The following is a 124,191-nucleotide window of genomic DNA, read 5'->3' as shown; positions in this document are numbered from 1 at the left end:
GTGATATTGACGAATTTCGTGAACCCGTCTACTATGACTAACAAGTAACAATTTCCTAGCCTGCTTCTCACAAATGGCCCTAAGTGGTCTACATGAATTGTGTGGAACGGTACACTTGGTTTTTCTATAGGGTGTAGTTCTCCCTCACGCCGTCCTCCAGGTGCCTTGTGGTGCGCGCACTCTAGGCAGGCAGAAACATATTTCTTAACGAAACGCCGCATACGGCTAAACCAATAATGTTTCTTGACTCGTTCCAATGTTTTTTCATATCCATAATGCCCTACATCGTCGTGGTTTCTTTTAAGTATCTGCCACCGCGACCCTTTTGGAACAACCCATTTTATTTCATCACCTATGATGCGATAGATCCGTCCGTTTTTCAGTTTGAAGTTTTTGTAGATTTCAGCGACATTCTCGGTTTCAGGATTGCTGAGAATATCTTTGATTCTGGCAATCTCTTCGTCCGACGATTGGACGGTAGTGATCCAGTCTTGTTCTGATTCAACTACCAAGACATCCAATGTGTGATTCTCCGCTTGGGGGGTTTCTACCGGGTTACGGCTCAGCGCATCAACGTGGGACATTCTAGCTCCGGGCCTATACTCAATGGAACAGTCGTACTCCTGAAACTGAATCCACCATCGGGCCACTCGCGGAACTAAGTCTCGTTTTGTAAATGTCGACCTAATAGCATTACAGTCAGTCAGAATAGTAAAACTGATTCCGATTAGGTAAACTCTGAACCTACTTAGTGATGCAATTATCGCGAGCGTTTCCAATTCAAACGAATGATACTTCTGTTCCTCAGGTGTCGTCTTTCTGCTGAAATAAGACACGGGTTGAAAAACATCGTTATTATTTCGTTGGAGAATTATGCCTGCCAAACCGTGCTTGCTAGCGTCGGTATGGAGCTGTGTTTCGGCTAAAGGGTTGTATAACGCAAGGACCGGCCGCTCCGATAGCATTTTCTTGATAGCTAGAAATGATTCATCTTGAACTCTGCCCCAATCCCATTCTCTATCCTTCTTTAGTAGTTCGGTCAATGGGGCGGCGATTAGTGCATAATCTTTAATAAACCTTCGAAAGAAACCCGATAAGCCTAAAAACTGACGCAGTTCGTGTTGATTCCGTGGTGGCGGAAATCTTGAAACAGCGTCCGTTTTTCTATTACCAGGTCGAATGCCATTTGCGCTAACTTCAAATCCCAGGAAGTCTATTTTGTTAAGAAAGAAGTTACACTTACTCATTTTGAGAGTTAGCCCACCGTTTTTCAAGAGGTCAAGTACTTCTCTTAGTCGTGTCATGCCCTCATCCAGGTCCTTGGATGGTATTAAAATGTCATCCATGTAGACCAGGGCATATTTTATTTTAGCTTCCGCTAGAATCTTATTCATAGTTCTCTGGAATACTGCTGGTGCATTAACGAGCCCGAATGGCATTCTGTTATACTCAAATTGACCATCAGGTGTTACGAATGCGGTTTTAAGTCGGGACTTTTCATCTATCGGAATTTGGTAATAACCAGAAGCTAAATCTAAAGATGTAAAGAGTTTATTCCCCGATAACAAGTCCAATTGATCTTCGATCCGAGGTAAGGGATAGTGATCTTTTTTAGTTTTACGATTCAACGCGCGGTAATCGACGCAAAGTCTCTTCTCCCCGGTCTTTTTCTTAACAAGAACTATTGGACTCGCATAGGGCGATGACGATTCGCGAACTATATTGTTGTCGATCATCTCTTGGACCATGTTTTGGACCTGAGATCTTTCTGCATGGGATAAACGGTAAGGTCTATAGACTACTGGTTCGTCGTCCTCTAAATCGATTGTCATTTCAGTAGCATTTGTGAACCCCAAATCGTCGAGGCCGCTAGAGAAACACTCCTTATATTCCGAGAGCAATGTTTGAAGATTTAACCGTTCTTCTTTCGTAAAGTTAGGGTTACTAACGATCGTGTCATCTACGTCCGTAGTACTAATAGTAACTGCGCATGCATTAACCGTAGTCTGAACTTTAGTAGCCCTTGTGATTAACGAATCTTGTTCTATAATTATGTCAGATCCGGATACATTCTGTATGAGTAGAGCGCACGTATTATTGGTAACACTATATTCGCCAGGAAGGAGATAGTGCTCCTTACTTTGTGGTCCTCTAATTGAACCCGTAACGATTATAGTACCTTCAGTTAACGACTCGCAGTGTACAGTTACAGCTCGTAGTGCATTGACTGGTATTCGCTGCGCGTGACTCGATACGAGATGTACTTTATCAGATGACTGCACTTTTCGAAAGATAATTTCATCAGGGGTTTTCGTAATCATGATACTAGGTTTTTCAGTAAATGAATGACCTAACAGAACCGGGTGCCCCAGAACATAGTCTTCTACAACATAGATATCTACGTTTTCTTTGATATTCTGGACTTCTACAGTGGTATTGATCAAACCTAGTGGTTTGACGACGTTAGCTCCAATGCCTCTAAGCATAGGCAAATCAACATCTGTGAGCAGGTTTAAGCAGAGTAATTTAGCGTCCTTTTCTCTCATTAAAGTGCACTGACTGCCCAAGTCCAAATGGCATTGGAAAGGTATATTATTTACACGAATGCTCAATATATATTTATCGTTCGTCCTATCAGCTAGGCTAAGTTCCGATACTTGTTTTTCATTCTTATCAGGTCTATTGTCCGATTGGCTATAAGGTTTGCCCCTAAGGCAGTCAGAAGTCTGGTGGCCAATCCTTTCGCAATTTGCACACTTGATCAGTGGTTTGTCGCACCTAAAGCTAGGGTGACCTAATTGCTTACAATTAAAGCACCTAATTGCGGGATTGACATTACCGACTTTCGTATGGTTAGATTTGTTAGGGACAAGCTTGTCGATTCTATTTCGTCTACCATCGCTATTTTCTCGAACAGTTCCCAAATGAACTGATCTAAAATATTTTAGGACATGTTCAGGCTCGGAGAATTGGGCCGCCTGTGCTCCTACTTTAATTGCTCGATCGTCTAGTCCATGCAGCAGACAGTCGACAGCTCGCTTGCCAGTTATGTTACATCGGTTTAAAAGATTTATTTTCGCGTAATAGTAATGTTCTAACGATTCCCCATACCGTACTCGCTTACCGAGCATTTCAGTGAGGAGTTCAGCATAATCTTCTCGAACAGGAAAAGACTCGATAAGTTTCTTTTTCCATTCGGACCAACTAAACAGAACGGATGGCAGACCCTGATACCATGATTTAGCAACGCCGCGTAACTTTGGGAGTGCGTAGTGAACGATAGCCCTCTCGTCCCAACCATATATTTCCGCGCATTCTTCCACTTTATTAATCCAGGTCAGTATAGTCTGTTCCTTAGTCATCGGATCAAAGTCTGGTATAACATTATTCTCATATGATAATTTAGGTCGGTCTGAATCCCTAACGCCCTTAATAATTGACAGGAATTTATCAAGTATTTGACTCGTACTATTATCGGTAATTCTACTACGCTTATATTTTGGATGAACTTCGACAGACTCACCAGATGATTCAGATGATGAGCTCGAATGTCTTTGCTTGCGTCTTGTTCGTCGGTCCGTGCCGGATCCATTTCGCCGCGTCGTCATCCGTTCTTCGTAAGCATCCTCCGCAGGAGACAATGTTCCTTTCCGGCTTCGTCTCATTGTCCTCCGTATAACTCGTTCACGTCGTGACCTGAAAATTCCATCCGTTCCTGATCCTCGTCCTTGGATCTTATCATCATTTTGATCATACCCTAATCCTCGGGTAAAATCATTAACATCATACCCTAATCCTCGGGTCAAATCATTAACATCGTACCCTAATCCTCGGGTATCATCATCCTGCCCTCGTCCTCGGGCGTCATCATCCGGCCCTGGTCCTTGGGCATCATCATCCGGCCCTCCTCCTTGGGCGTCATCATCCGGCCCTCGTCCTCGGGCGTCATCATCCAGCCCTCGTCCTCGGGCGTTATTATTAGTTCCATGTTGGGTACTGGTACCCTCCATGTTTCTGAAACTCAAAAAGGGCATAGTTTAGCATCGCACAGGAAATCAAAATGCTGATGCTAAAAGCGGATCAGATATTGAGAGCGAGCCTGGGTATTCTAAATATTCACAAAATTGTATGTCGCATTCCGTTTGTTGAGTAACTATAAGTGTATATTTAATTTATCTTATTGCTTACTAGTTCGCCAACAAAAACATTCACCGAACCTTACATATTGCTAGACAAAATTTCATCTTTTATTCTTATTTAGCACCCTTGAGGGTAAAAAATGTTTTTTTTTTTTTTTCAAATTTCTTTATATCAAATTAGCAACCTTAAAAATAAGTTTCAACCTTCTAACACGTAAAACATAACGATAATTCCATACAAACTTTCAACCCCACTTTCATCCCCTTACAATCCCTTTTTCGCGTTAAAATGTATGTCTATATCCTTCCTTAGGCTCTAGACTACCTTTGTAGCAAATTCCATTTAAATCGGAAAGCGAGACAGACAGATAGAGAGTCAGACAGAGTTACTTTCGTATTTATGAAATTAGTAAGAATTGTTAAGATTGATCGAACGCTAAATTAATTAATATCTACGTCTAATTGTGTACAGAATTTAATTAGTACAATTCAATTCATGATATTCGCAATTAACACATTTTCCAGCACTATTTTAGTCGTATATTATCTACGATATTCGCATATTATTAGTAATTTTAGACATTAAGAGAGCTAGAGAATTAAAATTTCAAACTATTTTACTATTTTGTTTTTCGAGTAATAATATTATCCAATTCAATATAATTTAATTGCTTCCCTAACAATATAGTACATATTACGCGGATATTAGGCAAAAAAAAAAAAAAAAAGAAGAAAAATTATATATTGGCGGTACTTACGTTTATGTAGGCGTGGAAGGAAGTTTTATTTATCCTTGTCGTAATCCCACTTCTGAACTTTTGGGGATGGCCAAAAGTTCAAACGACAATATCCTTGCAATTATTTATTCACTCACTCCATAACATTAATCAACAATCCGTTTTAAAATAATCAATTGCCGATACTGAGAATGCCTTCCTAACGACTACTCAACGAATGACCCGTCTCCATGGTTGTTTTTCATATTTATACGTTCACTCTACAGACCAATCCAACGGAACTGGATGTTCGTTCAGTTGTCGTATTAAAGTAGGAAAACATTTAATAACAATTCATCAATACACTCTAAAATCATAAAACAGATTAATATTAATTTACCCATGATTAAAACAATTACGTGTTCTAAATTCGATTTGCAATAATAAGTGAACTATTGAACTTAAGGAAGCTAGTCAAATGCACAGCTAGTCTTGAGTCAATGCAAATACTATTACTGCATGGATTACGTCGTCAATGAGCATATAATTATAAAATAGGTATAGAGGACCCTAACACTATATACACTAAATGTACAGATTGTAAAAAATATATCTTTTTAGTTACTTGGTGTTATATTAATAATGACGACATTTAAATTGCTACTCCTAGATGTATATTAAATAATTGATTTCGTAACAATTCTGTGAGCAGTCAATACCTTGGCCATTCAAACTTGACGAGTTACCAAGCACACGCGGTGCCTCGTAAATCAATAACGAGGGACCCTTATTAATTAGTGTGTTCAATCGCGGTCCTCGCCACCCCCTCCCGCGTCCCAGAAACCCCCCGCCGAGTTCCCGCCTCGCCCGCGATCAACGTTTTTAATTAGGACCCCAAAGCGAACTGCTTTCGCCGTCGCCGTTGACACCTAAGACTTAATAAAGGCGGTATCGTGCTGCCGCCTGCGCCCCGACTGGCTCAGGATTGGATTTTTAGGACGTACTTTCCTTGCTTGGTGTTTTTGTTTCTAATAAAACATCTTTGATGAAAGGTTGAGTAAATTGTATAAGCAGCGTAACTTATTCACCGTAAAACTGTTTCTTAAAGTTACAATAATAGAGCCTTTCTGCTCAAATACTTCTTAGTTCTAAAGAACTACTATCTAGAACGACTATCTTACATCCAATGTTTTAGCGCAGTATCGTTTGTGTGTGCAATTTATTACAGTTTTACATGGATAGATAGTTTAGTGTGACCATAATAAAAAAATCGATAGTAACCTCAAAGTACTAGGGAGACATAAATCGGAGGAAAGCAATTCGACAGATAAGATCGCGGCCAACAACACGCTCGTTAAGGGCTGAATGTTTTTGCGCGCAACTATCCATCGCCGGTTGTCTGGCGTCATCAAGAAAAGATTATCGGCCGATGCTGTAAATCGGAGCACGGAGGCCGGAAGGCGGGGCGCAGTCCCCGCGGGCGGCGTCCGGCGTCAATTAGACGCGGGGGGTGGTCGGGGGTGGAACGGAGACTCAGTATACTCCGCACACGTATTAGGTACCCGGCCGGAAACTCGAGCCTATGTGCGGGTTGAGGGGCACGGAGCGAAGCATACAGCGCACGCCTTGGGCCGTAATTAATACTCTGCGAGGCCGAACCTCGCCGTCGCCGTCGCCGGCCCTAATCTTCAGCCCCTGATTACTATTCAGGGAGTTTTTCTCAAAGCTCGCTCTCGCTGGCGGCGGACGATTGTGCTGCTGCGAGCTATACGCCGGGGAGATAGCACGTGAGCTGACAAGGGCTGCCACGACATAAAAAAATTAAAACTTAGATGTTACTCAGCCTGTTTTCTATCGTTTCCTCAAAGAAAGAGGTGACATTTTCTTTCTTATCCCTTCCTTCTGTCTTCTGAGACGCACTACCGTCTTCTGTACACGGAGACAAAGACCATCAAAGTATCCCTAATTCTACTAATTACTTATAGCGAATTTAGACGCAAAGCGATCGATTGAAGTCAAGTAAAGAAGCATTGGTCATAGAGTAAAACTTTTAAATGTTGATAGTTAAAAAAATATTTTTCGTGGTACCCGCCCTGCCGTAGCTGTTTCATCAGTAAGGTTTGGGAGCGCGGATGTAAATTGTCGGACGATTTGCTCGTTACGATTATCGTCCGCTCGACGTTGCGTATTTGTGTCACGTCGGTCTTTATTTTAACGCGAATCTCCTGCAAAAGATACGTTAGCCATTGGAGAACCACAGGCCTAGTAAATACTAGACCGGTACACAGAACCTTATGTTTTAAAATCGCTTTTGTAAGAATCAACTTTGTTTAAACCGTACCGTAAAATATTGTTCTTGTTTTTAAGTCTGTACATGTATGTACTTATGAAGTCTGTTTTCGTAAGCATCTCTTTTAACATAACGGTTTTGGTTAAACTCACCATAAAAGTTGGCTACAATTTGACAAACATTTGCGACAGATTATATTAATAACCAACTACAGAAAGCAAAAGTTGGGCACAATAAAAGTTGGGCCGCGCGAAGTGGGTCAAAGTTGCGAGGGATAATATATATGTAAGTGGGTCTGTCTGGCGCAGGGCGTCTGGCTGGGCCCCGTCTGCGGCACTACGCGACGCGAATCCATAATTTTAATTGGTGACTCTTGACATTTATGATGTTTTTTTAACGTTTCCGCGAACTTGGTCGTTTTAAAATGGCCAGTGTTTCTCAACCTTTGTCGCTGATAAAATACACCTTTTTATGGCGACACAAAAATCTATTTTAAATATCTCGATCGTACTAAAAGCACGGGCACACATTTACCTAACTATCGCACAACCGTTTAGTCACGCTTTGATTCCTATGAGCTGAAGGTGCGATTCTCGATTTTTAATTGTGCAACTAAACAGTTGAATGGGCTGCGAAACAATCGAGAATCGACACAACACTTATACGATAATATACTCAAAGGTGTTCGTGCTCTTGTACAGGGTAGTTATTAAATGAAAGGCTAGATACTAGACTTACCGCGCCACTTCATGACGAAACTGTTGTCTAGAATATCTTTGCCTGCTCTAACTGGTAATAGTCCTGTATTGTTTATGCTTGTTTTCAACTTTTTTAACATTTGATGACTGCATCTAGCGGTAATCATATCTAGGGTTAGGTATAAACTTTGTTAAAATCTATACTATTATAATAAAGCGTAAACATACACTTCTTTGTTACCTAAGATATCAGCAATTATGGCATATTTTTGAATAATTCTTTTAATAAAAAGCCCTACACTTACGTCGCGTTTTAGGCTATATATTTTCACGACATTAAACTTAAAGGGTGAATATATTTTGGATAAAAACCCTAATGTGGGAAAGAGACCATAAGTTGCTGCCAACATCAAGGAAGCAAAGTTGTCATCATTTCATGTCATTTTGACATTTTTAATTTGACAAATTTAAACAATAAAATAAAATTTTCATAATTTTATGCGGATGAAGTCGCACAGGAACACTTAGTTGGGAAATAAAGATACACCCGCACCCCAGGTCAACTAAAAAATGCGTCAGGGGAACTACAGATCGGCAAAAAACAATCCCATACTTGGTAGAAATGTAGTCGAGATCTTGGTTAGTGCAACAATTGAAGTCTGTTGTCCGATTAGTCCCAAAGGTCTAATAAGGTAAGTCTAACATTAATCAGATGCATCTTATGTTTACTTAGTGTATCGCTCTTATGTATGTACGAGTAGTGTTTGCCAGCGCACGTGTCTACGTAGGTAAATCTGAATACAAATGAAGACATTAGGCGAGTCCCGCGCGGTCGCCGCTCGTTAGAGACAACCCACGTATTCTGTACGGATGTTGAGTCACTGGATGTGGTATATGAAATATGTATTTAGAGTTTTATAGTGAATTATAAGTTCTAAAATGAAGTATCTGGTACTAAGAAAGTTTAGCAGATATAAACAAAACATGGTATTTGTAGTTGTAATAACAAAAAGAAAAAAAATAGATTAACAGAAAAGCATATTGGAATAGACATAAAAAACTCTGAGAATAATATGTCTTTGTCCACTTGTGTCAGTGGAAATTTACGATTAGATTGTCACATTAATAATTTTATTATATTACTAGCTTTTGACCGCGACTCAGTCCGCGCGGATTAAAAAAATCAAAAGTTAGTAGCCTATGTGTTCTTCCAGACTGTTCTCTACATCTATACAAAATTTTATCGAATTGCGTTCAGCCGTTTAGGCTACAAACTGTAACAAACATCCATCCGTCCATCCATCCATCTAAACTTTCGCATTTTTAATATTAATATGATCGTGTCACTTCCAGTGATACTATATCTATAGGGAGGGTGAACTACCCCGGGGGCGGCGGGCTGACCGGTGGCCATCCCATCTTAATCCCAGCACTCGCGTTGCCGCGATAGCGATTAGGCTTCTTGCGCACTATGTATACGTTAGGCCACCTACACACGTAATATAGAATACTCTGTAAATGTTTACATGCGAGTTTCATATAGATGAAGATTTTATTTGTATTCTTACGTTATTTTATAATGTGAAAGTTTTATGATAGATGGATGAATGTTTGACAGAGTTTGTGGCCTATTCAAATAGATCTGGATGAAATTTAGCATAGGTGTAGAACATAGCCTGGAAATACATATAGGCTAACTATTGTTTAATTTAATTCCTGAACAGAGTCGCTGGCGAAAGCCAGTAAAATAAAACAAGTTCATGCCCTTTTATCACAATTAGGGTGGAACGAAAGAAGTCGATATAGCCGCAGGTGGGCCAGAGAAAGTAATAGACATTACCAGCAAGTTTCACTAAAGCCAGGAATACACAGTAGAATACATCCATGCCCTTTACTGCCACGGTATGACATTGACACTTTACTAGGATGCGCTATGTGTCATTACCTAGCACGTAGTAGCTGGTTATCCAGTGACTGGCTCATTTACTGGCATGTGAATTTTCTTACGGCATTCGTCGCTGTTTTCTTAAGTAAATAAACAAAAAATATATTATTTTTGATTAATAATATTTTTACTCTTGTAAAGAATTTCGTCTTGACAACCTGTACATACTTAATTAAGAAAAAATAAAAAAGTAAATCACAAATAATGTGACGTGTGGGACGAATCGCATATAACAAGAAGGACGTTACGAATGTGGTACACCGGTAGAGATAGACCTAGAAAGAGATGGATGGATTGCGTGAAAGATGACATTATTAAGAAGGGAGTGATAACTAAGATGATGGATGATAGAGTTTTCGGCGAACGAAAACCCGGTGCGTCCTAAGAAGGATAAGGTGGATTATTCCCAACCGTCACCCTGCTCTGTCCCCATGTGGGGACAGATAAGAATAAAAATTTTCATCCGTCCCGCTATCATCAATAAGGTGACATAACCGTTAAGAAATAAAATAAGTTTCAACCGTCCCCTCGTCACAAAAAGTGGGACGGATGACACTTTTTATTCTCATCTATCGCCACGTGGGGAAAGAACGGGGTAAGTATTAGCTAAGTATGCTGGTTCGAAATAGGAGTGATGTTATTTCACGAGTGGCATTTCGGTTTCCTTGCCACTAGCCGTCTAAGCAATTCTGGCTTCAATTTGAGTTCATCGAGCCACAGCACTTAGATAGCTGTCAGTTTATTTTAACATTAGCTATAAAAGGGCAATCTACATAGTTACGCCTACACTTTAGGGTGTTACACCCAATAATTTGCTATTAATAGACGATGCCCTAATCTGGAAACCTGGCTAGGTTTGTATTGTCGATGGATTACCAAGAAAACGTTTTTATTAGAAAGCCTTTAAAGAACCAAATATTGTGATATTTAATTTTGTCCTTGATGAAAATTCAAAAGTTATTTAAGAGTTATTTATTTTCACAGAATTATCGTTTTAAAATTTAATAAACTTGTGTTTGTGCGTAAACAAAACTTTAAAAATCGGAACCAAAGTCTGTTCTAAATGTTTGTGTGTCAATTGCATATCATATTCGTAAGGTTATCGATAAAATTTGTATGAGATTTGTTAGCGGCCTAAATCTAATACAAATGTTATCGAAGACGTTACGAATACGTTTTCACTATCATTCGTGATAGTTCCTTTGATTAGAAAACAAGTGATGGCATAGAATAAATTATGAAATCAATCGACATCGATTTATTAATTTATTATATTGGAAGTTTTTTCTATCGATAAATAGACTCTCTCGATAAAGCACGGCATAAGCAATCACCCCACTACACCGTCATATTTTCAATTAATTTCTTACAAAGTAGGCCGCATAAAGAGGCATCTAATCATTGAATATTTCTCCCTAAGCGCGCATACCTCGTTAGTCAGGGAGCCACAGTTTTGATCGCCATAGCGTCATTTAATCTGCGAAAGCATTTAGGCGTACCGTGCGCCATCGAGGTTGAAGCCTAGGTAACCCGGGTCGGACCTAAAAGGCAGCGTGCCTCTATTTACCCGCCGCATACCATATAACCCGTATATACCGACGGTGAATTGAACACAACGCGGGGTAGTGATGACCCCTTGTTTGTCGTATTTAGGTCGATATTGGATGACATGGTCGTTTTTTCTGTTGATATTTAACTCATAAAATATAAAACTAATTAACAACTAATAAAAATAAGTGTTTCAACTGTTTAAAATAAAATTTGTCGTTTTTATTAAACCATAACATACCTATTTTAAGGAACTAAACAATAATGTAAATCGTAAATTACAAGTTAAAAAAATACATACTGCATTGAAATTTGGATTCTTATTTGTACTGTTAATGCTATGTTGCCATTTAAATATGTGCAAATGTTGAAAAAATACAGTTTTACATCAATATTTTTTTCGTCATATCGATAAGTGAGTACATCACTAGTGAGCGGCAGCGGCGAGTGTGCGCGTCGATAAATTCCGAGCGCGTTGTCAATCGGTCGCGAGGAGCGCTCAGGAATTAACGGCGCGGCGCTGTCAAGGCGTCCCCCCGCGCCCGCACTACCCCGCCCTCGCCTGACAGCGACCGCCTGCGGCAGGGTTGTGAAAACGAAAAAAAAATAAACTTACCCTAGAATACGTCACTTGCAAAACATGGTTTTTACTTTCAAATGCTTTCTAAATGTTGATAAAATAACATTTTTAACTTAACTTTCCAGAAAAATAATATATTTATCAAGGTTTCTAAACGTTTGTTTATTTCATAATCTCGCATTTAGGATTATATTTGAAATTCTATATAATTTAAAAACAAAATAACCTCTACAAAAAATATTTTTTATGAAGTCAAACCGCGAAAAGCTTGTAAGCTTGAGGTCTATGACCTTATTAATACTTTTTTAAAGGTTGCTTTTTAAAGATACAGAAAACTTTTTAAATATATTTTGATAACCAAATGGACTGAAAACCAAAAATGGAATACGAAGAATTAACTACTACAAATTTTAAATTATGTAGCGTTTTTTTCGGATTTCAAAACGTAATGCACATTTTTTAAGTATTTCTGAATACTAATTAGGTTTATAAAATAGAAATTATTTAGTTAATTAGCCTAATTATTTGGCAAACTACGTTGCTTAAGTTTTTCCCTTATTTTGTTAATTACATTAATTTTAGTTAAAGGTCGAATTTCATCTTTAAATGTATTGAAGTTAAAGTAACAATTTTTTTAACCAAAAAATGTAACACTGATTTAAAAATGTTTAAAAGCAAGTTAATTAAATTTAAATTTAATCAAAAATTAAACCGCAACTTGCTTGTTTATTTTAGTTTTACTAAGAAAAAGAGAATAACAGCCAATTTCTTACAAACCTTTAAATGTAAGAACCTAAAATAAAATAATATATCATACAGTTTATAAAACGAAATGGTAATGAGTACTTTAAAAAATATCATATAAAAACTTGTACATCACTACAATTACCATTTTATTTTACACTTTGGAATCACTAAATTCGTACGTTGAAAGATTCCTTCACATCTACGCAGTTGCCCAAATAAATAATGTCACGTGACACAAAAGGCAGCCCTGAGTAAATATCGCCTGTGCTGGCCCCGTGAATTATAGGGATTATGCGGCGGGCACATGCGAGCTATGTGGCGATTGCCGCGGAGGCCGGCTTTATCGATAACGGTGCGACGAATTACGAACGTCACCTCACTACTGCCAAGGCGCTCTATCGTGCTGCCAAAAAAACGTCATTTCGTTACTGCGGTAATTGCAACGCGCCGATGTAAGATAGCTTGGCTTCACTGGTTCTTGCAATTTTTGAGTACAAAATACAAATATGAAACAGAAGTCGATGACTTCAGTTTATTTTTGCAGCAGAAAGTAGTGCTTAGTTAGATATATACTGCCGGAAGAAACCTAAACAAAAATCTAGATTTTTTATGACTTGCGAGTGTTTAAATTTATTTATAAACTTTTCAAAAATAACAATAAAATCGTTCTTGTTCTAGTAAAATGTTTTTGAAATGGCGATGATCCATTTTTACTATATTTTGCTACAGAAATGGATGTAGCGAGAATATTTTAGAGCGTATATACACCGGGTACATACGAGTATTTCTGGCTGGATGTATACACGGACCGCGGCTGTAAAGACGCGGCTCTGAGCACAAATGCCTCTGTATTTCTCTGTACCCGCGGGCTGCTAGCTAGGGGTGTCACAAATAACAAATTTGAAAAATGTAATGTTTTCTTCTTTTTCTTTTTGATTTAGATATTAATACTTATATGAAACTTGTAGTAATATATCGTCCTTTTTTGGACCACTTTGTGTGGTGAATTCGTAAACAAAACTAATGGGCCAGACATCTGATACCTTATATTTTAATAAACAGTTTGGTTATATACGAGAAGCTTTTAGTTTCGATGTAGTAAAATTATTTAGACGTAACTATGTAGATCACATAACCTTTCATCACTTAACATATGAAATAAAAAAGCTTTTGGTTATTGTGTCAACCCTAGTTACGGGAATTGGAGCGGCGAGCGCGAACCCTCGTGTTCTTTGTGCGGCCCTTGCGCTCGCGAGCTTCCTCCGGGTTCCCTCGCCCTCCGCTGGCTTTCCCTCGCCTTCCCCTGGCTTTCAGTACGACCAGGCCACATTCAATACCCGACGTTCCTTCCTTTTAAATTCATAATGTCACTAGATTGAGTACTTTACTAATTAACAGAAACGTGTCACAGCTGGCAACACTACATGTTTTGACAGTGGTAGAGCCCGCTTTAACATCTTCGCACAAATTGGCCGGCTTGCCCGGTGTAATACCACGACCACACAGAAGCCAGGCATGAAGTGGAAGCAATTCCGAGTTTCGTCTGATGAGTGTAGTGCCGGAGGCCTAATTTTAGTCCCTTTTCCTTTCCACTTTTTTCTTAAGAGGAAAGGATGGGAAGGAAAAGTGGATTTGATGGTGAAGGAGACGCATAAGATGGGGAAATGTCTTCTTTATGTGCTTCTCCTCCTCCGTCAATGAAGGGTAGGCAACGCATCTGCAATAGCGGATGTCTATGGGCAGCGGTCGCTTTCCATTTCGGTGGATTCACGTTGCCGCTTGCTCGTTTGCCACCTTATATTATATAAAAAAAGTGTAAGTGTAGGAGATTTTTTACTAATCAATTGATAATATTATCGTAGGCATTCTCGTAGCCATCTTTAAGTATGAACATTCCTAATTGTCAGCAAATTGTACTGTAGGAGACGCAACGCTAAATACGTTACCGTGATATATCGCCCTTGCTCGAGCCCGCGCCCGTCGAGTGACAGCGCGGCGACTTCCAACGGCATACGTAATTAGGCCAATGGTCGAGCGTAAAGCTGCGACTATAGTACATAAGAGGAAGCAGGAATCAAAATCTTTATTAAGTTAGCTTTATAATTATACTGGTTAAGTAACGAAGATTTTGAATAATGTTTTTAACGTTGCAGGTATAATTGACAGGCATTACTCAAATCGTAATATATTACCTACAGCCTGTTAATAAACAAACACAACAACTATGTTACTGTAAAATAGTAATGACTGTGTTATTAATTATAGCTATATAAAATATAAGTCCATGTAAACTATAGTCAAGACACTCTATTAAAATGTTTATCGAGAGAAAAACTCATTTTGATATTTGATGATTTAAAAAAAAATATACTTGAAATCGCGTTCGCTAACAATGAGTGCGCACCCGAAAGCTTCAACAAACAGCACAGCTCCTCCCCTCCCGCATCCCCGTACCCCTCCCTCCCGCGGCGGACGCACACGCGCAATCTTAATGACCCGCGACGTTGACTTGGAACCGATAGTCGTCGAACCACATCATATGCTCGTACTATATGTATATGTGCGACAAATTATATCCTATTTATCCGTCTGTAATTTATTAGTTCATTTTGATAAGTAACGAAGATGAACTGTGCTTTATTAGATCTATGTGAAACTTTTGAAAAATCATAAAATAAAATAAAACCTCTTTATTGTCATCATATAGATACATTTACATACAGTGAAAATATTTAACACAAAAAATATGATAACAATGGGCTGCAGGCTCAGCGTGTACCACATGGTCAATACCACGAGGAGCTGATTTTCAGCCAGTCCCTGTGGGCCGCGTTGCGCCTCTTCAGAGGTGTCGAACACTTAATATGCAACTATAATGTATTGTAGAAAAAAGAACAAACCTATTACAAATGTACTAAATCATTTGATATTAGTGTGAATAAACAGAAGACTTCAAAACTAACATATGATAAATCGTCGAAAGGTACAAAAATGGTGACGTTTTGAAGACTTGTCATTTACTTCTAAGAGCGGGGCGCAGACCTTTGACGAAACTATTCCGAAAATGTGCGATTGTCGATTGTTTCCCAGCCAATTCAACTGTTTAGTTGCACAACTAAAAATCGAGTTGTGTGTAAACCTCATATAAGCTCAGAGGAATCAAAGCGTGACTAAACAGTGCTAGTTTAGTCAAAGGTGTTAGCTGTTAAACAGAGAATAAATAAATAATTTGCTTTATTGTTTCATTCTTAAGAATATATTTCATGAGAGCCTTGGCTCCTGCACTAGGTTCCCCTGTACTGTAGGAGCCAATCCCTTTCCCCATTTGTTGAAAGCAATACATAAGTGACTAAAGAAAAACATTACAATTATCTTGTTATAAGGTTGACAGAAAAAAGAGAATTTAGAATGGAATGTAAGTTTGCTAAGGCCCACTCAGCCCCTTCAGACAAAGTAACTTAGCGATGTCGCTTATAGAATCGTCAAAATTTGTCAAAACATATGGAAATGAATACGTGACAAGCACGACTTATCAAATGTAATTTTCAATTCACATTTTTAACTTTTCGATCAGCGATGACGATAATCGAATGTTACTTTGTCTAAGGGGACAGTACCTTCGATAGTGTCGATTCTCAAACTTAAAGTCGCGATGTCTTTGTTTCTTTTTAAAACAAACAGCGGATTGTCTAATGCTCTTTGATCCGCCTATTGACATCCGCAACGCCAGAGGAAGCGCAGATGTATTGCCGGCCTAAAGAAGGCACTTAAGTCGTTACTGTTTGGAATTACCGTTGAAGACAGAGTATAAACAATGCGGCTGTGCTATGTTAAAACGTGAGTTAGGGTGTGTACGCGATATGGGAACGGCATATAGCCTTGAAGATTTTCCACACTAGATCTAAACAGCGAGGAAAATAGAAACGAATTATTATAAACACAGTATTGAAAATGGAATTATTTTAGTCAGCTTCTAGCAAACATTACCTACGTGCAATTTGTCTGCCATCACATACTATCCTTAGAAGGGGTCAGGACAGAAGGCGACAGTACTATGTTTGCGCGCCGCGGCCGGAGTACTAAGCGAGCATTAGTAAAGGACGCAAGTGTCCAGTTTAAATAGATCCCGACCCTCCCACGAGTGAGGCATGATTAAGGCTTGCTAGTGAGGGTTTGTAAGGGTGTGGTGGGTCACAGTCAGCTGGGCAGCGCTGGTAATTTACGCGTGAGCGGTCACCGTTGGTGGTGATTACGCTCGCTGCCGACGTTGCTTGAACCTGATAACGTGAATTGTTTAAGTGCGCCTGTTCTCACAGATAAAGCCGGCCATGCACGGCCCTCACTTTTCATTAATTTACATAGAGACGGCTGTAAACATTTGTATTTTAAGTATTGATAAAAAGTGTAGTTTCGTAACAACCTAAACTCGGCAGGGAATTATGGAGGTTTCGTATTGTATGAATCGAAATAACTACTACAAAATTAAGAAGGATTTATTTACATATAAAATCTTTACTAATATAATAAACCGTATACACACACTTCTTTACAGCATAAGATGTCAGCAATTACAGCATATTTTTGTTCCTGTTCAATCCTTTTTTTTTAATAAACAGCTGTTCAATCCGTTTTTTTTAATAAACAGCCTCATCAAAATGTGGTCACAGAAGGAGACTCAAAAGGGCCACAATTATGTAACAAATAGATCCTTTAGGGTCTTCTAAAAAAGAAGTTTCTCGATGGAGAAAATATTCTGAAAACTTAATCGTTGCTCACCTTTGCTAAAAGTCTTAAGGACTGATTGCAGATAATAAAATAACAAAAAAAATAAACAGCCTTACAATTTCGTCACGCTTTAGGCTATAGTTTTTGCACGCTATTAAACTTAGAGGGTAAATAAATTGAAAAAAAAAACCTTCAAGTGGGAAAGGGACTATAAACTACAAACTGCCAACATCAAGGAAGCAAGGTTGCTATAGTTTGTCATCAACTCATTTAATATTTGCAATTGATAATTTGACAAATGTAAACAATAATATAAAATTTTCGTAATTTCGTCCGAAAGTAGCCGCTAGAGAATAGCTAGTTCTTAAAATTGCTCCACAACGTTGTTGAAGTAAGTTGAAGGTGTTATAACGAGGTTAATTCAATTGTAAGGCTGTAGGCGCAAAGCGAGGGCGACGCGAGCATCTGGCGCACATCACCCGCGACGGCGCTCCAATATCCCGACGAATAATAGCAATTGCGATCTATCGGACGCGACTAAATTATGCACGACGTCTACACAAAGTCATCTCAACAAAAACACGCAAAAGTAAACTGTAACACACTTGAAATAGAGACTAAATTATCCGTAACTGTCAGATTTGTCGCGAACGTTCACTGAGGACACCGCGCTAATGGCTTGGAGACCTGCCCCCTACCCCCTTTCCTAGCACACTTTCCAAAATAAAGGAGGAGCTCTTAATTGTGCATCGAATCGGTTCGCCTGTGTCCAGTACCCATTGCCTATTGTACAAGCGACTATAGTCTTTATCCAATGTTCATTTGGATTATAATCCCGCAGCAGTGAGTCTGGAAACGGCTTGTACTTCGACAGTGATATTGAATAATAAACGAGCTCGGTTTCCACCGTTTATTTTAGGGCGAGAATACCTTAAACTAAAACAAATAAGTGGGCACGCTGTGGACCGAGTTATCAGTGGCGGATGTCCGTTGTCGCTACGTTTTGAAACAAGGCACAAAGGAACAAATCAAATTATAAATTAACTTATACAAGCTTTTAGATTTAAAATAAGCCAGACGATTTAAGACACTATAACATCTTAAAGCATCTAAATAATGTAAACAGTATATGTACATTTGGCCCGTGACTCCTTCCGAGTGGAATTAAAAAAAAAAAACAAAAGTCTGTAGCCTATGTATTCGTTCAGATTATCCTCTACATCTATGTCAAATTTTATCGAGATCCGTTCAGCAGTTTAGGCTACAAATTGTTACAAATATCCATCCATCCAAATTTTTGCATTTATAATATTAGTAAGTTTTTTAAGTGCTACTTCGAAGACGGCAACACTAAAGTAGATCTTAAGAAGCTTTGATCGGTTTCAAAATGGTCAATACGTCAATCAATCAGCCGAAATATTAACTACAAACCTTAAAAATTAAGTAAGGATTAAGTAAATGACACAATAAATGTCAAATGAGCATCGCGTAAACCCAGGAGGATATGTAGATGAGTGGATAGTTATACATTTAGAGGTAACTCTAGTATAGTGCGGAGGATCGCCGGCAGTGGCGCTGGCGCTGCGTGCTGCGGCAGGGGACTCCCCGCACGAACATCTACCCTCGTTACATTCTGAAAGCCCTAAGGCTGTGAACACATGCTGCACTTTTAAATACAAATCTATCGTTTTTTAACATTAGTTTTAAATACATCCGTTGTGATAAACAAGTTTCGTCTACAAATAGTATTTTATGAATGGTAAAAATCTAACATTACTAGTTAAAAAAACTATTTGTAGTGTTCCTAAATTTTGTTATAACTTACAAGTATTATCTTGGGTAATCTATGCTTCTTTAATACATGGAACTTTTATTATTACCCTGTAGGTAAATAAATCCCGTTGTGTACACGCCTTTAGGCAAACGTGCGGAGACTCGGACGCGAGCTTCGCGCAATTCCATTTAAAGATGTCGGGATAATTTAGCGCTGACGACGCGTCGGCCAAATTGACGCTCCTCGGGGGCCGCGGGGATCGATCACGGTGGCACCTGCTGGGGCCCGGCACCTCAGGGGCTGCAGACGGCCATAGAGGGGCCGCACCGCCGCGGGGACTCGAGTGTTCGTAAACAACCCTTGTCGTTCCCATGACGGCGACGTTGAAAAATTCCTCTTCCACCTTCGAGAAGGTTTGCAAACGTGTCTAGGGAAGTGGAGGTAGCTCGGTTTATTTATTAAATGCAGACGGTTAATGGTCATTTGGAAACAGTAATTTTGCCAGTTACTTTACTACAAAAACGAGATTCAAAAACCAATGTTACGACAGTAATTTAATAAGACAAAAAGTCTAAGTAGCATTCGACGCAAATAATATAAACTATTAATAATAACCTCAAATTCTATTCAACTAAAAATGACACTTAAAGTAAACTTTATTTGTTTAAAAATAAAATCAAGCATTCAAATTTAATACCTATTCTGATAAACCGTTTGATATTATAACACCATATATATACACAAAAGAAAAGTCGATGTAACTATATGTATATAATCGAGGTATACTATACTAGTGTCGTGTTGAGTCCCTCTCGCGACGCCGCGGGCATCAGCGGGATTCGACGACGCCCTTGTCTGCTACTCGACCTCGCGCCTCCGACCTCCTCGCTCATCCTCACTCCTCACCCGACACACTACGGAATAACGGACGCTATTTTTCATTGGCTATAAAACAAAACAAAGACGACAAAGGAGCACCTAAAATATCAATTTCAATCTAATAATGCGTGCTAAAAAGTTTGTTATTCGCATTTGTAAGACAACGGAATTTAGTTAAGGTTTCAGTTGTGTTTAAAATAGTTTGGAATTCAAATTTCTTCTAGCATGTGTCATACCATACTTCATACTAATATTATAAATCCGAAAATTTGGATGAGTGGATATTTATTAGAGTTTATAGCTCAATCGGCTGAACGGATCGCGAAGAAATTTGGCATACACGTAGAGGATAGCCTGGAAGATCATTTAGGGTATCACATAATCGCTTTTGTTTTATTTAATTCCACGCAGACGGAGTCGCGGGCGAAAGCTAGTGTTTATATAGTTTCATCAAGTAAAGATAAAAATATATAACACGTAGTATGCTGTAGAGGGCAGCTACGGCGTAGCTTTTGATTATGCGCGGTAATTTCCGCCGAGTCAGGGCGCGCCCCGCCCTTATCGCGCACGATGGCACTTGCCGGCTTGGCACCCGCGCCCAACTGCCGTCTGTCTCCATGTACCTACGGGTAACCTAGTATGTGAATATACATCGGTCGGAGGTAGCACGATATCAGAATGACTATTACTTGAGATCATGTATGGTCATTGGTAATGTTGAATTCAAGGAATACACTCACAATACTTCTCAGTCAAGATATCATCGATTTACCTCATGTTCTCGCAACGATTCCTCTTTGCAGAATGAATGGTCCTCTAAAAAGCCACTAGACGGCGCTTGTGTGCTAATTATGACTAAAATTCAAATTGATTTCTTTTCCAATTGCGACAGACATTTATATTACATAGGTCCCAACAAACTAGAAATCAATGTGGTATAGTGTTCTTCTGTTATAAGTTCTTTGTACCTTGATTTAAACATGATATATGAGGGTATTGTCGCCATTTGTTTTGTCTAATTGCTTTTTATTTTTTACTACTCTCACTAATATTACTACCTAATATAAATAAGGAAGGAAACGGATTTGATGACACATGGTATAGATGTAGAGAGTTTTTTTTATAACAAAAGATGGCAAACGAGCAAGCCTGAATCCGCCAAAATGGCGAAGTGACCGCTGCCCATAGACATCCGCAATTGCAGATGCGTTGCCTACCGTTATCCGACAGAGGAGAAGATGCACATAAAGAGGATATTTCCTCTTCCAATGTATCTCCTCCTCTGTCAAATCCACTTCCCCTTCCCATCCTCTTCTTATAAGAAATGGGTGGTAAAGAGAAAGGGACTAAAATTAGGCCTCCGGCACCACACTCACCAGACGAAACACGGAATTGCTTCCATTTCATGCCTGTCTTCTGTGTGGTTGTGGTATTATACCGGATGTGCCGGCCCATTCGTGCTAAGATGTTAAAGCGGGCAGTACCACTATTACATGAGTACTCTGGAAGAACAGATAAGGCGGGTTAAAACTAGTTATTTACTCATTCTACATTGACTATAACTTAAAATAATAGCTTTACTTTTTAAATTGTACAAACGTGTAGACATTCGTAGCATCAAATTAAGCTTCAATAAGTATAAAGTAGGGACGTGATACGTAGAGGTTAATTAAAGCGTGGTATAGGCTTGAGTGCGTGAGAGCGCGCTGCGGATGGCAACTTTATGAGGCAATCTTGTGATGCGTGGCCTTTTTATCGCCATAGAGTAAGAAAAGCCATAGACAGTCTTGACATAGACAGGACATCCAAATACGTGGACCCCAAATAAGTTACTGAAAGATGTAGTGGCTGTAAACGATGCACAAACTTTGCCCAATTCTAAAGTACTGGTCTGTAGTTACCTTGATGTTCCCGCTGTTCGTTTGTTTTTTTTATTAAAAATAAATAAAAATGGGAAGAAGTAAAAATAGTGTTGAAATGTGATAGATTATGTAAACGATGGCCCTTAAGTAAATCTTACATTTTACCTAGAACACATATAAGTTTATTCACGTGGATATCGGGTGAGGGGTGTGGGAGGGTCGCAGGGTGTTTTAATTAGTGCGCGGACCGCGGCCGGCTGCAGGCCGTCGATGTTCGAACACCCTGTGCACGGCCCGCAGCCCCTTTGTCTCGCCGCCTTTGTTCCAGCCTTGATAAGCACCGAGTCACTGTAGGATGAACCCGTCTTAACAATACTATAGCCTTTCTAATCGACTCGCGAAGATTGCTTCGATTGTTCGAAGCCGCTTAGCGATAAAGCCACAACCAATTAATGTTATTTTTAAAAGACTGTAAACGGAACATAGTTGATATAGCTAATGTTGATATAAAAAAAGATGTTTACTAGATAAAAGAACAAGTTTTAGAGTGTCCCTACTTACAGAAAAGTTACGTGTTAGTGTTACGAGTGACCGCCTTAATCGCTTGACTATTTTTAGTGCGAAGTATATGTTATTATTAATCCCTGACCATTCCCTAAACATGCCTCTCATCTTTGCTTAATAGTGTCAGTAAATAACTAAGCAGTTATTGATTCTTTCATTGTTATATGCTCGAAATTGTCCAGAATACTACGTATGTTATATACCTACTATCAACTACATAACGGACATAACGTCCAGCATCCGACGTCAGCTGTGACCTGCAGTCCCTCCCCCTCCCCCGCAGCCACCGCCCCCTCTGGGCATGTTCAAAGGAATAGCCGCGGTGAGTTCTCAGAACTTAACTATGGAGCACGTTCGCCTTGACGACTAGATTTGGACCGTGTCTAGAAATCTGACATTTAGAATCCTATTCAATTTATGGAAATAATTAAGATCTTACTAATATTATAAAGAAAGTTTAAATGGATGGATGTTTGTTAGAGTTTGTAGCCTAAACTGCAAAAAGAATATTAATTAAATTTGGTATAGTTAGATTTATAGCGAAGTTTAGAAGATCACATCGGCTCCTTTTGTTTTACTTAATTTCACGAGGACGGATTCGCGGGCGATAGCGAGTTTTAAATTAGAAACAAAATAATTCAGTTCCCTATATGAGTGCATACTGGGCTATCCAGGTATACATCGTGAGCATACATACATATGTATGTACATATCTTCTTACTAATATTATAAAGGCGAAAGTTTAGATGGATGGATGTTTGTAGCCTAAACGGCTGAACGGATCTTGATGAAATTTGACATAGACGTGAAGGATAGTCTGGAAGAACTATCTACTTACTGGCTATTCGATTTTGTTTTTTTTTTTAATTCCACGCGGACGGAGTTGCAGGCGAAAGTGAGTGCGTATAAAACCTATGTATCTACGTGTGTATTAGTACATGTATAACATCGTTGTAAAAACAAAATGTCGGCTGAACGATTAGTTTTTTATTAAATTGGACACGCGAGCTCTGCGCTATGTCACGACACGGGACCAAATTGTTTTAGTTAAAACATTTTGATCTATCCAACCTATCGAAGCTGATATTTGCTAGAACATAAAGTTAATTAGTTAAAAATATTTCGTAAGTAATGTTATGAAACTTTGATAAACTTTGTTAAAATAAATGGTTACTTAGATCGCATATTTTGACTAAACTATCGCATAATGGTTATGCGATTGTCGATTGTTTCGCAGTCAATTGTTTAGTTGCACAATTTAAATTCGTGTAACGTATACCCCCATATAAGCTTATAGGAATCAAAGCGAGACGAAAAAGTTATGTGATTGCTTTGTTTTAGGTGTGGTCATGTTCTTTTCTTTTCACACCTTTAATGCATAGACCAAGTCATTCTGCAATTAATTTTATTTATTAAAGTTGCTATGCCTATGGAAAAGTACTAAAATAATTAGTTCGGTGACTAGTTAATGTACAGGAGTGGAGAAGTCCTCATGTAATTTTCAACCTCCTCGAGAATAGCGGGCTCTCAATTCCATTTCACGTCGCAAACTGCACAGTTTATAAAAGGCGTCCAGGGATTCCCGCCTTTGAGTGGAAAGCGGGAACCGGGAACGTGACGCCCGCCCTATTGCAGAGTTGCATTCCGCCTAAATGAACTGCCTTGACAATCGAATTTCCTACCTTACTGCCATCGATATAGGAACAAAAATCGAACGCATAATTACTAGGTCACCACAGATAACTGTTTATAATAGACAACCATATGCAAATCTATGTATTAGTATTAAGTCTAGAACCAGGGAAGTTTTTTTTCTAAAAAGTTATATCAACACAAAACATTTTCAATCAAAACCTTAGCTTTGTGTTTGTAAAAATTAAAAAGAAACAACCAATATATAAGGGGGAGATGTCTGAACCTCTGAACCCTACTAACAGAGCGTACGTCTCGAAGCTTTAAAGTTTCAAATGACCGCGGGCGCGCGCACGGGTTTCCTAACCTTTGTAGACCGTCGTTCATTAATGCGAGGCGCAACTGACCCCGCGGGGCCCCCTTAACTACGTATCCAGAGCCTGCACCGGTGGTCACTGCTCAGAGACTAAATCCCAATGGATAATGTTTCCTTTGTCAAAGCGAATTTAAAACTTCTCAAACCTGTAGCTTATCAAAGATTGCTAAACTATAGAACAGACACGTAAAAACATAGAATAACTAACAAAGATTATCACTTAGGTAATAAACCAATACAACTCTCCCCAAATTGAAAACACTAAAATAAACTATCAGATATCCATTAAAACAGTCTGTTGATTGGTGCTTAATTTTTAGATAATGTAACCTTAATTACAGTTTTCAAGTTACTTGAACTTGACAACAGTTAAGTTTTATTTTGCTGCAATAAGTTCATTCATCTCTCATCACGTGTACGAACAAATTCACAAAGGAATTCAACTAAATTGTACACACCATTAAGCGGAAGGCATCGCTATATAAAGCTTAGGGTACCCGCTTGCTTATTTTGCTATCGGTTGGGCCGAGCGCTGCAAATCCCCACATTTGTATCAAGTGGGCAAATAAAGAAGGAAACAAGTTGGATCGAACGGAGCCGGACCGCGTTCGCGACTAATTAACCCTCCCGGCCCTCCCCTAGGGAGGTAGGGGAGGCAGGGTCGGGCTGACCCGGCGTAAAAAATGCGCGCGACTCCCGCGAGACATACCAACGCTTCAAGTATTCTATGCGCACTGTGCTCTACGCGATTTTTATATTTATCTTTTTAGTCACATTCTTTATTTAAGTACAGATAATTATTATGCTAACTTAAATATGCTCGCATGTTAGATTAATTCGGCATCAAATGCAGTAAACATAAGTTTAAATATTATAAAATGTGTTACTTGTTAGTTTGTCAGAAACCTATTTACCTTAGTAAGTCATTTTTTATTCCATCTCCACTTAGATAACTTGCTTAACTTTCCATTCATTTTATCATTACCTAGTGATTCATTAATATTAAAATAAATTATATTTCGAGGGAGTAAAACTAAACTTATGTTCGGAAACGCATTTCAAGGATTTATCGAAACAAAAACAATAACGAATGATTAAACGTATCTAGAAAACTGGCCATTAGAAAATGTTTCACTATATAAAATATTATTTTTTCATTGAAAGAATTTAACAAGTCACTTAGGTCCAAACAGCCTAAATTTAGTGATCACATCCAATATGTGTGCAAGGTATTTTCTCGTAATTTCTAATACGACTAGGTAATCCTAAAAGGTTTGCGCGAGCCCGACGGCGTGACCCCTTTTAGGTTGGGTCGCGATTTTACGATCTATTTACGACGATGGGAGCCGTTAGCGACTCGCAGGTGCGTCCCCGCTAACAATTACCTTTTTTTTAATTTCCCCTCGCGTTTTCACACTCCGACAGTATTATTTATTAAGAAAAATATGAAATGTTTCTTATTTACGAAAACGAAATTATGCATATTTCGAAGTTCTTAATACATCTTTGCAAATAAACGTTTGCGAATTGGCTTACGTAAAAAACATACAAATTAACAACCTCCTTTTGAAGTCGGTTGATGAATAAATTTTTAATAAAACTGTTAATGTAATGATAATCGCTACTAGTGAAGTCTAACAATTTATATCGATTCCTTTATACTTTTGGTTATTATTGGTTGACAATCGAGTGGTATTAAGCCGAGTAAAGTAAGCTTAATCATCGGATACGCGACAGGAAGCGTGCGTCTGCGCATACCTCGCGCAAGGGACAGGGAAATTGCAGGGGAAGGGGAGGGGACAGCAGGATGCGGTCACGCAGCGCGGGATCGTATCGCGGCTGCCGGGAGCGCGCCCTCACGCGATACCAACGAAATCGCCTAAAAGGGATGGACAATATCGATCTTTTGACCAAATGATATCGATGGGATTAAGTTTGTAGTAAGACAGTGCTTGTAGAGGCTTTGTTCTCAGCTTATTTATCGCATTAAATTCTTAATTTAGAAACTGGCGAAGATACAGACACACTAGCGGACTAAATATTTGTTAACTTGAAGTGTTTTTGTTGTCTTTTCTAACAATCGAAATGGACAATTGAAATTAATATGTTTTGCAATATTTTAAATAAAACATTTCACGTTTTTAACTGAACTCAGATACAGCACATCACTATTTCTAAATGAAGTTTATCGCGGCATGTACCGTCGCGCGCGCAGCTGTGAGGTACGTCCCTCCTCCCACGGGGCCTCACCTAGCACCTGGTGACCCCGCAATCTGTACCTTGCAATGATTATCGACTACCGGTACTATAAACAACCAACATAACAATATTATTTTCGAATCTTATCATGTTTGCACCTGAATCTTAGCACGTTTGTGCTTAAGAAAAATATGCTCAGAACATTTCACTTGTCGATCTTAATCTTTGGTTTTATTATTATTTTAATATGAACATTGATAGTAACAAATGGCGAAATAATCTTTCGTATAAAATTAGTAGTAATACCTTGGTTATTAAATTCCTAATTAATGTGGACAATTTGTTGTCATACTTATTTTCGCATTATGAAGTTTTAAGGCCACACTAATTCCATCATTCGATGCCGTCGGCAAGGAAGCATACCTTTTTAAACTGCGGCAGGATATGTCAATAAGGACCGAAGGGCCCGCGCATTCCATATACACAGACAACGCACTCGGCCCTAAATTAGGGTTGCACGCACGTCGACAATCGATATTGCGTGATTATCGAGAATAATGGGCAGCGCAGCGAGTCCCACGGTCGCCCGCGGCCGCGCGCCCCTCGCTCCTCGCTCCGCGCCCCTCACCTACATAATTCCCGCGAAACTAATAGGGGATGAAGCGATAAGTTTGCCCGCGAGCGTGTGTTGTCAGAAAACTGAATATATATATGTACATACATTAACAATGTTCGGCACTCAGTATAAAACTATTTGAATGATATATCTATTAAAGTCAGTCGTTATTGTTTTGTTTTCAATGTCATACAGACATGCAATTCCGTTGCCAGCAAGGATCAAGGGAGATAGTATTATTTTTTTACCTCTACAATACTTATCAACAAGTGGTTCAGTATTTTAATGAAAAACAAGCGCAGTTTAAGGTTTCATGGTGCAATAATAGTTACTCTCGGACAACTTTACCTAGCTTTTTTTCATGTAATTCTTTGGTAACGATCAAGTTAGCTATTTTACCGCATTTTTTAGCCAAATGTTGTTTTGCTAGTAACTTATAATTCGATATATATCGGAAAGGGTTTGGGTCATTAAGAACAACATAACTGTTATATACCCTTCCTGAATTACACGTAACCTTGTGTATCACATTAACGTATTTGAATCACGTGGAACGTACAAAATCCCGGCTGAGACTCATCAATAAAGGTCCGTGAGAAATTCCGTCTCGAATATCTTCGGCGGGTCCCCCGTTTGTACGTAAACACGCAAAATCCCTCTAAAGGTACGCCGCGGTCTCTAGACATGTGCGGGACATAAATTTGGCGAGCGTTACGTAGGTTCAGGCCGGCTATGTACTCGAGTATATAAGGATAGGGCACCCACACATGGACCGCAGAAACCGGGGACACGTAATGATAAGGAAATTGACCAAAGTTTGACTACTGGTAATAACATAAGAACACTAAAAGACATACTTTAAGACAGTTTGTCAGAGAATAACATTTTATTTTGACAAGTTATGATCAATGAAGTTAGTAGTTAATGAAGTGTTTAGAAGCTGTCTGTGAAATTTGTTAGGAGATTTTTGGAATAATAACGGTTAATTGGTGGTGGGACTGATCCATGGAAAGGTTAGAAGTTTGGCAGCCCTCATAAGGAGCTATGTAGCAACGTAGACAGCAACACGGGCGTCACTTATCCGCGCAGAGGATGCGGCGTCCGATCACCCCCCTGCCTCCTACCTAGAAGCCACCCCACGCTCCCGCCCCCGCGATTCATTAAGTCGGGCGCGGCCGGCGCGGCGGACGCGTCGCGGAGTCTCCGTGAATTCAAATTAGAGGCGGCTCGGACGACGTGTGCTAGGGATGGGATACTATCGACATCTTCAAACAAACTTTTGTCAAAAAAAATGTTTCTGGAAATTATTACGAGTATTAGTAATACTAGGAGTCTATTACATGTAAACTTTACACGATACAATATATCTTATTTTGAAACTGTTCCATTTTATTAGAACAATGTAAATAATTTCTTGTCAAAATGCCTCTTATGTGATGGTATAATTACGAAGTGATCGTTATGCCAAAAATACAATTTATAGAAGATAACTTACATAATTGCTTTTTCATCCAAGTAGGTACCTACTTATATTTTAGGTTCATGGAACGAGTTAAAATATATTAGTATCACCTGTATGCGTATATGCGAATAGTAATTAAATGTTTAAATTATACTTAAACACAAATTAAGTCTATGAAAATATTATACGAAAGTAAAAAAACATCGATAACTATAATTTTCGATAAGATATTTAGACATGCCTACAGCCCCTTTGTCTCGGCAAGACAGACGCGCTCGTGGCGCGGCCGCGGGTGGCGCGGCGAGGGTCGGACAGCGGGAGGCGAAGCTGAGGGGGCAAAGCGACGGGGGCGAAGCACGTGCCGGACGGAAGTCGCGCGGGGCGCCGAGCCGCACCGCGCTAAATGATTCAAAACTCGCCCGGACCTGCAAGATTTATGCCCCTGCCCGATCCCGCCTAGATTAAAGATGTCGCGCCTTTATTGAAAAATAAACTCGCAAGTCTTTTATCCCCAATGCAGTAGGCAGGGAGAGCGATGATCGCTTTTCAACAAACTTATTAAATTCCAAACTTTAATTAATGACACATTCAAAAACGATAAGCAGAAGTAATAATTGTGACTGAAAAAACATAACACGACTGCGAATCAAACGCGTCGCATTTTATAACAGCTTTAGTCTATTCATAAAGTTAAGCTATAATAATCTTTATTGTATAGCGATAAAATATTTCCGAGTGCTTCGGCCGTTTCCGTGCGATTCATTCACATTTACCACCCTTCACTACTAGTCCCATTCATTTCTCTGTTGTTTGTTTTTCTGTTTACTGCAGTGCGATACTTTGAGTTCAAATTTGTCTTTAACCCGACACTGTGTTTATGTTAATCTGCACGCACTAACCCTGGATTCCTTCTACCTTGACTTTGATTGTATTTACAGACAACGGAAAAACTTTTTCATCCAAAATAATCTAATTCATTTGTAGAGCTGTTTGAACTAAACAAACAATTGTCCTAACAACCTCGGAAGTTTTAGTTATTTAGTTTTATTGAACTCTTATTTAAACATTAAAACTATTCCAGTTGCGTCAGTGGAGCTGAGTTAGTTTGAGTTGAAGTAAGCGTCAGAGGCCAATATGCAAATGTGAACTTTCTCTGTTGAGCATTGCATCGGCAGTGGCCGCGAGAGGGGGGCTGCCTCGGGTGGCGGGCGCTGCACTTGGCCGATTTATGGCCCACCCGAGTTTGCAATTGAAATTCACGAACTTTCACAGAACACGCACTGCGTTCAATTTTTACATATTTCTTCTCCAAATGCTTTCTTTTGTGTAGTTACTTTTGTTTCATATGAATATTTTCTTTGCTGTTCCTATTATTTAGTTTGGAACTAACTTGTGTCCGTTTTAAAATAAGTTAATTTTGCAAATCGAGGAAATGGGGCACTTCATGATTTTATCGAATGTTTTGTGCATCGATGAAAATTCGAGTGTTCTTTTCGTTACAATTTTTCGAATTGTTTAAATTATTAACGTTGTTAAGTAAGATTACTTTATATTAGATAGAAACCTTTGTAATGCCTCGTCTGAAACTCCATGATTGATTTGAATTGAGATTCGACTACGAGGGCAAATTGCAATGTGCCTATTCACATTTTTAGTTGTCTGAAGTGAAATAAGTTTTATAGCATTGGTAATATTGATTGGTAAGATTGTTGATGAGATTTCGTGTTTATTGTATAGTTGCTAAGGAGATTTGTTGCTAGCGAACATACTGTAGATATATGAGGCCTTAGGTTGTGTTTGACGGCCGCCAAGATAGGAAAAGCAATGACTTGTGGGAGCCGGGTCAGATATCAAAGCGATTGGGTCGGTAGGCGCAATTCGGGGCGCTCCTTGCGCATATTGCATGCACGTACCGATGAAGTTTGCTTTGTAGGCGGTAATCTGCGGGGGTGGCTGTATCGGGGGCCGGTGGGCGGCGGGCTATGTACACACGAGCCGAGCCCGAGGCGTCGAGGTAGGCAAATGGCCGGCGCGGCGTAGGCCGGCATCTCGAGATATCGATCCGCGGCCGGCCGACGCCACGGACACGTCGCGGGAGGGTGGCGCCGTCACAAAAACACTCCTTTGTTCGTCGACGTGACACGAAACCCCGCCGTGAAAGGGCTCAACGTCTGAGCGAACCCGAGCGTAGCAAACATTTTGTAGAAACTACAATTCTAATTACCTATTCAGTTCAACTTCTATTACACTCCAAGTTATACAGCATAACCCGACAATAACACTACTAAATTAAGTAAGACATTCATATTATCGATGCAATAATTAAATTGAATATCGATAATGAGTAAAGTGTAAATTTAAAAGTAACATCACTAATCCGCGAGCGCGGCGGGCGGTGCAGTCAGTCGCGCGGACTGCCGCCGGTCTTGGCGCGCCCGCCGCCCGCCGCCCCCCGCGCATTGAGACCGCTCGCGAACGCGTTTTTATTTCTATCCATCGACAAAAACGTCATGCACGAGCTACGAGGAGGTTGGACGGTGACGTGATTTATCGAAATCGATTTGTAGTTATACAGCATTTATGATTTCATCGTAATTAAACCGTAAAAATGAGGAACAATTTTTCAACGACCGTTTAAGCTTTTACCGATTTAATAGTTTTATGCTTAGTATCTACTATACAAATTGATAGATATTTAAGTATGTGAGAATTTAGGCTCACTTCTTGCAGAAAGTATTAGTAATAATGTCAGAATAATCTAGGCGCAGCCACGTTGACATAGTATGTAAGTGTTTGCGCCGTAGCTACCATTTGCTCGACCACAATCGACATATGGATCTAATGTTACAGTGATTCAAAATTAGTATATGGACATCTTAGTAATTGAATTACTTGACTATTTACCGCTTATAAATATGACATATTCAAAATGTACCACTACTTATGTAAAAATTCCTGAACGTAATAAGTTAAGCAACTTGCCATGCTTCGATCCTTTGCAACAGAAAAATAAAATATAATTTCTACATTATTGTTGATAGACATTTCCGTATAATTATAAAGTTATTTTACAAAACAAAAAATAATTTATAATACCAAAATAAATATTAAAAAATATCGATAGTCGATATCAAGAAAGTCGCAGCGCGTTCAATTAGAGGCGCAGCACGGTCCCGCATGAGTGGCATCTGTGCGCGTCGCCGGCGGCGGCGTTGTTCGCGCTAAAGCCCCCCCTCTCCCCTTGCCAACGGCCTCTTGCCCTCACTCACCTCCCCCTCGAACCCCCCATACCTTACTGGACCCTTGGAGAATCGATACTTACGATAACTCGAGAATTTGATGGTTTGCTCAGCTGACAACAGAACCCTATTCCTAAGATAAAGGTCGTTAGTTCAAACCCCTTCGAGCATTACATTTACATGCGACCGCTACGATCAACAGGTGCGAGGCTTAATAATACTAATAAGTCTATCGACGCTTATTATTATGTACAAATAGAAGAAAATAGTCTTTTTGTAATCTCAATAGTGATTTTTGATGACCATGATACCACTTCGTACGGATACTATGACAAGTACGAGTACTTGGCTAACAAAAGAAAAATAATGTTATTTTTTTAGAGTGAAAAAAATGAAAAAATGCCTAATATTATATAAGTTATCACAGCTTTATTCAAACAATTTACTTCCATCGTTTAACTACATTTTGGTTATTTCTAATGTTTCCCTAAACTGCTCTGATCATACAAATATGCAATACCAATTTAAATTCAATACAAAACATCTTTATCATGTTTCACTCTTATTCACATCACTAAACCGGTTAGCTTAACTAGGTCAAACGAACATACCTAGCTGCAATACTCGCGTATCGATATATACGGGCTTGGCACACGCACATCACTAGTGCACCGGCGGCAGCGGGCGTCTTGCTCGAAATTCGAATAACGCTTGGTCAAGCGCGTCTCAAAGCGGGAGCGAGGCTCGCTCTAATTTGCGCGCTCTGCGGTACCCGTGTGCTCTGCGCTAGGTACTCAGTGCACATACCCTGCCTGCATTCATTATGTACCTATATACTCGTACTATGTACTAGATACGGCAAGCTCTAATTTTGGAACGACGTTTTGTGCATGTCTTAAGAGCTTCAACTGTATACATGAATGAGAGTCCATTTTGATATTGGTATCTTATTTATATCGTATCGTATCTTAATCAATACTAGCTTACTAACTCAAACGCAAAAGACCTAACAATTTAAATTGGCAAAACTTAACTTAATTAAAGTAACTCAATTTTTTTTAAAATTTATTGATAACGCCTACATTTTTTAATACGCAAATCGCGTTAGTTTTTAGCTAGAATTAAAAAAAAACTGCAGAACATATTAATTTTTAAAATCATTTGAAATTATCTACAAATGTCGCATACTTCTGCTTCAATATGTAGACCAAAATATATAAAATTCTACTTAACCCTATGGTAATCTATCCTTCCGTAAAGTAACGAGGGCAGGTCCAATTTGCGCGGGCTTTGGCGCGCTGTACTCACGGAAATTGTACCTATGGCTATAAAATCCAGCCAGCTACGTGATGGTGCCTACCTCCTTTGTGCTTTTAAAACGATTTTCTTCAACGACTCCTACTTAAAATGCCTTTTTCTTGTACCGTTTGTAATATGTACTTTTTAATCTGTCGATATTGTTCTTTGACGTTGTCATTTTTTGGCGGGAAAATTAGATTATGGTAGGTTATGTATGTTTTTCTAAACTTGAATATTAGATAATTATGTGATTTTGTGATGTTTTAGGTAAGTATTTTTTTTCTATTAATTTTTCTGAACATAGCCGTTTTAGTTTAATATTTTTTTAAAGTTGTAAAAAATGCCTACGAGAGGTTATCGCTTAATTTAAATTTTACATTTTGAGTTCTACAATAAATAGATATTGTACTGTTGTTACTGATGTTATTTTTCTATATATGTCGTGTAAACCTATACTTATAACAAATTATCTGCATGTTACTTATTATATTGTGTAAAAATGTGTGTCATAATTTTGTCCTGTTGGTTTATCTTAATAAATAAAATGAAGTTATAATTTGTTACAAATTTAATTATCGTCAATTGATTCTCCGTGAAACTACTTTAAGAAGTGAACCCATACAACCGAGTTACGTAAAAAATTATGATTTACGCAACATGACTTTTAAATTTCCCCTTATAACGAAACTAAATAACTTCGCAAGACTTAAAACTTAGTTCGATTAAATTTTATAAAGTTAGTAACTGAGAGTTCTGAATGGATGCAGTAAGAAAACTACGACTGGGGAAAAGAAAGCTCTCCCCGTTACCTTCCCCCCTCGTTGGTAGCGAGAGTGATCAAAAGTTTTGCGAACTAAAAGTGAAAGTAGCTTGTCGCAAAAGTTGTGCGGCCGACGACTTTGTTTTCACTCAACTTTAGATTCAATTTACCGGGTCTCCCCCACTTCTACCTTATCCCCCCTCCTCCTACGAACGTAGTACTCGCACAACAATGAACTGTTTATGATTTTATTGTGATACTGCCATTTGTTGTTCTTTTTTAAGACAGTTGTAAGTTTGTACGCTGCATATTTAAATATGTATTTTTCAACTAGCTGTATTGTTAAATATGTAAATAAGTTATATTACTCTAGTTAAAATAAACGTAAGCATTGTTTCAGTGAATACCAAAAATTTATACGTTTTTTTTTGTTAGAATTACAAAAATCTTACAAGGTGCGCCATCTGGTTAATGTCTAATGAAATGTTTTACGTGTTTGTTCACGCTTTTTATTACTTTCTTATTTCTGAGATAGATGGCGCTTTAGCTAAATTTTATAGTAAACTCCACACGCGTAGACGCACTCCGCGAAATACAAAATGTACCTTTACCTTTACCTTATTCTTATTAAAAAAAAGTAAGTAGCCTTTGTGTTCTTCCAGACTATCCTCTTTATCTATGACAAATTTGACAGAGATCCGTTCAGCAGTTTAGGCTACAAACTCGTGACAATCATCCATCTATCTGATCTTTTGCTTTTATAACATAGGTATGATTAACATGAGTTCTTTTAAACAGATTTAGGCATAAGTACTTAGTTATTAACGAATACAAGAATGTGTGTGTGTTTTTGAGTTCATACATGTTCCAGCCTGAACGCATAATGTCTCCATACACGGCCATCATCCGTCGAAGCGGCAACCCATTCGAGCTTGCGCACGTGTTGGTATCGTGGCTGGTGGGCGGCGGGTACGACGCGTACGTGGTGGTTGGCTGCGCGCAACGGGACGTTTGCATGGCCATACGGTATCGCACTGACTGCCCACATCTGCCTGATGAGAATCCGGTAAGACCAACATTCATGTTTAACTGCTAACTTGAAAATGAAGAATTGACAATCCTTGACAGAAAAATGTCATCAATCGACTTAGAGCTCTCTGTTTGATCCGAAGACATCGATACCAAAGTTAGTGTGGGTTGAACCATGAAAATTGAGAATGTAGTCACTGCCCTTTTCCAGAATTAGTATCTTTGGTAATTTAAAAAACACTGTGTTTTTTGCACTTATTTTAATTACAGGTAGTTGAGGCACCGCCACCTCCAGACACAGAGCCACGCTATCGTCTGGTGCCTTTGCCAGATTTCTCGTCCAAGTACTGCAAGGATATGGCAAAGAAGGAGGCTGACCAGAAACAAGCTGATATCGAAAAAGCGGAAAAAGCGAGGAGAGACAGAATTGCGGTAAGAGATACTCCAGTTTAACAAAAAATTAAGAATTTATGAACCTTACTAGCTTTCACCTGTGACTCCGTCGGCGTGGTATTAAAAACAACAAAAGTTAGTAGCCTTTGTGTTCTTCCAGATTATCTACGTCTATGCCAAATTTCATGGAATCCATTCAGCCATTTAGGCTACAAATTCTAACAAACATCCACCCAACCATTTAAACTTTCGCATTTATGATATAAAGCGTCGGTGGCTCAGTGGTTTAAGCACTTGACTTGTAATCTACAGGTCTTGGGTTCGAATCCCGCCGCCATGTACCAATGTGATTTTCGATTTTTCGAATTTTCATATGTACATAATTTACCCGACGTTCTTACGGTGAAGGAAAACATCGTGATGCAACCTGCACATATCCGCGAAGAAATTCAAAGATATGTGTGAAGTCAACCAACCCGCACTTGGCCAGCGTGGTTGACTATGGCCTAGTCACCCTAACATTAGGGTAGGCTCCGAGCCCCTCGGTGGGGACATATAGTGAGCTGGTGATGATGATTTATGATATTAGTAAGAATGTGAATGGGTACAAAGGTAGAGGAAGACCGAAGAAAGCATGGATGGATTGTGTGAAAGAGGGTGTGCTTAAGAAAGGAGTGAATTCGGATATGACGGCTGATAGAGATGTGTGGAAAAGCAGCACATACTGTGCCGACCCCCCATAAGGGATAAGGGCAAGTGGATGATGATGATGATGATGATGAGTACGATTAGTAAGATTTTTAAAACAATACTTCTTAGGAATTAGAAAAGCCACCACCGGACAAGATAGACGGATGGCGCACCCACGCATGGGTGCTGGTGCTGCCGGGTTTCATGGGCATCGAGGAGCCATTCTTCATAGAACCAAGTGACGGGAATCGTTATCCATTGGACTCAAAGCAGTACCAGCAGCTGGACTCTGTTTATAATCATGAAAATTATTATGTTAGTTGGTAGATATAAATACTTTTTCTAACTCATCTTATTTCTAACTTTGGTTTGATTATCTCAATGAACTGTTTATATTTCATATCTTCTTTACAAAAGGTTTAAAACTTGAAAGTAAACCTTTCTAAAGCTATTTGTGTAATGTTTGTATGGTATAGGTGAATATCCAGTCGTGTGCCGACGGTCTAGGCAGCCTGAGTTACGATCTTAGCGACCTGCAGTGCTGGGAGCACTTGCTGGCCGGAGAGCCTCATCATCGACGGCAGCTGGTTGGCATTGACACGGCCGACAAATCCTCAGCCATATTCACTGAGAAACATCTAGACGCGCCCACCAGTTGGGTGGAGAAGTTGGATATTTGCGCTGACGGTAGAATATGGCAACTGTTTATCTTGGACTAGCTGTAGCTTGCGACTTCCTCCACGTGAAATTTAAAAATATAGCCTATATAACTCAGACATTCTCAGCTTTCTTACGATGAAAGAATTTTTGATATCTGCTCAGTAGTTTTTGACGTATTTCAATATATACAAAAATAAAATCTTTCCTATTAATAATGTTAATATAGATTACGAAGATAAAGGTGACTTGTTCTTCGCTGAATAAGTATTAAATCATGTCATCAATTTGTCTCGTCCTGCCGACAAGTTTTAAGTTTAACGTGGCGTCTCGTTCATATTAGTGAGTTGCCATATTGGTTAAAGGACTTACCTTTTCTACAATAGTTAACATATAATACAATAATTCAATAATGTTTACTACTTTCTGTTGATAGAATATGAGCAACGTTACCCTGGGAGTCATAAAGTGATTCATTATAAGAAAGTACTGATGGAACTATTCTCTCCGTACTCGAAGACAGACGGCATCGTCAAGAGAATCAAGATTTTTGAGGACTACGCGCTTAGCGTGCCATTGCTTACGTAAGTGGAATTCTAAAGATTTTTTCTAGTAGACCCTTCAAAATATAACAGGAGTCTGTGAACATTCTAGAACAAATTTCTTCTGCTACTTGTAATCAATCCAATTCTTCTGGCCCTAAGGACTCTATCTAGAACTTTGTAGACCGCTGGTCTATATGGAGGTTAACCAAGATGACACCCAAAATACTTTATTAATTACAGATACGAATGGTACCAGAATAGAGTGGATAAGATGGAGTGCTCGCGACTGGATCACAAAAAGAAAGAGATGCGTGAAACTTTCGGGATCGGCAGGAAAGATCATTTGTTAAGTTAGTATTAAGAACTGCGCTGGAGGATTGGCGCAACACTAGATTATCTGCATATACGTCCCTTCCCTATCTGACAGCTGTCAATGTCATTCAGACGTATTGGAATAGCGCGCCTTTCTGGCGGGATCAGTACTCTAGTTGTAGTTACGCTAGTTACGATTATTTTTTTTGTTAAAATTTAGTGACCAGTTTCTCTGTATGAGCGTCGCCTGAATGAGGATAGATACATAGATAATACGAGACTTAGATTGTACAATTAGACAAGTCATCTTTGACGTACTATGAAGTAAAGGAATGTTCTAGAACACGAGTACGCGGTGGAGGCGCCGGTGACGTCAGTGGAGGCGCACCGCACTCTGCACTTTAACTACTACCCGCGTCTCGACCACCTCGACAGGATTCAGTGCACGCCGCTCACATTCGACGAGTACTATATTGACAGGAGCGATAGGTAAAACATCTGTTAGACCATGTTTCCACTTAATATATGTGCAACACTACCTCCTTGCGACTGCTGTTGGTATAGCTACCTGGTTTACCATCCTCACCATCTCGATGGCTGGCATTCCACAACCGTGCGGTTTTCGCGGAACTTTCTGCCCCGCACAGCCGCGTTGTGGAACGGTCTGTCCTCGGCGGTATTTCCAAACCAATACGACTTGGGGTCCTTCAAGAAGCGAGCCTATCATTTCCTCAAAGGCCGGCAACGCATCTGTAGTTCCTCTGGTGTTGCGGATGTCCATGGGCGTCGTTGACCACCTTGGTGTTCACGCCGCTCGATTGCCCCCTTTTATTATAAAAAAAAGCAATCTATGCTCAGAGAAAAAGTTACTTTTATCTATCTCTATTGATCCTTACTATCCATAGTTTGAACAAGCACAATGAGGCGTAGAATTAAAGAATTAGTTATTAGTATTGATAGTTCTATTTATAGGTTAGAATCCAGATTGATTTCGTATACCGAAGGCACCAAGGCAGAACCAAAACGCAGTCTAAAAGACGTTATAGAGACGTACAGTAGGAATCCAGATGTTCCTGCAAGAGACGATGTGTGGAAAAGAATCTTTCATATGCAGGTAAATGTAACTATGTGTGCCGTACAAACGGGTTCGGGTCCCGCGGCACAACCTACCATTGACCTACGATTGCACCGGAGGGCATAATATTGTAAACGGGGAAATGGGACTCGCCAGCTCGATGATTTGACTCACCTGCCTTGCCTTGTCTCAGTCAGTGTCAATCGAGTAAGTCTCGTTCATTCAAGTCTATATGCCCATCGATGTTGCCTGAAAATTTACCAGTAAGGATTTCAAACGCGAAACCGAATTTAGCGACCCCGTTCGCTACCGAAATCGACACGCCTGTTGTGTCGTTATACGTAAGCAACCACTTTCAACTGTAATCCGCACACGTGTTCACGACTCGCTTGGCTGCTCGATTCCGACCTTTCCTCGCACCCCTCTCCGCAGGCCCCGCGCCCGTCCGTAGTGGAGAGGGTTTATCCATCTACCCGCCCGTGCGAGAAAAATAAAATAGGCGCGCTTACCCGCAATAAACGCGAAGCGCGAAATTTAAATTATGTTCACTACCGAATGTGGCGCACCCGTACTATCTGTACCGAACACTGTGGATTTTCCACGAGTTATTTGAATAGATTTTTTTATTTTCAGGAAAATGCAATTGAACTGCTCTACCATTACGACTACAATTTCGTAACAAACGATACACGGAGTTTTATTAAACCCAATTTAGCGGAGACTGGGGGAAAAATATTATTCTACCCTGATAAGACTGCGGGTTATGTTGTAAGTGATCACTACTAACTTCTTTAAAAGAAACTCGGGTGGGTAGCCAATGATATTTAAAATGTTCATCTTACATTTCAACAATGCTTAACACAAATTCCTCAAAGGCCGGCAACGCATCTGTAGTTCCTCTGGTGGAGATATCCATGGGCGTCGGACCACCTCTGTCTCCCCGCCGCTCGTTTGCTCTCTTCTCTTTTATATATAAAAAAACAAATTCTTATTCTATCTGGTTTCCAATAATTAACACTCTTCTCTTATGAATGTAAGGCTATCATGTAATTTAATTTGTTAGTTAAGATGGTTGACGCTATTAAATTTTTGTTTTTTTTTTCTTTCTTCCTACATTAAACAGTGTAATGGGTCGGAGTTTAAGGACACTTATTATCTTCTTCTTGTCCAGGCAAATCCTATCGCGAAGCAACCCCGTCCACTAAACGTGTACTACGCGTTATGCGACAACATGGCGTGGGAGCAACGCAGCGACAAGCACGTGCGCGACCGCGAGGCTGACGTCATCGACTACCTCGCGCACCGACATTGCGAGCTAACAGAACCCCATCTATACGTCGCGCTGTTTGACACCGAAAGGAATGAAGAGGCTAAACGCGGCTGGAAAGAACAGGTATGACTAGTCGCCAACTAAACAATTAAATGGGTTCGCAAACTTAACCCAAAGGATTTGCTACCAATTAGTTCTTGTTTATTGATAATAGATGGCGCTCGCAACAATTTAGATCACGGTATTATTTTGCTTGTAAGAGTAAATATTGTTGTTATTCGGTTGTTTACAAAATGTTTTATCCTTTCAGTCGCGAAATCCTTCAGTGGTATCTTATTGCATATATCTAAGTATAATGCACTAAGGATTTACCTTAGTGACCAAGTGTCGAGAAGGCTTTTTAAATTATCAGTATTTAATCCAGGAAACACAAAAGGCGGAAGTAACTGAGCGCGAGAAGGAGGCCGAGATCGACCCGTTAGCGCCGTACTTAGCGCGCATGTTCGGCAGCGGGCACGGCGCCGGCGCGGGCACCGCACTCACCTACCAGCAGGCGTCGTTACTGCGCGAGCAGTGCGTTACTGACTTCAAAGCCAAGCAACTGGAGAGACAGAACCTTATACAGGCTAGATACGATAAGGTTAGTTTAATAAAACTTGGTACAGTTGTGACTGTCTTCGGAATGGGTTGGTTGTAATTAGTCTATGACCACACGTTAACAACGTAACACCTACAACGTTCTTGCAACCAGTTTGTAAATATATGTTTTAAGAGTGGTTGTTTTTAGGAGTTGAATCTATATGATTTTTTTATTCGCAGCTCAACGGTGAATACAAGGCAAAGCGTCTATGGTATCTCGCGAATCAGTTTATCTTAACACCGGAGAAAGAATCTGCATATTTTGCCACAAGGTAAAACTAGATTTTATACCCGTATTACTAGCATAGTTAACTATTGCAAAATCAGATCTGTAGTGCAGATTTAACTAACTCGATTTATAATTACTAACTAATTAGGGTTTAAACAGACTATAAATGTAGACCTCTGCTCCACATTAATGTGCTTTCTTACTAACTATTACACACTGTGGTTGTTACTCTATGTGCATTTGATGTCAGTGCGGAGTTGGCCTTCCGCGTGCACTCCCTGGAGGTGCGTCTGACGCGGCACCGCGACCTCTCCGGCCCAAGGTTCCGCGCGCTGCAAGACTACCTCGACAAACATCCCCTACTCAAAGATTATAACAGGACGAGGAAACTCAAAGCATAGTAGGGCCTAAATTAGTCTATGATTTTAGTCTGTACTCTATGGTTGACTGACGTTTATCAGTATTGCTATGTCAAATTGACAGAAAACCATAAATACGGAGCTTGAAGCCACTTACTGTTGATTAACCGTGGTTTTCACTGCATCTTATTTTGTAGTGTTTAATGAATGTAAAATTTTGCTGAATTTAAAAATGAATTTATAGTTGTTATATATGTTATCTAATAGTTATTATTCTTGTTATTTGTTTTGTTATAAATGTTTTATGTAATAAATTGATTAAATGGTTGATTGAAAGGTTATTTTTATTTAAATATTCACATTTACCATACATTTTGATACACGAGTAATACATTTATTAACTAAAAAAACATAATACATTGATCTCAATATTTACTTACGTCCTGGATAAAAAGTTTTTTTTTTTTAATATTGTGACGTTATAAAGCGAAAAACGTATCGAATTCGTTAACAGGTGTTAAGTATTTAATCTATGGGCTAGTTTTTTTTTTATAACAATAGAACGAGTCGTAAAAAGCCACTAAGAGCTACTAGTGTTTAGGCAGTATCCAGGAGGGCTGCGTGCGGTCGAGGTCATTCCAGTCGCCGGCGCCGCCCAGCAGGTGTCCGCGGTCGTCGTGCGTGGCCAGCGACAGCCGCGACAGCTTGTTGGCCAGCCGCCGCTGCGGCGAGTCCGGCCGCGACAGGGGCGGCAGCGAGATACTGCCCGACTCTACCAGAATACAGCTAAATATACTAGACCGAACGCGATTAAACAATGACTTCTATAATTCTAACAAACAAGCTTTCGCCCACGACTCCGTCCGCGTGGAATTTAAAAAAACAAAAGTGAGTAGCCTTCCATAACATCTTCTACATCTATGCCAAATTTCATCGAAATCAGTTCAGCCGTTTAGGCTACAAACTCTTAACGAACATACATCCATCCATCCATTTCAACTTTCACATTTATAGTATTAGTATGATTTTATTTCATAAAGCTGTAATCACAAATTTATTTAGATAGTATAGATTTGCGTTGTCTATGGTAGTATAGACCTACAAAGCAGTTTTTTGACATCAACAGAGAGGCGCCTGTTTTAGAGTTACCAGATTTCAAAAATTCCCAATATTTTTGTGTCACTTTCAAAACCAAACAAAATACATGCAATTTTTTTCCGAAATCAATGTAGTTTTCGCTCCCTCATTGGTCAATATATGACGCTTTCAAAAAGGCGTTGTTAGTTCACAAAATTGGCAACTGCCATGTTATCCTTGTAGTTCTGTACTTATAAATCGGAACGAAGTAAAAGCTCTCAATTCCAAACAATTTTACTGCGTTTACCTGATGTAGTATGGTAGTCGTAGTTGGCGTGGTCGCGGTCGGCGGGAATCTCGAAACAGAGGCGCTTGCGGTACTCGCTCGCGAAGTACTCTATCAGCGTGTCCATCAACAACGTTTGTCTGGAGAATACCTGCTGTCGAGATGTACTGTGAACACTCTCATCTGTACTTCTATACTATTATAATAAAGCGTACACACACTTCTTTGTTGCCTAAGATGTTAGCAATAACAGCATATTTTTGAGTAATTCTTTTTTAAATAAAAAGCCCTACATTTACATCAGGCTTTAGGCTATACAATTTCACGCCATTAAACTTAGGGAGTAAATATTTTGGATAAATACCCTAATGTGGGAAAGAGACCATAAGTAGCTGCCAATATCAAGGAAGCAAGATTGCCAAGTTTTGTCATGATATGTCAATTTGACACACTTTCATGAATGAATTTCAACATTTGACGATTTGATATTAATCTTGATATGTAACCTGTAGTATTTTGGAGACCCGCAGTCCATTCTCTACGACCATGAACTGCAGGAAGAGGCAGGGCAGGCACTCGTCGGTCTCCTCCGATGGCAGCCCGATGTCCCAGTACAACTCCTCGTACGTGAGCCCGAGGAGAAGCGTCTGTAATTCACACAGAAGACAGACGTGAAGTGGAAGTATTCCACGTTTCTGATAAGTGTGTCGAAGGCCTAGTGTTAGAACTACTCTTTTGTTACAAGGAAGGTCAATACTTTTAATTCTAATATTCTAATGAAGGGACACTAGATTTCTGTACATCCTCTCCTCTGTCAATTTACTGAATTTACGAATGGATGCTTATAGTCTATTCGCTATTTTGAGAATTCCATTGGTCGCTTGCTTGCCATCTTATGCTATCTTTGTCTTCTTCTTTTTTTTCCTTTAAACAATAATTAAATAGTAGTACGTTTGTTAGTACGCATCGCATAGAAGACAGAATATGACAGTGTACTGACGCTCTCGGTGTCTTCAATGACGTAGACGCCGGTGGAGTTGATGGCGACGAGCACGGGCACGTCCTCGTACGTCAGCAGGCTGGTCAGGCTGCGCACCGGCATCTCCACCTGGCCTTGGAAGAACGCCGCGCTGGACATAAAAATGTATTAAATTGTACCACTTCTTGGAAACACTACCCTTGCCCTCATCTAATGCCCTGAAGGAGACGAACTATGTTAAAACTATTTTCAATCTAAGAATAATACGGTTGATCATTTCAGAGTACAGGCGTCACTAGGGGATGGCAGAATAAGCAGTTGCTCTTACTCCCCCTCTAGAGACATAAAAACTGCTACAAATAAGATCCTTTAAAAAGCCGATTGTTACTACTCTTCTTGGTCAAAGTCCCTGTAGGTGAAGGTATACGTGCGATTCGGCTGTTGTGTACCGACCCGTAAGTGGGCAGCATGCGCACGTGCGCGAGGTACTTGTGGCGCAGCTTGCGCGGCGGCGAGGCGGCGGGGCGCTGCGCCTGCTCCAGCAGCTTGGCCTCGGGGCTGCCCTTGCGGCCCGCCGGCAGCAGCGCCGCCCAGCGCCCCGAACGCGCGTGGCGCGGCAGGAACTTGTCCAGGTTCTCTCTGCATACCAAACGTCAGTCTAGACACCACTACTACCTTATACTTATAATGAAATCCAACAGTTTATTGTTAAATTTAAATTTTTATGCGACCCTGAAAAGCTTTATTAACCGCAACTGAGAGTTAAAATTCTAGAATCATCTATGATTAAAAATAATACTTAATATTGATTGCATAAACATATAAGTAAGGTCACCTAAAGAACTTAGCGGTGTGGCTGTGAGGATCGTACGGTCCGAGCTGGACCCTAGCCTGGATGCCGCCCAGCATCACGGCCTGCGCACTCTCCAGCGGGTAGCGCCCGTTCACCACGTTGTAGCGCGCTTCCTCGTAAAGCAGTTCCTGGATCTTGGAGTCCCTAGTAAATCGATATTTAGTTATATTTTTGCAAGTATGGATGAATTCTTAAGTGTACGTGTAATGAAGACCCTTTTAGGTTTCAGTAGTCTAAAATGGTCATAGCCTACCTTCGCTGCGTCGATTTGTATATTGTCGTCAATCCAGGACACTAAGTATCTTGTTAACATACTTGATGCCTTCCTCCAAGTGCTTAGGGAAGAAGACGTTTCTCTGCATGCGCAGGATGGGAACGTCACGTGAGCGTTTGGAGCGGGGGCCGTGCCCGTAGCGCCGCAGCAGCATCTGCCAGCTCGCCCACACGCGCCACGGACAGTGATGCGGCTTCAACTGGATCTCTAGAGAGAGATAGCAATACACATTTTTTTAACATAAATAAACCAGCGCTTGACCAGGACTCCACCTAAGCTAAGTGAAGACGCGGCCGAAGAATAGAGCGCGCTAGCTCAATAAGTGCCGATTCACCCTTTTCTTGAAGGCACAATGTCGCAAGATGAAATGCAACGCAAACAACACAGCTCGGTCCTGTATCTTATCCTTCTAACTACTTTTGCAACTTGTGAGGTGAACTCACCCAGCATTGGGCTGCACATCCACAGTGCGAACACGTTAGCAGCCAGGCTCCTGGTGCTGGGCTGCACGAGGCCCATTTCATCAGCGGACAGCACCGCGTTCAAGAATCGCGAGGCGGTTACGCTGGTCGGCACTTCGTCCGCACTCATCTCCACCATTACCGCGGTGCGAGACATCAAGTAGATGCAGGTCGACTGGCTTGATGATACCGAGGACGATGATGATGACGACCCTGAATGTAAAGCGGCAGTATATGTATTGTATTGTAATACTGTATAAATAATATAATATACTGAAAGTCTTCCAACATTCCACATCCTCTAAAAGCATTAGCTTATTTCTGGATAACTGTATGCCATTGAAGTTCTACATCGTTTCTTCTTCTTTATTTTCATTATGTAACTTAATATTACCTGGTAATGGAGGAGAAATTGCGCTCGAGGAACTACCGCCACTCGTCATCGGCTCCGTAGTGCTGAAAGACCCCGCGGCAATGCTGCTCGACCCGGTTTGATTGGAGCAGCTGCTGAGGTTTGACCCTAGAACCAAAAAATACCAATTGTAGGTACAGCTGTTGGTAATCAAAGTAACATATCATATTAACTACACTCCCATTACAGTTATGTGTTACTAGGCCTTTAAACATTATTATCGCCAGCTTGTTAAAAATAAAAGAAATCAACCAAAAAAATGATTTGCCTGTCAGATTGATGTCAATTAAAAATAAAATATTTCATACCCATAACACTCTTTTCCAGTGAATCCGAGCTGTTGCTCTCCTTAGAATCTGGCTGGAGAGGTTTGTGGGTATCGTGTTTGTCCCACTCATTGTGTCGTCCCAACGGGCTGTACGACAGATGAGGAAGTCTTTGCGAGACAGAATACAAATGCGCGTTCACCTCCGCCTGGAGCTTCTGACTTTGGACGCTGTAATATTCCTCGCGGGACCTAAATTCGCTAAAATAAACAAAACCCGAATAATTAAATAGATTTTAAATTCATAAATGCCTAAAGAAATGTAAATAAGACGAATAAGTAAACCTATAAAAATCATTTAGTAAAAACAGTATCGAAAACGCATATCCTCAATAAACTTACTTGTACTGATATTCAGCTTGAATAGGATATCCACGCCTAGAATAATCCACGGGAATTATAGTAATATAATTCCCGCTGTTTTGGACATTAGAATTTTCACCGTAAGCCCCCATCTCTGATTTGTGATCCATTCCGATTTATACGAGTCGTTTTATACCATACACTAAAAGACAATTATTTGGCTTAACCAGCAGCAAAGAAAGTGTTGAAATATCGATCGATTGTCCCCGGTAAGCCTGCGACTGTGTCGCCGCATCTTAATATTACTTGCATATGGGGTGCAAACTTTTTAAGTGGTAAACTACAAATAATACCGATAAAAATCCTCAATAAAATCTCAAGAAATGTAATAATATTACAAAATTGCATAAAACATAATAAAACAAATTTCATCAAAGATTATCGGAAACTAATACAGAAAGTTTTTTTTTTAAGAATTGTAACATTGTTTTGACAATGACATTGACAGTATGATTGGTTTGTTTGCCAACACGTCATTTTATTTTTCAATTTCTTTTCAAATTGGAATTGTTTTGTAATTAATCTCGCCGTGTTAATCAAACCGGCGTAACCAACCCACGGTTTTAATTTGATTTGAACACGTATGTTTCAAAATATGAGATAATTGGCTACAATTTATTATGAACGAAACAGTTCATGTTTTCAATGTAATTTTTTTGACGTAGTTAGATAAGAATTGTTTATCGTGATTTTCAAGAACCGACAACTCGGATGGAGGCGACGTTGAGAGAATACCGTGCCCTTAGACATCGTAAATGGCTCGAAGAAAATGAAAAAGCCAAAGCTAAGAAGGAACCGGAAAAATCATTTCTGAATTTTCTCATGTCCAATAAATCTATAATGGATGATGAAAAGAAAGAAGATGAAGTTCCTTTGGTAAGATTTGAATAAATACAGAATATATGTCCAAGTTTATCAGTCATGGTAGAGTGCAAAGATATATCTGGCAACCCTGCCAGGATCTTCAACATAAGGTCTTTTTCGTCCTGTTCCCTTACAAGAAATATGTAGTTTTATTGACTTTTTGATGCAATACCGATATTAAATAATGCTTTTTAATATTTATTTTAGTTGGAAAGTGAAAAGCCAGTTACTAGCCATGTTTTGATACAGCCAGATGAAAATAATGATACAACAGGATACACATTAGAAGCAAATAAAGTCACACAAGAGTCATGGAAATACTGTATCACAAAATGGACTATATATTTTATTATATGGCTTACTGTGTACATAATATTCCTAAAGCTTCAATTTGGTGCAGTTTACTTTGTGATATCTTTACTAATTGGTATATATTTGAATACCAGAACAGGACCTAAGAAAGAAGGTGAAGTGTCAGCATATAGCGTATTTAATGAGAACTGTGCCAGCATTGATGGCACTTTGAGTGCTGACCAAATTGTTAGAGAATTAACATTCGGACCGGGTAATTTACAATAATAAAGTCACAAAGATTTTTTACTCTTATAACTTGTGTTTTATCCCACATGTTAAGATGTGGACAATTTGTACGCTAATTTAGTAAGCTTGGTTCTTAAAAAATTCTTGTCACAAAAAAGATCATAAAATTTTTAAATACTAACTTATTAAATAAAACTAAGTTATAATACAAAAAAATAATCTTTCATTTATGCCAAATTTCTTAATTTTATAAAATAACTTGTCATTTGTCAGTTTGAAGTGACCCGAGAACATTGTTGCAAATAATGGTTGCAGTCATTTTACATGATTGTTACAAGCTGAATATTTAAGCCAATCTTGCCTCTCTCGTTTCTTTGTCGCTTGCACGCTCGGCGTAGTTGGAACATAATTTCTTGCTTCTCCGTCCGTGCAGCTGATTTTCATCAATTTAATTGTTGGGTAAAATAAATGTACATAATTCGAAAAAATGATTTTTATTGATCACATACAGATTGACAACAAACAACAAGTATAAATTTATGAATAAACGCGGATCACAATCACATACAGCAAGATAAATACTATAAAACATAAATAAATCAGCTAAAAAATAACGTCAAAACCTATGTTATTTAACAGCAAATATGATTTTATTTATTTTGGATTTTAATGAGTAAATATTTTATAGTAACTGGCAACACTTAACTTATTAAAAATACCTGATGTTGCCAGAGAATTTGCTACAAAATTCGAAACATAGATAACCTGTAACTATATTTGGGTAAATATTTTAGAGTATTAATGATAAAAAAACTATATATTTACTAATAAAATAGGAAGAAAACGGCAAAAAACAATTTTACTTTTTATTTATATCTATTATGTAACTTTGATACAAGCATTTGATATATAAAGCTTACTCAAATCATTAATAAAATTGTTAGATTATGTTTTTGTTCTTATTATCAAAAAATTGTGTAAAACGTGAACAAAAACATGTGAGTATTTTTTAAAATTCATTTGCATTGTTAAATAATCTATCCATGATTAAAGCAATTCTGGTCCCAAAACGAATTTTCGGATACCGATTTTTAAATGGTTAACTATTCAATAAAATATAGATGGCATCTCAAGCATTTTAGAACGCGCTAACGATTTGAATTTCGAATTTTGTTTTTTAATACTGAGATCACATGATAGTAACAGTTTTGAGCAAACAAAACAAAGGAATGTAGGCAACTAAAAATGATTTAAAAAAAACTAAACGTCAAGGATTTAGCAACACTGGCAGTTGTTTAGTTATGTTTAGTTTTAAATTGCGATCATCACAACGAAAAAAAATCCTAAGCGTTATTTTATAAAACTCTTAAAATCTACTCTAAAAATAAAGATTAAATATTTTTAACTACAAATTATAAAAGTGCCTAATAAATGACTTAAAAATATATTGCCTTATAACCTAAAAGCGGTGCCAATCACTTTGCCTTTTTGAAGATTTATCTTTTTACTGCTCTTAAATTATGAGTATTTTGACAGGGAAGGTTTTAATAGCCTAACCAAAACACAAAACTCCTAGACAGGGAGCATTTCAATTGGCTTCTTAATTTTCTTATATACTCTAATAGCCTTACAAATAAACACGAAAAAAGTTAAACTCAGGAAAAAAACTGAGTACAAGCAAATATTAGTACAAAGTTTAACTTATTTGTAAGGCTGTAAGAAATGAATTCCGTTTCCGCAATATGGCGAGGGTTTAGCTACATGGATATCTTCAATAAGGCAAAGGTAATTATTCTTGCTGCCAAATGTCATGTACTATAAACACTGTTATATGGCACGAAACTATTGAACTTTGAGTGGATTGTATAAGGCACAGAGTAATGTAATGGACACTTAGGGCTTGTATATACTAGCGACAGGTAAACTGTTAATAATTTGCCATTTGTCTACAATAGCCCTAAATCAAAGTTTTGATTTTTTGTGATTCTTTTTACATTATTATAACAAAAAGGGAATGTTAACTAATAGAAATATTGGTGTCATAGATTTTAAAGTAGGAAAAAATATAACTACCGTCTATGGTTTATTATTTTCTAGTCTTGCAACACTCGTAAGAAATATATTTATGTGTATTGTCCTTTTGTACATATGTTAAAATAGCTGTACATTTTTTGTGTTTAGAATTTCCTTTATATATTTATATTTTATATTCTAGGTACTTTTTTGTTATATGAAACAAAACAATGTAACCGAAATGTCTGTTGTTCGGTTCGGACTTTCGTATTAGTATTTAAATTAGATAAATAGTTAAGAAAAACAAAAATATTAAACTATTGTGAACACACAATTTGTCTTATTGTTAATAAACATTTTAATTGGACAACAAAAACGGAGGCTCAACATGACAAATACTAACCACAGATTATATACAGTACAGATAAAACATTTCACAACAATTATTTATGTACATTGATGTATTTGAACCGTTTGTAGTTGTGGAAATACTCAATGCTGGAAGAAATAATTTCTCCTCGCACTTTTTTTCTATAAACAATATATTTACAATGAGTAACAAAGATTTAATATATTGGTTAGTTTAGTCAAATAAAAATAATGCAAACTGTTTGTCTACCGTACAAGAACGTGACGTCATCACGTATCATAACCTCAAAAGTTTACAAAATCGAACTACTAATATAACGTGTATATGTAATAGTAAAGCAAAATATTCTGTACTTGTTCGTCTAAATGACTAGTTTCATAATTGTTACTTATCAACTAAATTAATGGAAAAATTGCACCGTTTAAAGTAACGATTATACGAAATACAATTCTGTTATTTTCAAAGAGAGTTCAATTTACCACACCGATAAGGTCATTCTAACATTAACGAATCACAGTTAATACATGTTTAATCTTTGGAAAATTCAATAAAATGGCAACACTATATAATTAAAAAGTTCGATGTAGAATTGACAGGTTGACAGTGATCATTCTGTTGTCCGTAGTAAACGTCAATTAAATAATTAAGTTATAATTCAGCAACACTACTATGTTATTTGCCAATTTAAATTTAAAATTGTTACTTTACTCAATCAGCTGCAATAGGATTTTGCGATCTTTGAAAAACATTCCAAAATGGCGACTTAAAATAATCCGAACCCGGCAGGAACGGATTGACGCCGTTCCGTTTCACATCCGGTAACAGAAAAACAACACTGACAGCGATTATCATATGCCAAAAGGAATGTACAATTTTATAATTTTGTTCAGTTTGTAAAAACGCATAACATATTAGACCTACGGACACAAAAAACACACCGAAAGGTAAATAAGTAGTGTAATACGAACGAGGATATCTTAGACTGCGCGTTCTTCTGTAATCCAAGTACCAGGATATCAGAAGTATGGTGATACCGATCGCAACTGGGAGTAAGAAAGAGACAAACGAATGCATATTCCATGTAGTCAATAGTGCTATCACTATCGCACCTGTCAATTGTAGAGAAGACCTAAGCCTTTCGTTCACAATGCTCATAGCTAGTAAAGTCACCCAGAAAGACATAAGACCGCAATAGAAATCGCCAAATTGTAGTATACTACCTCTAATGATGCAGTATGCGACTTGAGCTGGAGCGTCACAAGCGTGGTAGAACGTCGAGAAGACCATAGTAAAGGTGTACATCATTGCTTCAGAATAATAATAGCGGATGATGGCAACATACATGGAGAAGAAGAAGAGAAGATTGCTCAACGTGAGTAGCAGAACAGAGATTAACATGTAGACACGACTGTCCATTCTAGAATCGTCAGAACAGTCCCAACCTGGAAAAGACAAAATCATTTAAAATATAAGACGCAGGTAAACGACGATTTTTCAAAGATTAAAATTTAAAAACTTACTTCCATATCCAGCTGAACAGGAACAGAAGGACATCACCAAACCGCCGAAAGTATTCAAGCCGCAGTTACCATGGTTACTGCATCTCCCGCTCAGACATGAGGTAGAAGACAAGGACAGAACAACAGTGGTATTGCAAACGCTCTCTCCCTGTCTTGTATTGTTCACTAAACTCGCGATATCTTCGTCCCTGTCTGTCGCGTTAGGATCAACGTAGTATTTAGTCCCGTTGTCTGATGTGCGACAAGGACAGACGACTTCATCGCAGAACAATCTGAAGGTTATATACCAAGTACCACTGTCCGGGTAAGGTATGATCACTTTGTCGTATATTGATTCCGAATCGGTGCTGTTCAGTATGAACAGGGCTGGTTTAACATGGTCATTAAATCTGCAATGACCAGTCTCCAATGGCACACTAGCGTGACCGATATCCATACATATAACGACCTTAAAAAACTGGTTCTTCTCGGTAAATTCAAGTAAACCACTTTTAGTCAACTCCCTTTTATATCCCATATAATATTTATAATTCATAAACAGGCTTGCTTCTATCGCGAAGTTGCCACCGATGTCCAAAAACTGATTTACTTTAAACCTCAAACTTTTTACATCGCCCGATGTTAGATTGACTAGACTGGTGGGGTCATGAAGGTCGGTAGTGGGTAGACCGTAGTCGAAAGTGAAAAATCTACCTTTATCATCGCGCATAAGGTCTAATGTCGTTTGATTGGTGTTCTCATCTAGATCTGAACGGAGATAATATGATTCGCAGTCTGCGTATTTGGTTGCATTGCCCGAGATAATTTCTAGCTGCACGTAATGCCACGAATTAGGAAACGGGTTAAAAGTAATTGTCTGTTCATTGTTAAATCTTGGATCAAACGCGCAGGATATTAGATAATTGTCCTCAGTCGGTAATGATAAAGATTGTACTCTGAAGAGAATTTCGGAGTTTCTCGTTGAAGTATTTTTTATAGTTAAATTTAATGTTATTGGTTCTGAATTATCTAGGGACATACATTTGTACGACGCTGGTATTCGATTATAGTCTATAATAATACCGGAATAGCAGTCGATAAGGCTTATATTCGTTTCTCTTCTTATTTGTAAATCTGTATACAGAATTGTGTGACAATCTGCGACTAAGCCTGGAAAAGAAAAATCATAAAGATTACAATAATATAAAAGTAGGACTACTAAGCTTACGAGTGTATTTCGAACATTATTTTTGTCTATACTAACATTATGTAGAAGAAAGATGGTTTGTTTGTTTATTTGTAAAACCTCTGAATTGATTTCATAAATTCTTTCGCTATTAGAAAGTTACATTATTACATATTTATTATAATTAATTATCATAATTATAATTAAGTTTAGAAAACATTAATAAACTAAGTTTCTCATAACATTTGCCTCTCGAGCGAAGCCGGAGCGGTTCGCTAGTCTATACTAATATTATAAAGAGGAAAGATTTGTATTTTTGTATGTATTGAAATAACTCAACAGCTACTAGGCCGATTTTAAAAATTATTTAACCGTTAGAAAGTTATCTGTAACATAAGCTACTTTTTTATTATTTTTTTAATTTCACGCGGACTAAGTTGCAAGCAGTTGTTAGTTGTAAACATATCCTTACATAGTAATGATTTTTTAAATGTTTGATAAGGGAATTAATCATTCTGTGTACTAGTTCTTGCGGATAGATTAGGCGAGGGGAATTTCATAACATAATATCCTATCCGGTGTCGACATTATATGACGTCATACTAAAGGGACATAATTTAAGTAATAGTATATTTAGGACCTCCACCACTGGCTGATAGAGCTTAAATAACTTAAAAGTGACGTCACTGTCAGATAGAGTACCAATATTCGATACTTCCATCACATTTATACGTTAGATTGTTATCTGTCAATTTACAAGAATTGTGGGACAGGCCCTAAAGGTCGTAACCTAATGCACCTTACTAATATTATTCATATAATAGCGAAAATTTAGATCCATTGTTTGTTTAAGGTTGTAGCCTAAACTGCTGAACGTATCTTGATAAAATTTGGCGTAGGGGATAGTCTGGAAGAACACATAGGCTACTCACTTTTGTTTTTTTAATTCCACGCGGAAGTCGCGGAAGAAAGCTAGTATAAATCATAAATAGCATTTGGAATATACGTCAAAGTTGAGAATTAATGCGATGCGGAACTCCCATTTATAGAAATGTGCCAAATGTTTTTGGAAGTCATGTATCTTAATATGAGTTAGAAGTTAATATTGGTGTGCCAATAGCCCAATCGTTAGTGGTACGGATTTCCGATCACGTGTTCGAGGGTTCGAATCCCGTTGAAAGCACAAGCTTAGAGTTTGGTTGGAATATTACACGATTTACTATAACACAAATTATCAGTAATCTAAGAATATTAAAAAAAAATATTATAGGCATACAAGTATATATTTGTGACAAGTAAAAAGTTTGAATACTGGCTGTCGACAAGGTTTGATACGAAAAAAAAGAACAGTATAAAAAGAAAAAAAGAACAATATAAAAATTAGGTCACGGACACATAAACCAAAAGTCCACTATGAAACCAAAATATATTTGTCTAATCATCTGTCGAATGAGAAGGACGACGACGGTATTTCTTAAAACATAGAGGTGATTCACAGATGGTCTACATAGGTGTACTTTATGCTAAACGAGACAATTGTCACAGAACTGGGACAGGAAGTACCGTCAATGAAGCCAATACGCTCGAGGACGTGCGGTGATACGTTTATGAGTTTTATTTTATCTACCCACGTTCACTGCGGTTTGAACGTAATCTGTTATGTGATATCTTTTTTCAATATATAAATGTCAACAATTAAACTGAGAGTTCGTGTTTGATTGAATTGAACGATAATTGTTTATCTTTGAAATCATTATAATTATTAAATAGCATTACTAGCTGTTGCCCACGACTTCGTCCATGCAATATTAAGATAAAAAGTAGCCTATAATATGCCCGTGCATGTCAGCTTCAGTGAAAGTCTGATCGAAATTGGTCCAGCTGTTTCGGAGATTACCCGGAACAAACGCGGACAGACAGACAGACAAACATCTTTTAAACACGATTTTCGGTATGAGCAACAAAAATACATCATTTTCCCGAAACCTGAATATTTCTTTAAACCACAAACAAATACTCCAATTTTATTATATGTGTAGATTAAGTTTACTAACATGTCTTGTACAATTATAAGTAAGTCAAGGACTTGCAAGGATATGGTTTAAGACAATATTCGAGGTGGGATTCGAACCCTCGACCACGTGATTGGCAATCTATACCATTGACCATTATAATTGGCGATTTAAATCCATACTACATATACACAATGCTTTTACATCTTACTAATATTATAAATGTGAAAGTTTAGATGGATGGATGGATGGATATTTGTTATAGTTTGTAAAGGCTGAACGGATTTCGATGAAATTTGGCATAGATGTAGAGGATAGTCTGGAAGAACACATAGGCTATTTACTTTTATTTTTCTCAATGCCACGCGGACGGAGTCGCGGGCGAAAGCTAGTATACAATAAAAAAAAATTACCTTGCTGCTCAACTTTCTGTGTCCTAGGATCTTCCCATTTGATGTACACCAGTGCATACCAGTTACCCGGTCTAGGGTTACGTATTGAATATGTCCTATTCTTACCATCAGACAGTAATTCTAGAGTATGTATGTGCTCTCTTCTCGCTGGGTCGACAAAATGCTTGGGAAATGTGTACCCATCAGGATTGACCGCAGGGTACGATCCATGTTTTATATTCACGATCACATCTTGAGGACTGCAGGAACCTATTGAAGAATTTTTAATGTAATACTATTGTGTAGTGTTCAATTATGGGTAGGCTACGCATCTGCAATTGCGGATGTCTATGGGCAGCAGTCGCTTTCCATTTTGGTGAATTCAGGTTTTTAAACTTGTTTGTTTGCCACCTTATATTATATAAAAAAAAGTTGATTTATCTATAGTTTACAAATAACATTACAACTAAAATCATACTTTAAATAAAAAAAAATATTTTCATATTTATAACGAAGCTATGATTCAAATTTGTTATCTTAGTAAGCTTAGTTATAATTTATGACATTGATAAAACATGAAGAATTGTCTACAACAATTTTATCAAATATTACATCCCAAATAGTGCTGCAAGCTTCATTTTATTCCTCTTTTCCTAAAATTTTTGTACAAGTGAAGGTTGGTAAAAGTAAATCTAGCAGGAAAAGGAAGCATAGGTAGAGGAAATAAGTTATCTGCATGTTTTGTCTGTTAATCAAGTTACATCACATTTGGAAATGCTAATGTTTATGGGCAAAGGTCATTTTGTTATTTTGGTTGTTACCTTGTACTATAAAAAAATGTTTTGTCTCTCTGTTCCAATAAAATAATGTAACTATTGAAAACACTTTGTTTTGTTTCCTGTGTGAATCTACTTATCAAAATGTACTCAGACACAATTGGGTTTGAGCACACCCTATTATATGGTTGAGTAGGCTTTAGTCAACTTGGCTGCCCAGTACAGTAGAGTGTTTGAAACTGTAAAATTATTTTCTTGAAAATAGATGGTCTTTAGTAAATTTAAAGGTAACATTACATTCCATAATGTCTACTCCCTGTAGAGATAGAAAAACCTACCAATATTGTTTAAGTGAAGTTCTTCTGACTGCAAAGTAAACCGGGCATCGGTAACGTCGTTCACGATGTGATAAAGTAGTACGGCAACAGTACGATAACTTCTAAACATATAAACGTCTGTTGCAATCTGTCGCGTTACTAAGTTATAATTCTCTAGGATTACCGTCCTTGTTTTCGTCAATTGCTCTATTATGCTTTTCCTTTTGCTATCGTCTTCCGATTCTTTGTCACCATTACTTCTCACACAACACACATACAACAATAAAAAATAGTAAACTTTCATTTTATTTACAATTATCCTACCTGGGAAACTACACGCATGAGGTTTATAAATTACAACTTTTGTATATTTAACCGCTTAAGAATATTGTAGGGATTCAATTATTATAACTTATTTAATAAAAACACAAATGTTCAACGGACGGCACCCAACTTTTAACATGATCGATCGAATCAAGACAAGATCAACTCGAAAGTCCAACAGTCCTAAAAATGTCAATGTCAAAAGTTAAATTGACATTGATAGTCGACCTTTTCGTTCCGTAATCCCATAAACATTTCTTCTTTAAAAATAGCAAAAAAATCTTAAAACCTCTGCTAATTTCGATACAATTTTAGGTAAAGCTTACTTTAATATATCAAAGCATTTATATTAATTACTAGAAAGCTTATTCACATATCCATTTAGTAACTGTAATGGTTAAATTTGCTCTTTGGCGTGCAAATTGTCTATTACGTCCTTTTCTCAATTCTTCTAGTCTTTGAAATAGCATTTCGTTCGGTTTCTGCGCGCGCATGTCTCGCTAGTTTGTATAAATTTTCGAATTTAGCACTCCGGGAAATAATGGCTTCGACTACAAATTCGAAGCAACCCCAAGTTAACGGGGAGCTTCCCTGCTTTAAAAAATATAAGATGGAAAATAAGAATAAAGTGACTGTAGTGCTGGGTGCTCAGTGGGGTGATGAAGGCAAAGGAAAAGTAGTGGATTTATTGGCTGTAAATTCTGACATCGTGTGTCGCTGCCAGGTAAATAATTATTAATTTTATTAATTAATCCCACAGTATAACTTAAAAGAGATTTTAGTTTTGCAATACCACTATTCAAGTTGTATTTTCTAATACAAGAAAAAATAAACATTGTTGACCAAAAGTTGAGGTTATAATATTGTAATGTCCCTGTTTGTGTTTATATTGTAATATTTTTCTTTTTGTCTCTTCAAAAAAATTAAGTATTTTCTTCTCCTGGCTCAGTTCAATATTGATAGTAGAAAGCACGCTTGGCATCTTGCCATTTTGTTTGGAAACATGCGAAACTGTTTTTGTATTATTTTTCTATAATTGCGAGGAATTTTAGCGGGAAATTGCGTAAGCATAGTACGTTTTAGATCACTTACGTAACATTATTCATGCATATTGTCGAGAGCGATGCAAGATGCCTTTTTTTCAAGTCATGTGACGGACATCGATTGGTCGGAAATAACGCTATATACTTGTGGATAACTGCCAAGGTCTTGGGCATTTATTGTCATGGTTACTGGCGGCGTCTCGTATATACAAATTGGCTTTTTTCGTTGGCTGGAGCTACATCTAATTATAAAATCTACTTTCTAACTGTTGGCATTGGTACATTTTGTTGTAATTTTAAAAGGTTATTGTATTAAAAATTCTAGTAATGATATTTAATTATAGTATACTGCTTTATTAAAATTGACTAGCTTTCGCCCACGACTCAGTTCGCGCGAGATAAAAAAAACTGAGTAGCCTATGTGCTAGTCCAGATTATCCTCTATGTTTATGCCAAATTTCATCGAAATCCATTCAGCCATTTAGGCTACAAACTCTAACATAAATCCATCTAACCATACATCCATCTATCCATCTAAACTTTCACATTTATAATATCAGTAAGATTTACACCTAGCTTGGTATTTATTAAGTTAATTAGACTGTTTAGAATATTGTAGTTATAAAATAAGGATCATCAGACATATATATATTTGTAACATAAAAATATTTAAAACTTCACTTCTTACTATTTTAAATGTGAAACTGTATTTAATCTGAAATTCAACACATATATAGATAGTACAGTAATCATAATAATATTATAAATGGGAAAGTTTAGATGGATGGATGTTTGTTAGAGTTTGAAGCCTTAACGGTTGAACGGATTCCAATTAAATTCTGTACAGATGTAGAGGATAGTCTGGAAGAACCCACAGGCTACTTACTTTTTTTTAATTTCACGAGCAAAAGCCGGTAGTCTTTAATTTTTTAGGTTTGTTTTTTTTTTTAATTCTGCACAGACAAAGTCAAGGGTAAAAGTATGATTATATATTTTAATTGCATAGATACAAATGATTGTATGTAAATGATTGTGTAATATCTGGATATAACAGCTTTATATTTATGATAATGTTTATAGTGTTAGTCATCACTTGAACTTGCAGAATACTGGCCGCAACTGGTTACATTGTGTTATTCAACCTTTCGATCAGAGTCCACTAGCTGTTCTCGTGCAACTTCATCCGCATGAAATTATGAAAATTTTGTTTTATTGTATGTCAAAATGACATGACATGATGACAAACCATGGCAGTCTTACTTCCTTGATGTTGACAGCTTTAACTTATTGTCCCTTTCCCATGTTAGGGTTTTATCCAATTTATTTACCCCCTAAGTTTAATAGATAGGAAATATGTAGCCTAAAGTGTGACGTAATTGTAGGGCTTTTAATTAAAGAAAGAATTATTTAAAAATATATGGTGATTGCTGACATCTTACGCCGCAAAGGAGTGTGTGTTTGCACTTTATTATATTAGTACAGATGAAGTTTGTGAAAGAAAAATTTTATACAACTCTGGTAATAAACTTTAATGTTTTTTGGGTGCTACTTTTTACTATAGTGCTGAATCCATAAAATCAATTGGCCCTATAAGAAAAAAATTTTCTTTGGTCTAAATTATTTATCAAATAAATAGGACATATTGCAATCTATGTTAAATGTGAACCTAAATTTCTTTAAATTACTTTTATAAACGTACTAGCTTTCTTCCGAGACTCTGTCCGCGTGCAATTAAAAGAAGTAGGTAGCCTATGTGTTTTTTCAGATTACCCTCTACATTTATACCACATTTCCCCCGAAATCCATTCAGCTGTTTAGGCTACAACAAACATCCATACAAATTCTAACAAACATCCATCTAAAACTTTCACATTTATAATATTAGCATCATTGGTATGTTTTTTATAAAGAGTAAGAAGTTAAATCAAATCAAGAGTAATGAAAAGTGTACACAGTTTAAAAAAAATGGGATTCAACATGCTTAAAACCTGTTGTAATTGACATTTTTATGTAAAAAATTGTATTGTGCGGAAACTAAGTGTCTAACAGTCTTGAATTTTTTTCACAATGATTCTATTATGTTATGTCACATAGAAAATTCCACACATTTGATAGATGTTAAGGATAAGTTGAAAATTTCGCAAGCTACATGCAATATTGTTACACATTTATCTTGACTGTCTCATATGATTGTTAACTCGAGATATGTAGAGCCTTGAGAGTTGATAAGAGTATCAACAAAATGTTTCAAACCGCGGAAGTATTGTGTTGAAGTTTGCTTTGTAATGTTAAGAGGTCGAACACATCATGTGATTGTATGTTGTTTATTTGTATTTATTTATGTATCTATTACATTCTGCTTGTGACTGTCTATGTGGAATTAAAAAAAAAAACAAAACTATCTTTACAATTATACCAAATTTCTTTAAGATTCGTTCACCAGTTTAGGCTATAAACATTAAAAAACCTCATCCCTCTATCTAAACTTTCACATTTATAACATTAAAGGCCTGTCCCACCAAATTGTAAATTGTCTGATAACAATCTAACATGTATGGGATGTAAATATTGGATTTTGTTTCCTTATCTGATAGTGACGTCATTTTTAAGCTACCTGAGCCTCCATCAGGCAGTGGTGGAACAGGCCCTAAGTAATATACATCAATAGACTTCGGTCGCAGTTTTTAATATCTGTAACATAGGTATTGTCTGTGGTTATCAAAGTTCCGGTTATAAGACTAATTCAATTTTTTCTCTCATCGCTATAAATACATAACTAACACACAGTTGCACACTTTGTATTGGAATTCCCCGAAAACGGTTACAATGGTCAGTTAAATTAGCTAACGAATAACATGGACGATACACATTGTACGGGGAATCCCCGCAATTTGAACAATAACCGATTCTACAAAGCCTAATGTTGATACAGTCCAAGTTACTAGGAAATGAAAGCTAGAACTCAATGTAAATGTTTGTTTTTAATTTTTATTTCAGTATATAATGTGTAATACATCGTAATTGGCTCTCATTATAATATCTACAGTACAAAAACCTCTTTACTAACCTTCGATGATTTCTCCGTTGACAGACAATTAAGGCAAGGTTGCTTTCCAAACAGTTTCTAATATAATACCTTTCTTGCAACATTGTCCAAGAAAGCGAATTATTAGTCTCAAATTGATATTACCAAATAGAGAACTGTTTAGCCTTGTATGCAGAGGTTGTATATTATTAAAATAAACTAGCTTTCGCCCGCGACTCCGTTCGCGTGGAATTAAAAGAAACAAAAGTGTGCCTATGTGTTCTTCCAGACTATCTTTTACAGCCATACCAAATATCATCGAAATCCGTTCACCCGTTTAGGCTACAAACTAACAATCCTTCCATCCGTCCATCGAAACTTTCTCATTTATATTAGTATAATAGGATTGTTTGCTAGTGTACATAATAATTGCCTAATTGTTGAATATGTTTTCAAACGGTAGCCTGTGTTCCTAATTGCTCCTAATTACACCCGCGAGAAAATAAAATATTCTAAAAATATAGTCTATGTTAATCACAGATAAAATACCTTTCTAATGGTGTAAGAATTTTTAAAATCAGATTAGTGGTTTTTACGTGAATCGAATACATATAAAAATACCAATATTTCCTTTTTTATTAGTACGAGCTGTTGCCCGCAACTTCGTTCGCGTGTTATTAGAAATACGAACTATGTATATATAACAAAAAGCTACATATCCCTCGGGATCCGGACATGATGATTCATTCATGATTCTCAGGGATGAACCCTTTTCCATGTGTACTTCAGACTTTGTTTTATATCTGTGCCAAATTTCACCAAGGTATGTTGAACCGTTGCGGAATGACGGAGTAAACATTAAAAAACTAAATTTATTAATCCCATGGGAACTCTAACTATTCCCGGGATAAAAAGTAGCCTATATGTTCTTCCAGACTATGCCCTAAACCTGTGCCAAATTTCATGGAGATCTGTTCAGCCGTTTAGACTACAAACGCTAACAAACATCCATCTATCCATATAAACTTTCGCATTTATAATATTAGTAAGATTAGTAAGATAGACAAGTAAAATTTGCCAAGCCACACGTCCAAACAAAATAACGATAATTTGTTGAGCAAAATAACATTGTTATTAGTGTTATCAACGTTAGAACACGTGTAAGTTGATTTACGATTGCAACACTGTGACAGATTGTTTTGTGATAGCCGTAGTAAGTAAACAACCTTGATGTGGTTTTAATAGTATTTAAAAAAATAAGTACAGAGTTAAGAATGTTATGTACAGAACCTAGCACGTTTTATAGGAAAGTATTCGTAATGTCATCGACATTTGTCGGTGTTAAATTTTACTTCTTACGGTAGAATCTCGATAACTCAAACCTCCGTAACTTAAAAACCTCTATAACTTCAAAAAATAATATATGCCCTTCCTATCAGACCCCAAAACCTCTACAACATAGACCCTTGATAACTTAAAACCTCGTATAACTTAATTTTTTTTGTGTTTCCCTTGGATTTTAACTTTTTGAGGTTTTACTTTATTATAATTGAAGTTTAGATTGGTTAGATGAATGAATAGATGTTTGTTATAGTTTGTATCGTAAAGGTCCAAACGGATCTCTATGAAATTTAACATAGCTGTAGTGTAGCTACTTATTTTTATTGTTTTAATTCCACGCGGACGGAGTCCCGGGCGAAAACTAGTGTAATACATCGTTTGTAGATGACTAACGAATACATCGCAAATTTACGTGCCAGATCCCGAGATCGAAAGTAAAATGCACGGTAGTCTTCTTTGTTTCTTTTTTTAAAAACTTAATCTTTTGTTCCCAGGGTGGTAACAATGCCGGTCACACGGTGGTTGTGGATGGCCAGGAGTTTGACTTTCACCTCTTGCCTAGTGGCATCATCAACACAAAATGTACATCCGTGATAGGTGAGTTCATATATTACTCATAACATTTTTCTAATGTAAATAATATTTCGGCATTGGTACGAATTTTTAGGACTGATTGTGATGAAATTTTTCATTGTCAAATAATTTCAGGGTTGTTTAGTTTAGTTTCCCAACTGTAAAACTATGTTTTCGTAGAGTTCAAGTAGGTTAATGTTTATTTTTTAACGATCAAAGTCATTCTGTAAACTTAACTCTTGTTGCTATTAACCTAATTATGGTTAGTAAAATAACCTTATTTGCTTTTTACTGGTATCAAATACGTCTATAATGAGGGGATCAACCCTTCCTTACATTAGAGGTGACGCGACTTACTCAAACACATGGCCAATGCGGGTTGACTTCACACATATCTTTAAATTTATTCACAGAGGAGCATTTTGCATCACGATATTTTCCTTTAACGTAAGAACGTCAGGTAAATGTACATATGGAATTCGAAAAACACATTGGTTCCTGGGATTCGAACCCAGGACCTGCAGATTACAAGTCAAGTGGTTAAACCCTGAGCCACCGACGCTCTGAAGATTTGTTTATAATTCACAATAACTTCGTCGTAGTCATAAACAGTTGAACGTTTCAGACAGTTAACTGGCTCAGTTTTATTTACCTATTGTCATCTTAGAGTAGGCGCATGCCTTGACTAAACCATCGTACAACTGCTGTGCGATTGTCAATTGTTTCGCAGCCAATTCATCAGTTTAGCACAATTAACAATCGAGTAGTGTGCCCCCACAATATAAGCTAGCAATCAAAGCGAGATTACACAGAGATAGTTTAGTGTCAGGTGTGGCCACACTCTTACACATTCTTCGCTTGTCGAAACAAGTGTTAGTGTAAACTGGTTTGAATCAGCACTATGTTTGCCACTGTTGGCAGCGAAACCAATTGCCGTGTAATTGCTTTCGGACGTTGACAGTTTTGTATTACACTTCGACACAATAGAAACGATACTAAAAATATACGAGAATATTACTAAACAAAGAAGAATTGAATACTTTTTAAAGTCGGTTAAAATGGTTTAATAGCTTACTATAACTGGGATTATAAAGCGTTTGTTGCGTTAACTAAAGTACTTTTTAATGACTTTGATTTAATATTTGTTAGCCGTTTTGTTATACTTCTTCAATTTTCCCGAAACTTCTGAGATAAGGGCTTTTGTAGAATCTAGTAACTCTACTGTAGTAATTATAGTTTTACTAAACTTTTTAGTAACTCCATGCCCGTCTATTTTTAAGCCTATCTTGGTTTCTTATCGTACATCTTAATGGATGGATTGATGTAGAACATAGTCTGCAATACTATTTAACTACGTAGTCTTTGACTCCAAAAATAAAAAAAAAATGGGACCCTCCTGCACGCATTACCTTTCGGATAAAAAACAAATCAAAATCGGTCCACTAGCGGCGGAGTTATGCCGTAACACACAAAAAAAAACATACAGACGAATTGAGTACCTCCTTCTTTTGGGAAGTGGGTCAAAAAACACACGGGCTAGGCTTATTTTAGTTCCGCGCGAACGAAGTCGTGAGCTAGTCTTGTCATATTTCAAATCTCTTCCGAAGATAAAGTTAAAATGAACTATAAAATATAGCCTTATACTGATAAACGATTGCGATGCGATATTATGCGATGCAGAATTTACTGTTTTGATCAAACGCCAAAAACCCAAGTAAGACTGCAGTGCCGACCTTCAAATAGGATTTCTTTAAACCTTGCACTTTTATGTCCTTGACTATATTTGCTAGAGAAATAATTAGACTAGCTTTGAAATTTTCATTTTCTTTGGTTCAAACTTTACGTAAAATATGCGATGGAAATATCGGATTACATGTATAAATGTCGTTTAAATATTCCATGATTAGGTCCACTCGTTTATTGTTCAAGAAGATCTTTAGTATATATTCATGAGGAATCCCATACTTAATTAACCATTAGGATACTCTGTGTGCGATAGTTGTAGATCTAATATTGATAATTAAAAGAAAACAGTTTATTTTTCGATTTTCTTTGTTTAATAATACTCTGTATTTCATAGTTTACATTTTTTTTATAATATAAGGTGGCAAACGAGCAAACGGCTTCCTGAATCCACCGAAATGGAAAGCGACCGCTGCCCATAAACATCCGCAATTGCAGATGCGTTGCCTACCCTTAATTGACGGAAGGGGAGACGCACATAAAGAGGAAATTTCCCCTTCCTATGCGTCTCTTCCGCCACCAAATACACTTTTCCTTCCCACCCTTACCTCTAAGAGGGTGGGAAGGGAAAGGGACTAAACTCAGGCCTCCGGCACCACACCCATCAGACGAAACGCGGAATTGCTTCCACTTCACGCCTGTTTTCTGTGTGGTCGTGGTATTACATCGGGCGAGCTGGCCCTGCAGTGCGAAGATGTTAAAGTGGGCTCTACCACTGTTGGAACTCTACTATATTTTTATTTCGGGAAAATGATAGTGAATTTACTTTGACCGATAACGCCCTCTATCCTTGATTTGGCGCCAAAAGATTGCATCATTCGTTACGTAAGCTGTAACAACATAACAATGTAGTCTCAATGAAATTTACAACCGATAGATCGGATAAAAATAAACAAGACCTAGGCAATGAGCAGGGCGTGGTGCTCGTGAGTAGATGTAAATCGCGCCAGACAAACATCTTGCTGCGAAACATTGTTGAAATGTTTTTCAAATGGCTTGTTGTAATTATATTTAACTAGCTTTCAACCCCGACTCCGTCCGTGTGGAATTAAAAAAAAATAATAAAATCATAGCCTATGGTACTTAGCGATGGCATAGCTTTTAAATGGTGAAAGAATTTTTGAAATCGGTCCAGTAGTTTTTGCTTGAATCAAATACATAAAAGCTTAAAATCCAAAAATACAAATCTTTCCTCTTTATAATATTAGTAAAGATGAAATTCGAAAATCACAATGGTACAGCGGTATTCGAAGACAGGACCCGTAGATTAAAGTCAAGTGCTTAAACCCCTGAGCCACTGACGCTCTCAACATAGAAAGATCATCATCATCATCATCATCATCATCATCATCATCATCATCATCCTCCTCCTCCTCCTCCTCCTCCTCCTCCTCCTGCTCCTCCTCCTTATCCTACTTCCGTAGGGTCGGCGCACCAAATTTTGTCATGTCACCGTTCACGCAATCCATCCATCTCTTTCTAAGTCTACCTCTACCGGTGTACTCTTCTACACTCATAACTAACGTTCTCTTTGTAACATGTGATTCATCCCTCATAACATGACATAACCATGCTATCCTTTTACTCCTTACCTTCTCTACTACTGGGGCTACTCTCAGACTTCCTCTAATATACTCAATTCGTATCTTATCCATCTATACTATTATAATAAAGCGTAAAATCACCCTTCTTTGTTGCGTAAGATGTCAGCAATTACAGCATATTTTTAATTTACTTTTTTTTTTATTAAAAAGCCCTACACTTATATCATGCTTTAGGCTATATATTTTCACGACATTAAACTTAGGGGGTAAATATTTTGGATAAAAACCCTAATGTGGGAAAGAGACCATAAGTTGCTGCCAACATCAAGACAGGAGGATTGCTAAGGTTTGTCATTTTGACATTTGCTATTGATAATTTGACAAATGTAAACAATATAATAAAATTTTCATAATTTCATGCGGATGAAGATGCACGGGAACAGCTAGTTCGTGATAAAATAATTCTTACTTTAATGAGCTATTACTGACATTACACGTTGCGTGCCTCAAGCCGTATTAAGACAGAGCCTATTTATATTGTGCTCTAAATTTAAATGTCGTTTCATTACTTATAAATCATTATATCGCATGCAGCTTAATGTTTTGCAGTAAAAATTATGACAGGAAAATTTAACCGAGATCGACTCCGTACCCTGTACAAGAAGGTACGCTTGTTAATGCAAATGTCGAATTAAAAAAATCGTACTAAATGGCTTGTCGTTTATGTGATTGACTGTAATATAAGAGCGTCCATACACCTGAAACCAAAGTATCGCACAACTGGTCTCTTTTTGATTCCTATGAGGTTATAAAGGTGCGCGCAATACTCGATTTTTAGTTGTGGTAAACAGTTGAATTGGCTGCGAAACAATCGACAATCGCACAACAGTTGTACAATAGTTTAGTCAAGTGTGTTCCCGCTCTAAGCAACAAAACAATATATTTTACCTACCCCTAAGAACAGTGTCTCATATTTTATTAGGTAATAGTTAGGACCTCGAGTTTCGATCTATCGTTATGGTTATAGGACAGTTATTGTAACTGAAACCCCATTTTCAACAATACACATTATTTTCCACCCTTTTCTTAAGAGGAAAAGATGGGAAGGAAAAGTGGATTTGACAGCGGAGGAGACGCACAGGATGGGGAAATATCCTGTTTATTTGCGTCTCCTCTTCTATCAAATAAGGATAGACAACGCAGCTGCAATTGCGGATTTCTATGGGCAGCGGTCGCTTCGCCGTTTCCGCGGAATCAGGTCGCCGCTTGCTCGTTTGCCTCTTTCTGAATAAAAAAAAAACATAACATAGATTTTATACAACTAAATTAGCTCCGCATATACATTGCAGAGGGTAGATAAGCGGTAATATTATTCATTAACTTTGCGCGATTACCATGATAATGTAACGTGTGTCACATTTCGATTCAATTCATATTTACGAGTACTTATTGTATCTGGATGTAGCCAGCTACTAGTCTAGCCTGTAAATGGTCCATCTAGTCTAGTATAGCTAGATTATGTGTAACTTTTTATGGCGAAGAGACGATTAGTATTTGACAAAACAAAAACCGGATTATCATTGCCGTAAAAGGGTGACTTCACACGTGTTCTTCATTTTTAGCGTTAAATAGACATAACAGTGGTAGAGCCCGCTTAAACATCTTCGCGCGCATGGGTCGGCTCGCCCGGTGTAATAACCACGACCACGCAGAAAACAGGCGTGAAGTGGAAGCAATTCCGCGTTTCGTCTGATGAGTGTGGTGCTTGAGGCCTAATTTTACTCCCTTTCCCTTTCGACCCTTTTCTTAAGTGGAAACTATGGGAAGGAAAAGTGGATTTGATGGTGGATAAGACGCATAGGAAGGGGAAATGTTCTCTTTATGTGCGTCTCCTCATCCGTAACTAAGGATAGGCAACGCATCTGCAATTGCAGATGTTTTTGGGCAGCGGTTGCTTTCCATTTCGGTGGATCCATTCTTTCCATCAGGTGGCCGCTTGCTCGTTTGTCACCTTATTTTAAAAAAATAAACTAGACTAATTCGACAGCTCCTTATACATAAAACCTTGAATTATAAAATATATTTCGCTATCGAAGAGAACTTATTATTATATATTTTACTATAAATTCATTCAATTTAAAACTTTTCACGGTCGGCTATTCAGTGGTCACTGTTTGCAGGTAACGGCGTGGTGATCCACATTCCGGGACTGTTCGAAGAGTTGAAGAAGAACGAGCTGAAAGGAATGCAGGGATGGCAGGAGCGGCTCATCATATCGGACAGAGCGCACATCGTGTTTGATTTACACCAACAGGTAGTTAACGATATCCGGCTTGGAGGACCAAGTTCAAGAACGTTTTTCGTCGCACTTTGTTTTAGTATGAGAGATCTACGCTTAAGGGCTCACTTAGTGGTTTATTAACGTCAAACTTCGACGATAAACATGTAAAATGCAACACAAAACTGATATAGCTGTTTTGTTTGACAGCGATGATTATAACAGCTGACGTCATCAGACGTGACTCATTAAAGATTATGGTTATTATATTCCAAGGTTAAATCGTTTAGACAATTTTATGTGCATTACTAAACTAGTCAGAAGTTAGAGTCCCTACTTAATTATTAATCGATAAATATTTCATGGGAAATATTTAATATGGTCCGTAATCATACTAATATTATAAATGCGAAAGTTTAGATGGATGGATGTTTGTTTGTTAGAGTTTGTAGCCTAAACAGCTGAACGGATTTCGATGAAATTTGGTATAGACGTAGAGGATCATCTGGAAGTACATAGACTACTCACTTTTGTTTTTTTTAATACCACGCAGATGGAGTCGCAGACGAAAGCTAGTCATAATAGTTTTAATAAGGGATACGTTACAAAAATCAAAATCTCACATTTGTTACAATCTTTTTTTTTCTGTAGACAGTTAAACGAGTCTCCAATACTTCGTTCTTTAAACGCTTACAATCTGCCAGAAGTCGACTTTTTAATGCAATTGTGTTGCCATATCTTTACTACCGTAGTCGTCTGTTACTCCTTTAACGAACACTAATTGAGTGAAACACTTTCAGAGTCTAGATTTGTCCTTAGGGGGCCCAGGGGGCTGTTAACCAGCTCGACACTGGATCTCAACCAGTATCGGTTAAACTGAGCCTTTTTGTTGAGTCTGAGTTTGCCATCTGTTCCTTATTTTTACATGTTTTGTTATGTTTAATAATGTATTTTTATTGCAATGAATTTGTTATTTATGTAGATTTTAATATTCCAGGCGGATGGTTTGCAAGAGGCGGAAAAGGGCAAAAATTCGCTAGGCACTACCAAGAAAGGCATCGGCCCAACTTACTCGTCGAAGGCGACTCGGAATGGAGTCAGGATCGGAGATTTGCTCGGTGATTTCGCTATATTTGAGGAAAAGTGAGTACAAAAACTATTACCTGGATGGTACTGTAAAGAATACGATTCGATACCCCTTATTTGTCAAAATTGCGTACAATGAACGGACTAACACGAAAATGAAAATGAAAAAAAAAACTAAGCAAATGACAAATCTATTCTCTGTCTAGTGTCTTATGTGTCTCTATTCCTGAAAACAATAAGGATTAAATTTCAATACATTTTTCAACAAATTTTACCCTTAGATGAAAATTCACTAACTTATGCAACTTGCACATATTGGCAAAGAAATCCAAAGATATGTGTAAAGTTAACCCACAGTTAGCTAGCGTAGTTACTAAGGCCTAACCCGTAACTCAGAGTTTCCTCGCCCCCGTGGGGACTTTGAGCTGATGATTTCCATAATGTTAATTTCTCTAGATTCCGTACCCTAGCTGCGGGCTACAAGCGGATGTTCCCAGCGTTAGAAGTAGATATAGAGAGTGAATTGACCCGGTACCGAGAGTACGCGGCCCGCATCCGTCCACTGGTACGAGATACTGTCTCCTACCTTCATACGGAGATACACAACGGAAAGAAAGTGCTGGTTGAAGGAGCTAATGCTGCTATGCTGGATATTGATTTTGGTATGTATTCTTTAAAAACAGACAGAAAAGTGTCAACTTTGGATTTATAGAGAAGATTTTTTGGTCCTTTGAGTCGGATTTTGAATTAAGGATACGAGAAATTATGTAATCCCAATTAGACTGATAAATGCTGAAATGTACCTCAATTTTATTGTCATTTCGGATTATGTTTCATATTTAAATGTCGTTTCAGTAGTCTACAGTAAGTTTGCTAGACATTTAAATAAAGTAAACTGTTATAGAGTGGTAATCGGGCACTTGAATTCGCCGAGAAAGCGAAACAACCTCTCCCTAGAGATATCCACAATTGTAGACGTTTATACCCTTAAACGGAGAAGGAGACGCACGTAAAGAGGATATTTCCACTTCCTATGCGTCTCCACCGTAGAATTCACTTTCTCTTTTCATCTTTTGTTTATTTATTAGTAGATTTTTGTAAATACACTAATATTTCTATAATCATTCTAACTAAAAAAATAGTTTATTAATTTTCCCCTTGGGCAGGGGACTGGTGTCCAAACTAGTGTGGTGCCTTGTGTAATGGATTACCAGGCCCCCGCCCCACAGACCAAAGTGAATCATACAATAACAAACTTAAAAATAAACAGATAAGTAGTACTTAGTAAACTCTAGGCTTGTGATAGGATTTGTGATAGGTTTACAATAGTCGAGGCGGGATTCGAACCCTCGACTATATAGCTACGTATGTTTAAGGTACGTACCCGTACGTGACGTCATCGAACTGCAGTATCGGCGGCGTGTGCACGGGGCTGGGGCTGCCGCCCAACGTCATCGGTGACGTCATCGGCGTCGTCAAGGCGTACACGACGCGCGTCGGCGACGGACCCTTCCCTACAGAGTTGCATGATGTTAGTATTTTTTTTAATATTTATTTAAGCAAGCGGCCACCTGAATCCGTCGAAATGGCGAAGCGACCGCTGCCTATAGACATTCGCAATTGCAGGTGCGTTCATCACCAGCTCACTACATGTCCCCACCGAGTGGCTCGGAGCCTACCCTAAGTTAGGGTGACTAGGACATAGTCAACCAGCACTGCGGGTTGGTTGACTTCACACATATCTTTGAATTTCTTCTCCGATATGTGCAGGCAGCACGATGTTTTCCTTCGCCGTAAGAACGTCGGCTAAATTATGTACATATGAAAATTCGACAAATCGAAAATCACATTGGTACAGTGGGATTCGAACCCAAGACCTGTAGCCACCGACGCAGGTGCGTTGCCTACCCTTAAACGGAGATGCACATAAAGAGGTCAAATCCACTTTTATTTCTTATCCGTTCCTCTTAAATATTGAGCGGACGAAGTTTTGTGTAGATGAGTGTTTATGTTTTTAATGTATTTGTGTGTTGTGGCCTAATTTAAGTCCCTTTCTCTTTATCACCCTTTTCTTATAAGGAGAGGATGGGAAGAGGAAGTGGATTTGACAGTGGAGGAGATGCATAAGAAGGAGAAATATCCTCTTTATGTGCGTCTCCTCCTCCGTCGTATAAGGGTAGGCAACGCATCTGCAATTGCGGATGACTATGAGCAGCGGTCATTTCGCCATTTTGGCGATTTCAGGTGGCTGTTTGCTCGTTTGCCACCTTATGTTATAAAAAAAAAATAGGAGGTGGGCGCGGCGCTGCAGGCGCGCGGGCACGAGGTGGGGGTGACGACGCGCCGCGTGCGCCGCTGCGGCTGGCTCGACCTCGTCGTCGTCAAGTACACCGCCCTCGTTAACGGATACACCTCGTAAGTAAGAAAAGAAAGGAACTATATGCGGCCGATAACAGAAAGACGGTACTACACTAATGGCGCAAAAAATGTGTACAGCGAGCGCACGGCATCATACATTGTACCTTTTTTTATAGTGGGGTAATTCTTTACGCATACCCCCGCGCCCTAAGAAGGGAAAGGCGCGGAGGTTATGTTCGACTCACTCCCGATAAGCGGGAACATACCAACTAAAACCCCACTGTCTCCATCTTTTCACCGGGAGATTAGTTAATGAACTACCCTCATGTTTAATAAAATGTATAACACAAAAAAACATGCATAAACTGAAACAATATTTATATACGCAAGCCACTGAAAAGCTAGTGAAAAGCAATTGAGGTTTATTTACCGTTTTTTTTTAGATAATGCCAGATTTAATTGTTTTTATATTGTTAAAAGAAAAAAAAAGTAATGGTATCTCTTCACAAAAGGCAATATGCGTGTTTTTATATTTTCTGTTATTTCTACTTGTTATGATATCCAGAAAAAAATATTGACATGAAAAAGTCAACCATTGAGCTAAAAAAAGTCACGATTGTTTTCGTGCGAATGTGGAAGTACAGTAGAGGTAGACAGAGATGCATGAAAGGTGACATGATGATCATTTTCGTGCGACTAAAACGTGGCCGGAGACTTATGACGTCAGTAGTCATTCCGATCAGATGTCACTTCAATGTAAACCACAAAGTATTTCATTGGTTCTCAAAGCTATCAAAAGTCGAAAAGCGATTATATTTACCTATAATTTTTGAAAAACACAAAAATATGTTAAATCAATACAAACACGAGATATGACAATGTTTTGTGATCACAAAAATATTGTCACCTGAGGCTGGAGTCTACCCTAAATAAGTAGCCTGGAAGAACACATAGGCTAATTTTGTAATTTTCACACGTCACGGACTTTTTTTGATAAAGTAATATTTTTCAGTATTTGCTTGACGAAGCTGGACATCTTGGACACTCTGAAGGAGATGAAGGTCGGCGTGGCGTACAAACTGGACGGCAAACAGATAGACTACTTCCCCTCCTCTATGACGGAGCTCAGCAATGTTGAGGTTTGTTCAGCTACGTCCCCACTAAGGGGCTAGGAATCTACCCTAAGGGGTATTTAGACTGTGGTGGTTTTACTTGGCACGTGGATTATAAGAGTTTAGCTCCTTGTGGTGTGCCAACTGCGTTGTTTAAAGTAGAGACTCCCAAACTTTTGTTTCTTGTGGAAATCTCAAAGTTTTGATAGTTTCGGTACAGAAACTTTATTATTTAAATTAAAAAAAAATAAATAAAAAAATAATTTTACATTTGAATTTAAAAAAAAACTTTTTTTTACATTTCATTGATTTTACATTTATTACAACGATCCTTTAGTGTTCAAAATATTATAATAGGTGGACTGTGGGCTGGGATTAATCTGGACCATTGAATCATTGTTATTTAAATACTAGCTTCCGCTAGCGACTTCATCCGCGGGGAATTGAAACAAAAACGTTTTAAGTTATCAAGGGTCTATGTTATAGAGGTTTTTGGCTCTGATAGGAAAGGACATTATTTTTTGAAGTTATAAATGTTTTTATGTTACCGAGGTGCTACTGTACTAGTAACATTAAATCCATTAAGACTTGAATTTCTCTTGCATTTAAGAACAGAAAATGATGAAAACATATGATTAACTTCCAGGTGGAATATATAACTCTGCCAGGCTGGGACTGCAAGATAGAGGATGTGCGGCAAATGGAGAACCTGCCGCCGCAAGCCAGGCAGTACGTCAAGACTATAGAAGACTACCTACAGATACCGGGTAAGATATTTTTATATATAAAATGAGCTATCGTCTGCAAACTTCGTTAGCGTAAATTACCAGTTACGCCGTTTTTATCATCATCATCACCAGCTCACTATAAGTCCCCACCGAGGGGCTCAGAGCCTACCCTAAGTTAGGGTGACTAGGTCATAGTCAACCAGCACTGCGGGTTGGTTGACTTCACACATATCTTTGAATTTCTTCTCCGATATGTGCAGGCAGCACGATGTTTTCCTTCGCCGTAAGAACGTCGGCTAAATTATGTACATATGAAAATTCGAAAAACCGAAAATCACATTGGTACAGCGGGATTCGAACCCAAGACCTGTAGATTACAAGTCAAGTGCTAAAACCACTGAGCCACCGACACTCTTATCCGTTACGCCGTTTTGACAGAGTGAAATTAAAAAGTAGGCTATAATATGTCTACGTTAGCAACCCTTTAGTGAAAGTCCCGTCGAAATCGGCCCAGCCGTTTCGGAGATGGACCAGAAACAAACGCGCCTTGAAGACAGACATATAGACAAACATTTTTAAATACTATTTTTGTTATCAACAATGCAAAAAATTCATCTTCCCGAAGATGGATGGATGTTTGTTAGAGTTTGTAGCCTAAACTCCTGAACGGATTTCAATGAAATTTGGTGTATATGAAGAGAATAGTGTTGAAGAACACATAGGCTACCCACTTTAGTTTTTTTTATTCCCACGCGGACGGAGACGCGGGCGAAAGCTAGTATTATAAGTATAGATTCAGATTTGTTGAGCTATCTCTTTTATTCCAGTGAAGTATATCGGCGTGGGTCAGGGGCGGGAGTCCATCATCAGGGCGGACTAGCACCCCCTACCCTATGACGTCACGACGCGCCGCTCATTGCGCACTAGATAATATCACAGTAGACTAACACAGACTGTATAGTCGAGGAAGATAATTTCCTACCCATTTGAAATCAAACTCAATACTATTGATCGAATAAAATATCTGGCCTTGTAGAAGACGCTTCTATCCATATTTATGTCGGAAATATGTAAAATGTACAGAAAATGTCGAAAAAACATGACAGCTGCGCAAATATTTAGGACATGTATAGACAAGACGGAACATTTTTACTGGTAACTTCTTTGTATGTTCTCAATGTGAAAGACGTCGAGACGTTTCTCAGTATTTATTTAAACAGTGAAAACAACAATTTTGTTTGTTTGTGACTATGTGAAAAATGTTTCATTGAAGAGCAATTATGCTTCCTCTATTTTTTTGTATCTCTGCAGCTTTATTACGAAATCTTATAAAACTTTAAATATAGATGGCGCTAGTGAGCTTCAATTTAGTTTTTGTCTTAGGTCAGATATACTTGTCAAAAACTTGAGCTAAAAAGCTCTTTAAAATAACGTATAAAAGCAAATATTTTTCAATCCATATGGTTTTAAAATATACCAGAATCATTAAACAAGCATAGTTTAGTTTGCATTTGACAGTAATGGGTAGGGAGTTAAATTCTTCGACTGTGGAAGAATTGAAATCAAATTACACTTTCATACTAGTGGATATTCCAGCAACTTTCTTTTACCATTATTTACATCTTTGTGTTTGTAATATTTTAATATTGGGTTCTTTTTTATGTCTGTAAAAGTTTCTTTGTCTTGAATTTCGAAAATCATGTTGAATATAAAAAATGAATATTTAAAAATGTAAAATATTCCTTTTAACCCTTAACTCGATAGTTTTAGTTGACATTTTAATTAAAAGAACTACTGCAAAAATTTAGAGAATTAACGTGCGATTTTTTTAGTGTTGGCAACATTTAATAATCTTTGGCAACAAAAAACTCAGTCGAATTAAGGATTAAAGGCGATAATTAAACATGGGATCTAGATATCGCATTCTAACACATTCAATGCCATTTATTTAGTTAAAAAATGGCATTATAAATGTTAATTACAAAAACAACTTCCTAAGTAGTATAATTCTTTCCGTATTAGAGAAATACTTAATATTACAGTATTTCTTTTAGTATTAATTGAAAAGATGGGGTTTTAAAGCCAGGTATATATGTTCAGTTTTAACTGAATTTGAATTTTAACTTAACTAGTTTTATGTTTTAACTGACTATATGTGTTCAGTTTTAACTGACTATCTGTGTTCAGTTTTCACTGAACTGCATACGTTCAGTTTTAACTGAACAACGTTTAATTGTATTAGAACTACACATTTTAAGTTCTAACCAACTACATAGTCTTGGTCTTAATCGGACATTTTCGGACAATTGGAAAAACTTACTAGTACACACTTTTAGTACTTTTAGTAACTTCAGGTTTGTGAGAACACAATACATGAATATAACGAGGGTTATAAATTACTTCACATCAAATTTTAAGCAGTGTCAAACATATGTTATTAGCGAAAATAAATTTAAGTTATAAATAATTTTATCCACTTTTGTTTATTACCGAAGGTGGATGCTTCTAACAAATATACAATCAAATCAAACGAAGATGCGAACACTGATATCGTGTAGTACTAAAAGTACCAAATGTCCGATTAACAGAAGCCGTTCGATACTGTTACTTATAGTACAGTGTCGAGTAACATTATTAGTACATCGTATGTGTACTACCCATGACTGTAAAGTTCAGTTTTAACTGAAAAGTCGATGTGTTCAGTTTTAACTGTACATATGTATCAGGCTTAAATTAGTGCGTAATCTGACAGCAAAGTGAAAAAAAACTATTTTACAGAGGTTTGCAAAATTAAAAAAAAATAAATATATTTTACAGTGGTTTTGTAATTTATTAATTCAGTTTGATATTGAAGATATTTTGGTTTAAAACAGTTTTTTTATTCAACGTAATTTAATACCAGGCCTAGCATTTTTGCGAGCGGATAGATTCTTCCTCTAAATAGTGAAAATGTACAATTTAAAAAAATATTTAGTACTGAATTTAAAATGTGTAAATTACTGACTAAATTACGTTCCTACAGATGTGTGAAAATCAACCAGGAAAATAAAAATCTCGTATAGATGTCGTCACTTACTTTATCATAGATGGCAACACCAATATTTCGTAAATGTCACATTTTTTTATCTGCGTTAATAATCTTTTTAATTATGTTTTTTCTAAGCATTGCAGTTTTAATTTTCCTGGTATGGTTTTTACATACAAAATGTGCTTCATTTTTATAAGAAACTATATAGTTAAATAGTAAAGCAATGCACAAACTGACGGCCATTTTGTGGATTACGTAATACGCGATCAGAGAAACCAACTTCTATGAGGTATCTGACTTTTCTTTAACAACTAAAGCGAACCGAAGCTAAAGCGAAGATAGAAAACGAAACGAAAAATGATAGCACGAAAATTTGTAAGACTGTGCCATCGGGTATAAATTACTCCGATAAAGTCGATGACTACACTTTCACGCAAATTTTCGTGCTATTCGCTTCGCTTCGCCATCGCCGTGGCTTAAGTTAATCTAAAATATTTTATAGCAATCAGAAGTCAGTATATAAGTGTTGGTACAATTAGTATTTAAAGAACGTAGTAAAATTTGAGGCAAATGCTATTTTAGCGCCCTCTTTAAAGGTTGTAGTTAAAACTAGCAAATGCGTGTCATTCCGATTGACGTTTACATTTTTATATGTACTTACTTAAAGTTCACTGTTTCGCTTTTTACAGACATTTCGACGGCGTGTTTTATGTGATATCTATAATATTTTAAATGTAAATATTTTTCATTAATACTATGCCAATAAAATAATGGTTTATTCTTTTATGTGTTGTTTTATTTGCCCCTTTATACTCTGACATTCTATTGACGCATTTAGATTTTTTTTTATTTGGGTAGTTCAGAACATGTACCATAACCTTTTACAAAAAACAGTAAGGAAATCACAAACAAAAAAATCTTCAATCAAGTGGGTAAAGACCTTTTCTCTTTACCACCCTTTTCTTATAACGAGAGGATGGGAACGGGAAGTGGATTTGACGGTAAAGGAGATGCATAGAAAGGGGAAATATCCTCGTTATGTGCATCTACTCCTCTGTCGGATAAGGGTAGGCAATGCATCTTGCAATTGCGGATGTCTATGGGCAGCGGTCGCTTCGCCATTTTGGCGGATTCAGGTGGCCGCTTGCTCGTTTGCCACCTTATGGTCTATAAAAAAGACATTTAACAAATATGGTATATAGATAAGACAGGAACATTTTTTCAATGGTACTTTGTCTTTATGGTAGTACCTCAATTTTTCTTCTCAGTATTTGAATCATAATTTACGTAATTCGTAAGATACCTAAATACCTTCGACATATTGTAATAAGCTCCCTCTGGCGTCAAATCGTTTTAGTGAGATATAGTAGTTAAGTTTCCAGTGCGATCACAAGATAATGGCTTGTCAAGTAACTCATGATTATAATTAAACTAGCTTTCGCCCGCAACTCCGTCAGCGTGGAATTAAAAACAAAATGAGTAGCCTATACGTTCTTCCAGACTATCCTCTACATCTATACCAAATTTCATCAAAATGGGTTCAGTCGTTTAGACTACAAATTCTGACATCCATCCATCTAAACTTTCACATTTATATTAGTATGAAGTATGGTACAGCAAATAAAACAATTATAACATTTTTACATATTTATTCGAAATTCTTAATTCATAATGTATTTACATCAGTCAGATTACACAATATTCCAATTACTTCTATAACATACAAAGCGAATAAGAGATTATCACATAAGTAATTCAAATATTTATATAACACTAGCGTTTTTCCGTCCGTGGAATAAAAAAAGCGAGTAGCACTATACGTCATTGCCAAATGTCATCGAGATCCGTTCAGCCATTTTGGCTACAAAATCTAACAAACACCCATCTAAACTTTCACATTTATAATATTAGTAAGATTCTGAGTATAAAATATTTATTTAAAACATAAATACCACTAAGATCATAACCTCAAAGCATTTTATATTTTCAAGGAAATACCCATTTATAAATAATTGATAAAATTTATAGACAAGTCAGTAAGAGTCAATTATACATATGGCACATACATATATAAATAAAAAAAGCTTTTTCATTATAACCTACATTCAATAGCTATATATTGTAGTCAGATTTTTTTTATATCATAAGGTGGCAAACAAGCAAGCGGCCACCTGAATCCGCCAAAATGGCGAAGCGACCGTTGCCCATAGACATCCGCAATTGCAGAAATATGTCCATACACAAAGCTTTAAGTTAATACAATTTTATTTAAGTAAAAAAAATATTAATGTTAACACTGAAATACAAAAAATCTTTCAATTTTAGTATATATTCCTCTAGTTAAGTCAAAGCCGATATTTTAAACCAAAATATCAATTCATAGATAATGCATAAAATTCAATAACAAAATGTCATTTTCACATAAAAAATTACAGTCAAAAATAATACTACTAAAGTGATATACAATTTTATCCGTTTAAAGCAAAATGAACTCTAATCCCTTGCGTTAGGTGATATATTCCTTTCGCGTTTACTTTTAATTTTAGGAGGTGCTCGGTGCCTGTCCCGCTTGCGGCTGGAGGAGGAACAAGAGGATGAGGGGCTGGAGTCAGGCGGGGAGCCTGCGTCATCAGCTGTCAATATAGTAGACTCCGGTGTAGAAGGTTCTAGAACACTGTTGCGGAGAGCGCGTCGCTGTTCCTCCGTGTGTTGTGGGCAACGTGTTGATCTGAATATTTGGAGACCATTAACATAGAAATGAAAAAATAAAAGCGTCGGTGGCTCAGTGGTTTAAGCACTTGATTTGTAATCTATAGGTCTTGGGTTCGAATCCTGCCATATACCAATGTGATTTTAGATTTTCTTATGTACATAATTTACCTGAAGTTCTTATGGTGAAGGAAAAAGATGCCTGCACATATAAGCAAAGAAATTCAAAGATATGTGTGAAGTCAACCATCCCACACTTGGTCAGCATGGTTGACTATGGTCTAGTCACTCTAACTTAGGGTAGGATACGAGCTCCTTGGGAAAATATATAGTGAGCTGGTGATGATGGTGATGAAAGCATATTTACTTTCTATATCATACTCATGGCCATAGCTATGGGGGTTAGGGGAAATGCCCTTAAAATACCAAAACTAAGGTTATAAAAAAACTGTATCCTTAAGAACCTAAACATTTTGTGACATGCGCCAGGGGAAGCCACTTTTAAGCCATTGCCTTGCTTTGAGGGCAAATTAATTTCGTTTAGACCTACCTGTAAACATTGCCATACTTAAAATTCGACTCTAGCCTTGGTTACACTAAAAATATTCATTCACTTGTTGCACATGTGGATAGCATTAAGTGGTTTTAAACTTTTGAGCATTCATAAATCTATACAAAGAAAATTAAAAAAGGCAAGAAATGGCATTTAGCTTACCTTGTGCAAAGTTTCTTGGTATGTTCAGAAACAACGCCACATATCTGAAGTAGGAGGTTTTTCTTCTCGTTAGCGGACATAGTTTCGTATGTGGCGCCACCTTCGTTAGTGTCGGAGTTTGTGATACCATTGTTGGTCCGACTGCTGTTGTTTCTGTTGAAAAATTTAATATGTTACAAAGATTTTGTTTAAAATATCTGCTAATTCCCTTTTTTTTTTTCAAATGTCATAATTGTAAATAACCCTAGTGATAGCTTATTTTAAAAATATATTGACACTGGACTAAACATACATTCTTTACAAATTAGACAAAAAGATTCACAACAGAACTAAACCTTCAAAGTTCGATTTTTAAATATTATTGTATCTTAAACTGCAATAATCTACGTTTTCTGAAAATTTAGCTACATTAATGTTTTTAATATAGTAGGTGACAAAAAAGCGAGCTGTCACCCAAATTTGCCGAGAAAACGAAGCAACCACAGCCTCTATACATCCGCAGATGTGTTGCCTACCCTTAATACAGTAAAGAAGATGCACATAAAGTTGATATTTCCCCTTTCTATGCCTCTTCTCTACCGGCAAATCCCTTCCCATCCGTTCCGTTTAACGAAAATAGTAGGAATGGAAAGGGACTAAATTAAAGCCTTGCAACAATATACAACTGGTATTATATAAAACAACAAAAACAACTGACTTATGAACTTTTGCTGGTTTTCTACTAGCATTGTTCTTGATCCTGCGTTTCCTACGCTCCGTGTGAAGTGAGCCACCAGCCCAGTCAGCATCATCTTCATCATCACTCAGGAGTCCAGCATATGAAGTTGGTTCACGGCTGTTTGATGCAATCCGTCGTGATGCTATACGGGAACTATTTCGACCCATTCCTGATTGAAATTAAACATATCAGACTATAGATGCACTTTCATATAAGGTTAACACTCCTAGCTCTACTGAAATTATACAAGCTTCAAAATCAATTATAGTAATCATACTGGTATTTTAACATTATAATTGTGATAGTTTAGATGGATGGATGTTTGCTAGTTTGTACCCTGAACGGGTGAACAGATTTTGATGAAATTTGGTATAGATATAGAGGATAGTCCTGAAGACCACTTAGACTACAGACTTTTGTTTTTTTTTATAATTCCATGCTGATGGTGAACTAAAGTAAATTATAAATTGTAAACTTCTACTACCAATAGAATAGTATACAATAAGTTCTGAAAATGATAAAATGTGCTCAAGATAATGAGTTGGTAATATAGTAAGACTAGGTATTTTTTGCAAATCCATCCACAAATTAAAAAAAGCCTAAATTAGTAGATTAAGTCGTCTACACTATGTTCTACATCTATGCCAAATTTCATCAAGATCTGTTGAGCCAATTTGGAGATAAATAAATAACATCCATCCATCTAAACATTCGCATTTATCATTAGTAAGATACTTACCCATGCATTTTTCTAAATGAGGTGCGAACCTGGTGGCGGAAACAGGTCTCTCGCAGTTCGGGCAGACGCAGTTCGTATCTTGAGTCTTTTTTAACACTGATAGACCAAAAACATCGCATTCTGGTGAATTTACTATTTTAAAGCTATCATCTTCCTCTTTTTCTCCCTCGATTAAATCTGTCAGACCAGTTTTAAGTCCATGGTGAAACTCAAACATTAAACCTAAAGTAACATCGTCAAAAACACTATCGAAAATAAAGCTGGCTGCTTCCTCCGCATTATTTTCATTTTGCATTATTTCAAAGAACTTAATATTGAGATCGTTCATGCTTAGTTCACTCACTATTTTATTCATTTTACAACAATAAATTCCTTACGGAATTAAATAGCTTCTTGCAATTTTATATACTTATTCCCCCTTTTGGGTGTAAACCACCAGATATCTTAAATTAAATAGGGCTTCCAGTCCGATATTGATCTTTCATCTTTTTTCTTTGGACTATCTGACAGATCTTAGGTTTTTGACAATAAGAGAAATAGAGTTACTAGTTAAAATTAAAATGATCCTAATTTTTTCTCAAATTCTTGTATTTTGAACATAAAAATAGATTAAATGGAAGTAAATTGCTATTTATAACTTGAGTGCCTGAGCAAAATAACTACTATTTTCTTATTAACGGCGGGAATACCGAGGTGTTAAATTAACACATCCACACGAGCACGAACCCTAAGTTGTAACGTGTTTTATACAAATGTAATATGTAAGCATCTCCTACATGATATTAAGTTAACAAGTTCAACATTTATCATAAAAGCCCTTCAAATTTAGTATAAATTATTTCTTTGAACAAACGAAGTCAAGGGCATTTCCACTAGGAAATGATTTATGACTAGTATAATTTGCGTGTCTTGTATATAAAAGGGAAGGATTTCCATAAAATGTGGAAAATTTTGCTTACGGGTAACCCTAAATGCTCGTACCCTTCCATCCCCCTTGCTACAAAAAGCTGCCACTGCCCTTGTAAAAACTAAAAATCTGTCAGATATAAATCTATATTTTATGTAAGTTATATTGTCTTTATTCTACCGTCTTTTATTTCAATTCTATTTTGTAATTGAATTGAATTTGACATTTTTTGTCTTGTTTGCCGATTTGAGGTAAGACAAGAGTTTAATTGTAAATTATCCTGGTTTTATACTTAAATAGGTATAGTTTTAAAATGTATTTAAGTGCTTTGTGTAGATGTTTTTGTGAGTACTTAGCGATTCACTTGTGCACAGATTTCTGCGCGAATGTCTTCTTTTAAAAACAGTTACTTAAAATATGAAGAAAAAAATACATAACGCTATACAAAATATAAACTAAAATAAACATTTATAAAACCTTTAAAATTATCAGTTATCTTTTACAGCGACGTAGTGCAGTAATTTACGTCATTTGCGTTGCGAAATACAGATTTGTGTGGTAATTTGTTTTTTTTTTTTTTAATTTTTACTTTTAATTATTTTCATACCTCAAAAGAACAGACAAAAGCAACCACTGCTCAAAAGAGTAACGCAATTTTATGTATTAAAAAAAAAATTTGTCTGGTTCACACTACCACTACAGTTGGCCAGTTGCACTAGCCAGGTATATATTATATGGACAAACTGGCACAAATTTGTTTTTACATTATGCTAGTATATTGCCAGTCCAGCTATTTAGCCCTACTAGAAAACTATAAAAGTGTAAACCAAACAAAAATGACGCTATGACCAAATTAACAATAACCTATTTATTATCAAGCAATTACACTCTAAGGTAGTAAAAAATTAAAAATATTTCAGATTTATAGGATTGGCAAAAGAAATATGAAAAAACAAACTGCATTTATGCCTACACTGGAAGTGTTATTAGAGAGATTGCCACAAGCTGTTATAGATTCTGCAATAGCTCCTACAAGAGTTCTGCAAGAGGTATTTAAAATAGCTTTCTTTTGATTGAACTATGTAATATATCATAATTTAGCCTGTGACTTCATTTGCACAGAATAAAAAAACAAGGTTAATATCATACTAACACTATAAATGTGAAAGTTTAGATGGATGGATGTTTGTCAGAGTTTGTTGCTTAACCAGCTTAACGGATAGTCTGGAAGAACACATAGGCTAATAATTTTTGTTTTATTTTTTTCCCACATGGATTGAGTCACGGGCGAAAGCTAGTGATTATATATTTTGAAATCCATATACAAGTTTTTAAATTTAATGCATGTTAAAGCTGTTATTTTATTCTTATTTCAGATACCTTTACCAGATGAATCCTCACAGTCTCTGCTATTAAAATCAGTAAAAACAAAACTAATGCAGGATGCATGGATGAAATCAATGCCGTGTCTGCAAGTTTCATTGGAAAGATTACCTGAAAACCTAATGGCAAGTCTATTAGCACAAAAGAAAATAAATGTGGTATGTATATATTTGATACTAGCTGTTGTTTACGACTTCGCCTACAAGAATTTATAAAATATAGCCTATGTTACTCACAGATAAATTACCTTTCTAATGGTGAAAATACTTTAAAAATTGGTTCAGTAGTTTTTGAGTTCATTCAAAACACACAAAAATACAAATCTCTCCTCTTTATAATATTGTTTAGTTATTTCAAATACATCTGTAGTATAAGGAAAGGAAATAATTTGATTGCTTCTTAAACTAAGACTAATAGAAACATTATTTAGTGATCAGGCATAGTGAAGTGGATGCAATTCCGCTTTTCTTCAGACTGAACAGGACACATAATTTTAGTTCCCTTAACCTACCCACCCTTTTGTAAGAAATGGGAAGGGGAATGTGGAATAGATGCATAGGATGCAGTAATATCTTTCTGTGTCCCCTTCCCTGTCAAAGGTGTGGTTATGCATCTGCAGATCGAAAATAAACTAATGCATGAGTCACAACTAAAGCTAACCTGATGTTATTTTCAGGCACAACAAAAAAGGAAAGTTGGCAGACCAAAGAAGATAAGAAACACACAATTTAAAAATCAAACTCCAATGTTTGATTTTATTTCAGTTTAGATAATTTATTTTTTCGAAAATCGAACTTTTAATCATCGTGGTTAATAAATTTGCAAGACGATTTACTTTATGATCTCAAAATAAGATTTAAAAATATTATGCCAAAAATACAAATTTTAATTTTTGAATAAATCGATATTTTAGTCACGAAAATGATTGACGGAACTACACTGATGTTAGCAAGAGAAGCGAATTTAAAAGCGAATGAGCGAGACGTGTTGTCTCTTTCACATTTATGACATACGTGTTTTTTGTCTTGCTTATTTAATGTGTATGAATAGTTCCGTCAGCTGTTATAGTGATGTGTATTTTAGTGTTGGTTAATGTTATTATTTTAATAATGACATATAATAATAATGACTTATATAGTCAAAGTATGTACTTATTACTTACTTAAAGTAGACTAACATGTTTACCTTTCTTAATATCTATTTAATTACCTTTTCTCTTTCCGTCGATTTCCGATCTCCTTTCCATTCACCTATTTAAATTTCCTAATAATCCCCTACTCTTCCAAAGAGCGGCTAAAATGAAGTTTGTAAATGCTTCATGATTGTCAACCGAGTTTTAGGACTTGTGATGCCGAGAATTAGGCGTATTATGCTTTTTTGGACTAATTTTTGTCTAGGAAAATTGCTAATATCTAGTAATTGTTAGACGCTTGTAAATTATTATTTATTCATAAATTTTAACGTAAAATATCTTTAAAACCAAGGATAATTGACTTATTTGTGTAGGTTTTATCTTTTACATACGATATATAAAGTATGTTTTAAAATTAAAAAATTACAATAATTGTTTTGTTTTATTTTAAACCTCCCAATGAATGGAATAAGCAATAACCCATATACTGACTTTAAAAGATATACCATACTAAAAAACCACGGTGGTTCGAAACTTTTACACGTGTGGTGTAAAATACGATTGTACGTGAAGCGGGGCGTGAGGATAAGGCGCGGTTGGGTTACCGCCCAGGGGGTCTTGAAAGGGGTGCCACAGGTCTGCGAATTAAAAGGACGTTATGCCCTTTTCCTAGTTATCTTACCAAAAATATTAACACGAAGGATGGAAGGATATTAGAGTTTGTAAATGCTGAACGGACCGATGTAGTTTTGCACAGATGTGGAACATCTGATCTTTACGTTAATAAGTCTGGAAGAACACAGGCTTTGTTGATTTGTTGTAAAAACTACTGGACCGATTTTAAAAATTCTTTCACCACCAGAAAGGTAATTTATCTGTGAGTAGCATAGGCTATACTTTATTATTACTTATGTTCAGGAACTATTAATATGATAAATAAAGAGAGTGCCGCCCTGTAGACATTACTACAGAACATAACCTAACACAAACCTATAGCTTTGGAGGAGTGATTACGAGAAACTCCTAATAAAAAACGGATAGTTTCCTAGACAAAATGCGTTGCTAGCCTGACGTAGTCTTTACTATTTTTGTACATAGTTTAAATTAGAGTGTGAAAATGGAAGTCTAAATTAACACTGTAATCTAAATATGAGTCACCTTGAAATTGTGATGTTTTTATAAGCGTGTATAAACAGTCGTAATTGTTCATCAAATAAAGAAGATAATGTAAATTATCCGAGAGTTATTTTAGTCTCCGATATGTGATAACACATCTTTTAATGCGTGGTTATATTATACACTGGCTTTCCCCCGCGACTCTTTCCGCGTAGAATTTGAAAAACAAAAGTGAGTAGCCAATGTGTTCTTCCAGACTCCTCTACGTCTATGCCAAATTTTATCGAGGTCCATTCAGCCGTTTAGGCTGCACTCTAACAAACATCCATCCATCTAAACTTTCGCATTTATAACATTAGTAAAATTTAGCTAAAATACTAGGCATTAGGTACTGTAGTCAGTTAACATTTTTGTAGTGATAATACCGGCTTTAGGGTAGAACGATGGGGCGTCCGCCCAGGGCGCAGGATATACAGGGGCGTCACAGGCTCATGCGGGGGGCGTTGGCAATGGTAAAACCGGCTCAGCATCCAAGTACAGTATAAATAAAAGTTTCTGATAGTTAAATATAGTTACATTAGTTGTGTTAACTTGCTTAAGTATTAAATGTGGGAATGGGACAACGCAAACGAAGGGAAAGCAGTCGCTCCGCTATCGGGATTTTTTTTTCATTGATAATAAAATGTGTTGAATGTAAGATATTATGTTGGTCATTGGAAGTAATAGTTCCAGTTAATAATAAAATACATTGAAACTGTCAATATGTTCAATAATAATAGTCTGTCCATTTCGTTGTGAGCAAAGGTGCACTTCAGGAGATATTCTATATTTATTTGTAAAATGTAGAGAATAAATGTTATAGAATTGTTTGAAATTAATAAAAAAAAGTGTTATATGGAATTATTATGTGTTTGTATCGTAATTTAACAACGTTATTAGCTCTCGTACAAGAGTAGTAAGTAAACGAAAGTCGCGGATTTGAATACGCCATTTGATTTTTGCTAAAAACAAAATAAAAATTAATTCGGGTAACTTATATTACTAATTTTACATTTATATTCATAACGAGACATATTTGCATATTTTTATTCCGTCCAGTCTGCGTCATTTATAACATCTATAGGCGGGCTTCCCTATGTGAGAGTTCAGTCTAAATCTCGCGTATCGCTTCAGTCTGCGGTTCAATGTCGAGCCCGCGCTTGCGTCTCGCTGCGACAGATTAAAAAAATAATTTAAAAAAATCTTTTTCACTTGACCAGAGATATTTTCCATCAATTTTTGACATAATTTTGACTTTTGACGTTTATATCAAAATAGAAATGGAAGCAAACGGCATTTCGGAATGCAACAACGTTGACAGTTCATTGGGACATTTTATTTTGAAAAACAGCACCAAATATGAATTCGACTCGACGGAGTATGTTGGTGATGTGAAAGTTAGCGGGAAATTTAAGAAATCTCGAAGTTTTGTTGAACTTAGTAACATGAGTTCTGTACAAAGTTTGAACTTGATGGAGAGAAGGGTACTGGTTATTTATACAGGCGGTACTATTGGTATGGTAAAAAATGCTAAAGGAGGTAAGTATTTCATATTTTACTCATTAAATAAAAAACATAAATAAATATTGTTAGATCAATTGACACAAACAAGAATATTAAACTTGGCTTATTTTTAATTTATTTCTAAGAAGTTTACCTCGTTAAGTAATGATAGGCTTATTTTAACAAAATATATAACAACTAGCTGTCGCCCGAGACTCCGTCCGCGTGAAATTAAAAAAACCAAACGTGAGTAGTCTATGTGTTCTTCCAGGCTATCCTCTACGTCTGTGCCAAATTTTATCGAGTTTCAGCCGTTTAGGTTACAAACTCTAACATCCATCCATCCAAACTTTCGCATTTATAATATTAGTAAGATTATACACTTGACATTTTAAATACTTCGCCTCACCAGCTAAATATATATTTAGCTAATCTAAATAATTCATTTTAATATTTAAAACAAGATTTTAAAATAACTCACGAGCACTCACATCGCCTCAAACACGTGTAAAACAAGTTGTATCAATAAAGAGTATTATGGAACGAATGCCCTGTCTTGCGTCATTCATTATCGTTCATGATTAAACTATGTTGTTGTATATTTCATTCAGAAACAACATAAACGCATCTTAACACAGAGGGGTAGGCAGATTACGAGTTTTCAATTGGCGCGATTATATACATTCTGTATTCGTAAATTAGCTTATGTAGTTTTTTTTCATTTAACATTTCCCGCACAAAATGTTTTACAAAAATGTACAGTCATCTCTTTCATTCTCAATGGAAAAAAACGAAACAAAAGTTTTGGATTTTTCATGGATTAGCAAAATACAGTCTTATAACTAAATGGTATAAGATTCATATTTAAAAGAGTATATTTTTGTAAATTCGATTTATTCCTAAATATCACGAAATTTTAAATCCGCACGCAATAACGTAAATTACTTTTATCTAGTGAAATTTTAATGAAATTGCACAGCGTACCATTGTGTACAGACTAATTACGTCGTGCTCGTGTTACGATAATCCGGTAATAGATTATCGTGACTGACCTAACTGATGTAAATACATGACGTATGTTTGTATGAGACAACGCCTCTGTTTATTGTTTACTCTGTACATACTCGATCACGTATATCAGTACTAATCTACGACCTTAAAAACAGAGTCCTACGGTATATAATCATCATACTAATATTATAAATACAAAAAGTATAGATGGATGGATGTTTGTTAGAGTTTATAGCCAAAACTACTGAACGGTTTCCGATGAAATTTGGCATAGATGTAGAGGATCGTCTGGAAGAACACATAGGCTACTCCTATTTGTTTCTTTTTTAATTCCGCGAAAATGGAGTCGCGGGCGAAAGCTAGTAATAAGATAAAAAAGAAGCCTATATGCCGTCTGCTACTTCAGAGAAAGTCAGTTCGAAATCGTCTTAGCCGTTTCGGAGATTACCCGGAACATACGCGACTTGAGTATAGACAGACAAAAACTTTTTTAAATGCGATTTTCGTTATCAGCAACGCAAATACGTCATCTTCCTAAAATCTAGTATTATTCTATTGATATCACAAACAAACACTCCAGTTTTATAACATGTATAGATGTTGTACCATACGAAATGAGTATATTAGAGGAAGTCTGAGAGTAGCCCCAGTGGTTGAGAAAATAAGGAGTAAAAGGTTAGAGTGGTATGGGCATGTTATGAGAAGGGATGAATCGCATGTAACAAGAAGGATGTTAGTTATGAATGTGGAGGGGTAAATCGGTAGAGGTAGACCTAGAAAGAGATGGATGGATTGCGTGAAAGGTGACATGATCAAGAAGGGAGTGATGACTGAGATGACGGATGATAGAATGCTTTGGAGGACGAAAACCCGGTGCGCCGACCCTACGGGAGTAGGATAAGGCAGGGGAGATGATGATGATGATAGATGTTGTACCATAATAGCTATAGGAACAAAACGAAAATCAAAGAAACTGGTTTTATAATAATATAAAATACAAAAAAAAATAATAATATAAAATTTAACCCCTAACGACACAACATAATCAGAAATAACAAAAGAAAAACAAACATGACGTAGTTATTAAGTAGGAAAAAAATATAATTAAATAAAAGATTATAATAAGCATTGTGATGATGGCCAGATATACAGAGAATTTAAAAAATACTGAAATTTAAGAATACGAGTACATCGGTTCAAAAGCAAAGCAATGTTAACAGTTACGTTGTCAAATTCTTCGTTTAATATCTTACTTCTTACTAAAACTAATATAATAAAGCGTAAACACACTTCATTGTTGCCTAAGATGTTAGAAATTACAGCATATTTTAAATAACCATTTTTTTATCAAAAGCCCTACACTTACGTCATGCTTTAGGCTTTATTCAAAATCCAACATCCAAAAGGATGAAAACCCTAATGTGGGAAAGAGACCATAAGTTGTTGCTAACATCAAGGAATCAAAATTGCCGAGATTTGTCATGTTATGTCATTTTGATATTTGCTATTTGCTAATTTGTCAAATGTAAACAATAAAATAAAATTATTATATGCCGATGAAGCCACACGGGAACAGCTAGTTAATACTATAAATGCGAAAGTTTAGATGGATGGATAGATATTTGTCAGAGTTTGTAGCCTAAAATTAGGCATAGAAGTAGAGGATAGTCTGAAGGAACACTTAGGCCACACTATACAATTTGTTTTATTTTATTCCACGCGAACGGAGTCGCAAAAACTAGTAATTCAAATGATATCTAGGGAAAGTACCGGATCGAAGGAAATGCACAATTTACTAGTGAATATAAATAAAATTGACAAGCGCGAATGCAATTTTATAATGCGTTTTTGATAACATTGCACGCTCCTTGCTCGGTGGAGCGTAGATTATAAATAAGGGAAACAATAGCTTTGATTTGATACGAGATAAGTCATTCATACGTTCATTCCGTCATTCGTTCTTATGACTCTTACAATGGAAAGAAAGAAAACAGTCTGCTTGAAACTAATATGCGATTATTTTATTTTTATTTTATAGAATAATAGTAGATTTTTGTTGAACTAATATTTCCTTTAACCATTCCAACTAAGCTCTAGGCTTGTGCTAGGATATGGTTCAAGACAGTAGTCGAATGTCGAGATTCGAACCCTCGACCTTAAGATCGGTAGTCCGTACCCCAAACCATTAGGATAGTGGCTTACAAACACGCAGAAAAATTCAATTTTATTATCCTGTTTAAAAATACACTATTCCATGTTATTAGGTTTAAGTAACTCCAATAAATATGTCATTACCTTTTAGTGTTTCGTTTGGAAGTCGGCTTTGTTTCTTTATTAAATTTTTTAATTATCATTTGGTTCCAGTATTGGTACCGCAAAAAGGTGCTTTCGAAAATCTGATTAGGACGTATCCACAATTACACGATAATGCCTCATGGAAGCAAAAACTATCGGAGAATAATTACGACACCAGCTTTTTGGTGTTACCAGGTTTGTAAAGAAAATACAATTGTCTTGTAATAGGGCTACCACCTTTTAGTCAATATAGACTTAAATTTGGTGCCAATAAAGTCAATCAGTACAATTAAGTAAACAACGAAGGTAGAGAAATTAAGGAGTAAAATGCTATGGGCATGATATGCGCAGATATGAATTGCATGTAACAAGAACGACGTTATGAGTGTGGGACACCGGTAGAGGTAGACCTAGAAAGAGATGGGATTGCGTGAAAGGTGACATGACGAAGAAGGGAGTGATGACTGAGATAGAGTTTTGAAAGACGAAAACCCGGTGCGCCCTGTGGGAGTATGATAAGGGAGGGGAGGTGATGAACGAAGAAAACGAAAACCGAAGAGGTGGTAGCCCTAGGTATAACAGAGAGATCTATGGTTTTCACGATGAGATATAATGTTTTTAAATATTATAGATGCTAAGGATTCTTGTTTAAAAGTGATGTACAAAATAATGGAGTATGAAGAATTATTGGATTCTTCTAACATGACTGAGGCGGAATGGATACGAATAGCTCAAGATATAATGGTAATTTGTACTCTATATGTATGTTTAATAATTTAAACAAGATATTATTTTGATTGATCACAATTGGACATGTTCAATGAAAGAATACCGATGGTCCACCGGTTGATTTTAAAATGAACTTGTGTTATAAAAATAACAGACATTTAATATGGTAGACAGGAAAAGTAAAATTACATTGGTGCTTTCTCTGAAAGGTACTAATCAGTTGTCAAGTTTAGTGCCACCTCGTGTATTTTGACATGTAATAAAACTACAAAATTATAGTAAATCTATCTTTCGTTATAAAATAAACTAGTGTTCCAATTTATATTTAAGTAATGACACTTATTGGCAATTAATTTAAATAAAATTATATTGACATGTGGTTTCTATCAATGATAGTGTTAGTGGTGAAAAACGTGTCAAATAAAGTCAACTATGCCTTCTCTAGTAATTTGAAGCTCTTTGGAAAATAATATCTTTTTTCATAGAAAAACTACTCAATGTTCGATGGGTTCGTAGTACTTCAGGGCACGGACACTTTGTCGTATACGGCCTCTGCTCTCTCCTTCATGTTTGAGAACATTGGCAAATGCGTGGTACTAACTGGATCTCAGGTAAATTCGTTTATTATATTGTACCAGCTTTTTAAAATATGTAGCCTATTTGTTTTTTGCTTTTATCATCCATTTGCCCTTATCCCTTTCGGAGGGTCGGCACAGTATGTGCTGCTCTTTCATACATCTCTATCAGCCGTCATATCTGAATCCACTCCCTTCTTCCCGATGCTTTAATATGCCAAATTACATTAAGATCCGTTCAGCAGTAAACTGCTAAAGGCCTAAAGGCTACAAATTCTACCATCAATCTAAACTTTGCATATATAGTTACCCTACCTAAAGTTAACTAACACCGTCTGCCTACGTAGATGTTTTTGTCGACAGCAAATACGAAAGTTAAAATACTATCTAATTTTTATCGATAAGTCTACCTAATTCTAGACAATCATTGTCTTAACGGAATAGGACTTACTGCTGTTCTCTCCATCGGGACATTTCATTATGGGATTGTATTTATAAGGTGGTAAACAAGGGAACAGGAGCAGCCATCAGAATTTAGAAAACAGGCGAAGCGACCGCTGGTCAGACATCTGCAATTGTAAATGTTGTCTACCCTAATTCATGGAGAATAGGAATTATTTATGGATATACTAGCTGTCCCCGTGCGACTTCATCCCCATGAAATTATAAAAATCTTATTTTATTGTTTACATTTGTTAATTTATAACAAATGTCAAAATGACATGACAAGATGACAACCTTGCTTTCTTGATGTTGGCAGCAACTCATGGTTTCATTCCCACAATAGGGTTTTTATCGAAAATATTTACCCCCTAAGTTTAATGGCGTTAAAATATATAGCCTAAAGCGTGACGCAAGTGTAGGGCTTTTTATTAAATAAAGAATTAAACAAAAATATGCTTTAATTGCTGACATCTTAGGCAACAAAGAAGTGTGTATTTACGCTTTATTATAATAGTATAGATAGATTAGTATAAGTATACAAATAATACTCTTGATGGTTTTGTAGATCCCAATATTTGAGCCTCGTAGCGATGGCGCCGACAATTTCGTGTCATCTCTCATGATTGCAGGAACCTTGCATATCCCCGAAGTTACTATATTCTTTGGCAGTAAACTCTTTAGGGGAAATAGGTATGTACAAAATGTATCTAATTGTTTATACATGAATAACATAGTCATTTCAATACAAATTAAAAGTATTAACTTAAAAAAAATATACTTTTAATAATTTGTGAACTCTGCCTATTCGTAGTTTGCCTTAGCAATTAGTTGGAAAAGACGCTGTAACTAATTTACGATACCATTTGCTCAAACAAACTACAAAACTACAGGCAAACTACAAACTACAATGCTACAGGCAAACTACAAACTACAACACTATTGGCAAAGTACAAACTACAATGCTACAGGCAAACTAGAAACTACAAACTATAAACTGGTGATAAACATTTTCTTTCCAGAACGCGTAAGATATCGGTAAATAATTTCTACGCTTTCGACTCCCCGAACTGCCCACCGCTAGTAGAAGTGGGTATAAATTTCGTGGTCAACAAGAAGTTGATCTTCAAGCCAAATGTTATCGACAAATTTCAATTGCACGCTAAGATGTCCAAGAATGTGGGATTATTAAGGATATTCCCGAGCATTAATGCATCAGTTATTAAGGCATTTTGTCAGCCTCCTATTGAGGGTAAGTAAGTAATATTTGCTGAAGTACTAGAGGCGGTTAAACAAAGATCTTAATGTTTAGTAATTTTATTGTTTCCCTTATTATTTTGAGCGTCCAATAGCAAATAATTACCTTAAGTATAACATAATTTTGGAGTTTTGTTTCCTATTCATGTTAAATTATTTATTTTTGAAATCTTGTGCTAAGTCATTATTTAACTTGGTTACTATTAATTTGTAAAGACTATATCAGCTCAGTTCTGACAATTTTAACCGTTTAACTTAAATTTAGAGGTTAACTGACAGTTAAAACTTTGTCTACACAGAACTTAGCGTCTGTAGTGGACCTAAGAATCATTAGGAAAAAAAGATTATTAGTATATGATTATTCAATATTCCTAGGTGTGGTATTGGAGAGTTATGGCGCTGGTAATATACCATCGAACAGAAAGGATGTTCTAGAAGAAATTAAAGAAGCGGTGAACAGAGGCGTTATTGTTGTTAATATCACGCAGTGCAATACTGGCGGTGTCTCGTCTCTGTATGAGACTGGAAGAGTGAGTCATTCACCATTCATCATTCATCATTCATCAGGTCTCCGGCAAATCGTAAATGTTGCCCATTTCTTATCTGCCCGGTTAAATCATATAAACTGCCTTAAATAAAATTTACAAAAGTATGAAATACAGTTATTTTATGAATTTACCAGCTGTTGCATGTGACTTCGTCCGCGAAGAATTAAAAAAATACGAGTATATATAAAGTCTTACCTCACTGATAACGTAGATTATTGGTGGAACAATTTGTGACATTACCCTAGTAGTTTTTTAAATTATTCCAAGATATATATAAATGCAAATATTACTTTTTTACAATATTGTTAGGTTATAATATTTCCGAGATAACGACCGCGTAAAATTAAAAAAAAAACAAAAGTGGGTGGCCGATGTGTTCTTTCAAACTATCCTCTACGTCTATACCAAATTTCGTCGAGATCCGTTAAGCCGTTTAGACTGCAAACTCTAACATTCATCCACCTAAACTTTCGCATTTATAATAGTATGATAGTACAGATTACCATTTATTATCATACTTCATACTAATATTATAAATGCGAAAGTTTAGATGGATGGATGTTTGTTAGAGTTTGTAGCATAAACGGCTGAACGGATTTGGATAAAATTTGGCATAGACGTAGAGGATAGTCTAGAAGAACACATAGGCTACTTAGTATTTTTTTAATTCCACACGGACGGAGTCGCGGGCGAAAGCTAATCATTATATAAATATTATAGCATTTACCATTTGCATTTATTCAATCCGAAAGAGAGCGAATGAAACCAGTTCAATCCAGTTTTTACAAATATCTCTCTATCATAATAGTGCATTTAAATTACAACTCTATTCCTATGTACTTACAGATGATATCAGAATGTGGTGTCGTGTCAGGTTACGATATGACTCCCGAAGCTGCATTGACGAAACTGTCCTATATTCTGTCGAAAACTGACCTCACGCTACAAAAGAAGACGGAGGTGATTTTGCACTGTATTGTATTCTAATAAGGTTTAGTTTTGCATATAAAATGATGTGTTTGTTACAGCTTATGTCTAGGAATATAAGAGGAGAGTTGACAAATACATCGACCATAGCTATTGAGGTAACCTATATCTTTTTTTTGTATCTATACATATAATACCAGCATTCTCCCGTGATTCCGTTCGCGTGGAATTAAAAAGAAAGAAAGTAGCCTATGCATTCTTCCAGGCTATCATTTACATCTATACCAAATTTCATCGAGATCCGTTCAGCTGTTTAGGCTACAAACTCTAACATCCATCCATCCAAACTTTTACATTTATAACATTAGTAAGAAGCAAGATAATTTTAGTAAGATTGGAGTGTCTGTTTGTAATATCAAAAGAAAAAAATCCAGATTTCGGGAAGATGATGTAAATACATCGCATTCATACATCGCAAATGCGATGCTGATAACGAAAATCGATTTTTTTTTAGTCTGCATGTCCGCAAGTCGCGTTTCTTTCGGATAATTACAGAAACGACTGGCCTGATTTTAACGGGCCTCTGTAGGTTAGCTGATATGGACGAGCATATTATAGGCTTTATTTTTTTAATCCATGCTGTCAAAATGGCCACCGCTATCTCTGGAACGGGTGGACTGAGTTGGATGGGACTTTGACTGGAAGGTAGCTGGTTAAAGGTAGATGCAAACAGAGTATCCTGCGAAGTTTGCGGACGACGGCTATTAATAAAACCTTCAAATATTTTTTTTTAGTATTGTATTTCAAAATGTTTCTTTTGTAGGACCATACCTTAATAGATGCAATAGCTAGCAGTCTAAATATAACATGTCCAAGGAAATTAGTTGAAGTAACAGAGAAGGTGTTTACCGCTCTTCTCTTCTATGCTATAGATCATAATGACTTCCGAGGAGTTAAGAAGATGCTAGGTAAGTAAAGATTTTTGAAAAATTATACATCTTCTACAGCTGTTCTCTCTTACTGATATCTACATATTTACATATAAACTGTTTATTAAATGAAAGAGTTTTATATGTTAGATATTTATTTCTGTTAATGTAATATAATACCATGAAATGTTAGATACAGTCACAATTTTATTTTAGACAAGAAGCAACATGTTGGAAGGAATTGAAAAGTGTTGCCACTATAAAAAATTACATGTTCAATATGTCATGTCATATTGAACGCTGTCAGAAATTAGTGTATACCGGGCATTATAACAGCGGCTAGAGTTAAAATATCTTTAAACAGTGTTTAAATTTATTTTGTGTGGTAATTGAGAAAATAAGGAGTAAAAGATTAGAGTGGTATGGGCATGTTATGAGAAGGGATGAATCGCATGTAACAAGACGGATGTTAGTTATGAATGTGGAGGGGGACATCGGTAGAGGTAGACCTAGAAAGAGATGAATGGACTGCGTGAAAGGTGACATGATCAAGAAGGGAGTGATGACTGAGATGACGGATGATAGAGTGCTTTGGAGGACGAAAACCTGGTGCGCCGACCTACGGGGGTAGGATAAGGCAGGGGAGATGATGATGTGGTAATCCAGTAGTTATATATTTTAGATATGGGTGCTGATGTAAACGTGCAAGACTCTGATGGTAAGAGCGCCTTACATCAAGCAGTTATTAAAGGAAACATTGAAATTATTGAATACCTCCTCAAGAATGGAGCCAGTGTTCATATGAAAACTAGGTAAGGAATTTGTTACGTGTCTGAGCTGTTATATTAGTTTAAGGGCCTGTCCCACCACTGACTGATAGAGGCTCAGATAGCTTAAGAATGACGTCACTGTCAGATAAGGGAACAGTATCCGATATTTCCATCACATATTTTACTCGTTGGATTATCAGACAATTTACAGTTTCGTGGGACAGTTCCTTAAGCTTACAGAAATGTTATTTCACATGCTTTACTTTTACTGTTATATGGAGAAAATATTTGTATTTTTGTTTGTATCCAATAATCTTAAAAACTACTGGTCCGATTTCAAAAATTCTTTTACTATTTAAAAGCTACATTATGACTAATTTAAATAGGCTATAATTACTAGACTTTTTTCAAATTCCCCGCAGACGAAGTATTGAGCGAAATAACTAATTTCTTGCGAAACGGAATAAACTTATTTTATGCTTTGATACTATCATACTGATATTATAAATGCGAAAGTTTAGATGGATGGATGTTTGTTAGAGTTTGTAGATTTAACGGCTGAACAGATTTAGATGAAATTTGGTATAGATGTAGAGGATAGTTTGGAAGAACATATAGGCTACTAACTTTTGTTTATTTTTAATTACCATATACGCGGACGCAGTCTCGGGCAAAAGCTAGTATAATATAACTTTAAGATTAAATTCAGAGACATACTATCGGCTCTTCTAAGGTATAATATCCATTCGTACTATTATAAACGCGATTTGGATTTGAATTGAGGTTTATTACTAAGTATCTTCAATTCGGATGAACATTTGTAAAAAAGACTACCACCATTATTTAAAACCGGTCAAACAAAATTCTCAATAAATATCTCACATTTATCGATTACGTATCAAGATTAATCGGTCGAACTTTCCTGGTCGAAGATGCGGGGAGTCCCCACTCCTGACGGCGGTGAAGCACGACGAGGAGTCGGTGATCAAACTGCTGCTGCAGTGCGGAGCGCACCTCACCACCGCCGATTCTAACGTGGTGATGGCGCTGCTGTCGCTGGCGGCGCGGAGCGGGGATGGCGGGAGCCAATCTCGGTGGTTGTGATGAGTTGAAGCAGACGCCGTTGCATCAGGTGAGTGGTTGATGGTTACGTGAATGGTGAATGAGATAACGTGACAAATATTATGTTAATGGTGAGTGAAATGATGTGGTCAATGATGAATGTCATTAGTGGAATTGTGAATGACAACGCGATGAATGATGAATGACTATACATGAATATTTGAATGGCCACAGATTATGTGATGAATGGTGAATGATATTACATGATGAATGGTGAATGACATTACGCGATCAATGGTGGATGAGATTACGTGATAAATGATATTTAGAGATGACATTACTTGAATTATGAATGACTACGAGATGAGTAGTGAATGACTGAAAGCGGAAGAAAGAATTACAAAGTAAAGTAATCTTCATACCTTGTGCTATCTTTTATGTTTTAGGCGGTACTTTGTAATCAAGAAGGTGTGGTACAATATTTGATCGGCAACAACGTGAGGACGGATTCGACAGACGTGTTGGGCTACACCGCGCTCGCTTACGCCGAGAAGTTGGGCCACGAGAAAATTAAAAGAACTCTAAGCAATAGAGCAGTACTCTCCGTGTTACATACAGAATGAACTTTAGTAATAATGTTTTTGTTTGAAATTGTATTTAATATTTTTTTTAGAATCTGTTTTATTGTAAGAATATATAATATTTTTTGTGGAATTCAGTTGTTTTATTTTACATTGTCAGACTTTCAAAGGTAAAAGTTAAGTTTTGCAATAGACTTCATACTATTGTATACTAGCTTTTGCCTGCGACTTCTTCGCGCAATATTGTAAAGATAAGATTATGTGTTTTGTATTTAAAAAAATTACCTTCAGAAACTATCGGCGTTACAGTAGGGCGATCGCTCAGGGCGTCGAACAGAAAGGAGCGCCACAAACAAAAGGGCGCCACAACCTCATAAAAGGGCGCCATAAACACATAAAAGGGCGGCTCAACCTCATAAAAGGGCGCCACAAACACATAAAAGGGCGCCACAAAGTCATAAAACGGTGCAATAAACTTATAAAAGGGCGCCATCGACACACAAAGTGAAATTTTTTCGTATAGACTTGTATTGCATTTAGGGGGCACCGTAGAAATCGGCTAGCGCGCCGGTAATACTAAAACCGGCACAGATTAAAAAACTGCACTCTCATTGACACATAGACTATATTTTACCTAACAGGACAAGGCGGATTAAAAAATCTCTTAAAATTAAATTGTTAATTTATTAAGGGTGAACATTCGACGATGAAGTATTTCTATAACATACATTTTCAATGATTTGTGTAAACTGATTTTCATTTATTGGACAAGGTCTGAAGCTTTCGCAGTGACCTCCAGTTCTGCCAACTCTATATGCATCTTCGACTGCAGTGGTGTTGAACATCGACGATAGTAACTTGTTTCTGGAATAAATGTACAATTTATTTAATTTAATGATTCAAAGAGTTCTAAAACTCACTAGGGTTTGAAAAAAATCATAAAAATGACGCACAATAACCGCCATTGGAATGTTAAAAGGGAGATAAACATAAGAATCTATGGTCTATAAAATACTTTAAAATGCAGTTTCCTGTATATTTAAAAATACAACAAGCCTGGAGGAATGTTTTACAAAGCTATTTTACCTGGTAATTCTCTTCCAAGTATTTAGATTTCTAATGTTGGTAGTCCGACCAGCCAAACACGCAAGTCGAGCTGGACAACTTTGACCCTTAGATATTATGATATTTGCAATGTCCATAAATCCATCAGGCAAATAATAATCATCACCTGAAAACAACAACCGTTTAAAATAATATAGACGAATAGTTCGAAAAATGTATTTTTGTGATCTCTATCTAGAGCCCTTTGTGTGACACGAGTCGTGATGTCTATTTTTTTATGTGGCAACAACCCTGATTCTATTCGGCCAGCTACTTTTTACCCTATTTTTTTTCTTTATTTATAAAAATAAAACGGTCGAAATATTATTATTCTTTACATTGTATTTAAGGCATGGGAATAATTTTTACATTAATCGTGTTATATTCATTAAATAGAATTAAAACTGAAAAAAAAGAAAGAAAACGACCATCGAGTGGGCGATGACGTTCTATGTTTGAATAACAAAACTGTTACAAAATTGTCAGTCACATAAAAGTCATGGCGTAAAGTCGTTTTAAGGATTACAAAATAAAATTTCAGTGATAATATCCGATTCAACCGGCAAATAATAAATCAGTAAGTATCTATTGAAATATATAAATCTCAAACATATGAAAACGTCGCTCTTTAGAACATTCTTTCTTTGTGATTTCGCATTAAAGAGGCAAGGAAAACGGTAGAATTCTACCAAAAATGTGGTCAAAATTCTAAATATCGGTTAAGGACACATCGTCTCATTCGCGTGTTTGACGATAACATATTTAATTTCCATTGATACGTGTAACGTGTTTTATCATCCGCGAGAAAGAGGCTAGGTAATTTCGAAGTATAACCTTGATTTTACTTTTTAAGAAATATTTGTTTCATAATTAAATTTTTCAAAGATCAATTTAAAGTGCACAACTGCAATGAAAATCACTATTTTGGTTTCGTAATATGTTTAAATTATGAAGCAAACACAGATTTTGAGTTATAACCTATAAATTGTCAAGATTCAAATGTTTGAAGAGGTCTGAATCTGATACAAAACCATTGAACTCGGCAGGTCATGGAGCAACTGTATATGCTTGAGATGTTCATTGACAAAGTCACAATTTTTGTATCCGATGACGATGAAAAAAGCGCAAACAATAAAAAACTGATTGTTAAAATCAAATTTGGACCTAATGCGGAATTTATTATAAAAGAAGGACAACTGGCGATAAACGAAGGCAAAGATGATGATGTAATCGACGTTGATGAGAGAGGGAGAAAGAAATGGACGAGAACAATCAGAGTGGGTAAATCGTATCTGTTTCCATCATACCCAGATACGTTACTAGTGATACTTAGTAAATTTCCACTGGAAATAGAAGTATGGAACGATGATGATACGGAAATTAATATATTTGTTGGCGTCGGTACTATGTATTGGCAAACAGAATTTTTCCACATGCTGAAAGAAACCGCTGATGTTTGCAAGGTTCATGAACCTTTATCCATTAAAGAGAATGCGCGTTTGCTGGCAGAATGTCATTGCAAACAAGTGGGAGAAATCTCATTTATTCTCAGACTTAGCGCATTAGGTAATAGTATAATAACAGAATTCCAACAGCCGATGAGAGATCCTGATTCCTTTGTATTTAGAACAAATAAAGCTCCGAGTATGTTCGAATGTAAACGAATCGAAGGCGACAATCCTAACTTCTGTATGGTAGGTAGTCTTTATGAGACAACAACACTGGAAGACCCAGATATTATAAAGAACGCTGTCACGAAAATAGAAATCTGTACAGAAGCCTCAACCTGTGGCATGGACAAATTAGGTCCAGAAAGTACTTGTAAGCACGGAGAAAAGGATAAACGACCTTATCCGATAGATAAGATTAGAATGGGAGATATACGTGGACCTTGTGGTAACACTAACTGCCCCTTAGCACATAAAGTTAAAAACTATATTAGGAATCTGGATAGTTATAAAAATAAAGTAGGTGTGGTTAGTAATAAAGGTGACAATGTGACGAAGAAAATATGTGGCAAGTGTGATTGTAAAGATGATCGCTGGCACAGGGAAACTTGTCCACTAAAGAAGGAAGCTGCGCCTAAAGTTGAATGCGAAGGATGTAAGGGAGTCACTGAAGAAGGAGAAACATGTGAGGATAAAAAGAAAAAGTTTATGGGCACAGGTGTTACTCCGAGAGGCAGTAAAACGCAAGTCAATTTCCTATTTAGTACTGTCAAATTTCAAGGCCTTAATGGCGGTGCTCAATTAAGAGATGAGTTTATACAGAACTCACTTATGGAACCCTATTTAAAATCTGATTCGACCAACAAAAGTGGATGTTCCTGTTCTCAAGAGCAGACATTTTGTAATTCTGAAGATATAAAGTGTTTAGCAAATCAGGATATTACAATAGAGGGGCAAGAGAAAAATGTCGATACTGATGACTCCAAATGCTATATTAATGTTTACAATTGCGTAGTAGTTCGTGATGAGAAAGATTGTTCTTGTAATCCCCCAAAACCGGCTCCGTTATGCAGAACATTTGATTGCGAATGCTTAAGTAAATTGACAGAAATCGCATCAAGGAAGAATCACAAACCTTTTTGTCCTTTGTACAAGCACAAGCATAATTGTCCTGTAACAAAGATTCATGAAGAAGAGACTCAGAAGGAGGACGATGAAGACGAAACCGAGCCATTACCTTACGGGCTACCTCCGATAAGTCTTGGGCCCTGTCCTGTAATGGGAAGACCGTGTAGCGTTCCAGATGGTTTCGCTAAGATGTACAAGAATGCGGCGTTACCAGCTCTACCGCCTAGTTATAGCGATGCTGGTAAGGTTTGCTGTTCTAAAGAGTATGAAAGGGTAAAGAAAGCGTTACAGGAGTATATGAAATATGAAAAAGACCATGACTATAGATGTGTTAATAAATTCGACGTGGACACTGAAAGACGTTGCTGCGATAAGGAGCAGCAGCTAATGGCTCTGATGGGGAAAGGCTGCTGCGGCGCCCACAAGATGGCAATACAAGAAAAGTTCAACGATAAAAAGTAGTTTCGGATATGATTCATTGACATTTTATTTTGTAATCTACATGCGTTGTAAATCTTGGTCAATTTAACACCTATTCTATTCCTATTTAAAGAAGAAAATTATAATGCGTTCATCTAATGATCTCTGTCATATTTATATTCTGTTAACAATCCTAATGTAATAAGTAACGTTCATTTAACTTATAATAAATATTTAACACCTCTGGAGTTTTTTGTTTTACACAACATAAGTCCTCCAATGTATAGTCAGAATAAAGAATGTAAAACTCCCAATAGTACAAATGTAGTTAAAAGTAGTGTTGGAGACTACTAAATAATGTTAAAAGGCCGCACTTTGTAATTTCATAACAAATGATCTGTGTGAAAAACCTGCGACGGAAATTGTCCTGTATCTTGTGGCTTGTAGTGTGTAGTGCATGATTTATATAATGGATTGTTTTAAGACCTGAAATGGGCGAGGATGAGGAAAACGAGAAGAAGAAGAAGAAGAAGAATGCATCTAAATATAATTATTCTTTCGGAGATGAATATCCAGGTATTTACTTGACTTTTTTTTATCTAAAAGCTGTAACTCAACTGTGTCTTCTAGACGTCAGGTCGTTCAATCGTATTGTCTTTTTCAAAGGGAACCTGATCGGCCACAAGACATGCAATCCGTTCCAGCCCGGCCTCCCTGTGCCTGCGGAGATGGGCTGGCTGTGGAATGCAACTGATATTCCCGGCCTTAAGGTAAATTTGAATAACGTAATGAAGACCGTTTAAACTAATCAATCAGCTTAGTTTGACGGGATACTCTTTTATTTTTTTAATCTGTTGACATAATGAAGCCTCATGTCATCCGGCATTGATAGATTTTCTTAGTTCATTATCATATTTCAACCTTTATAAAGTCGAATTATAATAACATTTAATGACACTTTACATAATTTTCCAGCCTAGGCGTGGCTGGACGCCGGGTGGTATTGGCAAAAGTATCGCTAAAATGATGACTTTCAAATGCCCTCGAGGTGGCCAAGACAAGGATAAGAGTAAAAAGAAAAAGAAGAAAGGGCAGAGACCTGGTGCCGACATGGGGGGAGGTGATTCGGAACCCGACGAGCCACTTGAACCCAAGCCAGCGTTGAAAGTACAGAGAAAGGGAGATATCTTTACTATACAGGTAAATAACCTAAGCTTATTTCGATATGATTATATCTTCCCTTGAAGAAACGTTACTTTAAATCAGGATTTAACAGAGGGGAGGCCTAGAAATGGCTAATGTCTTCTTTCTGTGCTTCTCCTCCGCCTTTCTGTAATTTTTATGGGCAGTTGTCGATTGCCTATTTTGGCAAATTCAGTTTACCGCTCTCTGTTAAAAAATGAATGCCTTTGAAAAGGTTAAGCATTTGTAAAGTATAACTCAGTAATATTGAACTGTATGTGGTTGTTCTAAGTAAAATTATTTTGTCAAGGTAAATCCGTTAAAAGACCTTACTGAGATCGATCCTAATGAAGATCCCTACGTTGACTGCGATCCAATGGTCTTTAAGATTATAAAAAAGCGCAGTCCAGAGGAACAGGCTAAGGTGGAAGCTCGTAAAATGGTGAAACTAAAAAAGCAAAGAGACGCTGATATACGGAAAGCATTAGCCGAGGCAACTGAGGATATTTGCAAATGTGCTTACATGGACGTATATTGTAACGATTTGAGTGCTATAGATAAAGTTATTGAAAGTTGTCCTGCGTTTAAAGAACCAGATTGTATATGCAAAGAAGAATCTCTCAGTTCTTTATCAAGTAATGCTACTTGGGATATAGAGTATACTCCGCCTTTTGGTTGTTTCGATTTGGCTCCACGAAAGCGTCAGAATCTAATTCATGTTGAGACCCAATATTTGCCAGAAGATGCCGGCATTGTAGAGGTTACGAAAGTCAATAAGAAATCCTTCACCTCAATTAAGCCGAAGAGGGTTTGCGGTCCTAGGAAATTGAGAAAGATTTGTACACCGTGTGCTAGTAAGTTTTGTTTTTAATTTGGTTTGTAGTAAAAATGTTCGGTCCTTTTATTTTTTAACAAAAAACTGAAAGAGCAAATCTTTATGCAATGTATGTTACATGAAAATTCGTGTTAAGACAACTTATTTGTCTTATTAGAGTATATTTTATAGTTTGTCTAAATAAATTAGATTAGTTTGATAAATGACGTATATGAAGTATCGAATTCAATTTGTATGAAGGCAAAAGGCGTACTTAATAGACAGGTATCGTAGTGACGAAACAAACACGCAGCGAACAATTATGAACTATCGATATTCGGCTTAAATAATTATCGAACTCAACTAAATTATTATTTTCTTATTAACTAATTTAGAGGACAATTCTATTATTGATTATAGTGTAGAGAATTTAGCGATGACAGAAATAATAGCGAAATCCAATTCGATTACGTACGGCTGTAATAGTAATAAACATTTATTTAGTCTCATTATTTGTAATGGTCATTATTAATTTGAGATAACAGTGTTTTTTTTTTCAATCCATAAGTTATAAATATGAATCTATCGATTCCAACTTCTATAAGAATAAAAATCGAAAATCGATAAGATTCATGACTGATTTTACACAACATCCCTACTAAATTTGAAGTGAATTGTCAAACTAATCTAAATTATTTAGACACACTATAAAATACTTATAAGATGTCCTTTGTTTGAAATATTTTTGTATATGCAGGATGTCCTGGGATGCCGTGAACAAAAGAAGACTTCAAGTTTCTTGTCCACAAATATTGGCTTGTTTGGTCGTAAAGTGGCTTTTAAATGGTTAAGATGAATTTAACATTCCGAATAATTCGAATAATATTATTTTATTTTAACCAAAAAAATTAAGTCATTTGTTTCGACAAAATTTAGCTGCGATGTTAACATTTTATAAAGGACTGGACGATTGAGCGTTTTATTTAATATTTTTATAAATAAATTATTTCTAATACCAACCAAGGTTTTTTTACTTTCGTGGAATATTTCTGTAAAGGCTATGCGATTAAAACTTACGTCTGTTATATCGATGATTTTGTACAGTAATGCCCTTACTGAACACCGAGGCAAGTAAACTGGTTACAATTACGAGGGCGCCGCCAAACGCTAGTGATTTTGGGTCGAAGTTTATTTTAGGCAAACCCTGAAAAGAAAAATAATTATTGTTTCTGATCTGAAAAGGAAGATATATTTTGGGATTCTGTAATAGACTAAGATCCCATAGACGGCAGACTTAGGTCATTTCAGTAAAAAAAGTTTTGAAAAAATTACACTTACCAAAGTATTGTCTGGATGGAAGTTAGCGTTTTCTTTGATTGGTATTTTTAAAAATGGAATCGAAAAATCTAAATTCACCTAAAACATATAAATTACTTTTTGTAAAATTTTGTAGAACATACGTAAAGTTAAAAAAATTTTTTTAAATCGTCGGTTAAATAGAAAAATGGCAGAATTCAAAATGTACATTTTTACAAGTATTTAAAGTTTTTAAATTTATTTTCCTTTAAAGATTTAAATTTACACAGAAATGCTACATATCATAAAACATTGTCAACAGTTCTCTTTTAAGTAATAATCTGATTGTCCGATTAAAAAAAAACATAGAAAAATGTTTTTTAATCAACGAAATACGTACACCAATTCCATCGGAGAAAGAATTAAAAGTGATTATCTTCGGTGATCTTTGATTTTCACTTCTGTCACAGGAGATTAAAGTTAAGAAACAAAAGAATAACAACATTTGAGGTGACATTTTTAAAATATGAACTAATAAAAAGCTTTGTATCAGAATGTTGCGTCTGTCACTTGTGGCTTGTGACTTAGATAAGTTACTGAAGTTGTCACCTTAGTTTTCTTCATTGTGCACTAATAACGAAATGACTAGGAAGATTCGACAGCTTTGCATGAGAGCGCATGGATATAGAATCATAAACTAATAGACATGGCTCCTAAAGTAGCAAAATTTTTAATGTCAACAAGCAATAATAATCATTATTATTTATTTAAAGTCTAAACATAGCTCATAAAAATGTTAGTGAGTCTCTTATACTATGTTAGTAAATACATTATATAATACAACAATCAAACTAAACATTTACATAATTCTGTGAGCATCGTGCAGTATGCAATGCCGGTATTATCCTACTTGCACCATAGATCGTTCTTTCTCAACCTTTTACTGTGCGTATAAAAATTTGCAGAGAACCCCCCTTCTTGTCAGGTGCCTTAGGCAGTCAACCGTGTGCAACCCCAATGCCATACTGTCTATAAGCAAATCACTCTTTAAATAAATAACAGATCTACGTTTATTTCTAAACTGTAGAAAAACCAAAAAGGTAACTAACAATGTGGAGTTTTTTTTTTACAGGTTCTTTGCTGATATTTCCGGAATGTTTATGAATAAGTTTTACGAATGCAATCCCTTTGTTACTTATATAACTTCCATAACTTTTACACAGCTGTAATAATTATTAAAAAGTTTTTTTTATAAAACATGTCTGATCGCTTTGTAACTCTGTAGGTGATTTGTGACAATTTCACACTGGTTGGAGTGTTTTACTTATTTTCACATTACATTGTTGACGTTGCAGCTATTTATTTCTTTTTACGTACTTATAACAATATGACTCACGCTTTAACACAGTGGGATAGGCAACCATGGACTTCCATTAAGTTAACAAAATTTGTTAAAACAACTGTAGCAATATTTTGTATTTCTATATCGTTAAACTAGTATAATTTACAAAAATTTAGTGAATTAATTTAAAAATCGAATCGTTATTTATGATTATGAATATAAAATTTGACACGAACAATATCTCCCGTATGGTCTAGTGGCTAGGATACCTGGCTTTCACCCAGGAGGCTCGGGTTCGATTCCCGGTACGGGAAATTTTTTTTTGTTTATTTACTGAAATCTGACTATTACATTTGAATACATTCTTACTAATTAATAAAAGTGAAACTTTGGATGGATGGATGTTTGTTAGATATAGTACTGTTGAACGAATCTCGATGAGCTTTGGCACAAACATAAAAAATATTCTGGAAAAACACATAGGCTACTTACTAAGTTTTTTAGTTCCGCGCGGGAAGATTCGCGGGCGAAAGATAGTCTTTTAACCAGAGTTTGAGATTTGTATCTAAGGTATATGCGTTTTTGATATTCGAACTCGATGAAAATTATTTTTTTACGTCTCATCTTTTATAACTTATCTTAATAACTCGTAGATTGTGTTTTTACACATTATTCACTACTATACAATCATCTAATAATTTTTCACACATTACATTACATAAACGGAGTTAACTGCTTTCAACAAATTCTTAATTGTAACAGTTGGAGCATAAAACGTCTTTTTGCCAAAGAAATGTATTCTCGACATTTTAAATTTTATTTTATGTAAAAGTTACCTTTTAAATTTCTATTATACATATAAAAATGTTCAGTAAAGTTTTTTGTCTAATATTTAGAAGTTTGAGTAAAATAAGATGTGTTTATTTTACACCTTCTAAATAGAATAACGTTTATGCAATTTAACTTATTAGGTTACAGTTAGTTTATAAGCATTTTATGATATCCATCATAATTGACCGACTTCCCAAAAGAAGGAGGTATTCAATTCGTCTGTATGTTTTTTTTTATGTGTGTTACGGCATAACTCCGCCGCTAGTGGACCGATTTTGATAATTCTTTTTTTATTCGAAAGGTAATGCTTTTAGGTGGGTCTCTTTTTTTTGTTTGATTTTTGGAGTCAAAGACTACGACGTAGTTAAATAGTTTAGCTCAAAATCGCGCGACGAAATTTAGGGTCATTTTTGCTTTCTCTGCTTACGTAGCCTAAACTATAAGACTTACATAAAAATGACATATGGAAGAATTGTAGCCCTTTAAATTTGCTAAATAAAAGTCCGCGATAGCATATATCTATTTATTAAGGTTGTCGCACAATAACCACTTTTCATTAAAATATCGCTCGAAATCTTTATCTAGACAACATTCATGCATTGCTACACGCAATGGGAACCAATTCATTGGTTTCAAAAAAAATTCCTAAATGAACTGATAATTTAACATAGATGACGTGTCTTTGAAATCTTCCCGTTACGATACCATCAGGCTAAATACCGTAACGACTTTAGTAAAAGTGTTGTGCAACTAGAAGATGTCTCGACACACGACAATACTGTTTCCTAAGTCATTGTTTATAGCCAAGCCATGGAACGCCTCGTATAAAGTATGTAATGGATGTGTGGAATCCGGCAGTCTGGTTTCTAACTTCAAAATGGGTGGAAATGTTTGTTTTGCATTTCTTTTTGCTTTTATAGGTTTTGCAGCAGCTAAGTATAGGAGTGATGGGTATGTTTGTTTATACTTTTAAGGATTCACTTGTCTACTAACCACAAAAAGGTTATTATAAATATTATAAAGGGGAAAGATTTGTATTTTTGTATGTATTGAAATAACTCAACAACTACTGGGCCGATTTCAAAAATTCTTTCACCAATAAAAAGCTACGTTATCAGAGAGTATAGCCAATTTTTTTTTAAATTTTACGCGGGCGAAGTCGCAAGCTATTACTAATATTGTGAATGCATATTATCGTTATTACGTAAAATGCTACAATTTTCAGAGGTTTTATGCCAAGTTCTGGATACCAACGTACAGAAGATCAGTTAGCAGAGCCATCTTCCAGGCTAGAGAAAGGCAGTAGAGAGGAGAGGGACAACCAGCCTGATAGAACGCAGCGGTTCGGCATTTCAGCGTACGGGACCACCGGGGTAAGTTCTGTTTAGCGCCGTGATACTATGACATGGTTAATGATTTTTTTGTGCTATTTCATGTTAGAAGTTGGCTTCCAAATATGTAGAAAATTCTCTTGATTTTAAATTTAATTTAGTTTAAATGTTAATCTTACTTTAGATGCTGACATCCAGGAAATCGTTTATATTTAGACGACAGGACAGACTAATAATGAGTAGGATTTTTTGCCGTATATGTGTTGTAGTAATCTCTAGTATATAAGATATCTGTTATGTTAAATAATGTGATTTTAGTCTCCTTATGGCGGTACCGCTCCAGGCATTTACGGTCCAGTGAAGATAGATCTTGGCGGAGTACTTCTTGGTTCCATTTTAGGTTTTGGCGCGGTTATAATACTGCCTAAAATTATACATGCCTTTTCTTACGGATATGGCGGTGGTTACGGTAGAAGTGAGTATTGAATATTACTTACTAGCCTTCGCCCGTGGCTCCGTTCGCGTGGAATTAAAAAGAAAGAAAGTAGCCTATGTGTTCTTCCAGACTATCCTCTACATCTAAGCCAAATTTCATGGAGATCTGTTCAGCCGTTTAGGCTACAAACTCTACAAACACCCATCTAAACTTTCGCATTTATAATATTAGGAAGATAAATGCCATACAGTTCATAGGTTTAAATATAGTATATTATTATGCTCTATGGTCGTTCCAGAACTTTCCGGAACACTCTAGTCGAAAACGACTAACTTTTATGTCTCGTTCTAGGTGTGGAGACAGATTTCAACCACGTATCGGACATGTTCAGCAAGTTAGATGAAACATTAAGTAGATATAATGTCGATACAGCGGCTTGCATGCAGCGTTTAACTTGTTCTTACGTGCAACTCGCCAACGAAAACATGGCCGCTGGAAATGCGAGCGATTTTGATGTACTGCTTGCTTCTTTGTCGAGGTAAATGCCATATTTGGAAAACTATCGGTTAAATTGGATGTATTTTTTTTGGTGACTGAATGGTCACTGTTTGCCTTGAAGAGGCATTTACAGATTCACCGAGCTTGAGGTGGCAGCAGATGTCGCTTAGCCTAAACCTCGCGCAATTTAATGTACTTTGCACGTATGTGAAGGTAGTTTTATTAGTCGGTACTATCCGCGTACGGTGCGTGAGATTTCTTATTCTCAAAACGTTAGTTATTAGTGTACACCGTTAGAGGTAGAGGTAGAAAGAGATAGATGGATTGCGTGAAAGGTGACATGATCAAGGGAGTGATGACGTATGATGCATACTTCACGCCTACGTTCACCGCGTGATCTTACTCATTGTACTCCAGTCCCCGCACGATGCTTTCTATCGATCCATCATTTTCTTTGGTCGCTCGAAATTACGCCCTTGGTAGTTTATTGTTAAGTGGCTTGTAGACTGTCTGTTTTGATTTCGAAGTGAGGTTCCATTCAATTTGTGTATTCCGGGTTTTTAGAGCGATTGTCGATTGTTTCAGACCATTAAATTGTTTAGCGCAAGTAAACAGTTGTGCGATAGTTTAGTTTCTGGTGACGCACGCTTTAAGACTCTAGTCGGTATATCTTTTTTATTAATTATTTTATTTATTTCAGTAATTCTCTGGTGCGTCGTATGATAGACGGCACGTCGGTGTTCGAAGCGATGTCAGTCGGTAAATCTCTGGATACAGATTGTCAAGTGGAATATCCCAAGTGCAAGTTAGATAAGAAGACAGTTATTAAAATAATGTCTCAGTTATTACCATCATAATAACTCGTAAAAGTGTAGTTATTTTTATGTTAAATGCAATAATTTACGTGATTTTTATTTGTTTTACTTCGATTTTTACTGAAAATAAAAAGTTGTGAAAAAAGAATTATGGTTTTTATTTATCTCGTTTGAGACATTTTAATCAATTACGATTTTTATAGCAAATAAAATTGAGCTTTACACGATTGTAATAAGAATCAATTTTACTTTGCACATCTTTTCGTATCAAGAAAAAGAGTACACATGTGAATAATTTTAAACCTTACTTCAATAGCATAAAGCTCAATTTTATTTGCATGGAAACTGCTCTATTTTCTGGTCTGAACACTTCTAAACAATAAACTTTTCTAGAAGACAAGAGTTTTCTTAGGCTCAGGCTATGTCGTAGGAACAGGGGGGTTTAGTGGGTATGCCCCATTACGGAGAGAATCCCACATAACTACTGTATCTCTCCCGGTACGCGGTGTATGCATAATCCGTTCCCTTCTGACAAAAAAGGCTCCGGCTACGTGAGCCAGGATATCAGGAATAGGTTTTTTTTTATTACCTAAGGTGGCAAACGAGCAAGCGGCCACCTCCAAAATGGCGAAGCGACCGCTGCCCATAGACATCCGCAATTGCAGATGCGTTGCCGACCCTTATCCGACGGAGGAGGAGACGCACATAAAGAGGATATTTCCCCTTTCTATGCATCTACTCCTCCGTCAAATCCACTTCCCCTTCCCATCCTCTTATAAGAGGATTTTCTTATAAGAAAAGGGTGGTAAAGAGAAACAGACTTAAATAAGGCCTCCGTTACCACACTCATCAGACGAAACACGGAATTGTTTCCATTTCACGCCTGTCTTCTGTGTGGTCGTGGTATTTCACCGGGCGTGCCGGCCCTGCAGTGCTAAGATGTTAAAGCGGGCACTACCACTGTTAAGGTTAAGGTGAACAAAAACAAATCAATGTATAAATTTAACAATTTTATTACATCAACACCAAACCCTATCTACATTTGATATGCTCGGCTCAAACATCGACATATGACAATCATTCATTGCATACTAAATCTAATGGGTCCCGGAATACGTGAACGCTTCCTTTGCCAGTATTAATCTAAGCAAGTCCGGTATTTTGTTAACTACAATTAGAGTAGAAACTTGTAAAATCACGCGGGCGCGTTCTCAACTGACGTTTGCATAACCCAGTTCATACCAGTTATCCCTTTCGTGCAAAGTTACACAAATCTGTGATTTTAGTCACAAAACGACTTATTTTGTTGCAAAGGGACTTAGTAATCCTAGATGTGTCTTTCAAACTGCGCCCGCGATTCAACATTTAGCCTTTATTTCCACAAAGCGATCACGCGTTCGGCCTTTGTTTTATTAAATTGCATTTATCACTGGCGTGTTACGTCTATACGCTTAGTGGAAACAGACTGATGTGGATATAGGAATTGTTGAAAAGGACAGACGTAGTTGTAAATTTTATGGCGTGAGTAACAATTTCATAAAGATTGTGTTTTGTAAATATGTTCCACTGCTGAATATCTCTTATCTCTTTCGTTCCTAAGGGAATGACAAGGACAAAAGCTTCTGTACATCTCAGGAATCGAAATTCATTTGATTTGGCGCTCCCACATTTATGTGGTATTGAATTTTTTTTGCTGTAAGGACACATACACAGATCGTAAAATGCGGTCGATATACAAGAAATACTTTATTACGCAATATTAAGGGCCTGTCCCACCAAATTGTAAATTGTCAGACAATAATCGAACGTGTAAAATATGCGATGGAAATGATTTTATTCTCTTTTTAAGCTATCTAGCCTCTATCTGCCAGTGGTGGGACAGGTCCTGAGAGTACTAAACAGTCCGTGTATGGCCCTTAGCCAAATTTTCTATACATAGTTACCGCATTCCATTAGCACCAATCGCTTACATTATATCGAAACCCGCGTATTATTGTCTTAAAATACATACGTAATCGACCATTTCTTTATGTATGCTAAACTAAGTTGTAATTGACATAATTCTCATTTTGATAAAAGTTATAAGGAGCACCAAATCAAGAAAAAAATATGTGAAAATCCAAAGCAAATCTATTGACGTGAAACTGTAATTTCTTGGTTATTAAGGCGAACAGATTTTTTATAATTTACATACATATGTATAAATTCACAACCCTATTTTGGCTTCAAGTCAAGTGAAATAAGCACACGACCCGACGAAAAGAGTTATCACTTAAGAGGGTATATGCCCGGGCGATTTTTTGACGCCGCGTAAAAATAACGCTCAGCGACAAACGTTTAAAAACTACTCTTGTATCAACTGCGCGATAAAAAACATCACGCATTTGTTCTTTCAACGTTTTTTAACGCGCGTAAAATCGCTCATGCGTATGGGGACTTAGATGTAACTATTTTCGTCGTATAGTCGAATGGGTTGAAGTGTCGGTTTGGGCAGTGTTTTAATTAAGGCCACTACAACTATCGTAAGACTACGAACTTACCCTGGATAAGTCCTAAGTAATATAAAAAGCCTAATTTTAGTACTTTCAGTGTCAAATTCTTCCCATATAAGGCTTTTAGTTGCAAAAATTTTTGTAATCTTTTTGGATATAGCACAGTATGTGCACCGGCCGATGGCGTAGGCCCAGTCTAGACTGGGTCTAGAGGGCAAGTCTATTTTTAGGTTATCACATAAACGCCAGCAAAGGGATTTAAAAGATGGCTTGTGGTCGATTTTAGACCACTTGGCAACCACTGGGTCAGAAACATGGTGTTTTTTGCTATGTCCGTATGAAATTAGCAATTTAGACGGATATAGACAAATTATAATTTTATATACGTTTTCGAACACTAAAAATGTAATACAATAATTTTGTGAGCAATGGTTTTTTGCTAACTGATATTTTATTTTTAATTAAAAAAATATATATTCATAATTCATTTAAGTTTTTTTAAACTGTAAATGGGTTTTAATTGATTTTGTTACATGTGTGTCAATTTTTTTGTTAAATATTTTGTTTTTTATGGCAAAAAATCGACAACGACCACACGTATTTTTAATAATTTTTTTAAAATTAATTTTCTTTAAGTAAAAAATACTTAAACTGGCATGCCACATCTAGAGGACCTTTGATCAAATATTTTTCTTGGTTCTAGATTATTTTTCTGACATTTTCGTCTAATAATATGTTATTGCTTATTTTTAATACGAAAAAAGAACATAAGAAAAAAATAATAAATTTTGACGAGTTATAGTTTTAACAGTAAAATCTTAAAGAGATAAATAAAGAAATATTTGACATTTTTATGGAATCAAATCATGTTTAAAATCAATAAAAAATCAGATTTTTTTTAGTTTGATTTTTTTTTCCGAATTACGCACATGCGCCTTTACTCGAACAGAATATTTTAAACACATTCGTTTGTACAAATCTTTAATGTACTTTTTACATAAAAATAAAACATAATTTTTAAAACATCAATTTTTTTAACAAATTTTACAATTTTTTTTCGAGATTTTACAACTGGCAAGTGTTAACTAAATAAAAAAACATGAACTAAAATTCAAATTTGATACAACGTTATTAAAAATTGTCAATAACAAAATCTCATTAAATTAATTTATTTTGAAATATTACGACCTTTAAATAATGCGAAAAATTTGGTCCAAATACAAGTATTTCAGAGAATTTGAAATTAAAAATGAATGAGCAATTATTTATGGCTGGCTCTACGCCGCGGTGGTTATTTATTATTATATTATCTATGGTCGATGATATTACGAATTTTTATTTATAGCGTAACCAGAATAACACCTTTCTTTAAAACTTTCGGAATTGACATAACCAATATTATAAATACAAAAGTTTAGATGGACGTTTGTTAGCATTTGTAGTCTTTAGACAGATCTTGATGAAATTTGGCATAGACATAGAGCATAATCTTGAAGAAAACATAGGCTCTACCTTTTTGTCTTCAATTCCTTCAGACAGATTCGCGGGCAACAGCTAGTTTTTATAATGGCAACAATTTCAATAAAAAACCCATGGCATATAATCTTTAGATGTAGACGATATAAGTTAGAAATACTAAGGGTCTAGCACGAAAATTTGCGTCAAAGTATTCGTCATTGAAAAAAATTTGTAAGATTTGTGCAACAATCGGCCGTAAAGTACAGATTTTGTCAATGTCGGATAGTTTCTCGTAAATTTTCGTGCTACCTGACGTCGACATAGAACGTAATATTAAAAATATTGCGTTGTAATAGGAATGTTTTATTTCTGGTTACACTATAACTTACCAAGAAATTCCAAGATACTATTGATAAAAATATGAAATATATGTAGGAAAAAAAAGTAAAAAAAAAAACTCTCCGGACATACTCAATAGTCCCTTAGTATCAATCCACACTAAGCGACATTTAAAACCGACAGAATATCACATAAAAGACGTACCTTGGAAAAACGTGACATTTTTCATCGACCATACATTTCATACAAATCCATACAAACGTATTGGAATTCCATTTGTGATGTGTTTTTGTAACATTTAGGTATAAATGTGGATATCCTTTGAATGGAGGACGTTCATTGGACGAGAGTACTGAAGAATGGGTGTGCATACGTCATAGGTCTCACGTTTGGATGAGGCTGGAACAAACACGATATTAAAAATATCATACTCAGAATGTTATAAACAGAATAATGTAGGGATTTTTTAAATTAAATCTACCCAACATTCAAGTAAACATTAAATGCAACTGGTTTATTCATATGTAATAAAATTGGAGTGTCTGTAATATCAAGAATAAATTTCCAGATTTTGTGGATATTATGTACTAGCTGTTGCTCGCGACTTCGTCTCATTAAAGATAGAATAAAACGTAGCCTGTTACTTAGTGATAACGAAGCTTTTTAATAATGAAACTATTATTGAAATCGACGCAGTAGTTTTTGAGTTATTTCAATACATACAAAAATACAAATCTTTCCTTTTTATAGAACTGGTATAGAAGTATGGATTTCCTTATCTTAAAAAAAATCTTTACTATTATAATAAAGCGTAAACACACACTTCTTTGTTGCCTAATATATTATTTTTGAATAATTCTTTTTTTAATAAAAAGCCCGACACTTACGTCACGCTTCAGGCTATATATTTTCACGGCATTAAACTTAGGGGGTAAATATTTTGGATAAAATCCCTAATGTGGGAGTGACCATAAGTTGCTGCCATGCTTTGTCATCGTGCCATGACATCTTGACATTTGCAATTGAATTTGACAAATGTAAACAATAAAACAATATTCATAATTTCATGCGGGTGAAGTCGCAGGGAAACAGCTAGTATACGTAAAATAACATACCACAGCCTCGTATGTGGTGAAGTTGGGCTTCAAATCCTTCCCATTCATTGTTATAAACGCTCCGAGGTTCGCCATCGTGTCACTGGAAATTATAAAACATTAGTTTCACTGGCGCACTCAGAGTTGTGTCCATTAGTATAGGTTTAGTGCGTGAATTTTAAGGGACATCTTTAACTCTCAGCAACCGAATTTGGCAATAATCATAATTTAAAGAAAACATAACTAAGAAATTTCAGTCGAGTACATTTTAATGAGTCTCACGTCAAAAATCTATTAGGCCTCTAAAAGTGTCCATTAAGCATCTCTGAGTACCTTGGGATGGGGCCACTATCTTCTAAAGTCGAAAATTGCACTTAAAACAGCAGAATTGCTTCCGTATTGAGAAAGGAAAGAAGAAACATATTTAGCAGGGGAGAGAGTATAGGAAGGGGAAATATTCTCTTTTATACAATTGCGGATTTCTACGAACAGTATTTATTTGAAGCCTAGTTACCCCTAGGGTGGGCTCCTCCAGCGGGGAGCTGGTGACTCACCAGTAATTAGGTGCGGAGAAGACCGTGATGCACTTGGCGTCGTGCGCGAGCTCGTAGCCCTCGCTCTTGACCTCGTGGCTGCGGATGATGTAGTCGAGGCAGTTGCGCTGCAGGAAGCTGTGCGTCACGTCGGGCCCGAACTGGCAGCCCACGCCGCGCTTGGACGGCGAGCGCCCCGCCTGCGGCTGCGGGTCCGACCACAGCAGCTCGCACATTATACCTGCAAATTTTATTTAACTACTAGCTGTTCGCGTGCGGCTTCATTCGCATCAAATTATAAATTTACGAGCTGTTGCCCGCGACTTCGCCCGCGTGGTATTAGAAAATACACGAACTATACAAATTACAAAAAGCTACGTATCCCTCGGGAACCGGACATTTCTCGGGGATGAAGCTTATCCCATGTGTACTCCAGACTTTGTTTTATATCTGTGCCAAATTTCAATAAGATATATTAAACCGTTGCAGAATGATCGAGTAAACATTAAAAAACTAAATTAATGAATCCCAGGGGAACCGTAACTATTCCCGGGATAAAAAGTAGCCTATGTGTTCTTCCAGACTATGCTCTAAACCTGTGCCAAATTTTATGGAGATCCGTTCAGCCGTTTAGGCTACAAACGCTAACAAACATCCATCCATCCATGCATCCATCTAAACTTTCGCATTTATAATATTAGTAAGAAGTAAGAAGTAAGATTGTTTTGCATTTGTCAAATTCTCAATTGCAAATGTCAAAATACCTACTACCTTACTATGGTAATCTTGCTTCCTTGATGTTGGCAGCAACTTATGGCCTCTTTCTCACATTAGGTTTTTTATCTAAAATATTTACCCCCTAAATTTAATGGCGTGAAAATAACCTAAAGCATGACGTAAGTGTAGGGCTTTTTGTTAAAAAAAGAATTATTCAAAAATATGCTGTGATTGCTGACATCTTAGGCAACAAAGAAGTGTGTGTTTACGCTTTATTATAATAGTATAGACTAGATTTCACCATTCCGCGTGGATTAAAAAAACAAAAGTAAGTAGCCTATGTGTTCTTCCAGACTGTTACGTATCTATGAAAAATTTCATCAAAATCTGTTAACCGTTTAGGCGGCAAATTCTAACAAACATCCATCCATCCAAACTTTCGCATTTATAATATTAGTAGGATAAAGCGTAAACACACACTATGTGGCGTAGGATGTCAGCAATCACAGCAGTTTTGAATAAATATTTCTTTAATAAAAACCCCTAAACTTACGACTTTAGGCTATATATTCTCATGCTATTAAACTTAGGGGGTTAAAATTGGAAAAAACCTTGTGGGAATGGAATCAAACTACAAGATGCCAACATCAAGAAATAAGGTTATTATGGTAACGGTAATTTTGACATTTGCAATTGACACTTTGACAAATGTAAACAACAAAATGAAGTTTTTATAATGAGACCGCACGGCATTTACTTTAACAATTTTTTAATACTCACCATCTTCCGGTGGCTGTTTATTTCTATCCACGTTCCTTATATCTTCGAGTGTGACGTCATCGCTGGAGAACAGTCCCCCGTGCATCACCAGCACCCTGCCGTTGATGCAGTGAGCCAGCGGGAGCCAGTTGTACACCTCCGTGAACAGATCAGCCATCTGTGCGGTGTACTTGAATGTAACCTCGCCACGGAAACCGTACATACGGTTCATATCTAAAGATTCATGGTTACCTGGAATGTATGAAAATTGTCTTAAAAAAAACTACCTGGAATGTATGAAAATTGTCTTAAAAAAAATTACAAAAAATTTAGCCTGTGGAAATTTTTTAGCAATCTTACTAATATAAATGCGAAAGTTTAGATGGATGGATGTTTGTTATGTATCTTTACAACTGCTTACGGATTTCTACGAAATTTACCAGTCTACAAAACATAGGGTATTAATTTATTTTTAATTCTATGCGAACGGAGTCGCGGGTCACAGCTAGTGTTTTATATCTTATGTTACAAAGTAAAAACAGCATTTATGCTAAAAAAAACTAGTTAAAAAGTATAATAGTTCTAAGTTTTCATTAAACATATAAATCTTTACCCTTGAAATTACTGTAAAATGGCTGAGTATTGGTAAAATGTTACTTTAAAAAACCCATTTTTAATTTAAAACATTTTCGCATCTAAGTAGTTTTAAAAAACAGTCTTACAATGCTAAAAAAAACAACTATTACAAAGAATGAATTACCAAAAAGCCCCAAAATATTACCAAACAGTTATCAAAACTAAAAAAAAATTACCAACTCACCTCTCGACATGAAAAAGTGGTTGGGGTATAAAAGTTTAAAACTAAACAGTGTAAATATGCATTCAACACTGAACGATCCTCGGTCAACAAAGTCTCCATTGAACAAATAAGGATTCTCTTCCGAAGGTAGTCCGTTTAACTTGAATATATTCATAAGATCATAAAACTGTCCATGAATATCTCCACATACTGTGAACTTTTTGTCATCAGGCACTTTTATATCAACAAGAGTTGGCTGATTGCTTAAATATTGTTTCACATCAATAAGGATCTGAAAAAAAAAGATTTAAACTTAATACAGGAGAACCTCGATAAGTTAAAGTCCAAGGGAAACACAAAATATTTTAAGTTATAGAGGTTTTAAGTTATCAAGGGTCTATGTTATAGAGGTTTTGGGCTCTGAGGGGAAGGGAACATATTATTTTTTGAAGTTATAGAGGTTTTAAGTTATCAAGGGTCTATGTTATTGAGGTTTTGGGCTCTGAGGGGAAAGGAACATATTATTTTTTGAAGTTATAGAGGTTTTAAGGGTATCGAGGTTCTATGGTACATGTGATTTTAAGCACTGAGTATTAAAATAAACTATTCAATAACAATATTTTTGATTAAAAGACAAGAGACCAAATGGCCACTTTATTCATTCAAAGTAGTGAATAGATCACTGCCCATAGTTACATTTGCAGTGAATTGTTTATCTTTACTCTACATATAGGACAGCAACAGTATATATCGCATTCTTATATGTCCCTTCCTCTGTCAAATCACCTCCCCTTTCCATATATCACTTACAATGAAAAAAACTGTATATCTGGACTAAATAGAATAAAAATGCCTTAAAAACTACACAATATTGAATACTATATAATTTGACAGATAAAGCACTTTTTAAACACTAGTTTATACCCGTGACTTCATCCGCGTGGAATTAAAAAGACTTATTAAGTAGCCTTTGTGTTCTATGATCTACATTAGGGCCAAATTTCATTAAGATCTCTGGCTGTTATGGAGATAAATGGTTTTTTTTTTATAACATAAGATGGCAAACGAGCAAGCGGCCACCTGAATCCGCCAAAATGGCGAAGCGACCGCTGCCCATAGACATCTGCAATTGCAGATGCGTCGCCTACCCTTATCCGACAGAGGAGGAGACGCACATAATGAGGATATTTCCTCTTCCTATGCATCTCCTCCATCGTCTAATCCACTTCCCCTTTCCATCCTCTCATAAGAAAAGGGTGGTAAAGAGAAAGGGACTTAAATTAGGCCTCCGGCACCACACTCATCAGACGAAACACGGCATTGGTTCCATTTCACGCCTGTCTTCTGTGTGGTCGTGGTATTACACCGGACGTGCCAGCCCTAGTGCTAAGATGTTAAAGCGGGCACTACCACTACCACTGTAATAAACATCCATTCATCCATTCGCATTATTAGTAAAATGAGAGTATGGCATATCATAATCCCTTTTAGAATTTCCGTAAAAACAGACACAAGAATAAATATCCAAATAAACATTAAGACAATTTACCTTATAAGCATATTTCTTATGTAGATGTTTTTCTTGTTTGTAATGTTCAATTAAATCTTTAATAAATTTAACAGTTACTTTGCCGTCTTCCAACATTGGTCCTTCATATTCATCTTCAATTGCTGCAAATATACACATATAATAATCACTAGCTGTTCCCATGCGACTTCTCCCGCATGAATTTATAAAAAATCATTTTATTGTTTACATTTGTCAAATTATCAATTGCAAATGTCAAACCGTGGCAACCTTGCTTCCTTAATGTTGGCAACAACTTATGGTCTCTTTCCCACATTAGGGTTTTTATCCAAAACATTTCCTAAGTTTAACGGCGCGAAAATATATAGCCTAAAGTGTGACGTAAGTGTAGGGCTTTTTATTAAAGTGTTATTCGAAAATATGCTGATTGCTGACATCTTTGGCAAGAAAGAAGTGTGCGTTTATGCTTTATTATAATAGTAAAGATTGTGTGGTACATGTGCCCTCACAATTGTTCCGAGGGGGGCATCATTGTCGGGTGTTGGGAGGGGTTTATCATCTGACTCCTTCCTATGTGTCGAGTCCCTTGCATGGTGGCTCCCCCTTGCCGGGTCGTGGATAAACTAACGTAGACAGACAGAAAGCTAGTTTATAATTTTAGTAAGATAAAATAAAGACTTACTCATAGCATCTAAGTTGATAGAGTCGGCTATGTTCACTTCCTTCTTGTCAACGGCTATTGCTTTTTCAAATGCAATTTTCTTAACAATCTTATTACATTCATTATATTTCATCTTAGCATCCTGGTCATTTGGCCTAACTTTGGTTACCTGTGAATAAAAAAAAATTGAGAAAATCATTAGCCCCTTTTTCCACTAAACCAATTTAAACCAGAGCTATACAAGTGAAGATAGTTAATTTGTGGAAAACAATATTCTTCATAACAAATAAATCTTTTTTAATTTTAATATCCGGTTTATTTATAACATAAAACTAGTATTTAAATTTAATTATTTTCCTTATATTGGAATATAACTGAAATGCTACATATAGAAGGAAAAACTGTTTAAAGTAAACTATGTACTAAATAAATAAATAAGTACTTTATCTATACTTAATATTATAAAGAGGAAAGAGTTGTAGTTGTATGTTTTGTAATAACTCAAAAAGTACTGGGCCGATTTCAAAAAATCTTTCATCATTAGAAAGACAATTTATCTGTGACTAACATAGGCTATATGTTTTATTATCTTTTAATGTCACACAGATGAAGTGGTGAGAAACAGCTAGTGTTTCATAAGTTGATAAAATAATATTTAAATCCAATACGACCAGATAAACTCGGACAGCAAATGTATTTTAGATAAGTTGTAAAACTCCAAGCAACTATACTTATTGGTTAATAATTTCACATTTTACAACATACATATAATATATATTATTTAATGAATATTTGAAAGGTCTGATAATATATTTTATATGTGATTCAAACCCATGTTATTTTAAGTCATCTAAAGACAATTTTTTCACTTTAAATTTTATTGTATCAAAGAAAAACATAATTTAATGTTAATAGATTTATCAAATCTAGATAAGATAATACAAAAGGCAAAGTATGGTATCCTTTTGAAATACCTTGGCAACTCAAGGTCATTGGTGCACTACATCGGGTCCTTTACCTGTATGTTACACCTAAAATATTGTTCTGCAAGACTCTGAATGACTTATGTGAAGTTAAGTACAATTTTAGAAGTTACAAAGGTATATTGATTCTTAGTCATATACCTTAATTAATAAAATACTAGCTTACGCCCGCGACTCCTGCCGCATAGTACGAAAAAGTAAGTAACCTATGTGTTCTTCCAGACTATCCTCTACATCTATACCAAATTTCATCGAGATCCATTCAACGGTTTAGGCTACAAACTCTAACAAAACATCGATTCATCTAAACTTTCGCATTTATGATATTAGTATGATTAAGGTCCAAGTACATAAAGGTTCAGCGTATATTCAAAACTCGGGTAAATAAGAAAAATTTACATATAATTGTGAAATTTTATCAAGTTAGGTTAGTAGTTTAGTATCCCTGACTCATATGGTGATAAAATATTATGATACTTACAAATTCAAAATCCTTAAGGGCTAATTTGTACTTTCCTAAAGACATGTGAGCAGCCGCTCGCCTATAATAGGCCTTAGTATAATTTTTATCCAAATCTATTGCCATGGATGCATCGACGAGCGCGTACCCAAAGTTTTCCAATCTTAAATTAGCTATGCTCCTATTTGCGAAGAAAACCGCATTATTCGGGTTCTTCTCTATTGCTTTTGTATATAATTCGATAGCAGCATCGTAGCTCTGCTCTGAAAATTGAGGTTAGGTTATCGCATACTTTTTTATCTTGTCAAAGTTATCACATATCCGCTGTAATATAAACTTTTAATTATTTACGTAATTTAATATGGTTATTTTTCAGAATTAAACTTACTTTTAAAGAATTCATTAGCTTCATTTTTCAATTTTTCTGCTGCCTCTATATCCTCTTGAGATACTGGCCCGGTTACTTCAGCGTTTGTAGCCATATTTTAATCAATTAAATTAATAATAAAATTAAAGCAGTTTACAATTACATTAATCAATCATCGATAATTAACGTGATTTTCTTAATAGGCATAAAATGTAATCCGTAATTCATGAAAATTTAAGTAATGAATGATGAACGAATTTGTGGATGACTGATAAAATGAGTGCTGCCATAATTTTGAGTGTTTAGCGCAGATAAAAAACAATTAGAATAGTTTTCTTTTAACTTGCAAAGTTCTTTAAAGATGTAATTATTAGATAACATTCAGTTAAAATGTTAATTTGGGGAAGAACACATTTAAAAAATTATAACAGAGCCCTTAACATAATTGAGTAGTATTTTTTTCATTAGTAGAAAGCATGACAATGTTTTAAAAACAAAACTGGCTATGAGTCGTTTTAGATAAGACATCAGAGATGGCGCTTGTCCGATATTTCTATTATCATTATAGTAGTGCACCTATAAGCAAAAAAAAATACTCTAATAACTGCAATAAATTCACAGGCGACCAGCCGTAAAAAATAATCTTAAACGTTTTCCAACATGGTGAGTAGGATAAGGCCAAGGACGTCTCCCTTATTTCGTTCATGTTAGCTTACTAGTATTTCATTGTATTTTTTTATTTTATAAGATGGCAAACGATTGAACGGTCACATGAATTCACATAGAAATAGAAGCGTTCGCTGCCCATACATAGACATTCGAAATCGTAGATCGTGGCCT

General features: G+C 36.5%; 12 protein-coding genes, 1 long non-coding RNA gene and 1 other non-coding gene across 20 annotated transcripts; 9 read left to right on the top strand and 5 right to left on the bottom strand.

Moving 5' to 3' along the window:
* Positions 1-34,933: 34,933 nt before the first annotated feature.
* LOC106100938 (dynein regulatory complex subunit 7) lies at positions 34,934-39,537 on the top strand. Its single transcript, XM_013280003.1, has 9 exons — positions 34,934-35,116; positions 35,350-35,511; positions 36,292-36,477; positions 36,639-36,849; positions 37,256-37,403; positions 37,605-37,714; positions 38,018-38,165; positions 38,649-38,790; positions 39,385-39,537. The coding sequence occupies exons 1-9, from the start codon at positions 34,934-34,936 to the stop codon at positions 39,535-39,537; spliced, it is 1,443 nt and encodes a 480-aa protein (XP_013135457.1).
* Positions 39,538-39,927: 390 nt separating this feature from the next.
* On the top strand, positions 39,928-41,516 carry LOC106101019 (dynein regulatory complex subunit 7-like). Its single transcript, XM_013280088.1, has 4 exons — positions 39,928-40,144; positions 40,446-40,661; positions 40,841-40,932; positions 41,140-41,516. The coding sequence occupies exons 1-4, from the start codon at positions 39,983-39,985 to the stop codon at positions 41,288-41,290; spliced, it is 621 nt and encodes a 206-aa protein (XP_013135542.1). The 5' UTR covers positions 39,928-39,982; the 3' UTR covers positions 41,291-41,516.
* A 197-nt stretch (positions 41,517-41,713) lies between these two features.
* On the bottom strand, positions 41,714-46,518 carry LOC106100998 (FERM domain-containing protein 8). Of its 2 annotated transcripts, none has more exons than XM_013280064.1 (11): positions 46,258-46,518; positions 45,899-46,116; positions 45,573-45,698; positions 45,161-45,391; positions 44,759-44,924; positions 44,426-44,587; positions 44,044-44,229; positions 43,612-43,741; positions 43,118-43,258; positions 42,633-42,765; positions 41,714-42,020 (listed from the first exon to the last, which is right to left on the bottom strand). In XM_013280064.1, the coding sequence occupies exons 1-11, from the start codon at positions 46,386-46,388 to the stop codon at positions 41,839-41,841; spliced, it is 1,806 nt and encodes a 601-aa protein (XP_013135518.1). In that variant the 5' UTR covers positions 46,389-46,518; the 3' UTR covers positions 41,714-41,838. The 2 variants fall into 2 exon arrangements, with proteins under 2 accessions (XP_013135518.1, XP_013135519.1); XM_013280065.1 differs by having other exon boundaries at positions 42,633-42,762.
* Positions 46,519-46,727: 209 nt separating this feature from the next.
* LOC106100976 lies at positions 46,728-47,866 on the top strand. 3 transcript variants are annotated; one of them, XM_013280040.1, is made up of 3 exons: positions 46,728-46,859; positions 46,976-47,154; positions 47,350-47,866. In XM_013280040.1, the coding sequence occupies exons 2-3, from the start codon at positions 46,990-46,992 to the stop codon at positions 47,719-47,721; spliced, it is 537 nt and encodes a 178-aa protein (XP_013135494.1). In that variant the 5' UTR covers positions 46,728-46,859; positions 46,976-46,989; the 3' UTR covers positions 47,722-47,866. The 3 variants fall into 3 exon arrangements, with proteins under 3 accessions (XP_013135494.1, XP_013135493.1, XP_013135492.1); XM_013280039.1 differs by having other exon boundaries at positions 46,944-47,154; XM_013280038.1 differs by having other exon boundaries at positions 46,728-47,154; positions 47,350-47,865.
* Positions 47,867-49,059: 1,193 nt separating this feature from the next.
* On the bottom strand, positions 49,060-56,744 carry LOC106101162 (transmembrane protein 8A). Its single transcript, XM_013280296.1, has 4 exons — positions 56,269-56,744; positions 55,176-55,424; positions 51,586-52,734; positions 49,060-51,507 (listed from the first exon to the last, which is right to left on the bottom strand). Exons 1-4 carry the CDS (start codon positions 56,549-56,551, stop codon positions 50,774-50,776), a joined length of 2,415 nt encoding a protein of 804 aa, XP_013135750.1. The 5' UTR covers positions 56,552-56,744; the 3' UTR covers positions 49,060-50,773.
* Positions 56,745-57,031: 287 nt separating this feature from the next.
* On the top strand, positions 57,032-77,214 carry LOC106101143 (adenylosuccinate synthetase). Its single transcript, XM_013280270.1, has 10 exons — positions 57,032-57,295; positions 62,475-62,577; positions 68,021-68,154; positions 69,116-69,261; positions 69,661-69,866; positions 70,581-70,735; positions 71,495-71,619; positions 72,575-72,701; positions 73,321-73,441; positions 74,230-77,214. Exons 1-10 carry the CDS (start codon positions 57,113-57,115, stop codon positions 74,280-74,282), a joined length of 1,353 nt encoding a protein of 450 aa, XP_013135724.1. The 5' UTR covers positions 57,032-57,112; the 3' UTR covers positions 74,283-77,214.
* An 850-nt stretch (positions 77,215-78,064) lies between these two features.
* Positions 78,065-82,190, bottom strand: LOC106101182 (SAGA-associated factor 11 homolog). Its single transcript, XM_013280329.1, has 4 exons — positions 81,312-82,190; positions 80,552-80,741; positions 79,855-80,007; positions 78,065-79,158 (listed from the first exon to the last, which is right to left on the bottom strand). The coding sequence occupies exons 1-4, from the start codon at positions 81,664-81,666 to the stop codon at positions 78,924-78,926; spliced, it is 933 nt and encodes a 310-aa protein (XP_013135783.1). The 5' UTR covers positions 81,667-82,190; the 3' UTR covers positions 78,065-78,923.
* Positions 82,191-82,284: 94 nt separating this feature from the next.
* Positions 82,285-85,130, top strand: LOC106101183. 3 transcript variants are annotated; one of them, XR_001225490.1, is made up of 5 exons: positions 82,430-82,469; positions 82,724-82,776; positions 83,139-83,267; positions 83,595-83,759; positions 84,278-84,330. XR_001225490.1 is itself a non-coding variant. In XM_013280331.1 (4 exons), the coding sequence occupies exons 2-4, from the start codon at positions 83,163-83,165 to the stop codon at positions 84,368-84,370; spliced, it is 363 nt and encodes a 120-aa protein (XP_013135785.1). In that variant the 5' UTR covers positions 82,285-82,373; positions 83,139-83,162; the 3' UTR covers positions 84,371-85,130. The 3 variants fall into 3 exon arrangements, 2 of the variants coding, with proteins under 2 accessions (XP_013135785.1, XP_013135784.1); XM_013280331.1 differs by lacking the exons at positions 82,430-82,469; positions 82,724-82,776 and adding an exon at positions 82,285-82,373 and having other exon boundaries at positions 84,278-85,130; XM_013280330.1 differs by lacking the exon at positions 82,430-82,469 and having other exon boundaries at positions 84,278-85,130.
* Positions 85,131-86,958: 1,828 nt separating this feature from the next.
* On the top strand, positions 86,959-98,628 carry LOC106101189 (L-asparaginase 1-like). Its single transcript, XM_013280337.1, is given in 14 exon segments — positions 86,959-87,427; positions 90,767-90,892; positions 91,329-91,441; positions 91,912-92,037; positions 93,011-93,135; positions 93,465-93,694; positions 94,075-94,229; positions 95,094-95,207; positions 95,276-95,332; positions 95,998-96,142; positions 96,786-96,915; positions 97,806-97,946; positions 97,948-98,005; positions 98,382-98,628. Coding segments are annotated over 14 exon segments (1,956 nt in total). The 5' UTR covers positions 86,959-87,168; the 3' UTR covers positions 98,559-98,628.
* A 552-nt stretch (positions 98,629-99,180) lies between these two features.
* On the bottom strand, positions 99,181-99,851 carry LOC106101025. Its single transcript, XR_001225481.1, has 2 exons — positions 99,603-99,851; positions 99,181-99,380 (listed from the first exon to the last, which is right to left on the bottom strand). It is a non-coding gene; the product is annotated as an uncharacterized LOC106101025 (long non-coding RNA).
* A 227-nt stretch (positions 99,852-100,078) lies between these two features.
* Positions 100,079-105,572, top strand: LOC106101204. 2 transcript variants are annotated; one of them, XM_013280361.1, is made up of 6 exons: positions 100,080-100,197; positions 103,101-103,192; positions 103,283-103,386; positions 103,592-103,816; positions 104,109-104,652; positions 105,370-105,572. In XM_013280361.1, the coding sequence occupies exons 2-6, from the start codon at positions 103,108-103,110 to the stop codon at positions 105,387-105,389; spliced, it is 978 nt and encodes a 325-aa protein (XP_013135815.1). In that variant the 5' UTR covers positions 100,080-100,197; positions 103,101-103,107; the 3' UTR covers positions 105,390-105,572. The 2 variants fall into 2 exon arrangements, with proteins under 2 accessions (XP_013135813.1, XP_013135815.1); XM_013280359.1 differs by lacking the exons at positions 103,101-103,192; positions 103,283-103,386; positions 103,592-103,816; positions 104,109-104,652; positions 105,370-105,572 and adding an exon at positions 100,667-102,860 and having other exon boundaries at positions 100,079-100,197.
* Positions 105,573-107,492: 1,920 nt separating this feature from the next.
* On the top strand, positions 107,493-107,564 carry Trnae-uuc. Its single transcript has one exon. It is a non-coding gene; the product is annotated as a tRNA-Glu (tRNA).
* Positions 107,565-109,241: 1,677 nt separating this feature from the next.
* LOC106101020 lies at positions 109,242-111,203 on the top strand. The gene is made up of 4 exons (XM_013280089.1): positions 109,242-109,454; positions 109,731-109,887; positions 110,200-110,386; positions 111,047-111,203. Exons 1-4 carry the CDS (start codon positions 109,314-109,316, stop codon positions 111,201-111,203), a joined length of 642 nt encoding a protein of 213 aa, XP_013135543.1. The 5' UTR covers positions 109,242-109,313.
* A 953-nt stretch (positions 111,204-112,156) lies between these two features.
* LOC106101128 (serine/threonine-protein phosphatase 5) lies at positions 112,157-123,622 on the bottom strand. Its single transcript, XM_013280252.1, has 9 exons — positions 123,373-123,622; positions 123,006-123,247; positions 121,563-121,710; positions 120,902-121,023; positions 119,374-119,644; positions 118,575-118,805; positions 117,099-117,318; positions 116,566-116,647; positions 112,157-115,849 (listed from the first exon to the last, which is right to left on the bottom strand). The coding sequence occupies exons 1-9, from the start codon at positions 123,464-123,466 to the stop codon at positions 115,787-115,789; spliced, it is 1,473 nt and encodes a 490-aa protein (XP_013135706.1). The 5' UTR covers positions 123,467-123,622; the 3' UTR covers positions 112,157-115,786.
* Between the last annotated feature and the right edge of the window lie 569 nt (positions 123,623-124,191).

The sequence above is a fragment of the Papilio polytes genome, unplaced genomic scaffold, assembly GCF_000836215.1.
Source record: "Papilio polytes unplaced genomic scaffold, Ppol_1.0 DF824024.1, whole genome shotgun sequence".
Taxonomy (NCBI): domain Eukaryota; kingdom Metazoa; phylum Arthropoda; class Insecta; order Lepidoptera; family Papilionidae; genus Papilio; species Papilio polytes.
Note: the sequence above shows the minus strand (reverse complement) of the source record. Positions and strands in the feature narration are given on the sequence as shown.

Bases quoted from the DNA above. Each gene is read 5' to 3' on its own strand.
- LOC106101182 (XM_013280329.1), bottom strand. From the start codon at position 81,666: ATGAATAAAATAGTGAGTGAACTAAGCATGAACGATCTCAATATTAAG. The intron at 80,742-81,311 runs GTAAGTATCTTA...AATTTCAATCAG, and splicing joins TCATTTAGAAAAATGCATGG to GAATGGGTCGAAATAGTTCC. The intron at 79,159-79,854 runs GTAAGCTAAATG...CCAAATATTCAG, and splicing joins ACCAAGAAACTTTGCACAAG to ATCAACACGTTGCCCACAAC.
- LOC106101162 (XM_013280296.1), bottom strand. From the start codon at position 56,551: ATGAAAGTTTACTATTTTTTATTGTTGTATGTGTGTTGTGTGAGAAGT. The intron at 55,425-56,268 runs GTAGGTTTTTCT...ATTCTTCAATAG, and splicing joins ACTTCACTTAAACAATATTG to GTTCCTGCAGTCCTCAAGAT. The intron at 51,508-51,585 runs GTAAGTTTTTAA...TGTCTTTTCCAG, and splicing joins CTGTTCAGCTGGATATGGAA to GTTGGGACTGTTCTGACGAT.
- LOC106101020 (XM_013280089.1), top strand. From the start codon at position 109,314: ATGCCAAGTTCTGGATACCAACGTACAGAAGATCAGTTAGCAGAGCCA. The intron at 109,455-109,730 runs GTAAGTTCTGTT...ATGTGATTTTAG, and splicing joins CAGCGTACGGGACCACCGGG to TCTCCTTATGGCGGTACCGC. The intron at 109,888-110,199 runs GTGAGTATTGAA...GTCTCGTTCTAG, and splicing joins TGGCGGTGGTTACGGTAGAA to GTGTGGAGACAGATTTCAAC.
- LOC106100976 (XM_013280040.1), top strand. From the start codon at position 46,990: ATGGAGGCGACGTTGAGAGAATACCGTGCCCTTAGACATCGTAAATGG. The intron at 47,155-47,349 runs GTAAGATTTGAA...TATTTATTTTAG, and splicing joins AAGAAGATGAAGTTCCTTTG to TTGGAAAGTGAAAAGCCAGT.
- LOC106101143 (XM_013280270.1), top strand. From the start codon at position 57,113: ATGGCTTCGACTACAAATTCGAAGCAACCCCAAGTTAACGGGGAGCTT. The intron at 57,296-62,474 runs GTAAATAATTAT...TTTTGTTCCCAG, and splicing joins ACATCGTGTGTCGCTGCCAG to GGTGGTAACAATGCCGGTCA. The intron at 71,620-72,574 runs GTAAGTAAGAAA...AATATTTTTCAG, and splicing joins CTCGTTAACGGATACACCTC to TATTTGCTTGACGAAGCTGG.
- LOC106100938 (XM_013280003.1), top strand. From the start codon at position 34,934: ATGTCTCCATACACGGCCATCATCCGTCGAAGCGGCAACCCATTCGAG. The intron at 36,850-37,255 runs GTAGAATATGGC...TTCTGTTGATAG, and splicing joins GTTGGATATTTGCGCTGACG to AATATGAGCAACGTTACCCT. The intron at 37,715-38,017 runs GTTAGTATTAAG...GGAATGTTCTAG, and splicing joins CAGGAAAGATCATTTGTTAA to AACACGAGTACGCGGTGGAG.
- LOC106101019 (XM_013280088.1), top strand. From the start codon at position 39,983: ATGGCGTGGGAGCAACGCAGCGACAAGCACGTGCGCGACCGCGAGGCT. The intron at 40,662-40,840 runs GTTAGTTTAATA...TTTTATTCGCAG, and splicing joins TACAGGCTAGATACGATAAG to CTCAACGGTGAATACAAGGC. The intron at 40,933-41,139 runs GTAAAACTAGAT...ATTTGATGTCAG, and splicing joins TCTGCATATTTTGCCACAAG to TGCGGAGTTGGCCTTCCGCG.
- LOC106100998 (XM_013280064.1), bottom strand. From the start codon at position 46,388: ATGGATCACAAATCAGAGATGGGGGCTTACGGTGAAAATTCTAATGTC. The intron at 44,925-45,160 runs GTGAGTTCACCT...ATCTCTCTCTAG, and splicing joins GATGTGCAGCCCAATGCTGG to AGATCCAGTTGAAGCCGCAT. The intron at 42,766-43,117 runs GTTACATATCAA...ACATCTCGACAG, and splicing joins GGGTCTCCAAAATACTACAG to CAGGTATTCTCCAGACAAAC.
- LOC106101204 (XM_013280359.1), top strand. From the start codon at position 100,670: ATGGAGCAACTGTATATGCTTGAGATGTTCATTGACAAAGTCACAATT.
- LOC106101128 (XM_013280252.1), bottom strand. From the start codon at position 123,466: ATGGCTACAAACGCTGAAGTAACCGGGCCAGTATCTCAAGAGGATATA. The intron at 119,645-120,901 runs GTAAATTGTCTT...TTTTTTTTTCAG, and splicing joins ATAAGAAATATGCTTATAAG to ATCCTTATTGATGTGAAACA. The intron at 116,648-117,098 runs GTGAGTCACCAG...TATAATTTCCAG, and splicing joins TTCTCCGCACCTAATTACTG to TGACACGATGGCGAACCTCG.
- LOC106101183 (XM_013280331.1), top strand. From the start codon at position 83,163: ATGAAAAAACAAACTGCATTTATGCCTACACTGGAAGTGTTATTAGAG. The intron at 83,268-83,594 runs GTATTTAAAATA...TTCTTATTTCAG, and splicing joins CTACAAGAGTTCTGCAAGAG to ATACCTTTACCAGATGAATC. The intron at 83,760-84,277 runs GTATGTATATAT...TGTTATTTTCAG, and splicing joins CACAAAAGAAAATAAATGTG to GCACAACAAAAAAGGAAAGT.